The sequence below is a fragment of the Delphinapterus leucas genome, chromosome 3 (genome assembly GCF_059928025.1).
Source record: "Delphinapterus leucas isolate spDelLeu-1000000601 "Yukka" chromosome 3, BTC_Dleu_Yukka2, whole genome shotgun sequence".
NCBI classification, from domain to species: domain Eukaryota; kingdom Metazoa; phylum Chordata; class Mammalia; order Artiodactyla; family Monodontidae; genus Delphinapterus; species Delphinapterus leucas.
Window position 1 is genome coordinate 44,680,583 of NC_143131.1, and position 116,690 is coordinate 44,797,272.

A 116,690-nucleotide genomic window follows, 5' to 3' on the forward strand; every position below is an offset into this window, starting at 1 on the left:
CATCTGACTATTTAATCAACATCTCTGAAATTTAAACATTCAAGGTGTCCACATTTTTTTCTTTAGGATCTTCTCATTAGAAATTGGGGTATTACTTTACATTTGGGGCTGTCTCATCGTTTAGCCAGGAGATAACTCAGAGCCTGGTGCATGGCTTGGATTTATTTGACTTTTCTGATGTGTTCTTTTTTTTTTTTTTTTTTATGGTACGCGGGCCTCTCACTGTTGTGGCCTCTCCCGTTGCGGAGCACAGGCTCCGGACGCGCAGGCTCAGTGGCCATGGCTCACAAGCCTAGCCGCTCTGTGGCATGTGGGATCTTCCCGGACCGGGGCACGAACCCGTGTCCGCTGCATCGGCAGGCAGACTCTCAACCACTGCGCCACCAGGGAAGCCCTGATGTGTTCTTTTTTAAGGATAAGCCTGATCCTAAGCCTGTTTATTTCATCTTTCTTTCCAGACAATGACTTATGAGGGCAGGGCTGTCCTCTTTTTCTATTAGAACCCTCCTGATCGAGTTTTTTCCTCTTGAGGTGTTGGAAAGTTCACTCATTCATCTTCTCATTTTCCTTGTCTGCAGGATGATAAGATTGAATAAGCTAGTTTGTAAGGATCCATACTGGCTTTAATTCTTTTCTTGAAATTAAAAAAAAAATTATTTATTTTTGGCTGCGTTGGGTCTTCGTTGCTGCACACAGGCTTTCTCTAGCTGCTGTGAGCAGGAGGGCTACTCTTCGTTGCGGTGCACGCGCTTCTCACTGCAGTGGCTTCTCTTGTTGTGGAGCACGGGCTCTAGGCATGCGGGATTAAGTAGTTGCATCACACGGGCCCAGTAGTTGTGGCTTGTGGGCTCTAGAGCACAGGCTCAGTAGTTGCGGCACACGGGATTAGTTGCTCTGCGGCATGTGGGATCTTCCCGAACCAGGGCTCAAACCCGTGTCCCCTGCACTGGCAGGAGGATTCTTAACCACTGCGCCACCAGGGAAGTCCTTGAATTTTTGTTTTTTGACTCACCAAGTATATGTGTTGCTTTAAAAAAGCTTTTGCCCTTGCTGGGGGTGGAAGTGTGCTGGGGATGGGAATCAGGAGATGCTTTCATGTTGGAGGTGAAGAGAGGGTGATTCCTAACTTGCCATGGCACTATGCAACTCTGGGTAAAATGAAATCTGAGACACATGCTAAAAATTAAAAAAAGAAAAGTTTCAATAACAAATTAAAAAGTCTGTTCTGTCTCTTCATCCATCCAGCTCTTTCTATAAACAAGATTTATGAAGCACCTGTAAATACCAAACACTGTGCTAGGTGCCAGGGACTCAGAGATGAATAAGACAGGGACCCTGCCTCCAGGGGGTTCAGCTCCTAAGTCAGAGAGAGACAAACACTGGCCATTAGCCTGGTCTCAGGACACAGAAGGCCCTTAACTCTGCAGGGGAGGAAAGAGGAGGAGAATGGAAGGTCTCGCCCAGGAGGATCTGTTTGAGGCTATTACTGGTGAGTAGGTAAGAATTTTCCAGCTGAGCTACAGACTGGGGGCAGGAGAACATTTCAGGAGAGGAAATCATATGCATGGGCTGGGAGGTAGGAAGAAACACAGTATATTCCGGAAACGAGGGAGTGTGTACCTGGAGAGGGGGCTATATGAGACTGGAAAGAGAGGCCCAGCAGGACCAGGAAAGAAGATGGAGCCTGAAAAGCAAATGTTGGCAGTTTGGTCAGAGTAGCAGGACCTCAGCAGGCCCTTCATGCTGCCAATGCTGCCCCCTAGTGGAGCAGCAGGAGATGGGCAGGAGCCGCTGGGAACCATGTTAAAGGGAAGGCCCCAGAGGTGGACAGGCTGGAAGTGGGTCCCTGCGGTCGGCAGCAGACCCGGGAAGTCTGTGGCAGAACCACCTGGGACAGGTGATCTGAGCACTCAGGAAAGATGCCCTGCCCCCAGATCCTTTCATCACCGGCTGCAGTCGCCAGATCCCATCGTTAGAGGTTCCCCCCCATCCCTGCCCCCAAATAATGAGACTGTAGGAGTTGTGTCAACATGCATTCTGCTCAGGAAAGTGTGACATCTTTACCTCTCTTTTAGGTGTTCCTATAAATGCATGTGCTGTGGGGAGGGAAGGCAGGCTTCAGAGCTAACTCAGATGAGGGCATAAGGGGAGAGATCCTGATTAAGGAACTGTACTCTGGGCTCAAGGCCCAGTTAGGATGCTTTGAAGTGGTCCGTCAGGGAGGGGGTGACCGTGAGGTGCTGGGGTAGGGAGGAAAGGACGAGGAGGGGGACAGAAACTCAGAAAGAAGTTAGCAAGGTCTGGGAAACAGAAGTGCATTCCTGTATGAGCTGGCCTTCCAGCATGTCCACCATCCAGGGTTTTGCTAAGAGTGGTTGGGTACAGTTGGTATACATGGCAGAGAATATAGGCTTTGCAGTCAGGCTGGAGTTGGAGCCCCTTCTCCTCTCTGTCAACCATAAGACCCTGAGTGAGTTGTTCAACTTTTCTGAGCCTACGAGTCTAAATGGTTCTGGTATCTACCTCTTAAGAGTTTTTCAAGGGTTTAATGACCCCAAGTGAACATTCCATAGATGGTGTGCATTTGTTAACCTGTATACACCCTGCAGCAGCATGGCCCCCAGTAGGTGATCAGGAATGTCTTGGGCAAGGGCCCCTCGCCGCAGCAACATGAGCAGCCAACAATTTCTAGTCACAGTTCTAAACGTGGAACTTAGATGTTCTCAGAGGTCCTTTCCTGGGCTCTGATGCCTGCTGGTAACTCAGGTGTTTCTAAGTCTAGATTGAACATTGGGCAAAATCCACACTGACTTTGACCTATAGTGAAGAGTGGCTGCCTTTTCATTCCTTTTTTGGGGGGGTTTCTTTCATTTTAATTAATTATTTGGTTGCACCAGGTCTTAGTTGCGGCAAGCGGGCTCCTTAGTTGCAGCACGTGGGCCCCTTTGTTGTGGCAGGCGGGATCCTTAGTTGCGGGTCCCAGGCTCCTTAGTTGCAGCACTTGGGCTCCTTAGTTGTGACACACAAACTCTTAGTTGCGGCATGCATGTGGGATCTGCTTCCCTGACCAGGGAGCGTGGAGTCTTATCCACTGAGCCACCAGAGGAGTCCCTGCCTTTTCATTCTTTAAATGTTCCTGCAGAGTTCCTTCTGTGGTCAGAATCTCAGTGCCTTAGAGTACCTTTTTACTTAAATATTCTCACTCAGGCCATTCATTTAAAACCATGATCCCCTTTCTGGAAGCGTACAGAACCAATTCCAGAGAAGTTGATATTAATTCATTTAAAAGCTATCACTAGTCAACAGGCTTTTTCTGACTTCAGCCAAAACTGTAGGGAAAACAATTTCCTATAAGGACAGGATCCAGGTGTGTACTTATGAGTTTTATCTTTAACCGTTAAGATTCTTCTAGCAGAGAGAGTGGCACCGACATACATACACTACCCAATGTAAAATAGCTAGTGGGAAGCAGCCGCATAGCACAGGGAGATCAGCTCAGTGCTTTGTGACCACCTAGAGGGGTGGGATAGGGAGGGTGGGAGGGAGACGCAAGGGGGAGGGGATATGGGGATATATGTATATGTATAGCTGATTCAGTTTGTTATACAGCAGAAACTAACACAACACTGTAAAGCAATTATACTCCAATAAAGATGCTAAAAAAAAAAAAAAGATTCTTCTAGCAAAGGAAGCCTGGACTGAGTCAAGGGGTGGGATCTCATTCAGTGTTTGAAGCAGTGCTCTGGGGAATAAATCACTTTTGACCGCTTGGTTAATCTGGCCACTCTATCAAAAGGACCATCCACAACCCTAGCTGATGAGGTAGCCAGAGTGAGAAATGCTTGATCTGAGTTGTCTTCTTTTTCCCCTTTTATTTTTGTGTGTGAGGATTCCCACTATGTATCTCACCACATTATCCTGGAAGGATTCTAATTTCAACAAATGCATAAATGTATAAATAAAAACCATTTAATGTTTTTTAAAAAATGTTCAAGAATGAGAAAAGACAATTCTAGTTATACTTTTCTGACATGTAAAATGACAAAACCAGAGTCACAAGGGATAAATGTAAAAGAACTGGGTTTTGAATGTCCAGAGATTTCTAAAACTAAGCTATGCCTTCCCATGTTTGAAACCTTTAGCAATTGGGAAAAAATAACTATAATCTAAAAAATTTTGAACTTTGAATTTAAAGGTAGGTTTTTCTCCCTCAGAGTAGATAGAACTGTTTTAAGCTGTTGAGGAACCAAGTAGCCTTTCGAAGGTCTTTCTAGGTTGGCCAGCAGCCAACCTAAAGGAGCAGCAATGGGGGCATGGGCTGTTGACCTGGGGTCACTCACTACCTGCTTCCCTCTGCTTCTCCACACTTCCTTCTCTTTCCACCTCAGGTCTCTTTTTCTCCTTCTCTTCTGTACTCTATTAAGTAACCAGAGCATGTTTAACTAGACTTAAACATCTATGCAAGAGCACAGTTTGTTGTCCTCTTGTTTATATTTTGAAAGCATGGAAGGAATGTTTTATATTAATTTAAAAAGAAAAAAGTTTAAACCAGAAGTTAAAATTGTTTCTCTGTCTCTGGGCTAGGGAAACTGAATGCCGAGGGAACTCTGTAATCTTTTTGCAGTAGGATGGATTGGATCCATAATATAAATTAGCGTAAGACAAGAGGTACCACAAAGAAGTCAGGCTGAGCCTGTAAGAGCCACAGCCAAAGATTTTAAACAAACACATAGCCCAAAGCCAAGACGCTATTTCTACAAACTTTAGTATATATGTGAAGGGATGAAGTTAACTTGTGTGTTTGTGGATTTTTCATTTACTGCATATTTAAGATAAAATCACAATGTGAAGACACAAATCTAGTAGTTCAGATTTCCTTCCAGGTGGAACTGTTACTTTCCTACACTACCACTCAGCAACCTCAGGGGGCAGCAGTGGGATGCTATGGATCAATCCGCTTCGTGCCTCACTGTGACAAGACTCTAGTAGAGTGTGGGCACAGACAGGCCACAGGATGGCACAGCACCTCTGTACTTGGTTGGTCCCCTGGCAACCCAGTTAAAAAATATCCATTGGGAGGTAAGATGCTGGGATTCCAGAAATCATCTTAGTAAATCCAGAAAAATGGTAAATGAATTTGCCACCTCCAAGTCTGTATTTATTAAGGCCGAGATAGGGTATTGATTTTCTTCTAAACCCTATCCATTATGCTAAATGAGCATTTAAAAAGCCACAGAACCCTCAAAAAGCACCTAGTTTACACAAAGGCCCAACACCAGTAATGATAAATACTGTTACCTTAAACATTATGTTTAATGACATCTGGTAGTGACCACACCCAGAAAAAAACTGAGTTAAGAATTTATTAAATTTACTTAAAGGATGCGAGCTGATATATAAGAGAACATTTAGAGTTATGTCAACATAAAAACAATAGCTGTGGTTACAAGTTGCACATGCAATTCACTGTGCAAAAGTGAAAATACATACAATAGTCTTTCTAGACAAGCCTTCTATATGAAGTTAGATTAGGTCGGGGTAGAAGAGCAAGTGAACTTAAAAGGATTGCACTTACAATTAAATGGGACATAGGGTATAAATAGGAGACATACCTAATGCTACTCACTGTACTGTAGTACTAGCAAATTGCACACTTATTTTTAGAGTATACTATTCAATATATATATATACTAAGACTAAAGAATTTTCAAATATCCACCTTTAAACTATCCCTTTATTTCTGACACATCACATTTTGATATTCATGTAACAGCATCTGAAGCATGTAGTTATCATTCTCAAAGCTTATGTTTAAGGGATAAAAGGTCTGTAACATCTATCACCATTGGCCTTAAATTCATTTTCATCATGATCTATCAACTTTAAAGAACTGTGTAATGAAGTTTAACCCGTTTTAAGGAACTGACTACAAAAAGCCTTATTAAAAAATTTAGAAATAGGTAACAAAAGAGCTCATCCAGAGCTGCCTTTTTATTTTTAATGCAATGTATATTAGAATATCGTGGGGATACACATACAAGTAGTATATACAATGAAAAAAAATAGATTAACCCAAAAGATATTACATTTAGCTTTGGAAAGTTTTGTTTTGACATACATCTAAATTCTGTTTATAAATAGCCTGAAAAGGAACGGCTACCAAGGACCAGTTTATAGAATTAGGCTGTAAGTTTGCTAGTTTAAAATTTCTTAAACCTAAATATCTTGCCATTTTATGGCTTCATATTCTTTTAATTTACAAAAGTGCAAAGAAATTTTTAAAGTAATCTTACCTGGGCAATAGAATCTAACACGACCTCCCTCCAACAGAAAGCTATCCCAATATTTTTAAACAATTGAACTTTAAGTTTTATGTAGCTTATTATTTTGACATTTTACCCATTTCAACAAAAAAACTACTGGAACAGAAATGTATGGTATAGAAATTTGTTCCTAACACCAAAGAGAGGAGGAGGTTGGTGTGGAATATAACGGAATAGACTAGGAAGAGTTCTCCTACTTAATTTATAGTTGGTCAGTACATGCCAGTTAACAGAAATATTTTAGGGAATTCTACTATATAGTTATTCTATTTCTAAATTTATGTCATGATTTTAACTAAACTACGTGAGTAGAAAAAAGACATCTTTTAAATTTGATTTCTATTTATAGTGCTATTTTAGATGTTCCACTTTAAATGTGACTTTTCATAAATATATGTTTTAAAAGTATATTTCAACTTCATTAACCCTAAACTTCACAATAAACTAGGGTCTTGGATGACTTCGTGTGTAAAAAAAAAAATCTCTTATCAAAGAAAAAGGTTGAAATTAAACAAACAACTAGGCACAGAACAGATGTGAACACAAAACATGTGAATGATTCTGCTTTTTCCCTTGCTTCTGCTCACATGTTGGGTATGTTCCCTAGTGCTGAATGATCCATGTTAAAAAAGAATTAAACTTTTAGATTTTAGTGGGTTTGAAGTCTGATAGTTTTCCAACAGTTATTTAGCCTCATGCCTTTATGAAGGATGAGGGTAGGATACAAAGACACCAGTAACAATCAAATTACAATAACAACACATGTAACATATGCTTATTATTTTTTTAATCTTACAAGAGGGCAACTGCATCAAATTTTTGGATACTATATATTTAATGAGTAGTTTATCCACTATCTTAAACATAGTCTAATTTTCACATAAATTAACTGGATTTGTTTCTGGGCCTACCTAAAATATAATTTACATATATCAAGACAGATTATTCTAAGACATGCCTTATGAAAGTAATTTTGTACTTAAGTTTCATGATTGCTTTTCTTTTTTGGGGCAAAGATGTATATTACATTACACAGTAACTATATCCATTTAATATGCCTAAAGTGCTTTTGTGGCTGGGGGGCATTCACTCACTGCACCATGTTCTATACAAGTTTCAACATACAAATTTGCTTATATGATGTCCTTTCTTAAATAACTATTTGTTCTGATTCCCAGAGATCATGAGTTCACATTTTATAACTGCCCACCTCCCATGTACAATCTCCACACTAAAATGTTCTCCACAACACTGCTATTTGTTAGGAGGAAGGTTAGAGCTAAACATGGTTATAACAACATGACTACTTATTTTGAGGAAATGAAAAATGTAATAGATATAAATTTGTTGACATTTAGCAAGATAAATCTTGTCCTGATTTGGACCAGCCTTTGATGACCAACTTAAACGGTGGTAATGCTTATTACCTTGTAGTGTGTAGTGTGTGTGAGTTTGGGGTCTCTCTGTTCCAACTTGACCTGTCTGTGCCTAATTTTCCTCATCTACTACTAATTCTGACATTCTACCAATCTCATGTTGGTTTTGCCTAAAGTAGAACAGGATATATCAGAATAAAGCACCTGCTCTGTCTCGCAAAGACCATATATGAGAAAGAACTCTGAAAAGTATCAGGCAAGAATACAAGGGATAAAGCATAACAGCAAGTCTAATGTGAACAATATTGAGAGAGTAATGAGTCGAATTACATCTCAACTGTAAATGTGTACTAATTTTTCTCAGCCTTTTATTCTTCAATAACCTCTACAAACTATTTTAAGTTGGCTTGGTTTCTGTAAATTAAGTATGACAGAAAAACAACACAAACTTACTTGACAGCAGTAGTCAACCACATGACAATTTCTTCTTACTTACTCAGCTCCTAGTTTTTAGCCCCTGCCTCCTTGTCAAACGTGGTGGGTAGGGAATAACATAAATGAGAAAGTGAGTTTAGTGCTAAACTCTGGAAGCCCAACTCACTTTTCCCCTGAAGAACAGAACATGTGGGAAGAGGTTTAAAATATTCCTAAATCATCATGTAGAACTAAGTTCCACCTACCTCAGAACTGGCAGACATTAAAATACTATCTCTTCATTAAGTGCCTCTACAATAAGGATATTTGCTAACTGTGGTATTTCCTAAGATCAATATGTACATTTTTGGGGTGGTGCTTTGTTTGTTTTGGTGAGTATTGCCCAAGCCTTCTAACTTATTAGTCTGCTTCAAACACCTACTAGAAAGAAAGAAAAAACTCAGTCTTGGCCTACTTAAAAAACAAAGCATATTAAATCAAAACACATTTTAAGGTGAAGACATACTGTATAAAGTGCTTCATCAACCAAATTCTCTGACGTCTTAACAAGAAGGGTCAATAATGTTTATATACATGTATAGAAAAGTGTTAACAATTTAAGCCTTTATAAATGACAAAGGATTTTTTAAATGTTTAAGATAGTTCGTCACATTCATTCCTAGCTCTTATCTGGACCCTCTGCTGAGTTTGTGAAATGGATCTTCGGAGGTTGTCAATAGTGATAGAAAGCAAATGTTTGAAAATTTACTTAACTGTCTAATATTAAAAAATTAATATTTTTAGTTTGCCAAGTTAAAACTCCAGAATTCCTTTTCTCCAGTAACTGGCAGCATCATTACCAATGGATGAGAACTAATATTTTACATGTTGGTATGATTATAAATGAGCCCAATTTTTTTCTTTTTTTTTTGTCAGACAACAAAAGCTGGGCTCATATTAGTTGTACCATCTGGACTCTTTTTAAATTATGTTGTCACTTGAAGTAGAGGGTCTAGATCTTGCTCTCCTAATTTTTATGCTAATTCTCCCCAAGATTTGATATTTGATGACTATTCTCGTTAAAATCAGTATAGCTGTGCTAAGTTTACCACTGCTTTTAATTTAAATACCCTCTGTTTTCTAGATAGCAAAACAAAAAGTTTCACTTTATAAATTTCAGACAAGCTTTGTTTTTCTTCAGTGCAAACATCCTGAAACAGCACAAAGTCATTCAGCTATTTGGAGGATGAAGTCAGTTTATGTAGTGCTTTAAGTCAAATCCCAGATATTCTGGAATGGAAACAGCCCACATGGGAGGACAGTACCTTCTTGTCCTTAAGGGCAAATGAGCATCTTCAGTGAGTGAAGAGCTGAAATCACAGATAAAATACTTTTAGCTTTACTTTACAGGTACTTCCAAAGTTGTAACAGGAGTTAGTCCGTCACTGAGGCATGTAGCCACCTCGTCTTACAGTCTGTGGTAAGTAACTTTTAGGCACTCCTTCATCAATTGTAGCCTCCATCCCAACTGTTTCAAATCTCTCTACTTGTCCCTCGGTGCCTGGACCAAAAGCATCTGCTGCAGGAACTTCCTGAAACATTTTCATCTGCCCAGATCCATAGGGCTGTGAAATATGATCTGAAATCTGTTGCTGTTTAAGTCTAACAAAAGCTCCTTCATTGACTGATGAAACTTGCTTTGACCTTTCAAAATGCGAAATATCTGGACTGGTTTCATGTTGACTGCAGTTCTGTTTGAAATACTGTTGCCTGGGCAAAATGCTGTCACTGCCATCTACATTATCTACCAGCTGTAGATCTTCTGGCCGTTCTTCAGAATCTAACAAGGGCTGGGTGGACTCGGATCTTGAGAACACTTGGACCGATGGCACCTGGTGTCTGTAGCCACTATGTACCACAGTGGAATACTGGACAGTACTCGACGTGTTCTGTGCAGATTCATTTTCATCACTGCTAGAAATGCTTGGCCTAGAAGATGACATGCATGAAGACCCTCCAATACCACTGCTGTGTCCTTCAGTATTAATTTTTTCCTTCTTGAATAGGTCCAATGATTTTAGATCTTCTGGGAAAGGCTTTTTGTCATTTGCTTCTATTTCCACAACACTTACATCAGTGAAATTGCCATCTGGATACATTTGATCTTTTGAATTAAAATGCTAAGAAAGAGAGAAAATGAATTATTACCTATGGTGCATGTTCATTTAGAAACTCTGAAATAATTACATATGACATATTAGTTAAAGCCACAGAGTAATGAATCTCTGAAACTTCTCAGTAACTTTTAATGGTGCAGAGATAATCTATATCACTAATTAAATCACGTGAATCACGGATATTGTGAAATGATTCTAAAAAGTATGAATTAGACTGTATTTCCTCAGAATTCTAAGTCAATATTGTTGGTGTTACATTTTGATAAACTTAAAGGTCTAGAAATAAAATTTCATATTTCATGCCTAGTCGTCTGGGCAGCCTAGGATTAACTGGATAGAAAAATGAGGAAAACATTAAATCAAACTCAAATGACTGAAGTTTCATAGGATATACATTTCAATCTGCTAATCTAAAATTAAAGGACTGTCAGAAGATAATAAGTACAAATCATTCCCCCTTTAGGGAAGTTCAAGGAATTTACTGTAGGTTTCCAGAAGCCATTTAATCATGTTAAAATGATAGATTTAAATTTTTATTTTAATATATAATCTAAAATGCTTGCCTTACAACAGAATTATCACACAGCAGCATTAAAACATAGGTTTTCAACTTACAAGTTCAATCAAATATTTTTAATGTATACTAAATAGAATTGGGAATATAAGAACAAATATGCTATGGTGATAATAAACTCCTAGAATACATAAGTATTATTTTAAATTTTGACTAAAATTCTCATTTATGTACTATTTTCATCTACTTTTCGATTCAGTCTGATTATCTTTTGCTTGAACTCTACAATATCCTAATATGCTTGTGTATTACAAGTAAGTCAGAAATATTTTCTCTTACCCTTGGAGGTGTGTGAGGTGACCACTGGGCAATATGACTCTTTGAAGGATCTGGAACATTAGGCCAGATGTGTTTTTTAATTCTGGAAAGAAAAGAAATATCGCATATGTAGAACCACATGTTAATAAACAATGAATAGTCCCTATTTCTAAACATTATCATCCAAGAATCTTAAGAATCAAACCAATTAAATAAACAAAAAATACCTACTGCATCCCAAAGCTAACAAAAACGTTATTTTTCTTGTAACCAATAGAAAAAGAAATACTGTTGAAAATGCATGAGGATCTTTATCCTTAAAGAAAAAGTGTTTGTTTATAAGACTAAAGCTGATAATCAGTGTTCAATTTTTAAAAATCTCTGAAATTAAATTCTGCAATAAAAACCACTTAAAGGGCTTCCCTGGTGGTGCAGCGGTTATGAATCTGCCTGCCACTGCAGGGGACACGGGTTCGAGCCCTGGTCTGAGAAGATCCCACATGCTGTGGAGCAACTAAATCGGTGTGCCACAACTACAGAGCCTGTGCTCTAGAGCCCACGAGCCACAACTACTGAGCCCGCGTGCCACAACGACTGAAGTCTGTGCGCCTAGAGCCCATGCTCCACAACAAGAGAAGCCACCACAATGAGAAGTCCATGCATTGCAACGAAGAGTAGCCCCTGCTCGCAACTAGAGAAAGCCTGTGCGCAGCAACAAAGACCCAATGCAGCCAAAAATAAATAAAATAAATAAATTAAAACAAACAACAACACTTAAAAACTTTAGCCAGGGTCACAAAAAATTGTGGTATACCTTCTCTCCCCAAAACAAAACCCCAAAAATGTTCAATTTTCACATTGGTACAAGATAAAATAAATTTGATTTTTCACAAGGAAGAAACAATGAATTCAGGATATCCCCCATCATAAAAAATCTATTTAAATATGTTTACCTTAATACAGTCCCTAGCCCAACATTAGAGGTCCATAGTGTACATAGGTACACAGGAAATGAGTCATCTTGAGAGTAAGTTCAAATAAAGATGAGTAATAAGATCCTAACAGACTGTCCTGCAGGAACAACTATGAAATCTGGACATAATATAAAAAGCAATAACATTAACAACCTAAATGAACTGACCAACCAAAAAAAAAAATGGATGAATCCCTTGTAAGAGACCAATTACCAAAACAGATTGAAAAAGAAAACTTCAATAGCCCCTATACTTGTAAGAAATTCAATTTTTAATTAAAAACCTCCCCACAAAGAAAACAGCAGGCCCAGATGGCTTCATTTGTGAATTCTATCAAACATTTAAAGAGGAAATAATACCAACCCTACACACTCTCCCAGAAAATAGAGGTAATACCTCCTGAGGCCATTCATTTTATAAGATAATTAGTATTACCCTGAATCCAAAACTACACAATGACACCACAAAAAGGACAAACCAATATCACTCATGAACATAAAAATGCAAAAATTAACACACCAAATCTAGCAAAATCCAAGGAATGCAAGGTATAACACCTGAAAATCAATGAATAAAATTCATATTTATGAAAGGAGAAAAATCATAAGCTCATCTCAACAGATGCAGAAAAAGCATTTGACAAAATTCAATATCCATTCATGACAAAAACTCTTAGCAAAACATAAATATAAGAACTTCCTCAACTTATAGCTAATATAACATGCAAAGGTGTAGACTGAACGTTTTTTCGCCTAAGATTGGGAATAATGGAAAGATGTTGGCTCTTACCACTTCTATTCAACATAGTACTGAAGGTCTTAGCCAGTACAATGATGAAAAGAACTAAAAGTATAAAGACTGGAATCTTTACTTGCAGGCAGCATGACTGTGCATGTTGAAAATCCAAAAAGTGACTAAATAAATTTATGAAGATCTCAGTATACAAGACCACTATATTTACAAGATCAATTGCACTTTTCAATATACTAGCAATGAACAATTAGAAAGTAAAAAATTTGAAATTCTATTTATAATAGCACACAGAAAAAAAACCACTTAGGAAGGAATAAATTTAACACAAGATGTGCAAGGCCTGAACTACAAAACATTGCAAAAGGAACCAAGATAAGTATAGAGATATACCACGTTCACGTACTGAAAGATTTATTTGACTCATGAACATGTGAACTCATGTTCAGATTGCATTTTACCCTAAACTGATGGACAGATTCAATAAAATTCCAATAAAAATTCTAACAGATTTTTAAAGGAAATTTATAAGCTGATATTAAAATTTATATGAAAAGGCAAAGAACCTAGCAGAAATAATTTTGAAAAAAAATATTGGAGGAATTCTACCACCTGGTCTCAAAACTTACTATAGAGCTATAATAAATCAAGACCACGTGTTATCAGGATGAAAAGACATATAGAACAATGAAACAGGATTGAGAGTCCACAAATAGATCCAGACTTATATGGATAATTGATTTTGGCAAAGGTTCAAGATAATTCAATAGGAAAAGATAGCCTTTTCAATAAATGATGCTGGGAATGACTAGATATCTATGGAAAAAAACTTTGACCCTGACTTCACAACATGCACAAAAATTTATTCTAAATAGATCACAGCACAGAGCTAAAATGATTAAACTTCTAGAGGAAAATATAGGAGAAAATATTTGTGACACTGGGTTAGGCAAAGATTTCTTAAACAGGACATAAAAAGCAAAAACCATTAAAAAAAAAAAACCCTGATGAAATGGACTTGATCAAAATTAAACTTTTGCTTTTCTAAAGTCACAGTTAAGAGAATAAAAAGGAAAGCCACAGTTCAGAATTTGCAAAACATATATTTGACAAAAAGTTTGTAACCAGATATATAAAGAACTCTTAAACCTCAATATTAACAAATCACCCAATTTAAAAATGGGCAAAAGATTTCAAAAGACACACCACAAAAGAAGATGTATAGGTAGCACATGAAAAGATCTATTACTAGTTATCATGGAAACAGAAGTTACAACCACAATGAGATAGCACTACAAACCCATGAGAAAGAATAGCTAAAATTAAAAACCTTGTCAGTACCAAGAATTGAGGATGATATGGAACAAATGGAACACTCACATTGCTCTTGGGAATACAAGATGGTACAAACACTTTGGAAAACAGTTTGACAGCTTCTTATAAAGTTAAATATGCACTTACCATATGACCCAGCAATCTCACTACTAAGTATTTACTCAAGATAAGTGATAATATATCGTCACACAAAGATCTGTATGTGAATGTTCGTAACAACACATACATATTTTAGCTATTCATAATAGCCAAAAATCAAAGAAACAACCTAAACTTTCATAATAGGTATACGGGTAAACAAATTTGGTATCTCTATACTACAGAATACTATTCAGCAATAAAAAGAAAAATATTAACATATGCAACATGGATGAATCTCAAAAATATGTCAAGTGAAAGACATCAAACACAAAAAATTACATGTTGTTTGATTCCATATATGTGAAATCCCAGAAAAGGTAAAACTGCAACCAGAGAAAGTAGATCAGTGATTGCTGCGGCCAGGGGCTGAGGGAGAGGACAGAGTACAAAACAGAATGAAGAAACTTTTTAGAGTGATGGAAATGTTCTCTATCTTGAGTGTGGTGGTAGTTATACATCTATATACAGTTACAAAAATTCATTAAACTGTACACTTAAGATGGATGAATTTCATTGCATGTAAATTATAGATCAATAAAGGTGGGGGAAAAGGCAAAAATATGAATATGGGTACTTACAGGTCTCGCTTATTAAAGCAGAATAATACTCCCAAAAGGGTTGTCAATAGGAATGCTAAGCAAACAGGTACAACAATAGCTTCAATTTCTCCTTGAGCTAAAGAAAAAGAAAGGGGAAAGAAAGAAAGTAACTGTTGACACATATGCTAAAGAGAAATAATGCAACTTCCCAACCAGATTACTGTTGAAAAGATGAAATGCCATCCTAATATTTTTTTACAACCTTTTCAAACTTAAAGGTGTTTCTCTCCCCCCTCCCTTCCCCCTTGGTAAATCATATCCTAGCTACTTACACCTTACACAGTAACCTGACCACACAGTATGCATAAAATATATGTTGGCTGGGGGAATAAATTGATTAGTTCAGTTTATTGGATAGATAATCTATCTACCTAGTAAGAGCTTTCAAACCTATTTATTACATTTATGGTCTGCACTCAGCAGAATCTTAGCAAAAGCTCATCTCTGAGTTCTAGAACTAATGGGTAGAATTGGAAAAGCTTTTTCTTTTTAAAAATTAATTAATTTTTGGCTGCGATGGGTCTTTGTTGTTGCGTGCTGGCTTTCTCTAGTTGCTGCAAGCAGGGGCTGCTCTTTGTTGCGGTGCGCAGGCTTCTCATTGTGGTGCCTTCTCCTGTTGCAGAGCACGGGCTCTAGGCATGCGGGCTTCAGTAGTTGTGGTACGTGGGCTCTAGAGCGCAGGCTCAGTAGTTGTGGCACACGGGCTTTGTTGCTCCGCGGCATGTGGGATCTTCCTGGACCAGGGATCGAACCTGTGTCCCCTGCATTGGCAGGTGGATTCTTAACCACTGCACCACCAGGGAAGTCCCTGGAAAAGCTTTAAACAATCTCAATAATTGCACTATAAATGTAATCTTCTATAAGGAATAAAAATGTAAAATTCAGGCAAAATTTTTAATAGTTATTTACTATTTTCAAAAAGATGATAAATCTGACATAGGGCTAAGAATTTTAGGAGAATCTTAACAGGCACAAGGAGTGGCAGAAGTAGGAATAATATCAACTAAAACGCAGCAAGCCTGAGATTCCTAAATACCACATGAATCCCTATCTGCAATGAAAACTACAATGAGGTGTCACCTCACGCCGGTCAGAACGGCCATTATCAAAAATGTAGAAACAGTAAATGCTGAACAGGGTGTGGTGAAAAGGGAACCCTCCTGAACTGTTGGTGGGAATGTAAATTGATACAACAATACGGAAAACAGTATGGGGGTTCCTTAAAAAACTAAAAATATAACTACCATATGACCCAGCAATCCCACTACTGGACATATACCCTGAGAAAACTGTAATTCAAAAAGAGACATGTACCACAATGTTCACTGCAGCACTATTTACAATAGCCAGGACGTGGAAGCAACCTAAATGTCCACTGACAGATGAATGGATAAAGATGTGGCACATATATACAATGGAATATTACTCAGCCATAAAAAGAAATGAAACTGAGTTATTTGTAGTGAGGTGGATGGACCTAGAGTCTGTCATACAGAGTGAAATAAGTGAGAAAGAGAAAAACAAATATGTATGCCAATGCATATATATGGAATCTTAAAAAAAAAAAGGTACTGATAAACCTAGTTGCACGGCAGGAAGAAAGAGGTAGACATAGAAAATGGATTTGAGGACATGGGGTGGGAGGGCGAAGCTGGGGTGAAGTGAGAGTAGCATCGACATATATACACTACTGAACGTAAAACAGTTGGCTGGTGGGAAGCAGCCGCATAGCACAGGGAGATCAGCTCAGTGCTCTGCAATGACCTAGAGGGGTGGCATAGGGAGGAGGGGAGGGAGGCTCAAGAGGGAGGGGATATGGGGACAAGTATATGCATGTGGCTGATTTGTTTTGTTGTGCAACAGAAACTAACACAGTATTGTGAAGCAATTATACTGCAATAAAGATGTATAAAAAAATAAAAGAGGACTTATTAATCAAATGAATCACTAATTGGGACAATTTATATTAGAGATTTTTTAAATGATTTACCTATGGTTGTTTCTGGTTAACTCCTCCAGCCCCCTGTAACTAGTCTTTTACAGGAAAAAGTAGTATGAAAGTAGTACTACAGTAATACAGTATTCACTTAGTCTTATCTTTCCACCACACGTATCCCTTTGTAAGTAACTTTACCTCCTACAAAGCATGATAGGAACCAAGAAATCAGATAAAGTCTCAGGAATAAACTATAGGTTGGAAAATATTAATTCCTGAATGCTAAGGTTCTCATACATATGCCAAATCAAATTCAGGAAGATCCTCTCATTTATTGGTGCTGAACTTCTGCTTACTATGTTTTCATGCCTTGGGCCTTTGCTCATGCTGAACTAAGATGCCTTCTTCTTCCTATCTGTCCACATCTTAACTTCAAGGCTCAAGTATTGTCTTCCCCACAAAATCTTCGAAGGTAAAACTCCCCACTTCAGATATCTTTAAATTCCTGCTCTATTTACTATCTACATGGCTCAAATGTCTCTCTGTTTGTTTTGGTTACTTGTACCGTATTTCTTCAACTAAGCTATATGGTCCTTGGGAGCAAATTCCATGCCATGTGAAGTAGCCATAATGAATCCATACAACAATAGACAGGCCAGAGGAAAAAGCAGATGATGAAGTAATAAGTATGATTTCGTTTTTGGAAAAAAATGTATGCACAGAAAAGACTAGGATATATAAATATGTTGAGATTATTTTGGATGAGGGATCAGGAGTGATTTTTCTTCCTCTTTGTATTTTACTGTATAGTCTAAATTCCTTATAATGAACACTATTTTTATAATCAGGATAATATTTTTAAAGTTTATTATTACTATTTTTTAAAGATCATGACACAAAGTTTTATTTCAAATATTACAGGTACCCCCCCCACTTTTGGAAAGTTCACATTATGCCACTTCACTTTCAGGAAAGACCTACGTTAGTACACTAACAAGCTTTTTTCATAAATTACATTAATGTCTGTTTTTGCTAACAGAAATAAATTTATGAAAAAAGCTTGTTAGTGTACTAACATAGATCTTTCGTGAAAGTGAAGTGGCATAATGTGAACTTTCCAAAAGTGGGGAATACTCTTTGCTCTACACCACTTTGGCTTATGAAAAGTTTCATAGGAATGCTCTACTTTTGGATGGTGGGGGAAACCTGTATTTGTTACATATATATTCTACAAACATGTCACCACAAATCTTATCCCATAGCCTATATTTATTATTGGCCATCACAGCAAAGCTCAGGATCTTTTAATATCCATCTTATGTAGTCACTTATCTACTTATTTGCTCTCTCAGCAATCATTCAACCAATGAGGAATATGGTTGAATGATTTATTTATTTATACGATAAACAGCTTATTATTTATCACTCACTGTCTTGGTGCTTGGGTGTGTGTGTTACAAATACGATTACAATAAAATAAGGTAATTTCTATAATGATTCAAAATGTAGTAGATACAGGAAAGAATGCAGTTTAAGTCTGCTTTAGGGAGGCTACAGGAATAGCCAAAACAAGAAAAGGTATAGGGGCACATACTGGGAAAAGACAAAAGGGTGGGGAAAATGACGAGAAGTTTAGGGTCAAAGAAAGAGATTATGAAAGCACATGCACAAGCAGTAATTAGAAGGCATGATCTACTGGACCTGATACTTGGTTTATGTAAATGAAAAAGATATGAAGAAACTTACTACAATTGCACCTAAATTTCTGGCTTTGGCAAAGAGTTGTGGCATGGAACAAAGAAGGAAAAATGTATTTGAGAAGGGAAGAGAGGATGGCTGAAGTCATAGGCAGGGAATTTGAATAGGCAAATCAGAAAACAGTGCCAAGAACAGAGCTCTGGAGAATATAGAGCATTTAAAAGAGATCAAGAAGAAAATACCAGACAGGGAGGAGACTCAGGAGAGTGCTGTTAGAAAAACAAACGAAGGGAAGAGACAGTTTCAAGGATGAACAGGCCAACAGGGTCAAATGCTGGGAAGCGTAGGAAAAAAAAGATGACTAAAAAGCATGCATTGGATAGGACAAGTAAGGGGTCTTCTGTGAGTGACACTAGAGAGGTTTCAGTGGAGTGGTGGGTTGGAAGCCTGGTTTGAGCAGGTTAAAGACTGAGCTGGAGGTATGGAAATGAGACTGCAAGGGTGGACTAGTCTTTACAGCAACCTGCCCGTAAGAGGAAGAACAAGTGAAGAAAGAGACCACATCCAAGTTTTGCCAGTGAAAAAGTAAACTCATTTAGAAAGATACACAATTCTTTTGGGATTTACAGACTACAAGTGAAATCAGTCAGAGACAATTAAAGAAACAACAAAAAAGTAAGGAAAAAATTTTCTGTAAAGAAATAACCAAAACCAGATAAACAACAATACAAAAATCATAATTTATGAACACTTCATTTATATGAATCCAAAGATGCACTTTAAACAAAATTTTAGCATATAAACTAAGCCCATTTTTAGTCTGATTAAATTTTAAAAAGAAAAAAGGAAAAAGAAGAAAGATCAAACATCATTATTTCTTACCAAACTTTGGTGTAGTAAAAGTGAATTCTGGACCATCCTTTCCACCTTCGTCTGTATATGCTGCCATTCGTACCATATACAAAGTGTCACTAGTCAAAGAGGACAGCGTATATTCTGTGTGGGAAGAATCCACATTCACAGCTGGAAGAAATCAATAAGTGTGCTTTATTCAACTACTCTTGCTTGGTTTGGCCTATATTTGACATTGTGAGTGTCTTAAAACATATTTTACTAGAAAACAATGTTTCTTTAATAGGACCATGAAAGCAACCATAAAGCATATTCTCAGGTATCTCTTTTCTGAGGATAATATGCTATACTAAGATGTACAACACAAGAAGGTGAGACAAATTAGTATTTAAAAGCTTAAGAAAAAACACCTGATTCTTAATAGCTGATATAGTTTTATTACCAGTTTCATTTCCAATGATGGTTCTATAAAATATAGTATAATTTCTGATAAATCCATTCTGAACATCAACAGGAAGTTGGTCCCACTCTAAGACAGCTTCATTTTTCCCCACTTTTTTTGTCCGGACAGTAGGTCCTTTGGAAGGTGCTGAAACAGAATAGGGTATTTACCAACTGAAAATCATAAGAATTTAGTAAATCATTAAGGCTTCGTAAAATTTCATTATCATGAAATTATTTGAACATAATAAGACATATCCTTATTTAAAAGGGATAAAATGTCTTTGTTAGTTAAAAAACAACATTTTTCAAAGAAAATAGGTCTGGACTTACGAGCTTGTTTAAGGTATGCCTTTATAGACTCGGGGAGTCCTGGTCCATCAGCATACACTGGAGTGACTGTTATCAAATAACATTTGCTCTCTGCTAGGTTTCCTAAAGTAAGAATAGTGGATTAAGCATTTTTTTCCCTATAGTGAAAAAAGCCTAATTAATTCCATTACTTACTTTTACATTATAATTTCATGACCACTGAACTTTCTTTTATTTTCATTCATTTTTAAAAATTGAAATATAGTTGATGTACAACATATTTCAGGTATACTAAATAATGATTTGACGTTTGCATACATTATGAAATTATTACCACTGAACTTTCCTTTTTTTAAAACTGCAACTTTTAAAGTAAGCATTGCCTTTTGTTTACTGGATTCAAGCTTAACAGAATAAAACTGAAAATAAAAGGTTACTTTTATTGCCAATACAGTGAATAAAAATATTTATACTGTCAATAAAAGTAATGATTGCATTTATATTCAGGATTTATAAAACACTGATCTCAAATTATCCTGGGTCTTCCTTAGAGTCTGGCAATTTTTGTACATTTTACCTACTTCTCTGAGAACTGCCTAAGTGCAAGATGTCACTATCAGAGCTAGGGAAAGTGCTAATGGCTGTGGTTTGTCACGTGACTGGGAAAAAAAGAATTAGTGTTATTTCTCCCAGAAAGTAACATAATTTTAAAAGAAAAAATTATCTTAAATGTTTCCTTTATTTATAATCTCTCCAGATTAACAAAGCAATCTATCTATCCCTTCAGCACGCAACAGCAAAAAGTTTCTTTTTGTTATACTGAAGTTTATACTTTCAATAAGAATTACATTTCCTTAACTATTATGCATGAAGTGACATACGCTTTTTTGATTTCTTAAAGAGAGTAATTTTCTTGATGATTCAATATTATCAAGAAGACAATATTTTTATATTCTGCTGCAATACAGTGATGTTTTATCAGGCCTACTGAGCTATGTGGGGATACCTGCAAAACCTGAAGGTCTCCAGAGCCTATGCTATGCTATAGTACAAGTTCCTATTGTCCAGTTTTATCAATCTATCTCCTCTCTAGCTCCACCTTGCTTTTATTTGGATAAGGTTGATAAACTAGACAACCAGGATTAGTAAAACTATATATTAAATAATAGGTTAATGAGGGCCAAACAGCCTATGTTATGAATAAAGCTCATTAAGTTTATGGCTATATATAAAGATATAAGGTATATCTTTGTTAACATGTTTTCTCTGATTAATCATATTATTTGAAGCTGTATTCTAATGATTTTCCTTCTTTACACACATACAAACTGAATGCTTTGTTTTCTCTTTAAAGTTGTTGTATCACTTGATAAGTAGTATCTTACAATGAGAGCAACCCATTTTGGAGCTCTATAATACATTACTTTCTGTCCTTCATTAGTACTTGCAGTTTAAAAGACAAGGAAATCTAAGTTCTAGTTCTGCTTCGCTTCTTCAACAGCTATAAGAAGTTAAGCCATCTAGATGCTCAGGGAAAATATTTTCTCATTAAAGGATGAGGGAATTTAATAAGGTACAGAGATACTATTAGCAACAGAGGTTGAATTATCTTGTATTTATCTTACTTTAGTTTTGTGAACATTCCTTTGATGATCAAAACAACAGTGGAATATTACAAGAAGATAGTATTAACCCCACTTAGTCCATAAACAGACGCTGCAGTTTAGAGAGGTTAAGTGTGACTTGCTGAGAGTCACAAATCTAGTACACAAGACGTAACTAGCAACTATGATAAACTGGGTATCTTTTCAATGGACCACAAAGCAGAAAAGAATATGTAAAAGAAAAATCTGTCTGAAGAGCTAGAAAAACGACAGCAACTTAAATGTTTGTAGCCAGGTATACCTCTTAAATAGGTGCGATGTACAGTACCATCTTCTTGTTGCCAGTCTGGGATACAGGGCGATTTATCTGATAACACACACCACTCAAGTATATATCTGTTTACAGATTCATTTGGAGCAGTCCATTCTACCCAAAGCACATTGTCCTTGGGAAATGCTTTAAGATCCGTTATGGGGTGAGTAGCTTTAAAACAAAGTTTGAATACTGATATGATAAATGAACATTTAAAAATTTGATATTCCAATATTTTACATTCTTTTCCATAACCATGTGATCTTGCTATCACGTTTTTGTAGCATATAATATTAACATGTATTTACATGAATAAAAGCACTTTATTATAATTTACATGTAAAGTAAATAGTCGATTTATTTTGGAACTTAAATTCTTCCTTTCCCAAAGTTCTTCAGGTGTTTTGTGTACGTTAGTTGTAATGTTTTTTTTCTTTGAAAGCTACAGATAAAGCTATAGAAAAACAATATATTTAAGTCATATACATATAAAGTTCCTAAAACATTAAAAATATATTTTAAAAAAGATAATCAGAAAATGCTTAAATGAATTAAGTAGCTTACTGCAAAGTTTAAGTGAGCTACAAAATGATCGACCAGGTTTGGCTGCTGACTGACTTCTAAAAATATGATCACTGTTGATACTGAAGAGACAGTCTTAGAATACTTACAATTTTTTACAGGAGCCCTGTCAATACCTAACTACCCTTTCCCATTCATAAGTCAGGCTCTATCTAAGGGACACAAACCTTGAAAACCCCAGGCAGGGATAGTTAAAACAGATGCATCTGATTTGCCAACCAGATTTCTTGCTGTCAGAGTTGCTATGTAGCGATCATTTGTGAGGTTTACTGTCAGTTTTGTGTCGTTAACTGTGTAATTTTGTAAACGTGATTTCCATCTTGTGAGAGTCACTTCATAATCCAAGATTTTTCCATGGGCTTCAAAAGGAGGCAATGTCTGTAATAAAATATTTTAAAAATGTGTTTCATAAATCTTGAATAAAGTTAATCAGTTTTTCTTCATGTTCACAAATTCTGCTATTATGTCAAATCTCTAAATATTTAATTGGAAGGGACTGGCAACCTTACTTTGAACTCACTACTGAAGTAAAACTACTATACACTGAATGAAGACTGACTTCAAAAAGCATGACGGGGGTTCCCTGGTGGTGCAGTGGTTGGGAGTCCGCCTGCCGATGCAGGGGACGCGGGTTCGTGCCCCAGTCCGGGAGGATCCCACGTGCCGCAGAGCAGCTGGGCCCCTGAGCCATGGCTGCGGAGCCTGTGCTCCTCAACGGGAGAGGCCACAACAGTGAGAGGCCCGCATAATGCAAAAAAAAAAAAAAAAAAAAAGCATGACGTCAACTACGACGGAAAGCACCATTCTGTTAGCCTTTTGTTCTCTACACAATTCTGCACTGTGGCTATGTTGGCCTAAATTATTTTATGTCTTGAGTATTTTTCTTTCTACCTTACTTTAGTATGATCCACTCATGAACATTTATGGAGTGCACAACAACTTTATTTCCTATTACCAGCATACACTTTGATTACCCAAAACATTGATTAATTATTTTCTATGAGGCACTGAGAAAAGTTTGGTAAAATCAAGGCCGCTAGGACTTCCCTGGTGGTGCAGTGGTTAAGAATCCGCCTGCCAATGCAGGGGACACGGTTCGAGCCCTTGTCCGGGAAAGATCCCACATGTTGCGGAGCAACTAAGCCCATGCGCTACAACTACTGAGCCCGCGTGCCACAACTACTGAAGCCCGCGCACCTGGAGCCTGTGTCCTGCAACAATAGAAGCCACCGCAATGAAAAGCCCACGCACCACAACAAAGAGTAGCCCCCGCTCACCACAACTAGAGAAAAGCCTGTGCACAGCAACAAAGACCCAACGCAACGAAAAATAAATAAATCAATTTATAAAAAACAACAAGGCCCCTCTTCTCACATAACTTTCACGGAACTACGCTGAAATATATATGAGGTATCACCTGTAGTTTAGGAACCTGACTTTTTGATAGTATATATAAAGCTTTGTGTTTCTATTTATTATAGTTATCAAATAGATATCAAAAATTAAGCTCCACTCATAACACCATATAAAATATATTTATATGAAATAGCAGAATATAAATAGGCAATTTTTTTTTACCTTCCATATGAGTTGTACAGATCTACAGCCATGAGTATGAGATGGCTCTATCTTATACCAGAAGCTTGGTGCCTTGGATGGTCCTAAAGAAATGACATAAACTTTTTATTATAACAGTAAAATAAAATCCTAGAAATTATTCTCTTACTTTGTTCTTAATATTCTTGCCCTCCAATCATATGGTGTCTCTAACTCTTTCTTTATACCAGCCTTTTCCCATCCCAGCATGATATGCCTGGGTCTTCCTTTAGTCAGGGTGATAGCTTGATGATTTTAGAGTACATTGAAACTCTTTTGTAATCTTAAAATTTTAAAGGTACAAATATATCCTAAGCAATAACCAAAGATGTATCACTATTTCTTATTGCTAAAAATCAAACTGAAAAATCATATTTAAATACATGCTTAAAACCCCTAAATGCATACATTTAAGAATAGAAGACAAATTAAAATAAATGGAGTTAAATGTAGTATAAGTTTACTACCTTATGTTGGGATGAGTCAATGTAATGGGATATTATAAAAATGAATTCACAGGATTGTTGTAATAATCACCAACCACGTGAAAAAGCACTTTACAAAACATCAAATGCTGATAATTAGGTTTTAAAAATTCAAAATTTTTATAACTATAATTGCAAAATATGGTATTCAACAGAATAAAAAAGGATCTGAATAAAATCTAAGCCATGATGTGCTGATCATGAAGAGGTAACTACAGGTGACAAAACAGAGAAAAGAGGAAAGGCAGACCAGGAAGGCTGGGGAAAAAGCTGCTGGTACAGGGAGTTCAAATAGATATATACATGAGTACAGTGCAGAGCCCCAAAAGAATAAAGAACATGAAGTTGTAAAGGAAATTTTATGGGCTGGAAATGGTTCCTAACATAAAGAGGACCTAGGAGCTTCTTTCACTAATTTGAAGAAAAGCATAATCCAATGGTTCATAACTTTTTGGACACCAGATATCTCTTTGATTTGACAAGGTTATGTACCATCGCTCCAGAAAATTCACACAAGTACTAACCACAATATTTTGTCAACATTTTGAAGTAGTTCAAGAACTCCCCCAAACTGACCCAAGTACTTTTAAAGGCCCCAAGAATATCAGCTTAAGAATTCCTGACTGCGGCTTCCCTGGTGGTGCAGTGGTTGAGAATCTGCCTGCTAATGCAGGGGACACGGGTTTGAGCCCTGGTCTGGGAAGATCCCACATGCCGCGGAGCAGCTGGGCCCGTGAGCCACAATTACTGAGCCTGCGAGTCCGGAGCCTGTGTTCCGCAACAAAAGAGGCCGCGACACTGAGAGGCCCGCGCACCGCGATGAAGAGTGGCCCCCGCTTGCCACAACTAGAGAAAGCCCTCGCGCAGAAAAGAAGACCCAACACAGCCCAAAATAAATAAATTAATTAATTTTAAAAAAAAAGAAAAGAATTCCTGACCAAGACAAAGGGATCTGATCGAGGATTCCCAAACCAGCAATAGTAGGATTACTTTCTTTCCTGGCATTTATCAAAATGAGAGAAAATTCTTGGTGGAGAAGGGGTACTTTACTTTTCTGCCTTTGACATTCTCAATTCATGTAACTCTCATGAAACCTCTGGAAGAGCTCCATGGAAGTGAAGGGATACAGGTGGTAGGGAAGGTTTTAAAGCCATGGCTGCTGCCACTGACACCTAAAGAGGGTGACCATGATAGGAAAGTGTTCCCAAAAAACAAAACTATGCCATAGGATTATTTCTTGATGGCTACAGAAGAAATTATTAACATTAGCTGCTTTGGGGAAGGAATTTTATTTTACATTGTGTATCTTTTTATGCCTTTTGGATTCTACAGTATACACACTGTATTATCATGAGAAAAAAAGGGAAAATGAAAATAAATCAACCAACCAAAATGCCAGGATGCTTTTCCAGGGGCTTATTAAGTACTGATAAAAAAGAAAAAATGAATAAAAACAATAGTACAAATATCTTTTTGATAGTGAGGGTCTAAAACACATTTTGCTAGATGGTGATTTTAATGATTCAGGATATGATTCTCTAGTTAGAGATATTTCTGGACTACTCTCCTTTAATAAAATGTTCTGGATTTACAAACCGTTAATGGTTTTCTCGTGGTATCTAAGACACTATTCCATAATTTTCTTTAATTAGGTATCAAAAAGATTTGTACTATCAATAATGCATATTAGATTTTATACTTGACATCCTTTAAGAAGTATAAAATATCAGTTTGAATAAAATGATCACAAAATAAGAAGCAATGAGATCTGTATTATTAAAACCAGATATAATTTATAGTCAGAATTCCAATGCTTTTTTCTTCATATACTTATTTACTTACTATCTTCATATGTGATCCCACTCGCTTCTTCACTCCAGTCACTCCAAAATCCTTTACCATCTTCCTTCATACAACGAATCCTAAACACATACTCTGTAAAAGGTTTAAGGTCCTGGACAGTGAATGAAGATCGGGTAGATGCTGTATCTTCAGGAGGAATCTGAAAACAAAGCAAATTGACCAAAAAAAAACCCCAAAGGTATTTATTATAGGTCTTCTAAACTGCCTAAGATTTTAAAAGCTAATTAATGAAATAAGACTAATAACTAATGAAAGAAGACTAATTTGACTCAAGCTCTGGAGAGAAATAAATGCAAGTGAATAAGCAGTCAAAATCAGTAAAGTTAATAGGTTTGGGAAATACAAAAACATCTATTACTAATCCTTTTATCCTTTCTTTTCTTTCTTTCTTTCTTCTATGCTCTTATAACACTCAGGGTCTCAGCAGGAAAAAGATGGAAATTCCAATTAGAATTTAATTCAAGGAGGGTTTACTATAGGAAGTATGGGCAGAGTGTAGGGAAACCTTAGATAGTATAGGCAGTACTCTGGGGCTTCTAGGTGCTACCACCTTTAGACCCAAAGGGATGAGGGGCGGTACCAGAACCTGGAAGAACAGGGTCACAAAGGGTTAACTTGAGAGGAGCAGTGACCTCAGGTTGAGACAGGAAAGCTCCAGGGAGGAAGCAGGGAAAATAAATATGCTGATCTCACTTCTCTCTCTCCTCTCTCTTGCCAGGACCCCTCCTCCCATTAGCTAGGAACTCACTAGGAAACTAGAGAGAACCAACAGATAAAATCCATACAGGTCAGCATCTCAAGACAAAGAGTAGGGTGGCGAAGGGTACAGTGTAGATCTAGATAGGCAAAAGGAAGATATCCAGCCCAATTAAGAAAAACAAAAGCTATCTTTGTAGATAAACTTGGTTTTCAGGAAATAAAGACAGATAAGTAACAGGTTCTTTCTACCACTCTGCTCTGAGATTTCAACACTGAATACCAAATAGATGTCGAGTCTTTTTTGTACCAATGAATTAAGATTCTATGATATTAAAAAATATTTTGAAGAACTTCTGGTATGTATCCTCTCTGTACAATCCTCATGTACAACATGAAACATTAATCCATTTTGGTTTGTTGCTTTTTCTGATTGTATTCTGAGCCCTTTAGATAAGTGGAACGGAGGACAGCAGTAGGAAGGTCATGGGCTCAATTCCCTTCTAAGCTCATTATTGCAACCAGAGAAACAAAGCAAAAGCATTTTGTTAGTGATAAATGGAGTTACAACAAAGAATAGTATGGGGAGCTCAATGCTATGATGATAGCCTTTTGAAAAGTTCCAAGTACTTCTTTTGCTGATAGCATCATCTTTGGGTACACTGTCCTTTTCCTTTTCAGTCTTACAATCCCTTCCTCATGGGCTGGCAAACTTTCTATAAAGGGCTAGATTATAAACATTTTAGGCTGTGGGCCAGATGGTCTCTGTTGCAACTACTCAACTCTTTCTATGTAGCACAAAAACTGTCAGAGACAATATGTAAACAAATGTGTGTGGCTGTGTTCCAAGAAAACTTTATTTACAAAAACAGATGACAGGCTGAAGTTGGCCTGCAGATGTCATTTGCTAACTCCTGCTCTACCTTATCCGCATAATCTCTTCATTTTTACTCCTCTACTTAATCTACTTCCTGTTATTTGTGGTCCTTTCACCTCTTGTCAAAAATGCTATTCCCTATCATCCTGCATCACTTCCATATTTCACTTAAAAGCTACTGTATTGAGCAAAATTGTATTTTCTATCTGGATGTCTTCCTGTTGGTCCTTGCTTGAGATACAGATCTAGAAGAGGTGTCAAGCAAAATACTTCACATAACCAGAAACTTAAGACATTCAGAAAATGATTGGGATTTTTAGGTTAGTGGGTTGCAAGAAAGACTATTTGAATAAACAGTAACTTTCAATTTACCTGGTTCCAAGTTGAGGCATCTCTGGTCCTATATTGAATGTTATATTTCAGTCTTATAAAACTCTTAATACTTGAGTTGATCCATGTCAATTTTAAAATACTAGACAGTTCCTCTGAGTTGCTGACTGATAAATTATGTGGTGGATTGGGCTTCACTGAAGAATTAAAATAGATCCAATAGATTATAACTTCTTATACAAAGTCAAATATACTCTTTAGATTTTATTTCACAGTATTCTTTTATTCTCACCAAATGAAATAATTTCTCTAAAAGCAATGCTATGCCATACTATTATAATGGTAAGGAAAGGCTCCTAAAGAAACTCTAGTTTTTTTCCTTTGTCAGTTTATTACGTGTGTTAATCTTTTCAGGTTCAGGTATTAAAAGACAGTTAAGTATTTATGATATATGAAATTTAAAAAAAGAATAAAAATAGAACATGTATATTATGATTACAATGCTATAAAATGTTTGATATTTGGACAAATACCAGAAGATAACAGTCAAAGTGAAAACAGCTGTGAGTGTGGTTGGATTATGGATATTTTTCTTTTTCCAAATTATTTTTAATGCTGTTGATAAAGTGAATTTGTATAAGTCACTAAGATAATAAAATAAATGCTTGTTTCTACATTAATTAAACTTAAAACTAATTTATAAACCACTGTATATTCTAATAAATTCTCAAATTTAGGTTTATAACTACCTTTATCTACAGGATCAAAATTGATATGATCTGAGGTAACCGTCCCAAGAGCATTCTCTGCTTCTACCCAGACTTCAATGTTGACAAAATACACAGGAGAATAATCAACAGTACATGAGGTGCGGGTGTCACGTTTTGCTTTACAATCATCAAACTTCTCTGTGGCCCTAAATACAAAAATGGTAGAATCAGTCATTAAAAATAGATTTGAAAAAATTAGAGTGAAAAAGGTTACTTGAAAAGAGTTTGATGAGACCCAGATTATTATAGCTTAGAATAAAAAAGTTAATTCCAATAAGTTTAGAATAAACTGTTGAACACTAAAATCAAAATTTGTTAAAAGTTCACCTGTTTTTCTTTAAAACTGAGTTTGATCTATATCTTAAAACACAAAATTATTTTCAAAATTTTACTCCAAGAATATCACATTTAGAACATTATGCTCTATCCCCATTGACCTTGTCTAAAAATTATTCATTTCCTGTGATATTAGTACTGTTTCTTTCCTCTCCTGAAACAAAATCTTTATTGTACCAGCAATGTCTTTCTTTAAGCACAGTATGCTTTTTCAAAGCACAGTATGCTAGGAGGTGATAGGGTAGGGATAAGAATTTCTATCACCCCAGAAAATTCCTTCAATCCCTTTCCAGTCAAACCCTGGCAACCACTTTCTGATTTCTATCACCATAGAAAATTTCAAGTGATGTGACTATATTTATTCACATATGTTTAAATTATGTATCAATTAAGAATATTTATATATATACTTGCTATTTTTTAAAACAGAAGGATAAATCAAAACTAAACCAAAACAGGCAACTTCTAGAGCAGTGGTCCCCAACCTTTTTGGCACCAGGGACCAGTTTCGTGGAAGACAATTTTTCCACAAACCGGGGGTGGTGGGGTGGTGGTTTCAGGATGACTCAAGCACATTACATTTATTGTGCACTTTATTTCTATTATTATTACAATAATATATAATGAAATAATTATACAACTGGAGCCCTGAGCTTGTTTTCACTTGCCACTCACTGATAGGGTTTTGATGTGAGTCTGCAAGCAGTTGATTTATTATGGTCTCTGTGCAAACCTCTCTGCTGATGATAATCTGTGTTTGCAGCCGCTCCCCAGCGCTAGCATCACTGCCTCAGCTCCACCTCAGATCATCAGGCGTTAGATTCTCATAAGGAGCTCGCAGCCTAGATCCCTCACATGTGCAGTTCACAGTAGGATTTGCGCTCCTATGAGAATCTAATTCTGCTGCTCATCTGACAGGAGGCAGAGCTCAGGCGGTAATGCGAGGGGAGGGGAGCAGCTGTAAATACACACGAAGCTTCGCTCGCTTGCCTGCGGCTCACCTCCTGCTGTGCAGCCCGGCTCCTAACAGGCCACAGACCCAGTCCGTGGCCTGGGGGTTGGGGACCCCTGCTCTAGAGGGAGGGAGGAAATAAGGTAAAGGACACAGGGAACAGAGACCTCTGCGAACATATCTTGTCTTAGAAATTTGTGTGGGTTAATTTATTATTTTACACAATGAAGAAAATTCTTAAAAACGGAAAGCAAAATGAAACATATGAATTCTTGTATCGAGTTGGTGGTGTAACACACAGAAAGGAACTATTTCAAGTAACTCTAAAAGAGTAACTTAATTATGTCCTTAGTGAGAGAAAAACAACCTTAAAATTCTTTTTTAGTAATCACATTGTTGGTGCTAATACTGGAATTGTTACTCTGTAGCTGTTTTGTTTACTGTGGAATAAAGCAAATGAATAATTATGTTGGTGTTGCTGGGAATTAAGGTTTTCAGCATAGAAGAAAGGTGAAATAGATGTTAGATAGATGAATTAAGTAAAAACCTATAGTCTGGATTTTAAATTGGAAATACCAGTATGAGTTCATGATGTATTTTATCTTAAAAACATTCTTAGCTCTTTCCACTGAAAAACCCTAAAAACAACCACCCAGTAGCAATGAGATTCCCAACACCCAGACTGTAGTCTCTAAATAGTACTTCACACTAACTGGAACCATGACTACTTAGGAAATGGTTGATATTAAGATGAACCTGGAACATCATGTCACTTCAGAAATCAGGAAGCTATCAAAGACTAATGAACCTGTGTCAAAAGGATGAGCCAATGTGAAAAGTTCCCACTAACCAAAGATGGGGCGATTTAAGTTTAAGAAGAATAATAACTGTAATGGATTAAAACACATCAAATATGTTTAAATATGAATCCATAATGAGGAGAAAAACCCCTTACATCTACCTTTGGAGGATGGTAGGGAACCAACTTATAAAACTGGTTAATAAAGGGAAAATATTAACACCATTTTGCTTCTCTTATATGGACGGTACGTCAGGGTAACCGATAGTTGATGGAGAAAAGCTTTCTTTAAGTATTTTGGATGAAAAAAAAAAAAGAAGAAAAGGATAAAATATCATTATTTTGTACCTCATATATAAATAATGATCACTGATGAATGCTCAAACCTTTAAGTGAAAAACTAATGTGAAACAACATGGTTAAATTCCAAAACCATTCTGCTGAGTCATTAATCCTTTCACAAAAAGAGCACATACTTTATGATTCCATTTATATGACATTCTGGAACAGGCAAAAGTCTATAGGGAAGAAATGAGACAAGTAGTCGCCTTGTGGAATGTGGTGAAATAGGGTGGTGGTTGGGATTGACCGGGAAGGGGCATGAGGGTGTAACAGTACAGTAGTGTTCTATATCTTGACAGGGGTTTAAGTTACACAGATGTATATGCACTAGTCAAAACTCACTGAATAATACACTTAAGATATGTAAGTATATCTTGAGAGAAAAATAAATTTTCTTCTTTTCTTTTTTGGCCACACCATGCAGCCTGCAGGATCTTAGTTCCCCGACCAGGGATCGAACCTGCGCCCCCTGCAGTGGAAGCAGGAGTCTAACCACTGGACTGCCAGCGAAGTCCCAAGAGATACTGATACATAAATTTTACCTAAAAACAAAAGCGTTCCTGTTTTTGTAAACATCTAGTTAATTAATCTAATTAATGGTGTAAATGCTGAAGTGATTAAGGGTGAAGTATATAAACGTCTGTAACTCACTTTGAAATGCATTAAAAAAAGAGATTGGTAGATGGAGACAAAGATGCACAGATAAACAGGTATGTGATAAAGCAAATATAGTAAAATGTTAATTGTAGAATCTAGGTAATGAGTATGTATAAACGTTCACTGTAAAATTCTTTCAACTTTTCTTTATGTTTGAAAAAAAACTAATGGGGAATTTTAAAATACCCGAAACCATTGCTCAAACTTAGCATAAGAAAATCAATCAAACATTATGTGGTTGTTCCTAATGGAAGTACACATACTGCTATGAATTATTTTTGAAAAGAAAAAGAAAATCTGGTTAAGAGTCTAGATCTAATGGCAAGTTTTAGGAAATAAAGGGACAGAGGAATGTATTAAATAATGTGTAACCATTATTTTAATAACTGAATTGCAAAGAGAAAGAAGAGAGAGAGAGGTGGAAACTACGGTTAAGAGAGACAAAACATATGAATTGGCAATATATGGTGATTATTTACATCTTGAACAAATGTAAAAATACATACATATATCTATGAGACAACCGGGAAAATCTGAACACTGATTAAAAATGTGACAATATGAAAGTATTTTCAATTTCATTTAGGTATGTCGTCATGTTTTTTTAAAAAGTGTCCTTATCTTTTAGATAGATGTACTAAAATATTTACGGATATGACAATATGATGTCTAGATTTTCTTTAAAACAATCTGGGGTGGGGTATATATAAAATAAGACTGGTCATGAGCGGATCATTATTGAAGGTGGATGATGAGCACATGAGGATTTCTTACACAATTCTTTCTACTTTCATGTTTCAGATATTCTAAAATAAAAAGTTAAATAAAATGTTTAAAACTTTGCATTTAGTATTACTACTTGACAAAATAAAAATTCTAGCACCAAAGGCTAACTTAATAAATTCAATGCATAACAAATTTAAAATAACTTGCCATTCAGATTTTAAAGTGTAGTTTGTTTCCAGGTGCGTTTCCCTTCCAGGATCCCACTGACACATCATTTTCTTTCCTTCGTTCACAATGCAACTCAAATTTTTAGGTTTTTCTGGAGGCACTAAAAGGGAGAAATTAGAAATTTTCAAAAAGCTTTATATTCACAAATAACATGCAATTTATATACTACTCTAGACATTTAAAACAACCTAAATTAGATAGAATAAAACAAACCCAAGAAAAAAGGACATAATGAAAGACTGGTGACTAAAAAATTAATTTCTTTTCTATTTAAATTCAAATCTTTTAGATAGTAACATACATTTTCTATCATAATTATCATTAATAGGTATGTTTCAAATTAATTTTCTACACAAAATCAACTTTCATTTATAGCTGGACATTATCAACTGACTTCTCCATTAAATGTATTTTAAAATAATATTTGAATGTTAGGAAGAGACAATTAAATAGAAGCAAAAATGATTCATTTATATTTCTCTCCCTATTGCCTTCCCAAACTCTGCTGGAGGAAAAGCAAATGCCAAAATTATAGTTTTAGGTGATCCACAAATTTGGTAATCCATTCTTGGATCATACTAAGTTTACTTATTTGCCTCAACACGGAAGAAGGACTCTCTCCAGTATTTATTCACCTTCTTCAGGTAGTTGCTCTACACTGCATTTTCTCAGCAACTAAGGGAAATTGAAACTTACTATGAATACAGTCACAGATTTCAATTCAACATTTTTTGGGGGTGTCTAATGTCAAAATAATTTTCCAGAAAACTGACAGATACTTGGCTTTCAGGAAAAATATAAAACTTGTGTTACTCTTTAGGTTTTTTGTATATTTGTAATGCAAATGCAGTTCTACTTCTAAGCTCATTAAAAAAAAATGTCCAAAACTCACTGAGCTGACAGTTTCTGCATTTCATAAAGACCAATAGACAACAGACATTAAAGTTGTAATTCAACAGTCATGACAAAGTCTGAAATAAGAAAAAAGTAAAACACTTACGGCCTGAAATTATTCTGATTCCATAAACATTCTGATCAATTTGTCCAAATGTACGAATGTTGCAAGTGAGTTGAATATTTAATAAAGATATATCTGTAAATGTGACACTAGATGCTGTTCTGTTTATGACAGTATATTGTTCAAAAGGAACAATAACATGGTTTGTTTTCCAGAAAATGTAATTAGCATTCACATGAAAATAATCCATACATTTTTCCTTTAGCACACAAACTGCTGTGAAATTAGAACCAAGTTGTACAACTGAAGATTCAGGGTGGATATGACCACATGGATCTAGAAGTTCTCCTGAAAAGGAACAATAACAGAAAATATAAAAATGGACTGAACTTTTCTGGTACAAAATGATATTCTGTATCAATGCAGTTCCTCAATCTTCATTAAAATATCTCTAAAGACACAAAAAAAGAAGAAACACTGTGAAATTTAATATGATCAGAACTTAATGTCTAAATTTGTAAAGAAATATACAAATTATATGGCAGATGGAGCTGGATTTAAAAAAAAAAAACCTATGCAAGCTTTTTATAATATTTTAACTTTGTTTAGGAAACAGTTTGCCTGCAGCATGATTCATATTTGCTCTGCCCCCAATCCTGCTTCTCGATTCAGACCCAGTGTCTAAATTAGACTCTCCAGAAGACAGGCAGTGGTCTCTGCTCTTCGCCAGTCCTGAATTCCTTTGCAGGTGCGAATGGGGGCATGGAAAGATAGTCTACATTGTTCATGTATCAAAATCAGACAAAAAGGAAAGAGCAGGGGAGCAGTAAAAAACAGAAAGACTAGAATAAGATGGCCAAATACATTGGTTTTCACAATAAGTATATGGGATAAAATCTCATATTAAAAAACAAAAAATCAAATTGTATAAAAAAATAAAATACAACCATATGCTTCACCTATCGCCTACTCCATGTTGATGACATCTAAACCCCTGTCTCTGGCTCTAACTTCCTAAGTTTTCAATGGCTTATAAGACATCCACCTGAGATATTCTGTAAGTACTTTAAAATGAAGCTAGTCTAAAGCTATATGCATCATAGTCCCTTCCAAATTTATTCTTTCTTATTCTTATTTCTCTACCTCTGCTAACAACACCACTCCCATCCAGCCATCTAGGCCGGATAACCTTGTAGTCCCCTCTCTCTAATTAGCCTCCTCCCCTGAGTCTTCTGTATTCTTAGTATGTATATCAACCTCTTCTCATCAACCCTATTTTGGCTGCTGGTGCTTAGGCCATCATATTATACCACAGTCTGATCTCCTTCTAGTTTATCTTACATACAGCTGCCAGAGTTACTGTTCAAAAATGAATATGCCATTTCCCTATTTTAAATTATTTAATGGCTATCTAGTACGATCAAAATAAAATTCTCAAATATTTGGCATGATTCTATTCTCTTTCTCTATTCTCACTGTCTAGAAACTTAAGGCAGCTTTCTCTGGTGAATGCCATTTACCAATGGGATTTGAAGTTCTATCTGAGCTTCAATTTCTTCACTTGGAAAATGAAGTTAATAATGGCTATCTTTTTTTTTTAATTTATTTTAATTTATTTATTTTTAACATCTTTATTGGAGTATAATTGCTTTACAATGGTGTGTTAGTTTCTGCTTTATAACAAAGTGAATCAGTTATACATACACATATGTTCTCATATCTCTTCCCTCTTGTGTCTCCCTCCCCCCCACCCTCCCTAATAATGGCTATCTTGAAAAGATTTTTGAGATTAGAAATTAGTTATGTAAAGAACCTACTACAATGCCTGGTATTCAACAGGCCTCCAATAAATGGTAGCCTATCATCATTACTACTACTCTCCAGAGACAAGTAATCTAGTCACATTGATGGGGTCTGGAAGGGTCTCTTAGAGGTGACTGGTTCTAGCAGTTAAGGTAGAAGACATACAGAATCAGAGAATTACGAAACTGAGAAAAACCTTGGAGATCATTTACTTCAACCCTTTATTTTATAAAGATCACTGAGATACTTTTACCGAGTCAACCTCAAGTATTAGGCAGATTCTTTCAATTCCCAACTTGGTTCCAAGTTAGACTGCACAAAGGATAAAACTACTTTAAAAAGCTAAACAATTATCTTCTTATTCCATATCTCTCATAAAACCCATAAGGCCCAGAGTCAGAATGTTTATTTCTTTGTTTCAAAACCTATGATGTGGCCTATTTACATGACCTTGCCATTATTTATACATGTCTATGGCAAGTCCCAGTGCACAAACTACTCTAAATTTCTATCTGTGGCACACTAATAAGTTACCTTGTGATACTGAGCCAGTCCTTAAAACTCCCTTGACCTTACTTTATTCCTTGGTAAAATCATTCCTGTTTTAATTTCTCTATAATATTTAGAGGGAACAGTACCTATGAAATATACTTCAGAGTACTAAAGAACGTTAAGACATAACCAGAGACTAAATAACAATTTTTAATCACACAGAATAAGAGAAATACTAGAAATGGGCAAATGTTCCAGTTTTCAAAGTGAAACACAGGCTCACTAAAACCACCCCATACCAAACTAAACTCATTTTTATAGGACTACTAGGCTACTTGAGATCAAATTTTAAAAAGAGTATTTTAATTTAAATAAAGATATTTAATAAAGTTAGTTGGGATATTCCTGTAGACAAGATGAAGAACTGTGGATTAGAATATACTATAACAGATATTAGGGGCTTTCCTGGTGGCGCAGTAGTTAAGAATCCACCTGCCACTGCAAGGGACACAGGTTCGAGCCCTAGTCCGGGAAGATCCCACATGTCGTGGAGCAACTAAGCCCGTGTGCCACAACTACTGAGCCTGCGCTCTAGAGCCCATGCGCCACAACTACTGAAGCCCGTGCACCTTAGAGCCCGTGCTCCACAACAAGAGAAGCCACTACAATGAGAAGCCCATGCACCGCAATGAAGAGCAGCCCCCACTCACTGCAACTAGAGAAAGCCCGCGCGCAGCAATGAAGACCCAATGAGGTCAAAAATAAAATAAATAAATTTATAAAAAAAACAAAAACAAAACAGATATTAGAATGAACATTATGAAACTGCTAATATTTAGCTATTCTTGATCTACAAAACAGAAATTTCATAGCTTCAAACTAATAGATTTTTAATTGGTTAATTACTCATACATAAAAACATCAGTGACTAAAAATGTCAATGAGAGGGAGACTTAAGTAGTAAGCTGAAGTGCCTGCCCTCAGTCCTTGGGGCAGACTGTATTTTCCAACGAAGGTCATACCTATATATGTATCCCATTGAACATGCTCAGCTTACAAAGTGACTGATACTCCTTCTACAAAGAAATGGGGTCTGTATTCCCCTCCTGTCCTCAGATCTGTAAGGGTGCTTATGCCTGCTCCAGCCAACAGAGTGTGCTAAGTGACTTCCAAGGCTAGATCATCAAAAAAATACAACTTCTGACTAGCTCTCTTTTTCTCTTGGGACATTTGCCCTTGGAACCCAGCCACATGCAAGGAAGCCAAGGGCACGTGGAGACCACGTGTGGTGTTCTGGCCAAGCGCCCCAGCAAAGCCCTCAGTCTACAGCCAGCATCAATATCAGACATATAAGTAAATGAGCCTTCAGATGATTCCAGCCCCCAATCTTTGAATATTTTAGCTGAGGCCCCAGATATCAGAGCAAAGAAGAATCAGTCTGACTGTGCCTGTCTGTATTCCTGACCCACATAAACCATGAGAAATAATAAGTAATGTCATTTTAAGGCATGAAGTTTTAGAGTAATCTGTGTGGCAGTAATAGATAATGTAGTCCTGTTATTTTCAACATTTTTATCAACAACTTGGGGAAAAACAGAGAGAGAGACAGAGAGAGAGACACACACACATATTTATCAAATCAGCAAGGGACAAGACTATAATGGATTGCCAACAATTTGGATGATAACATTAGGATTCAAAATTATGTTGAAAGATTAGACTGATAGGCTAATGGATTTTGCAAGAGAGAAAATTATCTCCTAATTAGGTTGATAAGAAATAAATATATCAGGGAGAAATGGCTTAAAAGGTAAGTCATGTGAAAATGATCTGAGAGGGCTTCCCTGATGGTGCAGTGGTTAAGAATCCACCTGCCAACGCAGGGGACACGGGTTCGAGCCCTGGTCCGGGAAGATCCCACATGCTGTGGAGCAACTAAGCCCGTGCACCACAACTACTGAGCCTGTGCTCTAGAGCCTGCGAGCCACAACTACTGAGCCTGTGTGCCACAGCTACTGAAGCCTGTGTGCCTAGAGCCCGTGCTCCGCAACAAGAGAAGCCACCGCAATGAGAAGCCCACGCACCGCAACGAAGAGTAGCCCCCGCTTGCTGCAACTAGAGAAAGCCCGCGTGCAGCGACAAACACCCAATGCAGCCAAAAATAAATCAAGTTAAAAAAATAAGATGTGAGAATTTTCACTGACTGGTAGGTAGCTTAACATGAAACTATGGTGTATCTTAGTGGGCAAAAAACTATGTTGCTTTAATAAAAATGATGTTCAGGTCAAAGTAAGTAATAAAATCACTATATTCAGACCATGTCTAATTCTGATACATTTATTTTTTTCTTAAGTGCATTTTATTCAATAATAATAATAAAATAATAAATAATGAATATATAAAATAATAATATATTATACTATCCTTTTTATAATTCTTACTGTGGGCCAGGCACTGCTCAAAAGCCTTCTGTGTATTAACTCATTTAATTCTCACAATAACCCTAGGAGTTAGGGACCGTTATTACCCCCATCTTACAGATCAGGAAACTGAGACATAGATTAAGTGAATGGCTAAAGTTTCATAGTTGGTAAGTAGGACAGGTGGGATGGTATTATATTTTAAATGTGATATGGGAAACTAAGAGAAGAGTCAGGAGGGTAATCAGCACATATAGATTGGAAGCCAAGTCCTATAAAAGAATAATTAGGTAAATTTAGTTTGGGGAAGAGAGGGGTTACAGACACAGGAAAGCAGTCCTTCAATACTTGAAGAGTTGAACATGGGAAAGGAAAGTGGGCCTACTATAGAAGGATTTCTAGGATTAATGAGAAAAAGTTACAAGGAAGAAAATTTGGGTTCAAGACTAAGGAAAGACTTAAATAAGGAAAAATTTCAACATAAGGTTTGTATCATTTCAACTGTTTAAAAAGAGGCTGCATTCTTGAACTTGAAGAGGGTTTGACTTAGAGCAGTGCTTCTCAAACTATCTGTGGTGAAGGATCAGTTTAGGTTTTCTTCTCCCAATCTTTCACAAACTTATACTTTTGTTTTATATTAATGTTCAATGGGACAAGTCCACTGATCACATGCTTGGATGTCATGGCTATGTCAAATAGTTAAAAGAGTTTCTAAACATTTATTCTTAATTTCTGTACTCATCTCATTGTGGACCAAAAACAACCAGTTCTCAGACAGGCTGTGGTCTAGTATGAGCAGTATTGCTCTAGGTGACCTCTTTTTTCTGTTATCACAATCACACTGCTGCTCAGTGACACCTTTGGAGTGAAGGTTAAGGAGTGACGTGCTAAAAGTTAACAAATTTCCTACTTCTTTATTTATAAAAACAAACAAAATAAACCCTTTTTTCCTTCTCTACGTTAAAGTGACTGTTAGTATAGCTAAACAGGATTTAAGATTACTGAGTAATTGAGTGTTTCAACTCAAATTATAATTTATCAAGAGTATTTTTTACTTCTTAAATTCATTTTTAAGACATCATCATTCTCTCAGTAAAGATCCTAGAAAGAATAAATATATAAGCATAATTAATTATTCAACATGAGCTTAGTTATGTAATTATACAAAAATACACAAACCTAATTTGTGGGGTTGGGAGGTAGGATATTTCATGAACCTTACCTACAGATTCAGTGGTGAGGAAAATAAACAAGGCTTGCACTATCCAAGTTTGCAATGTCAACATCTTGCATAGATATTTCTGTAAAAGACACATGTAATATTATTTTAAATATTTTTACTCTTACTACACATAATAAATTCAGACACAATTTCTAAAGCTCTTTTGTTTCCACTGTATAGCTGTTTTCTAAAAGGTGGTAAAATTCTTATGAGAACGCAGAAAACAAGTTGAAGTCTTCAGAATATTTTTCTTTATTCCCACTAAAGTTATGGCTACATAAAATATTACTGGGAAACAATTTATACTTTAAGGTTAATTAAAAGAGCAATTCTGTTTCCGTATTATGAAGTCTTGCACTATTAGTAAATACTCTGTGAGACTGAGAGCTTCAGAGAGACAAAATTCTACATGGCAAAACCCAGCATTAGCAACTTCAAAAGATAATCGACAAAATGGGGGAAAGAGTTTTTTGTAATTCATAGCCTGACCAAAAATATCTCCTGACATATGAAGAATGCCTACAAATCACTAAAAAAATTCCAACACCTCATCTTGCCTTTTTAGAAGAAAACAGGCAAGATGAGCTGAACAGGCAGTTTATAGAGAAGGAAATACAAGTAACTCAAATATATGAAATGATACTTTCAACCTCACTCATAGTGAGATACAAATTAAAACAACCCAGATAGGAATGCAAGATGATACACTTTGGAAAACAATGTGGCAGTTCTTTACCAAGTTAAAAGTACATGATAAGCCTCAGCATTGACACTGACAATTATACGAAGTTCAAAAACAGGCTAACTTAATCTATGGGGATAGGTCAGAACAGTGGTTCTCTTTTGGAGGGAAGGTGGTGGGAGGACAGAAGGGAGCATTCTGGGATACTGAACATGAGCCGTACACTTATGATTTGTGAACTTTATTGTATATAAGTCATAGTTAGTAAAAATAATAAAACAAACAAAACTACTGCAATATCATTCTCACCTTGAATACTGGCAAAAATATAAAAACTAAAAAGTTACCAACAGTGTTATGAGAATATGACATAAAGGCATTCTCATACACTGCCAGTTATAAACTGCCATAACCTTCCCATCAAATTGTACACCTAAAACTATGAATTTTATTGTTTGTAAATGAGACCTCAATTAAAAACAAAAACCCTACCCAGACAAGGTGTATGGCCAATTTTGCACTATCAGTCAAAATTAAAGTACATGTACGTTTGAATCTAATGATTCTACTTCTAGTATGTTATCCTATGAATATGAGCAAAACAACACATGTACAAGGTTATTCACTACATCATTTTTTTTTTTTTTTTCTTTTGCGGTATGTGGGCCACTGTTGTGGCCTCTCCCGTTGCGGACCACAGGCTCCGGACGCGCAGGCTCAGCGGCCATGGCTCACGGGCCCAGCCGCTCCGTGGCATGTGGGATCTTCCCGGACCGGGGCACGAACCCGTGTCCCCTGCATCGGCAGGCGGACTCTCAACCACTGCGCCACCAGGGAAGCCCTACAGCATTCTTTTTAACAGTAAAAGGCTGAAGCAACCTAAATGTTCATGAATAAGGGACTAGGTAAATTATGGCATATCCAAACACAGTATACATGTAGTCATTAAAAAATGTACAGATATAGAATCATATCTAAAATACATTGCTACGGTACACAACAGTGTATTTGTTATTTATGGGCAAAAACACAACAAAAAAGGCAAAACATATACTCATTTCCTTATATGTGCATAAAACATCTCTAGAAGGATAAAAATTCAAATACTGGCTGCCACTGGCTGTTTCAGACACTAGAGTGGGAGGGAGATTCTACAGTGTGCTCTTTATACCTTTTCCAATGTTGTACCCTGTGGCTTCAGTACTTAGAAAATAGAAAATAAATATAATTTAAATAAAAACTACTTAATGCGCATCTCTCCAAGATAAAACTACTAACTTCTTGATGAGGGCTTCATAGTACTACACTTGAAACATAGTATTATTTTACAAAATATAAATACTTTTATACTCCCTAACCAGGTAACAGTCACTCTATAACAAAATAATTTGATAATGAATTGCTTAGACTGTCTCAGGTAAAGCTATAAAAGAACTAAGTTGCAGGCTGCATTTTCCTCCACCTACTTTATTCCTTACTTCCCAACTTTAAATAGTCCCAGAGTCGAAAAATCTACCACATCATTCAACTGTTCATCAAAACAACAGAACAGAGAAATATCTGAGCATGTTGGTAGAGTGGTATGTGGTCATGTCATCCTGACCACCTACCTTACCAAGTACCTTGTTCACACTGTAGAGAGGTTTCTTTATAGTTCTGAAAACTGGCAATCTTTCTATTTATGTACTATAGTCTTATAACAAAACTCTGAAACAAGAAGTCCCATGAAAGTATTTATGATTACTTCAAAGCAATTAGATTTAGGTGAGCAGTGCCACGAAACACAAGTAAAAGGAAAACAGGCAAAGGTAGGTTTCGCATTTTAACAGTTAGAAAGTAATGTTTCCTAATTTTTAAAGGATTGTCATTGAAATGTGATAAAGCAACATCTATTAAGGAACTTGATATCATAGTCCAAACCTAAGAGATGGAGACACAATAGTACTGATACTATCTAAAATATTATATGCAATATAGTCCACTTCATTTGGGGGCTTATCTTGTTTTAAAATTGATTGAATTGATAGTACTCTGCTTATTTTTCCCCTTTCATTCTGTTGACAGCAGATAATCAATTTAAAATTCTATTATTAGTACTATCCTTTCTCCTCATCTCTTGCAGAATATTCTATGCATATATTATAAGCACATATTGTATATATTGATTTTCCTTGAAATTTGCATGTTATTTTGGAAGGTTCTATGAAGCCAAAACATGACCACTAACCAGATACAGGAAAGGATTTTTTCAAGAACTGAGCAGTTGTTCTACAGCAGCAATTCCTCAACTATGGTGGTTTCAATATGGTAATGTGTTGAAAGGAGGCATAAGATGCATCATAAATAATTCACTACTATTAATGTTAAAGTAACAAAGTTTATGGATGATTTAGCTAAAAAATTAGAACAAATCCAAAGCTATCTTTTATACAGCTGTTCATTCTTACTTTAATTTCCATGGATGTTTTAAGTGGGAGAAAACGTAGTGGAGTTTAATTGATAAATATTTAATAGTTTAACCCTTTATAAATTATTTTTATTCCTATGGATTGTGATTTTTGAGATTTTTTCCCTTTTAATTTGATAAAAAATTAGGATAGAATGAAAAAGAATAATAAATTTAGATTTACATTGCATGTGAGGAAGACTGTCAGTATAAACTTTATTACTATAGAAACAGTACTACTATAACTATAGAATAGTAGATGAATTACGACTGCCAAATAGAAGGCAAAGTAATATTTGTTGAATAAATAAGCTGAGCAGGGATCAGGATGGGGAAATTTCAATATGGTACCTTTTACATCATGTCATACACAGTAGTGTTATTATGGATAAATTCACAAAAAGTCAGTCATGCCTACATTAACTGATTATCAAATTGATTATTTAAAAAGTTATCCAACTCTGTTCTATTCCATTAGTACTAATCATGAATTCATAATAACTAATACTTGTATACTATTTCACATTACACAAACTGCTTTCATGTAAATTATTTCACTTGATTCTCCTAATATCCTAGAGAAGCAGGTGGATAGGGTAGGGATCATTATTTTATTATTTTTTTAAAGGTTTTTTTTTTTTTTTTTTTACAGTAGTTTTAAGTTTACAACAAAATTGAAAGGAAGGTAAGGAGATTTCCCACAGACCCTCTGTCCCCACACACGTATAGCCTCTTGCATTATTAACATCACTTCTCACCAGAATGGTACATTTCACCAAGGATGAACCTACATTGACACACTATAGTCACCTAGAATCTCTAGCTTACTTTAGGGTTCATTCTTGGAATTGTACATTCTTGGGTTTGGAAAGGCAGGGATTAATTACTGGAACTTTACAAAAGAAAAAACAAAAATTCAGACAGGGTAAGGTACTCACCCAAATCACAAAATTAGTAAGTGAAAGAGCAGGGATTTGAAACTAGAGCAGGGATTTGAAACTAAGTCTTCTGCTTCTAAATATCATACTCTTACTCTTTTCATTGGGTCTCACTGTAGAGAGGAGAGTCTTGTTTAGAAAGATGGTTTTGACAATATTTTTTATATGTGTACTTAAATTCCTGCCACCTACTGGTCTTCCAGGTTTTGAGAAAGCATCTCATTTTAGATATCTTCTGAGTTTCAATATAAAGCACTCCCATAAACACTTGTATAAGAGTATTCAAGTATCCTAGTGTAGTTTTGCTATGTGCTTGGAAACATTATTGGCTCCCCCATGCTTAATCCAAACCTCCTTGATATCCATGTATGTCACAGACATGTGAAAGGAACATTTTGTTGAATCTGACAAAAGCAGTTAAAGCAAATCTTACACAAAATCATACCTTTTGTCTTCCACTAGCAGTTAAGGCTACTGACTCCTCAACTGCCAAATTATTATATGCACACAGACATAAAAATTCACTTTAAAATCTGCTCAGTATTAGGTTAAATTCTAGCATAAGGAGAGGTCGTTCCTCTTTGAAATGTAACAAGATAACTTCAAACTCAGATAAGGAATTGAATCCCCCACTATTGTTTCACACACGTTAAACCTTTGATATAATTTAATAACATATAAGAAATTTAATCTATAACAAGGATATTTTTAAATGCAAAGAAAATACATAATTATTTTAAAACTTTCAAATGAACAGGAATTGACAATATGTCACATGAAAATCCCCTATAATCCCATCAAGATAACTGTGAACAATTTGGTGTATAATCTTACAAAAGTTTCTATGTGTATAACTTTATATTGTATAAATATATACTTTATCAGTCTACAAAAATGGGATCACAAAAATGTTCTGTAACTTTTTTTCCCTTAACACTACATATTGGACATCTTTCTAAGTCAGTACATAAAGATTAATTCCTTGTAGTCTTTGCTCAAATTCACCTTCTCATACAAGTCTTTTCTGACTAGCCTATATTGCATATCTTCCCTTTCCTGTTTTTTCTCACTAGCACTTAACCTTCTAAAATAGGCTGGCAAACATTTCTTGTAAAGGGCCAGATAATAAATATTTTAGGCTTTGTGGGCCTTCAGGTCTCTGTGGCAACTAACTAGTAAACTCTGTTTTTGGAGTGCAAAAGCAGTCAGTGACAGTATGTAAACAAACTGGCATGGCTGAGTTCCAATAAAACTCTATTTATAAAAAGGGAATGCATGCTGGATTTAGTCTGCAGACCATTGTTTGCCAATCCCTGTTCTAAAATACTATTTAATTAACTTATTTTGCTTATAGTCTGTTATGGGTTGAGTTGTGTCCCCGCAAAAGATATGTTGAAGTCCTAACCCCCAGTACCTCAAAATGTGACCCTGTTTGGAAATAAAGCTGTTACAGATGTAATTAGATGTTAAGATGTCATACTGGGGGGCTTCCCTGGTGGCACAGTGGTTAAGAATCCGCCTATCAATGCAGGGGACACGGGTTTCAGCCCTGGTCTGGGAAGATCCCACATGCCGTGGAGCAACTAAGGCTGTGTGCCACAACTGCTGAGCCTGCGCTCCACAACTACTGAGCCCACGAGCCACAACTACTGAAGCCCGCGTGTAGAGCCCGTGCTCCACAACAAGAGAAGCCACCCCAATGAGAAGCCCGTGCACCGCAACGAAGAGTATCCCTGCTCACAACAACTAGAGAAAGCCCGCGCACAGCAACAAAGACCCAATGCAGCCAAAAATAAATAAATAAATAAATTTATTTTAAAAAAAAAAGAAAAAGATGTCATACTGGAGTAGGGTGGGGCCCTACTACTATATGACTGGTGTCTGCTATGAGACAGAAATACACAGGAAGAATGCCATGTGACAACAGAGGCAGAGATTAGAATGATGCAGCTGTAAGCCAAGGTATGTCAAGGACTATCAGCTACTACCAGAAGTTATGAAGAGGCAAAGGATTCTATCCAGAGTCTCAGAAGGACTTTTGGTCTCCAGAACCTTAAAAGAATAAATTTGTTTTAAGTTTGTGGTACTCTGTTATAGTAGCCCTAGGAAACTAATACACTGTTGGTGTCCCCAAAATAGAATGTGAGCAGATGAAGTAGGAAATTTTGTATGTTTTGCTCCTTGCTATATTTCTAGTATCTAAAATCATACCTAGCACAGTTTAATTTGGGTCTTTTTCATATCTACCATAACTCTACTTTTTGAACATATAGAACACAGTTATGGCAACTGCTTTAGTGTCTTTGATAATTATAATATGTGTCAGCTTTTGGTTAGTTTTGATTAACTGAATTTTCTCTAATACATATATTTTCATGCTTCTTTGCATACCTGGTAATTTTTGATTAAATGTCAGACACTGTGAATTTTACCTTGTTGCGTGTTGGATACTTCTGTATTCCTATTAAAGATTCTTGAACACAGAATCCCGTCCTGTTCCAGGACAAAGTTAACTTACTTGAAAACAATCTGATCCTCTCAGGTCTTGCTTTTAAAGATAAGTTGGGTGGGATTGGAGCAGTGCTTATTCTGGGACTAATTATTCCCTACTACTGACACAAGACCCTTCTGTGTACTCTATCCAATGTCTCATGAATCAAGATGGTTTCCAATCTGGCTGGTGAGGACAGGCACAATTCCTAACTAACCCTGTGGAATCATTAAGCACTGTTACCTCTAATCCTTTCATGAGCTTCTTTCTCAGCAGTTTCTTTTTTGTTGTTGTTTTTTTGTTTGCTTTGTTTTGGCTGCGCCTCATGGCATGTGGGATCTTAGTTCCCTGAACAGGGATCGAACCCACACCTGATGCAATGGAATTGTGGAGTCTCAATCACTAGACTGCCAGGGAAGTCCCGGTAGTTTCTTTATATGCATGCACTCAGCTAAATAACTGAAGGGGACTCTGAAGCTTTCAAGAATTCTCTTGTTTCAAGAGTTTCAAGATTCTCCAGTATTCTCTCCAGTATTCTCCAGTACTCTTCAAAGAGTATCCACTGAGCTTAGCCTAGATTTCCCCAGCCTCTGACATGGTTTGGAAACTCTCTCAAGGTAGTACGCTAGTTCAATCATAGGATCTACCTCATTTGTTTCCCATCTCACAAGATCATTGCCTTTCATCATCCAGTGTCCAGTGTCTTGATTATTACTGTTCTATGTATTTTTTCTGTTTTATGGTTGTTTCAGACATGAGGGTAAACCTTATCCTTGTTTCCCCGTTTCGGCCAGAAGTTGCAGAGTTATTTGGATACCAAATCAAACAAGGATTACACAAGAAAACTATTGTCAAACTATTATGAATTGGTGTGAAAAAACCTAAATAAAGCATTTGCAAATTTGTTCTAGCAATGTATTTAAAAGAAAAAAAAAAGCCATAAATACTAACAAGTATTTTGCCTAAAAATACAAGTATGGTTCAACATGAGAAAAGATACCAATATTATCCACTATATTTTCTAATAGATTAAAGACAAAAATAACACAATCATTCCACTAGATGCTTGAAAAGCATCTGATAATATTCAACAACTGTTCAGCTACAATTTTTACATAACAACAAAGTATTAGAAAACTAGACTGAAAGAGACCATCTTTATACTCATGAAGTAGATAAGAGGATGGACTCTGTAATCAGACTGCCTGTATTCAATCCTAGCTCCTCTATTTTTTGTAAAACATCTTAGGCAAGTTATTTAATATCCCTAATTTTCATTTTCCTTATCTGTAAGATAAGGATAACCCCACGACCTACTTTCGTAGGACTTCTGTCAAGATTAAATAAGTCAGAGGGGGGCTTCCCTGGCGGCGCAGTGGTTGAGAGTCCGCCTGCCGATGCAGGGGACAGGGGTTCGAGCCCCGGTCAGGGAAGATCCCACATGCCGCGGAGTGGCTGGGCCCGTGAGCCATGGCCACTGAGCCTGCACATCTGGAGCCTGTGCTCTGCAACGGGAGAGGCCACAACAGTGAGAAGCCTGCGCACCGCAAAAAAAAAAAAAAAAAAAAAAAAAAACGTCAGGGGAGGGGAGAGGGTAAGCTGGGACGAAGCGAGAGAGTGGCATGGACATATATACACTACCAAATGTAAAACAGATAGCTAGTGGGAAGCAGCCACATAGCATAGGGAGATCAGCTCGGTGCTTTGTGACCACCTAGAGGGGTGGGATAGGGAGGGTGGGAGGGAGACACAAGAGGGAGGAGATATGGGGATATATGTATATGTATAGCTGATTCACTTTGTTATAAAGCAGAAACTAACACACCATTGTAAAGCAATTATACTCCAACAAAGATGTTAAAAAAAAAAAAAGATTAAATAAGTCAGTATACACCTAGTGCAGTGTAGTATACATCTGCTGCATACTACATACTCAGTAAATGCTAACAGCTGTTATCAGTGCAGCTCTTGGTGTTGCTGCCACAGTACTTTATCAGAAACCTATAGTAAACATCATATTTAAAGATAAAAATTAGAGGCATTCCTATTAAGGTCAGGATTCAAACAAGATGCTTGATGTCATCACTTATTCAACATTGTTCTAGAAGGCTTAAACAAAAATATAATAAACAAAAAACAAGATACAAAAATGGAAAAAGAAAAACTTGTAGATGATATGAAAACAAAAAGAATCAAATAACAAACTATTAGAACAACTGAGAGTTTAACATAACAGCTGAACAAAAGATCACCAAAAAACCCCTCTCTCAGCAATAACCAGTTAGAAAATGTAATAGAAAAAAATCCTATTGACAACAGCATCAAAAACTAAACTATATCTAGGAAAAACAATTAAATCAGAACAATGCAAATAGTTTATGGAGAAAACTATAAAACTTTACTAAAAAGTTCATTAGTAAGACTTAAATATCATGGAACAAATATATGTATATATAGAGAGAGAGAGAGAGGGAGAGAGAGGGAGAGATATCAGTTCTTCACAAATTTATATATCAATGCAATACAATTTTAATCTAAATTGCAAAGTGGTTTACTTTACAAACCAATTTAAAATTTCACATAAAATATTAGAAAATGGCCAAAAGCCAATTTTCAAAAAGAAAAAACAGAATACTTGATGTACCATCTATTAAGATATACTATCAAGTTATAGTAATTAAAACATGGCATTGGCATAGGAATAGGAAATTAAATCAAGTACAAAACAAAAAGTACAGAAACAGACCCAAGTATATATAAGAATTTAATATCTTATGGAAAAAAAACCTACTGGTATCACTGGGGAAATAAAGGACTATTTAATAAATAGTATTGCGACAACTGTCTCCACAAGCAAAAAAATAAAGAGCCCTACTTCATCACAGATACATACACTCCAGACTGATTAAGGACATAAATGTAAAAGTAAAATTGTAGGACTACTAGAAGAAAATACAGAGTATGCTTATGACCTTATAGTTAGAGCAGGTCTTTTACAAATTATCTTTGACTGTTTGAGATTTATGAAAAGGTTTAAAGAGTACTTGGATGACCATCCATGTTCTCACCATAGCTTAAGAAATAAAACATTACAAATAAAGTTTCAGCCAAATAAACAGTTCTTGCCCTTAAGAAGTTCAGTTTAGAGAGATGGAATATGTACAGGGTGCTACAGGAGTAAAAAGAATACCCAATTCAGACAGGGTCCAGGAGAGCCCATCATGAAATAAGAGTAAAGGTTTTCTGGACAGAGAGAGTAGCATACACGTGAACTATACACCATCTTTGGCTCTATAACTGTAGATTACCAATGGCAAAATCTCAGAGCATGCCAGTCTACAAACCAGAGCTGTGCTGTCTGAAACACTCTGTGTTAGGGGGAGTGCGTAGGGGAACACATACAACAGAACATCCAAACAAAAACAGATTGTGCAGAAGACCAGTATGAAATGCATTATTCAGAAGTAATGATAAAACTAATCTACCTTAGAGCAAAGGGTGAAACTGATTAATTTGGATCAAGGGCAAATGAAAATTTGGAGGCTGAATATTCAAATTTTAACAGGGCAACAGATTTATTGTGCTGAAAGGAATGAAGCTCTTGCTATGGATATGTATACATTCAGCTTTAAAACAATAATCTATACTATAGCCACGTTTCAAGAGATGTAGCTTTCTTACTCATGTCAATTGGCTAACACTTCTCATTAAATCTCACTAAGATATACTAGATAGAATAAAAAAGAGATTGTAGCCATTGTGACAATATCACAAGCATTTCTGAAGCATTTCACATTGTTGACCACCTCTGCTTTCTGAATTTCTCATATCTCTTGGTTTCTATGTAACCATATCATGTGGTTATATTCTTTCCTTTATTTACTTTACTGTCTCCTTCACTGAATTCTCTGCTAGGTTTTATCTTCTGGCTATGAATGTACCCAAAAGTATTTGGCGTCTACTCTTCTTTTAAAATACCAACTTCTTCAAAAATGTATGACTTCAACTACTACCTTCACACAAAATAATTTCAAATATTCTGACTGAGATCCTTCTTCTAATTTCAGTTATGTATCATCTTGGATATTCTGCCTCTGACTCAAATAAGTTTAACAGGTCTAAAAACAACGTACACATATACATACACATACTCATGCCCACATAAATACATAAATGCATGCACTTAAAAAAAAAATCAGAGTGCTTTTTTTCCCCCCATCTAAAAACACTCACCCTTCTTGAATTTCCTCCACGATGGGGTCCATCATTGTCTCTTGCCTATCCATTACATTCTAGCTTTTCTCAGTTACAAATCTTATTCAGTCTTCCTTCATGATCCTTCCCACTTGTTTTTTCTTTTCTACCCTCCACCATGACCAACCTAATTTAGGCACTGCTCACCTCAATACTTATAACTGCTTCTAGTCTCTTTTTTCCCTCCAAATCATTCTGAACATTATTATTGATGGACGAAATCTCTCTAAGCATACTTTAAACTTGTCACTCTTTTCCTCAAAAGCTTTTTAAAAAGGGTGAATAATAATGCCAAATATTTCAGCTATTTAAGAACCTAAAAATTTGGTTTCAGTGTGCCTGCCCAATCTATCTTCTTCAATATTTAAGTCTATTCTAAAAAAAACCAAAACTCTCTACTCAGATTTTGCCCTCAAGCTCTAGAGAAAACAGTGAGCAATCTGGTTTCTACTCAGATCATGCTGAAATTATTTTTGTAGTTTCCCAAATGCAAAGCAAATATTTAAGCTCTTCATTTTACCTGACTTCACCATGCCATACACAATTTGGTCTTACCTTTTATCATGCCCTACCAGCTACCCCTACAGACTTTAAGCTCAAGTCACAGCAAACTACTAGACTTTCTCTAACACACTTTACTATTTCAGAGTTTGGGCTTCTACAAATGCTATTCCTTGGCTCTAGAATGTCTTTCTCCAAACTGTTCTGCACTGTTTATATCTCAGATGAAACATCATCTCTTCTGTGGAATTCCCCCCAACTCCCACAAACATCTTTGCTCCCAATGCACTTGTATACAGTTCCCTAACAGGATTCATAACACTGTATTGTAATTTTTGTTTATATGTCTTGATATCCTGAGAATCTAACATACTCTGAAGCACATAGTGGACAATTAAGAGAGGGTTTTAAAAGACCTTCTGGAATGGCCATATTATTCTAGTTAACTGTCACTCAAGTATACTGTATGAAGAGATAGTATATCTACCATCCTTAGGAGCTCAGATTCTGAAGCCAGGCTGTCTAGGTATAAATTCTGGATCTACCACTTAATAGCCGTGTGGCACTGGGAGAGTTAATTAAGCTCTCTATGCCTGGGTTTCCTTCTTTATAAAAGGAGAATAGTAAGATCTACTTCATAAGGTTATGAAGATTAAATGAATTAATATAAGCAGAGTGTTCAAAACAGTGACTGACAGAAAATAAGCATTATACATATATTGACTATTATAATTACTATACCTTGATTATTTCTGACCCTTTCCACATATGCCTCTATTGAAATGGGCTCCTTTCATTTTTCCCTTTATCCAAATCTTACCCAGGTTTCAAGGCTGACCTCTGTTAAATCCTTTCATCCTTTCAACTCTTAAATGGTTACTCCCTAATTTAAATACCTATAGCATCTTCTGTATCACTCTGCATATAATGAAAACTGCCTTGCATCCTTGTCATTTTTCACAAAATGTCTACCCAATTTCTGTAAACTCTTTGAAGGTCATAAGGACGACTCATGCATCTTTGTCCGTTCCTACAGCAAGTACTAAGTGCTTAGTGTTTGTTATGTAAAATAATAAAGCTCAGTAGAAACTTCAACTCTGATCAAAATGTCTCTGCAATCAAAGAAATGGAGAAGACTGTGAGAACATTCCATGCTTCTCTAAGAGCCAAGCTGCAAATGTATTAGCGCCAGGGAATTCTGACTCCCATTAAAATAAGCTGTTCTGAAATAGCTTCTGGGAGAAAAAAACCCTCCCTACAGAAGAGTTTTGGGGAGTTCTTAAGTTCCCAAACCAAATTGTAGCAGTGGATCCTCTATGAGAAATGTGTTAACATGACACAGTGACTGATTGAGAGCACAGGATTTGCAATTACGTAGATCTAGGTTTCACAGGGACCCTGAGCTTCAGTTTCCTTCTCTATAAAGTGGGTGTTGTAACACCTACTTCACAGGTATATGATAATCGACATCCACCCTAACGTTTAACTGAAATGCAAATTCCCTTGAAAAAATTTTAAATAAACTGAAAACACGGCAATTCATAAATAACTGAACACATTTTTCATTACCTAAGAAAATGTATTAAATTAGCTGTGTATTTATAATATTCTAAATTACCTATGAGAAAATTAAACAAGTGTTGTCAATAATATGGAATTGGGATGAAAGAAAAGTTGTACTACAAAATTTATCCTCCCTTTCTGACACTTTCTCCATCCTGTAAATTTTTTCTTCCACTTGTGATTAAAAACAAGTGTTCAAAATTGTCCCCAAAGAGAAATATTTGGAAAGCACTATTTAACTTAATAGCAAGTTGGTTCTAACATTGTAGTATTCCAGCTTACAGTTAAAAAATACTTCCAAATAGGAATTAACATGAATTTAAGAAATTATGATAATGGCGAATAGCTCATACGATGATCTGAGTAATTTCAAATTAAGAGTTGTTCCAACTTGAAGCTGGCAGTCACACAGTCTAAAGGGTTTGTTTACAGCACTGACTAAACCAAACACTCCAATCTTTTAGAATATTCATCCTGGCATTCTAACAAATAATTATTTTAAAGCAGTATAATCGCTGAAATGCCCAATACTACACAAATTACACCGAAATGGGTTTCCTTCTGAAGAAAAAAAGAAAAGAACAAAAGTGGCAGGTCTTATTTTTAAGCTGTGATATTTTTTTCAGTTTGAAAAAATACTGAAAAACAGAACCTTGCTACTTGGAATCATCTTTAAACTTGGGGGAGCGGGTGAGAGAATTTAAAAAGACAGAATTCGGCGCCTTTACGATACAGTGGTATGCGGGGTTCATTAGGGCCAGGCCATGTAAGCGATCAAAAGAAGAAAAGAGACATTAGCTTGGAAATTATATAAGTATGGTGTAACTTTCAGCAACGTTGAAACGTTACCATTTAAGTATGAAAAGATGGCTTTGGGGAAAGAAAATTCACCTCCGAGTTGAAAATGAAGGGTCAAGTGCGGGGCTAGTGGAATTTAAGGGGAGATGGAAAGAGAACTGGGGAAAAAGTGGGGATGTGATAACCAAAAAGGGGTATGGTTCAGAAGGGCGTGTGTGTGTGTGTGTGTGTGGTGTTGGAAGTGAGGCTTGTACTTAAATCTACGCGATAAAGTTGTGGAGATCAAATGCGGAGGTGTGGGAACAGGGAGAGGAAGAAATGTGGGGATTTCCAGGCTGGGATAACAAGAAGTTTGGGGCGCGCGCTGTCGGGGCGCCCCTCTCCCGGAGAAGGGTGGCCCCCTCGAGTGCCAGGTCCCCTGGCCGCCCCGACGCAGCCCTCCCCCTCCCGTACACAGCCCTTCAACTCGACCACGGCCCCTCCTCACCTAAAGGCCGCGGTGACTCGCTTCTCCGCGTGTCCGCAGTGCACGTCCCCCTCGGCGCCAGGCTGGGCCGGGCCCTTCGGCCGGCAGCCGCGGGCCCGAGCTCAGCTGCGTCCGTGCGTTCCCAACGGGGCTCCGCGGGCCTGTAGGCTCCTCGCCCTGGCCTCGGGTCACTCCCGGCTCCTTCCCGCAGACGCGGCACGCGGCCCTCCTCCCGCGGCGGGGCGACGCGCCCCCTGACCCCGCCCGCGGCGCTCCGTAACGCCCCGCCCCCGGACTTGGGATCTGTAAGCTGATTGGCGCCTGCGAGACCCGACGCGCGCCGGCATTGGCTCAGCGGCTGCCCGAAGGCGACGGGGAGGCCCTCCGAGCGGCTGCGATTCCCGTAACGCGGTTGCCGGCGTCCCGGATTCGGGTCGCTGCGTCCGCGTCGTCTCTCCCAGATGAGATCGAAGGATTCTCCCCGCCTCCCCTCTGCTGGCGGAAGGAGCAGAATGTTCCATTTTTCCGTGGAAAAACGGGGTCGTGAACTGAAGTCCGGGTGCTGCCCGCGTCTGCCGTCCTCCCTTCTTGCCGTGGCCTCTTCGGCCTCCCTTCGAGGCCTTCCCCAGGGTACTCAGAGCCGCGAGGGACAGCCGGGAGTCCTTGGGGACCGGTGAGGCGTGGGAGCTCCTGCGGGAAAGTGAAGGGCTCGGTGGCCATGACTCCACACGAGATTACCGCAGATTGTGGCGGCTTCGGTCCAAGTTTTATGTAAACGAACCTTGCCACGATATATATTTTTAAGTTAGTAAATGAGTTTGGGTGTGATTGATCAATGAACCCCAGAGTTGGTGACATGCCAAGAAACCAGTTTTTCTTGCGGTTTGTACCTCCCAATCTGTGACAAAAATACGGAGTAAAAAGCAATTTCGTTAAAACCCCTTCTTCCCCGCTCGTGGTCCGGAAAATGAACCTTCAGGCTCACTTTGATTCAGTTTTTTTCCGAAGCAAGATGAGAAGCTTAGAAGATAAGCGTGTGTGTGTGTGTGTGTGTGTGTGTGTAGAAACACGCCCAAGGCCAGAACCTTTTGTGGAAGAATGGCAGACTATATAGAAGGGCAATAATGGTTTAATGGACCTGAACAAATTATACCCCTAAGTTAACAATTATAAGGTTCTTCATTATATTGGGGACAGATAGAGTAAAGCACAGACCAAATTATCATCTCTTAGTTGATCAGATAATTTTTAAAAGGCACAGAAAAGTGGGCCTGCTGCGTGCCTAGTGCTAAGGGAGTCCCAGGCAAGCTTGGGTTTGGCGCTGCAGGAGAGACAAAGCTCCACTGTGTTCCACTCTTGCTGCTCCCTGTCATCCTGTTATCTAACCTGTAGAGAGTGACTGGATTGTATTGTAGCTCTGCCATTTATGGAGGTGTTTAAAACAAACTTATAAAATGTTAAATTGGGGCTTCCCTTGTGGCGCAGTGGTTGAGAGTCCGCCTGCCGATGCAGGGGACACGGGTTCGTGCCCCGGTCCGGGAAGATCCCACATGCCGCGGAGCGGCTGGGCCCGTGAGCCATGGCCGCTGAGCCTGCGCGTCCGGAGCCTGTGCGCCACAACGGGAGAGGCCGCAACAGTGAGAGGCCCGCGTACCGCAAAAAAAAAAAAAAGTTAAATTGGGGAGGAGATAAATTAGGAGTTTGGGATTAACATATACACACTACTACCTGTATATACAATAGATAACCAACAAAGACCTACTGTATAGCACAGGGAACTATACTCAGTATTTTGTAATAACCTATAAATGAAAATATCTGAAATACATATATAGCTGAATCACTTTGCTGTACACCTGAAACACAACATTGTAAATCAACTATACTTTGAAAAATAAAAATAAAAAAAGTTATTAAATTAAAAGTTTATTTAGATCTATTGGACATTTATTTAGGGCCAACGTGTAGAGGTTAAATGTACCTTCTGTTTCCAAATTGCCTGGGTTTGAATCCTGGTACTGCTACTTTCCATGTCTATGATCTTGGGCAGGTCTTCTCAGATTTTTCATCAACCAAATGAGAATAATGGTACCAACCTAAAAGGATTGCTTTGAGGGTTAAATGAATTAAAATACATGAAGTGTTTGGCACTTCATAGTAGGTGCTCCATAAATGTCAGCTGTTACCATTATTGAATGTGCTTTCTTGACCTTTTCGTATTGCAGTGTATATTGAAAATGATGATTCTTCTCTGGCATAGGGAGAAGATAGAGGGGAACAATATCTCACAGCACACTAGCCTGCCTTGTGCACTGGTCAGGAAAGCAAAGGACTGAGTTAGTTCTTTCGTGGATATCTTTGCATTGGCTAACACTAATCCATAAGAAACTCACATTTTGTGGAGAATGGTTAAAGTCCTAGGTTAAAACTAAGAAACAAGGGCTTCGCTGGTGGTGCAGTGGTTAAGAATCTGCCTGCCAGTGCAGGGGACATGAGTTCAAGCCCTGGTCCGGGAAGATCCCACATGCCGTGGAACAACAAAGTCCGTGCGCCACAACTACTGAGCCTGTGCTCTAGAGCCTACAAGCCACAACTACTGAGCATACCTGCCACAACTACTGAAGCCTGCGCACCTAGAGCCTGTGCTCTGCAACAAGAGAAGCCACCCAGTGAGAAGTCCGCGCACCACAATGAAGAGTAGCCCCTGCTCGCTGCAACTAGAGAAAGGCTGCGCGCAGCAACGAAGACCCAACGCAGCCAAAAATAAATAAATAAATTTATAAAAAAACCAATGAATCAATATTGGAGAAAGATTTTTCAGGACAGCAAGAGCCCATCTCTCCTTGGCTGGAATTAGATGACTCTCCAGATACCTCTGTAGGGTACTGGTCCTGAAACAACCACTTTCAGGATAAGGATTTGTCATTAGCATGCCCTATCAAAATGCAAAGATAAGTGGGGAAAAGTGACATATCAATTGAGAACTTTCCATTTGTGCTTTGGGACTTATTTGGGATTTTAGATGTGTCAGCAGCAGAGGGGGAACCTGTACAGTGAGAGGGCAAAAAGAGGACACTGAGGTTACTCAAGTGTAAATGAACAAAGCTAGGGGAAAATGCTATAGAACAAAGGTGATAAATGTCGAAGACAAACTCTGCCTGCCTTGCTATTTGCATAAATCTGACCCTGACCAGGATGGCCATTGACTTCCTTGCCTGTGCCCAGTTGTGTTTCTGAAACTCTTTGTCAGCCTTGAATTATCCTCCTGTCCTGCATTAACCTAATGATTTCAGCATCCATGATAACAACTCAGCACGCTGACCTCACAATTTCTCATCCTTCTCTTTTTCAGTCATCTTCAACTTCACTCATATCAGGAACCCACAGATGTAGCCACACCTTGAAGCCAGTCATCAGATGAAATTACTCCATCTGCAAAATTTTCGCTTGTGAGTTTCCCTCTCTACCCACAGCCACCTACCCTCTACCTCTCTTACTTACTCCCACTGAGTCTGTAGTTTGTCCTCAGTGTGACCTCCAATCTTTGTTCTCCTAGTTTATCAGTTTTTTCCCACCTTCTTTTATCTTCCTGAACTCTGAGAACCCTTTTATCAACCATTTTAGCTGCACTCTCACTAGTGTCTTTAATTCCCTTGACCTTCAGCCCTGTTTACCTTCTCAATGTTATTTCCTAACTATTTCCCTTTTTCTTGAACTAGCAACTCTGTCCCAACATCTATTCTTAGTGCAGAACCTTGTTTCATTATTCCCTGGAAAAACCAAGACAATCATTTGTGAATATCTTCTTTTCCTCTAAGAGGAAGAACAATCTTATTCTTTTAAAAGATTTCCTCCTAAGTTCTTGGTCCTGCCTTTACCAGGTTCAGTCCCCTAGTTTTATATTTTTCATTATTAGCATAAAATACCTTAGAAAATTTAAAGAATTAAATATTAACTCAAAGAGTTGGGGACAGCTTTTCTGTATGTGTTAAAATCTTTGTAACCTAATAACATCTAATTCACTGAACAGAATTAAAAGTAATTAATTCAATATATGTTTCAAAAAAATGAAGCAGCTTAAGGCACATCATAAACCACTTAATAAGTTTGGGGGCTTCCCTGGTGGCGCAGTGGTTGGGAGTCCGCCTGCCGATGCAGGGGACACGGGTTCGTGCCCCGGTCCGGGAAGATCCCACATGCCGCGGAGCGGCTGGGCCCGTGAGCTGTGGCCACTGAGCCTGCGCGTCCGGAGCCTGTGGTCCGCAACGGGAGAGGCCACAACAGTGAGAGGCCCGTGTACCGCAAAAAAAAAAAAGTTTGGAATGAAATATGAACTTAAATCAAGTTGTAACCAAATTTCCAAGCTAGAAAACAGGAAAAATTCATTTCATAGCAACAAAACTTAGCAACATTATGACTCCGTTTCGAAAATACTACTGAATACAAAACTACAGTAATCAAAAACATTGTGGTATTGGCACAAAAACAGACATGGATAACTGGAACAGAATAGCCCAGAAATAAATCCACACACCTATGGTCAATTAATCTTCCACAAAGGAAGCAAAAATATACAATGGAGTAAAGTTTCTGCTAACTTCTCAATTTTAAAATGATAGTCATAAAACTATGATATTATAAGTCTGAATAATGGTCACCAATAACTATAAGTGGCCTTCCAATAACTAGAAGGGAGGAGGAGGGGCTTTTTGAGATTCTGGTCATGTTCTGGTTCTTGATCTAGATGCAAGTTATGTGGCTGTGTTCAGCTTGTGAAAAATTTTCAAGTTGTACTCTTTTAGTATACTCATTTTTCTGAATATATATTATTCTTCAGTAATATTTTTATTTAAGTCTTTAAGCCATTTTGAGTTTATTTTTGTGTATGGTGTGAGGCTGTGTTCTGACTTCATTGCTTTACATGCGGCTGTCCAACTTTCCCAACACCACTTGTGGAAAAGACTGTCTTTACTCCAAAGCAGGGAATCCAGTCAAGCTGTACTTAGAATCCTGACCCACAGAAACTGAGATAAATGTGTGTTGTTTTAAGATGCTAAGTTATGCAGCACAGAAGACTAATACAGCAGGCAAAAGTTCAAAGCTATCCATGTAAATGTTCATAATGAATGTTATTTTTACATATTCAAATCAAGCAGTTCTTAAGTCAATAAGAAGATCTGTATCTGGTGAAGGAAATTATATCAAACAGGAGGCTGCTGTGGTGTCCTGAAGACCCAGGAATTAAGGGGATCTCAACCATTCCAATTTATTCAGTTTATTTTTTTTCCATAAACATTTATTGAGTATCAGCTATGTGCCAGACACTGAGATTTGGATCTAAACAAGACTCATGTGTTGTTCTTCCCTCAAAGTCTAATGAGAGAAAGAGAGAGAGAAATAAACCAGCAATTATAGTAAAGTCATAGAGCATTCTATGTAAGAGCATTCTGGGAGTGCTCCTGCATGAATACTTCAGAAACTGGGGATTGTAAGAACTCTGTGCTTATCTCTACCTCCAATCTTACATCCTCGGACCTTGTGGTGGATTAAAGATGGCCACAGGGCTTCCCTGGTGGCGCAGTGGTTGAGAGTCCGCCTGCCGATGCAGGGGACACGGGTTCGTGCCCCGGTCTGGGAAGATCCCACATGCCGTGGAGTGGCTGGGCCTGTGAGCCATGGCCGCTGAGCCTGCGCATCCGGAGCCTGTGGTCCGCAACGGGAGAGGCCACAACAGTGAGAGGCCCGCGTACCGAAAAAATAAATAAATAAATAAATAAAGATGGCCACAAATTCTTTAATACTCCTCTGTGGAAGATGAGGTCTATTTCCCCTACTCTTTAACTTGGGTAGGCTTGAGTGCTGCACTGATTATTAAATAGAGTACAGAAAAAGTGACACTATGCCAGTTGAGGGGGCTAGCCCTTAAGAGGAGCTTTTGCCTTGGTCTCTAGAAGTCCTGAGCTATCGTGTAAGAAGTCCTACTACCTTGATAGACCATGTGAGAGGGCTGAGGTGACATGGAGAGGGACAGTGGCCCAGCTGTCCCGGCACCAGGCGTGTAAATAAAGCCATCTTAAAACTTCCAGACTGTATCAGCTGCCAGGTGAATACTACTGTGATGCCAATCAGGGCTACAGAGAGCAGAAGAATTTCCTTGCTGAGCCCTGCTCAAATTCCTGACCCATGAAATTGTGAGATACAGTAAAATGTTTGTTGTTTTAAGTCACTGAGTTTTGTTAAGGAGCAATAAATAACCAGAATGAAACCCTCAAATCTGTCATGCACAATGCTGAAAATCTGACTATCTTATTCTTTGAAGGTCTGTCAATGCCTTCCTATCACCTTAGCCCATTTTGTATGTCATAAAAATCCTCCTTCACCTGACCTCTACTCACTTCTCCAGCCTTATCTCTAATATAGCCTCTAACTCCTGGCTGTCACATTACCGATTTGCTAATGGTTCCTGGGCCAGCCTCCAGTATACTGTTTCCTGCTTCCATGCCAAAGAAAGAGCTTATGCTGTTTCCTTGGCCTATCATCGCCTTCTTCATTTTCTTCATTTAACTTGATCACCTTTCCTCAGTGTCTTAGGGGTTATGTCCTCCTTCCAGAAGTCTTTTCTGACTTCTCGCTGCTCTAGGCCCTGAGAAACTCACAGCAAAAGAATGCAAAAGAGGGACTTTCCTGGCGGTGCAGTGGTTAAGAATCCACCTGCCAATGCACGGGACACGAGTTCGAGCCCTGGCCTGGGAAGATCCCACATGCCACGGAGCAACTAAGCCCGTGCACCACAACTACTGAGCCTGCACTCTAGAGCCCATGAGCCACAGCTACTGAGCCTGCGTGCTGCAACTACTGAAGCCCACGTGCCTAGAGCCCATGCTCCGCAACAGGAGAAGCCACCGCAATGAAAAGCCCGCGAACCTCAACGCAGAGTAGCCCCCTCTCGCTGCAAGTAGAGAAAGCCCATATGCAGCAACGAAGACCCAATGCAGCCAAAAATTAATAAATTAATTAATTTAAAAAAATGAATGCAAATGATTCCAGGTGATCTCCTCTACTTCCTTTTTTCCAGAGTGAGCTAACTTCTGGGTCATTAGGAGAGGGCTTCTGTCCTCTGTCTTGACATGCCCTGTCTGTTGAGATGAACAATAGCCTTATGTGGCTCTTAGGTGTCATCACTGCCACATTAGGCACCTATGGAGATGTCTTTGGCCCACCTGGACTTGATATACATTCCATTCTACTTCCCACTTTCACGACTCATTGTCTTGACTATGTAGCCTCTTGCTCTTCTCTTTGCCTATGCCTCTCTGGGGCTGCTAGAGATTCAGAGGAGCTGCCTCAGGCTTTCCTTACCTATGGCACTCTATGTGGCCATCTTTAACTTACTACTGTCACGATATTGTGGGCTAAGAAACATCTGCTAGGCTGCTGCCTCCCAGGATTTCACATGGTAACAGATCCCCAACATCATCATGAGCCTTCATCATCTTTCCCCACCTTAGATCTAACCTCAAGGTAAGGGGCATGGTGGAGGACCTTTTCTTACAGCTTCAGTACCTCAAGTTCTCTTGCTTACCCTCATTTGTCCCCTTTTGTGCTCCTCAACTTGGAAAGTCTCTATCTAGTCTGCAGGTGGGGGTGGGTGGGAGGTTGATGTTAGCAGAAGGGACAATTAAAACTGGTCAGCAAACACTCTTCCCAAATCTCTGTCGTATACCTGGACCAAGGCTTCTGAACTTGGAAGAGTTTGACACCTTTATTCTCTGCTAATGATGTGCTAATTTTTCTAAAGCAATAGGGGAAAGTTAGTAAATAGGGGAATGCAGAGAGAAAAAGCATAATTTGGAGTGAATACTAAAATATCTTGATATACCATAATAAAGTTTTTGCGCTTCCAAATCTATGCTCCCTCTTCTCAGATTGGCCAAGACAGTCATAGGTAAGAAACCCCAAATTGGAATGAAGAGTGTCTACTTCTTTAGTCGGATTTCTGCCATGTGGGTAGTGAGAAGGGAGAGATCAACTAGATGAAAACTTGCTTTCAAGTACCTGGGGCCAGAGCTTAGAACTGGATATTTTCCCAGGGGTTGATTGACTTGGGGGCTGAGCCTCATAGGTCATGTAGAAAATTTCCCAGTGACATTCAAGGTAGCCCACACTCTCTATTGTGGTAAATAAAGGGAAAAACTAAAAAAGCTACCTGGCACTGAACTTCTTTTGGTGGCTAGCTCAGTTCTGCGTTGTGTAGCTGTGGGAGGGAAGGTCACCGCTACATGTCTCTCCCGCTTTGGCTATTTCTTCATGCCTTCCTTTCTCCTACACCCTCTTACCTCTTAACATCATTATCGTGGATGTTTTTCCATATACAGCCTTTTTCTGCATGCATGAACACAGAACAAGAAATGAAGCAATGAGCAATAGCTCCCGTGTGTTTACCTGTAATGGTAGGAGGTGGGAAGGAAGCTGAGTATGTCTTTAAACCTCTCTAGCGTCTAGCTGCAGATGGGCTAAAGAACCCAACCTCAAATGCAGAAAACTATTCAAAACCATTTAGTCTGTGATTTTGATTAAAAAAAAAAAAGATAAAATGTTTTTTCTAGGTAGGAATACATTGTGCTGCTTTCTCTAACTGCTCAGAGACAAATTTTTGATGCCTGAATAACAAGGGTAGTCATAACAGCAACCATTTTCTTGAGTGTAGCTTTGTGACAGGAACTCACTGTATTAGGTATTTTATATCCCAATTAATCCTTGCAATGTGGAAAGTGTTGTCATTCCCATTTTATATATGGGGAAGCAAAAGCTCTGAGGGTTTAAACAACTGGCTGAGGTCACACAGCTAGAAATCTGTTCATGGGGACTGAAACCTAAGTCTTTATTGCTGAAAGTGATATTCTTTAATGATGCTACATTGTCACCTCACCACATGTCTCACAAATGCCTCTAATGATTTTCATTATTTTGTGCTTATCAAAATGTAATGAAAGAGGCTTTGGAGAAAATTCTTTACTACCCACAAAGCTTTGTCATGTTGTTCCCTCTAAATCAGGGCTGTCATGGTGGTAATTTCTATGAGTAAGGATTACTATGTGTGAAAAATCTGGGACTTGAATCCTGAGACTATGCTCTTAAACACTCTGAAAACAGCTATTTATAAATTATAGTGTATAAGGTTATTTTTATAATTTAAAATATGTACAGTCAGTCTCAATTTCTGTATCAGCTAGGGCTCCTTATGCTAAGTGACAGAATAACCCAATACTACTTCTGAGAAGTCCAGAGGCTCCAGGAAAACTTTGATCCAATAACTCAAATGATGCCACTAAGGATGTGTCTTCTCTCTGTCTCTCTACTGTGTTTCCACAGTATGGCTGGAGCCTTGGGCTCTACTCAGTGGTCACCTGGGTCATTACCATGTTTCCATTCCGTGGTGACAAAATACCTGCAGAAGTTTGAAACTTAACATTACCACACCATTTTAATAGGGGAAAAGTGGAAGCTTGCCTTTCCCCAAAGCTCTAGCAAACATTTCTTCATGTCTCATTGGCTCTAATTAGGTTACATGTCCACACACAAACCATGGCAAAGGGAATGAGCTAAGCTGATTAGCTTCAGTCCATTGGGTCCCACCTCTGTGGTTCACACCAGACACATGTCTGAGAATGAGAGGGTGGTTCCCTAAAGCAAATACAGGGAATTATTTCATGGAGGGAGAATGCTGGGCAGGAAATGGCAGGTGTCCATGGCACCCACGCTCCTACGGTCTAGAAGTATTCATATTTTCTAAGAATATTTTTTACTTGCATATACTTTTTGTTTTGTTTCTTCATCTACCATTATGGCGTAAGCAATTTCCCATGTTGTTAAAAGCTCATTTTACTAACTACACTCATCATGCTTTTATTAGCCCAGTGAAATCTTCAAATAGAGTCCATCGATATAGATACTGACAGTAGACGTAGCTGGAGGGTATGGTAACTTCAAATTAGCCAGGGTATTGTCTCAGAAGGAGGCAGCTGCCTGACTGCTCCCAACTACTCTTGCTTCTTTTACAGCTAAGCCTCAAGCCCCTCTCTGCATGGCTTTTGGGGTTTGGTTTGTGAGGGGAGAGGGTGAGAAGAGTGCAGGCTCAACCAGTATTTGGCCTACTTTACCCTATCACCACCATCCCCCAACAGAAAAACTGTAGACACCAACACATACTCCTTCATGACCTGAGAAACTTTATAGCTTGGGTAAAAAGACCAAACAGTGGGAAGAAATTAGTTAGAATTATGGCACATTATGGGTGGAAGGAGCTGCCATTGTATGACTTTGAAAACCTTCATCGTGGTCCTGGCATCAATCTCTGAAGATATACAATATCGCCTCTGTGTGAGGTGTTTTTCATTTTTGGTTGGAATTTTCACTTGTAAGAGGGCCAATTTCGCTAGGATTTGGCCAGAATATTTTAGATCTTGAGTTTGTGGGTCCAAACTCATTTGTGCTTTTTCTAAATAGAATAGTTAGGTTGAATCTGTGGATTAACAGTCAACATTGTGCCAAGCAAAATATTTTCTTCTTTGAGGCAAGTAATGAGTTCCAATATTCTTCCTGAGCCTTTCACACATAAGGAAACAGGTCACATCATTAAAACTGCCTGGGGGGAAATTATATGATAGCATTTATAAAGCTAACATTCTAGGAGAGGGAACCATACAAATACAGAAAATTATTAATTGCTATTTTGTGCCCTTAGATGACTTGACGTTTTGTGTGTTAGTCTCTAAGTGAAGTTCACAGTGATCACATTATGTGTGAGGGTGCAAGGCACTGGCCAAGGGGTAGGTAGCTGTTGGCTCTGATTTCTGTTCTGCTGGGCCTTGATGGAAGCAACCAGTTAGGTGAATAGAGGCAGGCACACCTTTTACATGATGTGAAATTGGTAATGATTTGGTGTTTATGATTATGGGTCTGAGAAGAGTCACTGGAGAGGAGACAGAAGACCAGATAACTCTACCACTTCTCAGCTCTAGTAACTTTAGGCGGGTTACTTGTCTCACCTGAACCTCCATTTCCTCATCTGTAAAATGGAAATATAATCTATTTCAACAAGTTATTAGGGGAACTTCCCTGGTGGTCCAGTGGCTAAGAATCCATGCTCCCAATGCAGGGGGCCCGGGTCAGGGAACTAGATCCCACATGCCGCAACTAAGAGTTTGCATGCTGCAACTAAAAGATCCCGCACACGGCAACGAAGACACTGCGTGCCGCAACTAAGACCCGGCGCAGCCAAATAAATAAATAAATATTAAAAATGAAAACAAAAACAAGTTATTATGACCATTATGAAGAACAGTATAGAGGTTCCTTAAAAAACAAAAAATAGAACTACCATATGATCCAGCAATCCCACTCCTGGGCATATATCCTGAGAAAACCATAGTTCAAAAAGATACAGGCACCCCAGTGTTCACTACAGCACTATTTACAATAGCCAAGACATGGAAGCAACCTAAGTGTCCATCGACAGATGAATGGATAAAGAAGATGTGGTACATATATACAATGGAATTTTACTCAGCCATAAAAAAAATGAAATAATGCCATTTCCAGCAACATGGATGGATCTAGAGATTATCATACTAAGTGAAGTAAGTCAGATGAGAAAGACAAATATCATATATCACTTATATGTGGAATCTAATAAAAAAATGATACAAATGGACTTATTTACAAAACAGAAACCGACTCACAGATCTCGAAATCAAACTTTTGGTTACCAAAGGGGAAACGTGGGGGAAGTGATAAATTAGGAGATTGGGATTAACATATACACACTACTGTATGTAAAATACATAACTAATAAGGACCCACTGTATAGCACAGGGCACTCAATATTCTGTAATAACCTATATGGGAAAAGAATCTGAAAGAGAATGGAGGTATATATATATATATCTCTGATTCATTTTGTTGTACACCTGAAACTAGCACAACATTGTAAGTCAACTATACTCCAATAAAAATTATTTAAAGAAACCCAAGTTGGGGCTTCCCTGGTGGTGCAGTGGTTGAGAGTCCGCCTGCAGATGCAGGGGACATGGGTTTGTGCCCCGGTCCGGGAAGATCCCACATGCCGCGGAGCGGCTGGGCCCGTGAGCCATGGCCACTGAGCCTGCGCGTCCGGAGCCTGTGCTCTGCAACGGGAGAGGCCACAACAGCGAGAGGCCCGCATACCGAAAAAACAAACAAACAAACAAACAAAACCCCCAAGTTATTATGAAATCTAAATAAGGTAGTATATGTAAAGTTGATTTATGTGGAAAAATACTTTATAAATGTTAAGGTATGTTATTATTGTCATTATGATTATTATTACTATTAAGTTTTATCATGCAAAGACTTACAGATTGACGAGTAAACTGTCATAGCTTAGTAGAGATCTGTGGCTTGGGGTCTCAAAATAACAACAAAAACATAAATGTTGGTACTAGTCTCCATTTTACAAAAACAAACATAAATATCTACCCCTATTTTACACACAGACAGACAGACACACATACAGCAGTTTGTTTAATTGGTGCCCTTGGTAATGATGGGGTAGATTTTTTTGACCTTTTTAGTTCTTGCTCCCCACTTGTCAAGTAGTCAAGGCAGGATTCCTTCCAGATTCCAGAATCATAACTTCTGAGAATTGGTAGATACACCAGAAATTTGACTGTACATCCAACCTTCATATTTTACAGATGAGAAAATTGGGACCTGCTCTGCCTCTAATTGTCCCTGTTTCAAATAAATAATTAATGGCAGAATTGGGATGACAAAGCATAGTCCCAGGCTCTTACCACTGTCACAAGTAAGTGTGACATAGGACCAAACGACGTGGAGCAGCCTGGGTCTGACATTAAATCCTCAAGTGATCCCATTACATCGAGATACAGTCTTTTGTCTGTAAATAACTGAGGTTTTTGAGTAACTGACTGAGCCTGATGGAGGTCAGAGAGAGATTGTTCTGATATCATAAATTGTATTATCTGTAAGGATATTGTTTAGAAAACATTACCATGGTATAATTCTTGTTAATTGCTTAGGATGAGAAATTATACCCACCATTTTATTAATCATGCATTATGTGCCAGGTATTCACCTTAAGATAACTTAATCTTTCTACCAGTCTGGAGAGTTGGTATTAGTCTCCCATTTTACAGATGAAATCAAAGCTCAGAGAGGCTAGGGAACTTACTCAAGGGCACAGAGCTGGTAAATGTCAGAGCTAGAATTGTAAGCCAGGTCTGTAAGGCACTGAAGCCCAGACTCTTTCCACCACTTAGTGTGTATGGATAACTCAGAGACAAAGACTGATTGTCTCATTGATGGCCACATCTTTAGTTGCTAGCCAATTTGAAAACAAAACTTCTGCACAAGGATTAGTTGTCCTAACCCAGAGTTGCTAGCTTAACACAATTCACACTGTTAAGATTCTCTACTTCAAACAAGTGCTCGGAATCTTCCTTGTTACAGTGAATTCACAGTGTTGTGACCCCAGCTCTCCAAATCTTTCCAAACACGTCAGGTTCCTTCCTTGAATGTGAAGGGAAGGAAAAGAATCACTGTACATAGTCAAATATGGAAACTTTGGTTTGAATCAATGTAAGAGGTAGAGATTTGGGCAAACACTCAAGTTAAATAGGATTTGGTTACTGCTCAGGGTTAAGGCATAACAATAAATACTTTTCGGATAACTAACTGAAAGACAGATGTGTCCCCTCTTTTTCTTGGGAACCGTACGCATACTTGAACATCCAGCAAAGGATCCTGGAGAGGAAGGTGAGAAGATTTTTACTATTCTACAATTGGGCTAAAATAATCTTACATGTAGAAATACACATGCTTTCCTTTGGAAAACCTCATTCTACGCACAGGGCATATGGACTGTGAAGAGGGTGGGCAGATGACTAAGTTGGGGTCAGAACATCTCTGAGTCCTGGCTCTGTAACTTCCTGACTATGCAGCCTTTGGCAAGGCACATAATCACTCCAAATTTCACTTTCCTAATGGGCAACGTGGGACTAACAAAGGCTGCCCCTGGGTACTGCACAGGGATGGTACGAGAACCAAATGACAGAAAGACCATAAAGCACTAGGGAGTTGTAGGGAGTTACTATTAGCTGCAGAACTTCCTTGCTTTGTGTGTGACTTGCTGTGATAGGCTGGTGGGTGGGGAGATGGTGGTGGGAAGTGTGGTGCTGAGGAGGATACTGGTAGTGTTTGCATTTAAACCACAGCTGCCGGCAGAAAGCCAGGGCCAAGCCTGATAGCCTAGCTGCACTTGAGACTTGTTTTCTCTCTTCACGCTCATTCACTGCCTTGCCCGTGAACAGGGAAATATTAGGCCCTTCACCTCCTACAGCCAGAGGGAGGAGGGAAGCCAGCACTGAGCAACAGAGAGGTTGGGCTCCTAACAGTAACTGCTACCTACTGAGTGCTTACTGTGTGTCAGGCATGATGCCAAGTATTTGACCTATATGATCTTATTTATTTCTCATGTCAGAAAATGAGATAGGTATGATTATTATCCCCATTTTACAAATGAGGAAACTGAGAGTCAGAGAAGATAAATAACTTGCCCAAGATTATAAGTAGACAGCGGTCTTCACCAAGAGTCAAACCCAGGTAGTCTGATTCTAAAACCCACATCCTCAAACACTAAGCTATACTGTCTCAGAAGCCCGAGTGGTCTCTGTCTCATGTGCCTCACACCCTTAGCTCCCTGCCGTCAAACACAGCACCACTGGTGGGATCCTGTTTCTGAAGAAAGCAAATGCAGAGAAGGGGGTTGGGTGCTAATGATGATCTAGAAACTCCATTTCCTACTCACCACATAGACCTGCCTCAGTGCGGTAATGGCCTGTCCTGTGAGGGTGACCAAGCATTTATCTGGTAACCTGTGTCTTTTTGCTCTTGGAGATTCCAGCTAATAAATGTCATAAAGTTGTCTAACTCTAGTTTTAGGCCACAGCAGGATTAGAGTTGTAATTAAGGCAGGGTTTGGTGTGGTGGTCATAGCCAAGGAACATCTGTGAGCTGGGGATGGGGAACAGTGGCAGCAACTGGTAGCACACCAACTCCCATCTCCATGGACCAAGGGAATCACCATCTATAGGAAATATTTCCTGAGCATTGCTGGGATGCCACCCACTAAGCCAGGTGCCGGGTATCTACACACAATAAGGTACTTAGACATAAGAGAAAGCAGTAGAAGGTAGTATACGGTGAAAACAGATCAGTAGCTCAGAAGGTAAGTGACTTCGAAAGAGGAGCAGACAATTTGGAGTAGAGCAGTCAGGATGACCTTTATGAAGGAGGGAGTGAATTGGACTTTGAAGGAGGGATGGAATTTGACTATGTGAAAAGGAGTGGGGATTGAAGGGAGAAATGTGAGAAAGGAGAGCATTGTAGGAGAAGGTATAGTGCCAAGGTAGGTTCAAGAAAAGTGGGAATGAGCGCTAGTGTGTAAGGATGCTTTCAGCTGGTTGAAACAGAAATGGCTTCCACACACATAGTCCAGAGGTTGGATGAGCTTCTGGATGGCTTGATCCAGCAGCTAAACAGTGCCAGGTTTGCATGTCTCTGCTTTACAGTTCCTAGAGTCACCTCCAACAGTCAGGCAATATATTCCCTGCTCACATCCAACAAGAGAGATTGATTTATCTTTTCCAGAAATCTCCAACTAACCTCTCTTTGTATTTCATTGGCTCAAACTGGCTCTAGGCCTGTCTGTTTGCAAACCCGTCATTGAAGGAAATGGAATATTATGATTGGCTTACACCAGTGGATCTCAGACTTTAGTCTGCATTGGAATCACCTGGAGGGCTCGTACAAACACATATTGCCACCTTGTTCTACCTAAGAGTTTCTGATTCAGTAGGTCTCGGGTTGGAATTTACATTTCTAACAAGTTACCATGTGATGCTAGTACTGCTGGTCTGGGACCTCACTTCGAGGACCACTATCTTAGAATAATCATTTGGGGGTGGAATGGAGGTTGGGGCCTCAATCACAATGTCTCCTATGGATAAGGCCACCAAATGTCCTGGTTTGCCTGGCACAGCTCCTCTTTATGCCTGTTAAGCCAGTGTAATTATGTCCCCTTTACTCTCAAAAGTGCCCTGGTCACTTTCACATATAAATTACATGATTACCTGACTATCAGGTGCTTTAGTTGAAGACAGAGATCCTTCTCTACAAGTGAGCACGGGCTAGGATTCATCAATAAAATACGTCTTCCAGTTGGGAGATCCCTTCTTTGTCCTGTGTCCAAGGATCTAAAAGAGAGAAGAAATGGCCATCAGTATCAACCATATTTTACACTGTTGGATCCTGACTGATGTGTGTTAGGAGCATTGCTCTCAATTTATATGGAAAGTGTTCTCTACTCATTGTAAATACAGTTTTTGATATCCTTTTTGCTTAACATTCTTAACAGTATAATTCATTTTACTGAACAGTAAGGCATCAATTGCAAATAACTCATTTTATGTCTTACGGTCATCGACTTACAATTTTTATGAAACATATTTTATATCAAGCTAAAATATCATATTTTAAAAACTTTGACCATAATGCAGCTCACAGTAAAAGAGAATTCAGAATTAATAAACAGTGTTGGTTGCCAAGTATTTCTGCTTCATCCAGAACTAAACGTTTTTGTTGAAAATTTACTACATCTGGCATAGTAGGAGGCCATGTAATTTCTGGAAGAAAAGCAGTGAAAGAATATTCCTGTTTCTCTTTCTTAACCTAGTAGCTTTTTCTTAGCTTTTCCTACCTAAGGGTTGCCAAAGGCTAGATTTGAAATGATCTTGCATATTAGATACCTCCAACCTTATTCATATAATCTGGTTTAACCTCTTGAGTTTCTTAAGAAACTGATAACAAGCAGTGTTGGGGATGCAGATTAAGTGTTTACTTCAACCACTTCCAACCCCACACAAAATCACAGACTCAAGCAAAATCCAGATGATAGTCACAGACATCTCATTGCTCTTGGCAAAACCAAGAATTGTGAAATTTTACTTAATCCAAAATTGTTTGAATTTTGTTGTTCTAAGCCTTTTGCTAGTTTCTTCTTATGCCAAAATAGCCACATATGGTTTCAGTCCTTTGAGAGAAGGACAATTTGGGCTGAACCTAGTAGAATAGCAACGTTTTAAAAGTTTAAATATGGTAGAATTTTTGAGTTGGAGAGAGCCTAGTAGTCTTCTGCTCTAAACTGCCGTTCATTGTAGTAATCTCCCCTCCAACACCAGTGAGAAAAGGTTCTTTAAACTGAGTTACTGCTGCCAGTGATAGGAAGGCCACAGCCTCAAAGGGTGAGCAATTGGTTTCACTGTTGAACAGTTTTCACCAGAAACATTTCTTACAGTGAGTTACGACGTGTCTCCCAAAATGTTTACTTTAGAGGACTATAGACTATGCTATGGACTAAATTGTATCTTTCCCAAGTTTGCATGTTCAACCCCTAACCCCCAATGTGACTGTACTTGGAGATAGAGATTTTAGGAAGTAATTAAGATTAAATGAGATGATAAGGGTAGCATCCTAATCTGATAGGATTGGTGGTATCATCAGAAGAGAAGGAGAAAAAGATCTTTCTCTCTCTCCATTGCATGCACCAAGGAAAGGCCATGTGGGGACTCAGTGAGAAGACAGCCATCTGCAAGCCAGGAAGAGAGCTCTCACCTGAAGCTGAATAGACCGGCACCTTGATCTTGAACTTCTAGCCTCCACAACTGTGAGAAATAAATTTCTGCATTTAAGCCACTCAGTCTACAGTATTTTGTTATAGCAATCTGAGCTGACGAAGACAGACTGTATGGACTGCCTTTTCAATACCAGAGGTCTCAGCTATCATGCCCATCCTCACACAGTCTTTAAAATGAAAATTCACAGTGACTTCCATTTTCTTTATCTGATTGCAGTCCAGACTGCCCCTTTTGAGATCACTCCAGCTTGGATCTGTCTCATCAAAATAATGTTGTCTAGAACTGAAAATATAATATTCTAAATTCATTCTGACCAATGCAGAATACATTAAAACATTATTTTCTATAAGTTAGATTCCATGTCTTCTTGTGGGCCATACAATATAACATTGGTTTGGGGTTTTCAGGAACACATTATATACAGGTTAAATTTGTGGTCACCTAAAATCTGCATATTTTAAATAATGAGCTTCTTTCTGGGCCCTGTAATCCAGTAGCCTCTTGGATTACCAAGTATTAGACCATATGAAAAAAAAGGTAGAAGTTTAAAGAAAACTGATACAGTTGACCCTTGAACGACATAGGATTAAACACATACACTTTTTCCCCCCAATAAATAGCACTACATGATCTGCAGTTGATTGAATCTGCAGATGTGGAACCTTGGATGTGGAAGGCTAACTGTAAAGTTAAACTCAGACATACAAGTGCATGGTGGGTCGGCATTCCTAACCCCCTCATTTTTCAAGGGTCAAATGTATTTCACCATATAGCTGTGAACTCCAAGAGCCAGGTGGTTTACATAATATATATCAGTTATATACTATGTTGGAAGAGGTTAAATGCTATGGAAAACAAGAAAAAGTACAGCAGAGTAGGAGGTTTGGGGATTACATTCCTCTGGTCAGAGCACAGCAAGAAGCACTAGATCTCATTAACATGATGGTCACTTTTTCTGTTTCTGTTGCCTCAAACTCAGCTGTGAGTAAATTGATTAATTTGGAAATTTATTACGTATTTCACATATTTAATATCTCTAATGCAGGGTTGTTGTAGACTATGCTAATTAATTCAGCTTAGGAAATAGTCACTGAGTTATTCATTTAGAATAACACATTATGATTTTATTTATTAGTGGTATATCTGATTTTGAAAGTGCCTTCATTTAATCAATTGATTCATCACCCACCATTCAGTCAACAAATATTTGTGGACTGCTTGTTAGGCAGAAGGTTGAATTATAGGTACATGTATTAAAGTTATAGTTACAGAATTACAAACTCTAGAATTCCTGGGTGTTTGTAATGGTGGATAGGTGCCTAGAAATATGAAGTTAAAAATGGCAGTATATATATACATATATATATTTGGCTACATTGGGTCTTCGTTGCTCTGCACAGGCTTTCTCTAGTTGCGACGAGCAGGAGCTACTCTTTGTTGCGGTGCACGGGCTTCTCGTTGTGGTGGCTTCTCTTGTTGTGGAGCATGGGTTCTAGGCGCACAGGCTTCAGTAGTTGCAGCACATGGGCTCTGTAGGTGCAGCACATGGGCCCTAGAGTGCACGGTCTTCAGTAGTTGCGGTGTGCAGGCTCTAGAGCACAGGCTCAGTAGTTGTGGCACATGGGCATAGTTGCTCCACGGCATGTGGGATCTTCCCAGACCAGGCATCGAATCTCCCCTGCAGGCAGATTCTTAACCACTGAGAAAATGGCAGTATATTCTAATCCGAAGAATATAGCTGAGGTATAAGCATTTTTCTGTTTTTGCTTTTACCAATAGGTAAGAACATGTCAGTTGGTCTCACAATACCTCCCTGGTAGATAGATTAGCATGTTTTCCTCATTGTATGTGTGGGAAAACTTGAAACTACAGGAAGATACGTGTCTTACCCTTAGTCACTCAGGGAGTATTAATATTGCAGTGGAAACCATAGATTTCAGGGTCATCGTCTAGCAACATCTGATCTTCAGCCGATTAGTATAAGAGTTCATGCAGCTTTGGCTCCAAGTCTCTGGGAGCCAGGGAGCCTTCACTGTAACATCACCCAGATCTCCCCTGTTTCTGGAGTTCACATCTTTGGTGTCAAAAGGCCTCAGGTATCAGAAGTTCTCAGGGTGCTCCAGGCTGTCTGTCATTGCCAATGGGGTTCAGCCCTCCCTCTGGTCCAGGTATCAGTAGGTGAAAGTGGGGGCAGGAGAAAAGGCCAAAGAAGGAACCAATCATATTTATTCCAGCTCCTTTATCTTACTGCTGCTCCCAGCTTGTTACTTATCCTTCTCCTAATCAATTACAGAAAAAAAAGGAAAATGATAATCACAAAAGAATCTAGATAAGTGACCCTGACCACTTAGCTTCTGGGAATGTCATGTTGTTGGGCTACACACGCAGACCTGCAAGCCTTGTAGTTGCTCAGCCCTGAGACAGAAGAAAGAGGCCGGAGACAGCGACAGAGACAGCAGTGATTTATTGAGCAGATCTTACATGTCCGCAGCAAAAGGTCCTGCTGTCTGCTGTCCACTGTGTACGACAGACAGCAGCAGGACATGGCAACAACCTTCACTACTCGAGGAGAAGGAGGCTACCATTTATAGGGGAAATTGACCTCAGGTTGACTCATCAGTTACCAGGGAAACAAGCAGTTGGGCCACATCCTTCCCAGCCCCTCAGGTTAATGATCATCATGATGGCAGATGTTTCCCTTTAATAAACTAACAGGTAGAGCCATTCTGGCCTAAGGATTAGAACAGTCACTAGCTAAGGCAGGGGGCAAGCACGTTCACGTGAGGAGGGTGTAGGTGAAGCAGGGACTGGTTGAGCAGGGGATGTACAAACAGCAAGAGAACTTCTTGAGTGGCCTGACCATACACACGTTCACCCCTTACCTTTTGCACATTGTTATCTGGTGATTTTCAACCTGGATACAAAATGGGCAGAAGGCATATTACCCTATTGAGATGTATTAAAAATACCTAGGGGAAGGGTGTTAAAGTGTGCATCTCTGATCTCATACTAGCAAAGGTTCTCAACCCTGGCTGCACATTAAAATTACCTGGGGAATTAAAAACAAAATTCCCAGGCCTGGGACCCACCTCCAGGTGTTCTGAGTTCCTTGGTCTGAGGTACAATCCTAACCAATATTTTTTGAAAGCTCCAATGGGCTTTTTATGTGCAGCCAGAATCACTGCTCTGGTAATCCCCTGTGGCTGACAGGAGAGTGTCCTATCCTCAGTGTCCTACTTCCAGGTGGGTGAGTGTTGATGACAAAAGCTTGAGAACCATCAGTCCAGTGATTCTTTTTTTAATAAATTTATTTATTTTACTTATTTATTTTTGGCTGTGTTGGGTCTTTGTTGCTGCACGCAGGTTTTCTCTAGTTGGGGAGAGTGGGGCTACTCTTCGTTGTGGTGAGCGGGCTTCTCATTGCTGTGGCTTCTCTCATTGTGGAGCACGGGCTCTAGGTGTGCGGGCTTCAATAGTTGCGGCACGTGGGCTCAGTAGTTGTGGCGCATGGGCTTAGCTGCTCCGTGGCACGTGGGATCTTCCCAGACCAGGGATCGAACCCGTGTCCCCTGCATTGGCAGGCGGATTCTCAATGACTGCGCCACCAGGGAAGCCCCAGTCCAGTGATTCTTAGACTATGGTTCACACACCAGCAGCACTGGGATCACCTGGGAACTTATTGGAAATGCGCATTTTTGGGCCTAACTCCAAACCTACTAAATTGGAAACCCTCTGGGTGAGGTCCAGAAATCTATGTTTTAAAAAACACTCCAGGTGATTCTGTTGCATAGTAAAATTTGAGATCCACTGTCCTAACCTAATCTATGGTATTCTGAATTTGTAATTTGAATATTATTGAGTTAGGTACCTGTCCTTTCTGATAGAGAGAAGATTCTAGTTATAAATGTGAATATAGATAAGGCTTTGTTTGGATAAAGAGCTTAAAGTGTGGCTATAGAAATCTTAGACACTAACTCTGAAGGACTCTGGGGTAAGGACAGAGGAGGTACATGTTTTTTATTTTGAGATATTGGCTCTTTCCCAAGAAATTACACTGCGTAGGCAGACATCTCCTCCCCTTGAGCTAAATCTCTTTTTGTATTGACTATGAGTTTATATTTTAACCTACACAAGGTAGGCCCTTTCCTGTAATCAAACAATATTTTCAAAGACAATGAAGATCAGCAAACAAAGCCCTGCACTAGACAAAAGGACTGAAAATACTCAAAGCTACCCTCAGCCAAAACGTGTCCCTGGGAATCCACTGGGTCCTTGACTACAACAATAATATTGATTTGGTAATGCTAGAGAGCTGTGGTCATCACAGTTGGGGCTGAAGAGTGATATTTTCTGATCCCTTTTGTCCCTCAGTGATCCCATTAGCTCTGAGAGAACCTTTAGATATGAATCTTTGGAGGTGAGAAGATGTGTGTTTTCATGCATGCTTCATATTATCATGTTTCCAGCTTTCGATCATATCAGTGAGGACTTGAGCAATGCCCTAAAGCAGGAAAACTGTGCTGTCATTAGAAAAGCCTTCCAGCTGACAAACTTTCATGCAGGGTCAGACTTCTTTCTCATGGAGGAATTTATTATATTTTCAAAGGCCTCAGATCATGCTGGATTAGACTGAAACAGGTCTAAGGGTTAGGCTGCTTTAGAGCTCACCTGCTTCAAATAGCTCTTAAATTCCTGAAGAATAGATCACGCTTACTGGGACTGAAGACACATTTAAAGTCAGAATGTAATGATTCACTCTGAGATTTCATATCAAGCCACAGGAACTAAAAATGCAAGTATATTTCCCAATGGGGAACATGGCCTGTAATCTTAATCCATTTAACTTCCTCAAATTACTGTATTACTCAAAACAGCCTATTTCTTCATTAAGCATAGATGAATTTCCTCTGTGGTAACTGTCACAATCTGACCCAATGGTATAGCCAGGCTCCCCCGGCCACCTGTGTGTTCTCCTTCAAGGAAGGACATTGAGCAAGCAGAATTGGTCTAGCTAAGACCATGTGCCTGGAATCAGATTACCCAAATTCAAATCTACCAACGTGGCTTGTTAGGGGTGGAAAGTGTACTTTCTACAGTACAGTTTCCCCACCTGTAAAATGGGGAAATAACAGTACCAACCTGCTAGTATTAGCAATAGCACAGTGTCTGGTACACAGGGAGTGCTCAGTAAATATTACCTCTTATTTGAGTGGTTTACAGCATAATGGTTAAGAGCAGGATTTGAAGGCCAAACTGTTTGGTTCAAATCCTAGATCTGCCCCTTACTAGCTGGATGACCTTGGATATGCTTCTATTTCCTTATTTATAAAATAGGAATAGAAGTAATGTTATTTCACAGGTTGCTGGAAGGATCAAATGAATTAATAAATGTAAAAGGTTTACAACAGTAATTGGCATATAGCAAACCTGGATTCAGTATTAGTCCTGTGATACAGGAATCATGACATAGAATTCTTTTCAGGATACAGTAGGGATGGGTCAAGATCAGGTAGAATCAGACTAATATTTCTCTCAACTTCCTTACCTAAGACTGGCTTATTTATCAGAGATAGAGGTGAAAGGGAGCCCAGAGGAAACTGGGACAACCTGCCAACACATTTGCTCCTCACATTTGTGGGGCATCAGACAGAGTGTTAATGAGGCCCGCCTACCATATTTTAAATGCTTAAAAGTTATAGATCAAGTCAATTATACCTCAGTAATAAATAAATGAGTTCTGGGGATGTAGTGTACAGCATGGTGACTATAGTTAACAATACTGTATTATATTTTTGGAAGTTGTTAAGAGAGTCGATAGTAAAGTTCTTATCACAAGAAAAAAATTGTAAGTATATGAGGTGATGGATATTAACTAAACTTATTGCGTTAATCATTTCACAATATATACATATATCAAATCATTAGGTTGTACACCTTAAACTTATACGATGTTATGTGTCAATTATATCACAATAAAAATGGAAAGAAGTTATAGATCAAGCTAAAAAGCTGTTAAATAAAACATTTTAAAAATCCTCCTATCTTGACAAATATTTCTTCATAACCACCTGGAAGTTCAGGTTGGAATGTAGACTTCTCAGAGTTCCATGCCAGAAGTCGGATGTCAAGATCAAGCCAGGGTCCAGCCCCTGGCCCTGAGCTTCTTCCTGAAGCCAGTCTCAATGTTCAAGGTGTACCCCCACCCCCCTGGCCTCCACTCCATACACAACTCAGTGGTAGAAGTGTGGTACCTGGCACTCTCTAGAGAAGTCCCAGGTGGATATTCTCTAAAGAGCCTGGGCTCTTTGGGCAGAAAATTCCAGAGGCTTGGGTACTAGGAACTCATTCTAGAGGGGGATGTTGTACACTAAATGTTTGTGTCCCCCCAGAATTTATATACTGAAGTCCTGACTCCCGGTATGGCTGTATTTGGAGATAAGGCCTCTGAGGAAGTAATCAAGGTTAAATGTGGTCATAAGGGTGGGGCCCTGATCCAATAGGATTAGTGTTCTTATGAGAAGGTACACCAGTGAGCTTGCTTTCTCCCCCTCTCTCTTTGTGTGCACAAACTGAGGAAATGCCACGTGGAGAAGGTGGCCATACAAGCCAGAAAGAGTCCTCACCAGAAATCATCCTTGCTGGCTGACTGATCTCAGACTTCTAGCCCCTATAATGTGAGAAAATAAATTTCTATTATTTAAGCCCCCAGTCTGTGGTATTTTGTTATGACAGTTGGAGCTGACTAATACAGGGAGTGTGAGGCAGGCTCCTGTTGGCACACCCCTTGGCCCTGAAGAGTCCTTGATCTGTGTGGAAGAAAGGCAAACCAGAGAAGAGCCCTCTAAAGAGTCTCCCTAAAGAGCAGGCCTCAGGGCAGGAACCTCTTTGAGCCCTAAGCATGGTCCTCCCCAAAGGTACTCAGGGAGAAGTGGAGAAACTATGACTTTCATTTGTACTTGGTCTAGGGAGAGAGACTCAGCATGGGAATTTAGGCCAAGAACTAAATGGACCTTGACAATTATGGTCATGGACTCTTCAGCTAGAAATTACCTTAGGAGTCATTTGGTCTTAGTTTTACAGTTGGAGAAATTGAAATCTACAGACTTTCCACAGTTTGCATAGAACCTTGCAGACACTTTGACTCTAAAATCTTAGGCATATATTCTTTTAATTATTAGCTTAAGTTTCCCAATTTTTGGATTAACTTTCAGAGGCCCACTGAATTTGCTAGGAGAAGAACTTTGGAGAATGCTTTAAGAATTCTTGCTTCGTTGTGGACCAGAGCTGCTCATGTCTGCTTGACCCAGAGTTAATGAGACGAAAGCATTTGGTTAAAAAAACATACATAGCCTCCATGTAATTATTTGCATTTTTCTCTATACTAATTACCTTCAGGAAAAGTGCTTAATAATGTTTTTAGGGCAAGACTTTGGATATTTACAGACTGTTATTCACCCCATTAAGACAAACATATGACTAACAGCAAATATGGTCCTATGAGGTTCAAAGGAAATGTCTGTTTACATTAAAAGTCTATTGAGGTCACATGAAGGAAGCACTTTTGAAACTGGGCAGAGGTGGCCAAGCTGTAGCTTAGTAATGGAGCTCATATTCTCTCACATTCCTGAGGGCCTGGGGAGGTTGAGAGGGGGCCAGTTGGGACTTCAGAAGATTGAGGTCTAAAGAAATAGGGTCAGCATCCAGCACCCGTGGAGTTCAATGCAGCTGCTGTCCTTTCTTTGACGATAGGTAACCTGTTCCACCAATGACAATGAGAGCCTTTCCAGGCAGGGAGAAAAGTCTAATTATAATAATAATCTTCATTTATCTAGGGTATTTTCATTTCCAAATGACTCCTACACATTTGAAGGCATTTGAGCTGACTGGTCCTATACTTTTATTATTCCTTTTTGGGAAATGACAATATGAAGATTCAGAGAGACTAATAAAATGATTGGCCCATAGTCATGCAGCTGAGAAATTTAGAGCTGAGTTCATGTCTTCTGGCATCAACCTTGGTAGGGTGCTGTAAAAATAAAACAGCCAGAGAGTATGGACATTTCTTATCCAGACCTTGGCTGTGCTTATCAAAGGAAATTGTTTTAAGAAGGTAAGCTGATGTATTTTGTTTCCTCCTACTAATGCTATAAATTTGTGAGCATGCTTTGCTCACAGCTTGGGCAGTCCAGGTGGTTCCCAGGCCTCTCTCTTCTGTCTCCAGGAGGACAGAGTTGTGGCCCTTTTCTCTCTGAAGCTCTGCTTTTGACAAAAACGATCAATGGCTTCTGCTACTGCTCTTAGGTTTGAGTGGATAAGATTGGGGGATATCTCAGGATATGCAGTTTATCTCCTGAAAGGAGTAAAAGTCATTCACAATGTTCCAAATAATTCTGTTAAAACATAATCTAATGTTCACTGGCTTTTCCCTGATTACAAGAGAAAAAAAAAATCTTACAGATTTCTTTGTAGAAAATTTAGAAGGCACAGAAGAGTATTAAGAGGAAATCAAGTTCACCTGTAATTCTACCTCTGAGATAGCCACTGTGAACACCTTGATGTGTTTGCTCAAGTCTTTCTGTTCTGTATTAAAATACTTAGATCACTCTATATACATATTATGTTATATCTTGCTTTTTTTCATATGGTAGTATATATTATTGTATTTCCTCATGTCATTAAATATATTTTAAAATGTGTGTTTATTTTAGTAAATGCTTTCCTGTTGTTGAACACTTAGGTTTGTATCTATATTTTTCAGTTTTATAAATAATTCTATAATAAATATTCTTCATGTGATTCTCTATTTTTATCTCTAACATTCTCAGAATTGAATCTTGGACATTACATTATTGGATCAAAGGCTACAAATCCTTTTAAGATCCTTGATACTTAGATCAAATTGTTTTTCAAAGAGGCATTTCCAATTTATTCCAACACCAGCAGCACAGAAGAATGTTTGTTTCACCACTTCCTCTCAACACTAACTCTTGCCTCATAGCTTAGCACTGGGATCAGGCTCCTGAATCAAACTGTCTAAAATTGAATCTCGACTCGACCACATCCTAGCTCCGTGGACTGGGAAGAGTTGCTTAGCTGCTCTGTGTCTTGGTTTCTCTTTATTAAGTGGGCATAGCAATACTGCCTACTTTGTAGATTAATTATGAAGTTTAAATGATGTATTACAAGTAAATACTCAGAAGAGTGCCTAACACACAGTAAATACTCAATAAATGCTTGTCTATTATCATTAATAAAATTCTCTTCCAATTTGATATGTGAAAAACTATCTTGTTGCATTAAATTTCATTCTTTGATTACTAGTGATGATAAACTTGTTTTATGCTTATTGGTCAATGTGTGTGTTTGTGAGTTACTATTCATGTCCATTGACTACTCTCAATTGGGGTTGAAGTTTTCTTGTTATAGATTTGTTGGAGACTTTTCCATAGTAAGGAGATTTACCTCGTGCATGTCACTTATACAGCAAATATTTTTCACAGTTTGTGATTGGCTTTTAATCTTTGTTTATGATTTTTTTTTTGTTATATAAATGCTTAAATTTCTATGTGGTCAAATTTGATGTTGTCTTTGACATCTTTTTCTATTGCTTTTATACTTAGAAATCCAACCCTTTGCCTATATTAGTTTGTAATGCATAATTTATCATTTATAAATTGAATTTTTTATATTCTAAGGTCTGTTTTGAGTTTCACTAAAAGGTTCCATTTTTGCATCAATAAAACAGTGTTTTAATTATTCTAGCTTCATAATATGTTTTAATACCTGATAGCTTTCGTCTTTCAAAAATTTCTTAGAAATTCTTATTCTTTCAGTTTATGATTATTTTAATATCATGTTGTAAAGTTCCCATGCATGAAAAATCTTTTAAATTACACCCAGATTTAACTTATAAATTAAACCTGTTTTAGGAACATGGATTATTTCTTCATTTATAACAATTTTATTTTTAAAGTTTCACAGGTCTACAGTTTTTGTGGTTGTTTTCATGTAGGCCTATACATTTCTTGCTAGGATTATTTCTACAGTTTTAAACATATTTTTGTATTATACGTGGGCGGGTTTTTCCCACTATACTACCTAACTTATTGCTGGTATGGGACATTTACAGATTTCTGGGTGTTTTGTATTTGACCACTCTGAGGAACTTTCTTAGGAATTCCAAAGACTTACGGTTGAGTCAGTTGGATTTTCTTAGTACATAATCAGACCATCTGGAAATAACATTAATCTTTTTGAAATCATTGTATCTTTTTCTGTTTCATGGATATTGTCAATTGCTGAAAATGTGTCAAAAATGCCATGTCTAAAGCAAACTTTTCTTCCCTGTTCTCTCCACGCCTATGGCAAATTTGCTGAGAATGAGTTGGGGGTGGGGGAGAGGAGCAGGGATGGTGCTTGTCTGCTAATCTGAGAATAGGCAGAGAATACCTTGGGGCTCCAGGTAGCACAATTTCCGTAGCCTGAGGGCTGGCTCCTGATCTACTGTTGTCAGCGATCTGCCACCTTCCTTGTTTCCTTTCCTTCTGCCTGAAGGTGAGGTGAGGATATGGCAGTAGCTGCACCCTCTGCACCCAGGAGAGAAGTTGCTGACATGCTTCTTACTCTACTAGGAGCCTGTTCGTCTTTGGCCAGAGATCGGACCTTGGATCAGCTGTAAGAGCCCTTAGTGCACCTGCCCTGATGCAATTCCTCCCTTCTCTCCATCTTCCCTGCTCCCACCTTCCTCTGAGCCACCAACTCTCAAACTGACTCCTGAAATAACTTTCTAAATGGTTCCCCTCCAATCCATTCTCCTCTCAGGGTCATATTTTTAAAACTCAAAATCAGAATGCACTCCCTTGTTAAAAACCTTTCAGTCCCCATAGGACTTAGAATGAAATACAAACTCCTTAACATGGTCCCGTGTGATTAATCCCTTTCCATCTCCAATAGCATCTAGTACCACCTCTATTTTCCTTGTTCTCTGGGTTCCTAGCAGTCTGCCTTCTTTCTAACTCTAGAACACACCAAAGGCATTTTCACCTCAGGTCCTTTGGACTTGCTACACCTTCCCCCTGGAACATTATTTTTCTCCAGCCCTTGGCATATGTTCACCTTCTTATGATTCAGGCCTCATATCCAATACCCAGGTCCCCACACTTCCTGCTCTCAGAGCAACTTGTTTGTGTTCTTCAAGGCACTTATCACAATCTGTAATGATCTTGTTTATTTGTTCACTAACTTATCATGTGTTTGCCACCTGGACTGTAAACTTTATGGTGGCAGGAAATTTCGTTCTGATTACGTCTGAATCCCTGGAATTCAGAACCATGGCGTAGAAGGCACTTGAAAAACACTGCTTTAGCTTGAGTTATTCCTAGAAAATGGTGTCTGCTACCAGGGCTTGTGTGCATTTGGGGAAGTAATCTCATGTAAGGTTGGGGGTTGGGGGACTTCCCTGATGGGGCAGTGGTTAAGAATCTGCCTGCCAATGCAGGGGACATGGGTTCGAGCCCTGGTCCAGGAAGATCTCACATGCCGCGGAGCAACTAAGCCCCTGTGCCACAACTACTGAAGCCCACGTGCTTATAGCCTGTGTTCTGCAACAAGAGAAGCCACCGCAATGAGAAGCCCACGCACCACAACAAAGAGTAGCCCCCACTCACCGCAACTAGAGAAAGCCCGCGCATAGCAACGAAGACCCCACGCAGCCAAAAATAAATAAATAAATAAAATATTAAATTACTTAAAAAAAAACTTATAAAAGAAAAAAGATTGGGGGCTGGGGAAGTGGTCACTCAAAGATGGGGGATCGTGGTGACACGCACCTTCTGTGCGGCCTTCTAGAATGTGTCTCAGAACTGTCCATTCAAGGGACAGAGGAAGGGGGTATCTACCTACCAGATTCTGTTGCATCTCTGGTCAAGGGCTCTCATTTCCATGGGTGCATGCAGGACCAGCTATAAAATTCATGAGGCCCAGTACAAAATGAATTTATAGATCCTTGTTCAAAAAGTAGTAAAAAATTCAAGACAATGATAGCAGAGCCTTAAACCAAGCCTGGGGCCCTTCTGAGCACAGAGCCTGTGACACTGTACAAGTCTCATGGCCAAGCCCTCAGGTCCTAGGTGTACACCTGGGCGCTAAGCAGGTTCTGGGAAGGCATCCTCCTGGATGTCAGAGTATCAGAGAAGCCCCAGGGCAGAAGAGCTAGAGGGATGAGGGGCAGCTGAAGGAATGTGTTGGCAGGTTACACCTGCAAGAAGCAGGTTTCCCAGAAGTGGCTGGAGGAAAGGGTGGGCTGAGAGGATGTCAGGCCGGGCCACTAGAGGTATCAGATACCCAAAAGAATAAATGAGTTTTGTGTTACTATTGCTCATTGAAATATACCTAAAATTCCAGAAAACCTAAATGATAAATTTGAGAGTAATCATTCTTGTATTTTTGATGTTACTGAATACATCACTTTTGCTTCACCATTAAGTATGATCTTGGTATTGGTTTAAGTGAGATTATATTTATTATGTGAGAAAACACCCTATTCCTGGTATTCTGTACAATTAATTATTAAAGTATTAAATAATAAAATAGTTTTGTTTTCTTCTGTTCTGGTTATCTACTGCTATGTCACAAAGGACCCCAAACTTTAGTGGCTGAAAACAACCACCTTTTTTATAGTTTATGACTGAGTGGGTCAGAAATTTGGGCAGGGCTAGGTGTTTCTTCTCCTCCACATAGTGTCAACTTAGTCACTGAACATTCAGCTGTGGGGTAGGTTGGTCTGGAGGGCTCAGGATGGCTTTGCTTACATGTCTGCTATCTCAGCAGGGTTGGCTAGAAGGCTGAGCTCAGGGACGGTCAACCAGGGCTCCTACATGTGTCCTCTCCAGCATGGTGGTCTTAGGGTAGTCAGATTTCTTACTACCCTTCTCAGGGCTTCTAGAGGGTCCAAAGGGACCTGGGTGGCAGCCGCAAGGCTTCTTGTGTCTTAGCCTCAGAAACCACAGAATGTCACTTTTGCTACATTCTACTTGTCAAGAACGTCCCTAAGGCCAGCCAGGATTCAAAAGAAGGGGAATAAACTGATCTTCTCAGTTGGAGGAGTGGTAAAGAATTCGTGGCCATCTTTAATTTACCACACTCCTGTTAAAGTTTCTTGTAAATCACATGGTAGGACAACTGATCCCTTTGGTATGGAACCAGTGGTATCTTCAATTAGGGTTGCCATATAAAACACAAATATCAAATGAGACATATTTATCCTAAAATCTATTTGTTGTTTATCTAGGCATCTTTTTCTTTCCCTCCTAAATCTGGCCACTCTATCTTCATTACTCTGAAGTATGCTGCATATGTACTAAAGTATACGGTAGATATGCCAGCGTGCCCTCAGCCAAGGGAGATGAGCTGAAGATCAAAGTGAGAGTGGACTTGTAACATAAAGCAAAGCCAAGGAGCAAACTTCATGGGAGAAAGGGCTGGTTTACTTTTCTGATCAACTGAGAATTAGCTAGAAGCCTTTTTGTTCTTAGACCTAGTTTCTGCAAATTATCTAAAGTGTAGGAAAGACAATATGCAACAGTAGTAAAAGGTCTAGGCTCTGGAGTTAAACATATCTGGACTCAAATGCCAGCTCTCCCCTGAGTAGCAGTGATCTTGGGAAGAAAGTTGACTCTCCTGAATGTCATTGCCTTATTTATAAAAGAAGGGTAATAGTACCTTACAGGGCTGTTGTCAGGGTTAAGTGAGTGCCTGTAAAGTCCCTAGCACGAAATGAGTGCTCACCAAAATTACTTGTTACTATCATTATTTTAAATCTTAATAAGTAGAATAGGCTGAACATAATTGTTTTTTAATTATTGAAATTTGGATGAAAGCCTACTCTTGCAAGACATATAGTTACAGTTTTTAAAAAAAATTCCTGGTATTTTCATGTAGCTGGGCACATAGAAAGAGCTCAGCAAATATTTGCTTATCAGCCTCATTCATTTGTACACACATTATAAAAGAAAGAGAGGTTAAATGGTTCCAGCTAGTTCACTTTGAGGTAAAGGAGAGACTGCCCACTCTTTAGAAAACTCCCTCTAAAGTATGATTATCTGATTGTGAGACATTTGGGGTGATTTGCTTGAAGTGATGTCATTCCTCAATAGTCATGTTGCTTATGTGCTAGTGACTAGCCTGCAAACCCCAACACCTACTCAGCCTCAAAAACCCTATCTAAGGGCTTCCCTGGTGGCGCAGTGGTTGAGAGTCCACCTGCCGATGCAGGGGACACGGGTTCGTGCCCCTGTCCGGGAAGATCCCACATACTGTGGAGCGGCTGGGCCCGTAAGCCATGGCCACTAAGCTTGCGCATCCGGAGCCTGTGCTCCGCAACGGGAGAGGCCACAACAGTGAGAGGCCCGCATACCGCAAAAAAAAAAAAAAAAAAAACCCTAACTAAAATGACTACTTTTTATCACTTGCAAAAAGATAAAAGATTTAATCTTTTGATTTTACCCTTCTGTGCTCTATTCACCCACAAAATGAAACCAGCTATAGTATTATCAACCATTGAGCCCACTTTGAATATCAACTGGCCAGTGGGGACAGCTCAGCCCATTATTCCTCAAGGACTAAAAAAGTGTGCACACTCGGGAATTCCCCGGCAGTCCAGTGGTTAGGACTTGGCTCTTTCACTGGGGGGGCCCCGGTTGGATCCCTGGTAGGGGAACTAAGATCCCATAAGCCGTCCGGCATGGCCAAAAAAAAAAAGTGTGCACACTAACCAAGCAAATGTGTTATAAAATATTGGTAATGTGGGTTACATCTAAGTTTATTTACTTTAAGCATTGACACAATTTCCTAAGGCATCCTAGAGAGCAGCTCTGTCCAATAGAGCTTTCTGAGATGATGAGAATGTTCTAGGTCTGCTGTCAGGTATGGTAGCCAGTAGGCACATGTGGCTATTGAGTACTTGAAATGTGAGGAACTGTATTTTAAATTTCATTTAATTTTAATTAATTTACATTTACATTTAAATCGCCACATGTGGCTGGTGGCTCCTGTATTGCACAATGCAGCTATCGACAATGACATTTGGTCATTCTACCAATTTTTTTAAATTGTATTTTTAAAAATATATTTATTTATTTATTTAATAATAATAAATAATAACCGTGCCGGGTCTTAGTTGTGGCATGCAGGCTCTTAGCTGCGGCATGCATGCGGATCTAGTTCCTTGGCCAGGGACTGAACCCGGGCCCCCTGCATAGGGAGCGCCGAGTCTTACCCACTGGACCACCAGGGAAGTCCCTCTACCAATGTTAATAAAATTCACCAAAAGTTCATTTCTGTTCAGTCTGTGAGCCTCATGAATTCAGAAAGTTAGTCCAAGCTTGCTTAAGTCTAAGGCAATATATTCTAGATCCAGGACAAGAAGTTCCATTTCCCTATCTCGTACCCAAGGTGAAACAGCTAATTGATCGTGGCATTTTTTTCCCTTCTGAGCATAGAAGCTTTATAATCTTTCCCACAGCTAGGCTCTATAAAGCCACTACTCATTGAGAGGAGTTAATAAGCGGATACTTACTGAGGGCTAACGGTGTGTTGAGCATTTTATAAAGCCTCACGTCATAATTAAGTCCTAGTCATTCCAGCCACACAGATCTGCATCTTCTTTGTATTGGAAACCGACAAGATATTCTTCCAAATGTGATTGGATATCAACCTGCTCTGAGACAGCCCAGTCATTCAAAGGACAAAGGAGCTCATTTCCCTCCTCACCATATTTGACAAAACTTTAAATATTGATCTTCCAATTTTCATTCCACTACATTAATTGCATGTATATAATGGAGGCTGGACATGGGGGAAGAAAAGCAAAAGAACATTTACTAAGTGTCTGTGTCAGCACTGTGGAGGATGCTACAGATATTTGATGTCATTTAGCAGCTAGAAGAACCACACTGACAGAATATAAAAAGCATCTTTAATTTTCCTTCTCTGCTGTACCTCCCAAGAAGTGAATAATTTTTGGCAGAGGATATTTAATTCAGTTTGCTTATTAATTCATTCACTTACTCCTTCAGTGATATTAATTATCTATTAAGCATAAAAGCCAGTGCTGGGTGCTGGGAGAGGCATATAGACAAGGTCCTGGTTTCAAGGTGTTCAGCTTCTTGGAGGATAAACTTAGAATAAAGAGCCAGGGCAATACAGAGAAGAGAGTGTTTGAAGAGACAAGAAAGGCTACAAAGAGAGGTGACCTTTGAACTGGGTGTTGATGGATGAAAAGGGTTCATCAGGCAGGAAAGGAGAATCCAGACTGCAGTAAAATCGTTTATAGTAGCATGGAGGCTTAACAAAATCATGTGACGTATTTGAGAAATTGCAAGAGGTTTACTATTACTAAAAGTTCTGCTCTGGGACTGATGTGTTGCCATTTACTATGGTATGTTGTAAATTACTTTGCAATTTCACGATGAACTCAAAGTAATCATTTGGTATGTAAGTGAGGTTGTGCTTGTGAAGATGTTGTCATGTGAAATATCAACATGTTACAATATTGAAGTCAAGTCAGAGGGAAAGTGATCTGCTGCTAACTAGCTATCTGATGTCAGGCAAGTAAACTTGGTTACTTTAGGTTTTAGTTGCTTCATCTATAAAATTGAGAAGTTGATGTAGAATTTAGTCTTCATTTTTTTCTACTATTCCAAGAAACAATAATTATCCTAAGGAATCATTCTCAGAATAAAGGAAAAAAGATCGATAGGTATTTATTGAATCTGCCTCCATAAGCTTGTAAGCAAACAAAGGAAAAGAGGTAAGTATATCTCCAGTATAAATTTGTACAAAATGATTAAAACCTGCTAAGATGGTATTAAGATGGAAGTTTAAGCATAATTATGAGTCTAAGCTGTACTGTTTGAGGAAGAATTGCCAGACTTGCACAAAGCAATCAGAAAAAAAAAGGTACTGCTCTATCAATATCGTGTTCTTAAAAAACAGAAGTTATTATTCCTGAAACTCTGATAAGAAAGGTTCCAGTAGGCAGGTCAGCTGAGTTTCGGCCAGGAAGGCTATTTACTTAATATTGTTGCTGCCTGGATTGAAGGGAAAGAGACACTCTTAGTTTCAAACTCAGCCTAGGCTATAACACATGGAAAAAGGATTTGTGTGTTTTCTAGCAAGAAGCAGATGTTATCAGTAATAATAATAATAACTCTACATAGCTGCTGCTATTGTAAAATTCATGTATGAGAACTGATGTCACATTCATGTGTGATAAATGCCATTTGTTCTTTACATAAAGAAAGATAGTAATGTATTTTCAAATGATCAGATAGTTTAAAAACTATTTGATTTGTTAAAACTAAATTAGGAGGTGAATTCTCTAAGACCAACTGGTGGCGGATCTGAGGCTCCCACACTTACAGATTTCATTTCATTCCAACAAATATTCATGAAGTATGTACCAGGCACTGTGCTAGGGGTAGGTATACATTGAGGGATGAAACAGACACAGACTTGGTCCTCATAGAGCTTAGAGTCTAATGGAGGAAACACATGTACAAATAAATACAATAATAAATATCTCACTAAAGCCTTAAAGGAAAACAGCAGCATGCTATGAGAGAGAAAAATGAGGAGAATGTAATTTAGGTTGAGGACCAGGGAAGTAGATCCTGGCTGCTCTTTTCATTGCTTGTTAAACAGACCCCATTCAGCTGTCTATTAGGGATTTCTCAGAGTAAAATAATTCTGTAAGCATCCAAGTGATTTAAGTATTAATTCAGGATTTTGTGGCCATAAGAGTTTTAAAATCTCCGTCCTTGACACACTAGTCAAAAACTATTTTCACTCATAGCATCTTGACCCATATTAAAAATAGCAACATAATCCATGTCATCCCCTTCAGATCTAGATAAAATTTCATAAAACCTCCCTCATTCCATGCTCTGTAGAAGTCAAAGTCCATTCCAATACTTCTATAAATTCCTTAAGATTTTATGATCTCACGGTCGTGGCTGGCCCTGAACCCCTGCTTTTGTAGATGGGTTTAGATTATGGAACATATTACTTTCCTGTAAATGCGGTTTCTGTTCCATGCCATGTTAACCCAGATGTGAAACTCAGCCTCCTTTATGAGCACCACAGAGCCCTCACTCTCATAGGCCATTCATATGTATAGTAGACTTTTTTTTAAAGATTTGAAAGGGGATGAGATGAAGAACCTTGTGTTAGTCAGGACAAGTCCGCTTAACCACTATAACAAACCAGTCCCAACTGCAATAAGTTAACAAGAGCAAAAGAGGAAAAGGATGATTCCTTACTCATGTCACAGTCCAAAGGAGATTGGAAGGGGTCTGATCCATCCAGTCCTTCACAGGCTGAGGTTCTACTCATCTAGTGGCTCCAGCATCTTCTGGGGTCCTTGGGGTTCTCCACCTGATCCTCTGTAGCCAGCCTGCAGGAGAGGGCAGGGTGTGGAGGATAAGGTGGGAGTTATATTTGCCAGGCCTGGAGGAGGCCCACATCCCTTCCGCCCACATTCCTTGACTAGAACTAGTGCTATAGCTACACCTAACTGCTAGGGGGCTGGGAAACGTAGTCTAGTTTTGAACCAAGGAAAAAAAGAAAATGTGTTTGTAGAACACTGAATGTGTCTTGGTCAGAGGATTTACACCACAGCAACACAAACAACTTCAAATTTAATGTTACATCTCCTAACTTTTAGATTCCTTGCCTTCTCACTACTAGGGATTTTTAATGCAATGCTCAGGCTCATGCCAACTCGTTCTTCTCTCTCACTTTATTCCTTCTATCCTTTTCTTTCTTTCAATAACCCAACATTCCTGTTAATTTTTTTCTGAAAAGGATTTTTAACTCCCTCATCGTCGTCTCGCACAAGTTCCTGAGGCTCTCAGCGTCCATCTAAATGTCTTATCAGAGAACAGACCGTTCTTCAGTAGACAATTCTTCACAGGACTTGAATTTGAGGCCCTCTAAAATACTGTATGACATGTGTCTGTGCTTCTCAAAATGGCATAAATGTATTCTTGGGAATATGAGGCTTTATGCGTGGAAATACATAAAGCCTCAAGATAAAAATAATCTGTTCCTGGCTCAGAACAATTCCCCCAGGGGCCATGTCTGTGCTCTCCCTTTCCTTTTGAAGAATTGTTCCCTTGCACCCCACTGCTCTAACATGTAGTCTGAATCTTCTGGACGTGACTGATGTGTGTGTTTGTGTGTGTACACCCACGCAGGTTGCATTCTTTCTTCCCTCTTTTATGGTAAAACTGAAATACGTGTCCCCCAAATCCTGCCATATCCTCAACTTGCAGAGAAAAGCAGAAGCAAGAGGCACAGGGGAAAACTGTATTGGTGGTGTCAAGCCTTTGAATTATTCTTTCCCTTATCTTTTCTGGTTATATGAGCCAATAGATGCCCTTCCCTCTCTAAGCTGGTTCAAATATGGTCTGTCGCTTACAACGAAAAGAATTCCGATTTATATAATGAACATGGCAATTTTCCCAAAAAGTCATCTTTTACTATCAAATTCGTGCAACTCCCCAACATTATTTTTATTTTAAACTACTACTTGGAGGAAGACTCACTATTCACAGTTTGGGGAAAGATCAAATTACCTCCTCCACAGAGAAGGAACTTTTGCCTGGGGACCTGTGAAATAATGAGCTTTTTATGCACTTTATTTTTGGATGTAATTTGGGGTGTGGGGTAATAGCAGCAGAGATGTGCAATAGAGTAGCAACACCAGAAAAGTCTGCCGAGCCATCTGGCATCAGGAGAATTTGCCCAGCTTGCTTCCTGGAGGGTGTGATAAAATTGGTAAATAATTTATAACACAAGGACTTCTAGAGAGGCTTATAGGAAAACTCAGTGCTGTCTCAAACTACTAGAGTAAGCTGTAAGTCCTCAGCTTCCTCCCCCACTACAAAAAAGTGCTAGTTTTGAATGGAAAGGAAACACTTGTAGCTCCATTTCCTCTCAGGCACAAGCAGCTCTAAAAAAAGAAGCAACATGAACAGAATGCATCATTTGCAAAGTGATGAGGAAGCAAAGCAACAGTGGTAACAGAAATAGTTTGAGGCTAGGGCAAGCAAAAAGAATTGTAAATTAGAAAATGGGATGGAAGCATCAGTGGGATGCTAGTGGGATGGAAGCATCAGATACCTCACCGCACTACCTCACTACCTCACTACCTACCTCACTACCTCACTACCTCACTACCTCACTACTTCACTACCTCACTGCCTCACTGCCTCACTGCCTCACTGCCTCACTGCCTCACTACCTACCTCACTACCTCACTACCTCACTACCTACCTCACTACCTCACTACCTCACTACCTCACTACCTACCTCACTACCTCACTGCCTCACTGCCTCACTGCCTCACTGCCTCACTACCTCACTGCCTCACTGCACAGGGAGATGTTTTGTTTTGGTTCTTTTCCTTTGTCCCGCAATTGAAATGAGCATTATCTTCCAATCTGAACATTGCCTACTGCTTTCTTTTCTTATACTTGGAAGCTTCTATTTGATTTTTTTTTTTTTTTTTTTTTTTGCGGTATGCGGGCCTCTCACTGTTGTGGCCTCTCCCGTTGCGGAGCACAGGCTCCAGATGCGCAGGCTCAGCGGCCATGGCTCACGGGCCCAGCCGCTCTGCGGCACGTGGGATCTTCCCGGACGGGGCACGAACCCGTGTACCCTCCATCGGCAGGTGGACTCTCAACCACTGCGCCACCAGGGAAGCCCTTCTATTTGAATTTTATTCACCTTGTTTAAGGATGGTTAATGTTTAAGGATGGTTTATCCACCTTGTTTAAGGAAGTTGATCAGGATCATTGGATTTATCACATGAAAATTTCTGGGCTTTGGTTTTGATTTGGGGTGGATCTTAAAAATAAATTGTTAAACATGATGTTAAATATATGTTCTGATAAGTTCATAGGTTGCCTTCTGATCTCCATCAGTGGAAATGATTTCTCTATGAATCTGATGAAGATTAATCTGATTAAGAGATAAAGCATAATTCACATTTAAAAAAAAACGTTCTAAAGTCACTGCATTTGTTGTAGTGATTTCAGTTTGACAAACACTGGAACAAAACCACTGCATAGGGCTTCCGTGGTGGCGCAGTGGTTGGGAGTCCACCTGCTGATGCAGGGGACACGGGTTCGTGCCCCAGTCCGGGAAGATCCCACATGCCGCGGAGCGGCTGGGCCCGTAAGCCATGGCTGCTGGGCCTGCGCGTCCGGAGCCTGTGCTCTGCAGCGGGAGAGGCCACAGCAGTGAGAGGCCCGTGTGCTGCAAAGAAAAAAAAAAAACAAAAAACCACTGCATAGCCCATGTCTGTGATCTGCCACACCTGACAGCTTACCGTCATGTCATGCTTCTTATCTGTGGAAATGTCCAAATGCCATGATGATAAAGAGAGATAGTAACTGTAACTTGGCAGGCCCCAGGTGTCCAAAGTGTAACTTGACTGGGTTATAGAATAACCAAGTTGTCCAGCATTATCTATGCACTTGTTCCCCAAACAGGATGCACATCATAAACATCCAGAGAACTTTAAAATGTTTTCCAATTCATTTTAAAATTTAAACATAGTAAAATTCACCTTTTGGTGTTAAGTTCTATGAGCTTTGACAAATGCTTGTTACCACCACCATGATCAAGAAGCAGAACCATTTTACCGCCCCTCCAAAAATTCCCTTGTGTTGTTTCTGTACTCAAGACCCACCCCCACCCTTAAACTCTGGAACACACTAATCTCTTCTGGGTCACTACAGTTTCACATTTTACAGAAGGTCATATCAACGGAATACAGTATGGAAAGGGGATTCCTTCACTTTGTATGATGTACTGGAGATTCCTCCTTGTTGCTTGTATCAAAAGTTTGTTCCTCTTAATTGCTAAGCACTATTCTATAATATGGATGTATCACGGTTTGTTTATATATCCCCAACTGAGAGACTTTTAGGTGATTCCCAAATTTGGATGATTATGAATAAAGCTGCTATAACCATTCATATATAGCTCTTTGTGTGGACATACATTTTCATTTCTCTTCGGTAAATACGTAGGAGTGAGATACCTAGAAAGTTTTGAAAAATAATCCCATGTCCACTGAATTTCAATCTCTTGGGTATGGGGCCTTGGAATATATACTTTTAAAGTGCTCCTCAGGTGTCACTTCTTAATGGGTATGGAGTGTCCTTTTGGGGGGATGAAATGTCTTACAAAGAAATATGTGTGATTATTGCACAACATTGTGAATGTACTAAACGTCATTGAATTGTACACTTAAAAACGGCTAATGGTTGGGACTTCCCTGGGGGCACAGGGGTTAAGAATCCGCCTGCCAATGCTGAGGACACGGGTTCGAGCCCTGGTCCGGGAAGATCCCACATGCCACGGAGCAACTAAGCCCGGGCACCACAACTATTGAGCCTGCGCTCTAGAGCCCGCAAGCCACAACTACTGAGCCAGAATGCCACAGCTACTGAAGCCCACATGCCTAGAGCCTGTGCTCCACAACAAGAGAAGCCACCGCAATGAGAAGCCCGTGCACCTCAACAAAGAGTAGCCCCCACTCACCACAACTAGAGAAAGCCCGCATGCAGCAACGAAGACCCAATGCAGCCCAAAATGAATAAATAAATAAATAATTTTAAAAAATGGTTGATGGTTAATTTTATGTTATATGAATTTTGCTTCAATTAAAAAGAAACTAAAAAAAAGTGCTCTCCAGGTGATTCTGATTTTTGGAAGCTCCAAACTTAGGAAGCTGTGTGTGGATAGGTTTCATGTTTAAGATGTCTGTACTTGTTAGAGGCAGATCTCAGGAGAATGAACTGGATCTTGGGTCCAACCTTCAACTTGTAAATCTGTAACAAACTGAATTTTCTTCAGAAAGCTCAGGGAGTCTTAACAACTTTTGGTGGTTAGAAGGTAGGCCTGTAGGTTATGTGCCCTCTTGGAGGTTGCTCCTGGTTTGGATGGATCCAGAATTCTGAGGTCATCAGAATTCTGTTCTGGTCAAACCAGAGCTCCAAGGAATTAGCATGGAGCCTGGGTCCAGCCTGTCCTGGAGTGGAGCAGTGTAGCTGAGATCCTTCTCACCAGAGGATTATCAAGGGGTGGGATCACAGGGATGTTACAGTTTAGACCTGAACTGGTGAAGAAGATTCAAGGATTGAACTTCCCTTCATGCACGTAGGTTGCATCTGACCATGAACATAAAGAGGAAATTACTGCCCCACCATGTACATGTTGCCTTTCCCACCTTCCCCTGCTTCCTCAGGCTGACTCAGGGCTAGGAGCATTTACTACATATTTGGTCATGGGGATGAGGGACAACCAGGCAAACTTGTAGTGAAGATAATTTGTTCGGACTGGCTGCTTCTTCATCTCCCTTTCTGGACTGCTTCCCCCAGACTTGATGCATTTCTAGACAGACTCTGTGTGGCCTTCCACTCCAGTAGGACTTTAGGTACTAGACCATTTCTGACCACTTCCCTTTCCTCAACCTTACTATTCCTGTATCCTATCCTCCCTTTAGGGCTAGTGTGAAATTGGACTTAAGGTGTGGTGAATGGCAGGGTCTTAACATATATGCCCTCTCTCTGCTTCTAGGTGATGTTTTATTCCCTCCTCATTATCACCTGAAGAAATGAGCAGGGCAGGAGTGTGAGGACACATGGTAGGGCTGTTGGTGAAGATATTTTTTTGGTCAGGGGAACATTTAGATGCATATTACATAGGAAATTGACTGGAATGTATTCAGCTGTTTATATAAAAGCTCAAAATTCCAGAGTATTCTATGGAACCATAGAGTTAACATGCTTATCCACCCATCCATTCATCTGTCCATCCATCTACCCAATAAACCATTATGGACCCCTCCTATGTACATGCTACTGTGCTATATAATATACTGTAATATATGTTGGGAAGGAGAGGGGAAGAGACAAAGATAAGATAAACAACTGCTTAAGGCAGTTATTGTCAGGGGTTCATCACCTGAGAGAGAATTTGAAAATCTTGGCTGGTACACACAATGAGGATCCCTAAGGAAAGCAATACGACTGCTTCACAGACTGTAAGGGAGACCAAAAAAGCACATAACGCCATCTTAGCAAATCGTACCCAAAGGCGCATTTCCCACAGGGCTGTGGTTCCCCAGGTCTGCACCCCTCCTTGGTTATACTAGTGGCTAGCAGGCCATGTTCTGTCATTAGTAACAGCTCTCTTTGTGGGAATAGTGGTGTAATTGTGGACAGAGGTTCATGCTGAGTTCTATTTATAGCCTCTGATTACTCATTAATATGTTACCTTAGCAAAGGCTAGCTCCAGAGCTAGCCTTCTATTACCTTTAGTCACAAACATTCTCACTGGAGTATTCTGATGAAATAAAAAGCAAATTGTCTGTAAAACACTCCCAGCAATTTGCACATCAGCCTTTTAATTGGTGTAATATTAGCCACACTTACATTTAGTATTGTAAACTACAATTTTCAAAAGTACCAGCATCTCCTGGTGCTTACCAACATGTAGATTTTGTGTTAAGGAAAAAAGAAAAAGAATTCACTGGTAGTTTTCTAAAGAGTTTAACCAGCAGTCGATCTGGAAATATGTTAACCAACCTTCAAAAGTATTTTCATTCCCGGAAGTCTTTGTGCCCTCTGTGACTAGGCCTTTGGTGACATTTCCACACACGTGACTTCACACTCATCACTTTGATTCCAACAGCGAAGTCGTGGTCAGGGATAACTCTGAGTTTTGTAGAGATGTTAAAGACTTTGAATATACAGTGCTTTTATCAATTCAGTCTGAAAAACAATCTCTGTGGTTAAGCACATTAGATCCTCCTGTGCTTTCATAGCAGCTTGGCTAAAGGGTATTACTGTGAACACTGGAGGGTGAGTGGGAGATAACTGAGACCAGATTGCTGTCACTAAGATGAGTTCAAACGAGTTACTCATCTTCTGTGCATTTTGGCAAAATCTCATAATCAGATATTATTCTATGCTTTGTTAAAAAGACAGCATACAACAAAGACTACCAAAGCCAAGTGCTAGCAAAGATTAAAGCAACTGGAGCTTTCATACATTGCTGATGGTAATGCAAATGGTACAGCCACCTTGGAAAACAATGTGGCAGTTTCTTATAAAGTGAAACATATGCTTAGCCCTTATAACAGTCTCAAACGCCTAGGTATTTACTCAAGAGAAATGAAAACATATATCCCTGGCAGGGAGTGGTGCGTGTGGTAGAAACAGAGCATTCAGGCAGAGGAAACAGCATTTCCAAGAGCGTGACAAGGTGGAGGCACTAAGAATGTGGAGGATGGAGGGTAGGGGGAGGCAATAGGATGAGGCTGGAGATGGCCAGTGTTGGGCTTGGTGGGCCATGGCAGACTTTGGTCTTTATCCTGAGGTTGATGAGAGACTATTAAAATGTGTAAAGCGGGCTTCCCTGGTGGTGCAGTGGTTGAGAATGTGCCTGCTAATGCAGGGGACATGGGTTCGAGCCCTGGTCTGGGAAGATCCCACATGCCGCGGAGCAACTAGGCCCGTGAGCCACAACTACTGAGCCTGCGCGTCTGGAGCCTGTGCTCCACAACAAGAGAGGCCGCGATAGTGAGAGGCCCGCGCACCGCGATGAAGAGTGGCCCCCGCTTGACACAACTAGAGAAAGCCCTCGCACAGAAACGAAGACGCAACACAGCAAAAATAAATTAATTAATTAATAAACTCCTACCCCCAACATCTCCTTAAAAAAAAAAATGTGTAAAGCCAGAGGAATGGTATAATCAGATATGCCTTTATAAAAGATCAGTCTGGCTGCAGTGTGGAAAACAGACTGGAGGGAGGCACAGATGCCTGTGGGGAGGCTGTTGAATCATCTGGGATAATTCACAGTGGCCTTGGGGATGTTCTCTTTAACCTCCCAAACCCCTGAGATGGCTTGTACTGATGCCTTTCATATAACAATATTTCTAGTAGAAACAAGAATGATGAATTGCTTATTATAAAATTTGTTTATTATAAAATACTCAATATATAAAAAATAACATGTAACATTAAGGTAAATTAAAGAACATAAGGAAAACTATGCAAAGACATCTCCATGTTTCAGAACTAGAACATTATTGTGAAAACCTTCTTTAACCCAGACTCTGTGCTTAATTTTAAAAAGGGATTGAAAACTCTCCTTGGAATGCGGTGATATCAGGACAGTCTAATAATTAGAGCTTTTAGGCAATTAGAAGAAGCTGTCTCAGGAGGCCTTGGGAGGCCAAGCTGCAGTCTATGTAAGAATGCAGAGGAAGGGTACCCAGCAGGGGAAGAAGGTTGGGTGGATGAGTGCAAAGGTGCCTGTCCTAAAATCCTCTGCCACAAATGCAACAAAGGGAATAAATATATGGTAAGAGCAAAGCTTTCAAGAGGCATTTAAAATCCTGGAATGTTGGTTTCTTAAAGTTAAATGTAGAATTGTAGCTATTTTGTGGAGAAGTCCTTTGATTTTTAGAATACATAAGATAGAATCCAGGACTTCTCTGTTGGCGCAGTGGTTAAGAATCCACCTGCCAATGCAGGGGACACGGGTTTGAGCCCTGGTCCGGGAAGATCCCACATGCCACGGAGCAACTAAGCCCATGCATCACAACTGCTGAGCCTGCGCTCTAGAGCCCGCGAGCCACAACTACTGAGCCCGTGAGCCACAACTACTGAAGCCCGCGAGCCTAGAGCCCGTACTCCGCGACAAGAGAAGCCACTGTGATGAGAAGCCCGCGCACCACACAAAGAGTAGCCCCTGCTTGCTGCAACTACAGAAAGCCCATGTGCAGCAACGAAGACCCAACATAGCCAAAAATAATAATAAATAAATAAATTTATTTTAAAAAAGCACCATGTTTATACCCATATCCAGAAATATACAGAAATATATGTGGCTGCAGTATTTTAAGTTCTTAAGCCCCAGAAGCAGTGGGTTAGGAGCAGGATGAGGGACTGGATAGAGTTTTGAGTACAAGGAAAGAGTTGCAACTCCGTTTTCTATCTGTAGCAGAGGGTGGCAGACTATGGATTTGGGGCCAAATACTGCTTGTTTTTGTATGACCCACAACCTAAGAATGGTTTTTACATTTCAAATTTGAGATTATTGTAGATTCATATGCAATTATAATATGTGCACGTATTACTATACAGAAAAAAATTAGATATACTGGATTCATCAAAATTAAAACTTCTGTGCATCAGTGCAAAGGCAACCCACAGAACTGGTGAAAATACTTGCAAATCATATATCTGATAAGTGATTAATATCCAGAAAATATAAAGAATTCTTACAACTTAAAAACAAAAAACCAAACAACCTATCAAAAAATGGGCAAAAGACTTAAATAGACCTTTCTCCAGAGAAGACAAAAAAATGGCCAATAAGCACTTGAAAAGATGCTCAATATCAATAATCAATAGAGAAATGCAAATCAAAACCACAATGAGATACCACTTCACACCCATTAGGATGGCTATTAAAAACTAGGAAAATCTATAGGGAATTCCCTGGCAGTCCAGTGGTTAGGACTCAGAGCTTTCATTGCTGTGGCTCCGAGTTCAGTCCCTATTCAGGGAACTAAGATCCTGCAAGCCGCACAGCGCGGCCAAAAAAAAAAAAAAAAAAAATTAGGAAAATCAAAATAACAAGTGTTGTCAAGGATGTGGAGAAATTGGAACCCTTGTTGCACTACTGGTGGGAATGTAGAATAGTGTAGCTGCTATGGAAAACATTATGGTGGCTCTTCAAAAAGTTAAGAATACAGTTAAAAATTACCAACCATTAAAAATTACTAGCCAAAAATGAGCCAGCCATTCTACTTCTAGGTCTACATCCAAAAGAATTGAAAGCAGGGACCTTTGTACAAACAAATATATGTTTGTACACTCATATTCATAGCAGCATTATTCATAGTATCCAAAAGGTGGAAACAACTCAAATGTCCATCAATGTGTGATAAGATAAACAAAATGTGGTATACACATACAATGAAATATTATTCAGCCTTAGAAAGAAATGGAATTCTGACGCAAGCTACAGTATGGATGAACCTTGAAAACATTATGCTAAGTGAAATTAACCAGACACAAACAAATACTATATGATTCCACTTATGATGTACCTAGAGTAGTCAAATTCATAGAGACTGAAAAGGGACAGCAGGAAGAGAGGAATGGGGAGATATTTTTTAACAGCTACAGAGTTTCATTTTGGAACAATGTAGAAGTTCTGGAGGTAGATAGTGGTGATGGTTGCACAACATTGTAATGTACTTAATACCACTAAATTGTAAACTTAAAAATGATTAAAATAATACATTTTATGTTATGTATATTTTACCATGATAAAAAAAATCAGAGAGATCCTGTATACTCTCTAGTTTCCCTCAGTGGTAACATCTCACAAAACTATACAGTACAATATACAATCAGGACACTGACATTGATATAATCCATTGATCTTGTCTAGAGTTTCCCAGTTTTACATGTACTCGTTTGTGTGATTTTAAAATTCTTAAATGATTGAAAACAATCAAAAAGTAAAATTGTGTGACACATGAAAATTATATGAAATTCAAATTTCAGCACTCATAAATAAAGTTTGGAATACAGCCATGCTCATTCATTTATATAATATCTAGGTCTACTTTTTTTTTAATAAATTTATTTATTTTTGGCTATGTTGGGTCTTTGTTGCTGTGTGCAGGCTTTCTCTGGTTGCGGCGAGGGGGGCTACTCTTCACTGCAGTGTGTGGGCTTCTCATTGTGGTGGCTTCTCTTGTTGAGGAGCATGGGCTCTAGGCGCCTGGGCATCAGTAGTTGTGGCTTGCGGGCTCAGTAGTTGTGGCTCACGGGCTCTAGAGCACAGGTTCAGTAGTTGTGGCACACGGACTTAGCTACTCCGTGGCATGTGGGATCTTCCCGGACCAGGGCTTGAACACACGTCTCCTGCATTGGCAGGCGGATTCTTAACCACTGCGCCACCAGGGAAGTCCCTCTATGTCTACTTTTGTGTTATAGTGGTAGAGTTAAGAAGTTGTGACAGAGACATATGGCCTACAAAACATAAAATATTTTCCTATCTGGCCTTTATCTGGTCAAGTTTACTGAACCCTGTTCTAGAGTACAACCAGCTGCTTCCTCAAACCCTCCCTGTCCTCTCCAAAAAAGGTAGTGAGTGTAAAATAACTTAGGGGAAACTACTGGATATATGCATAAGTTTAGGCAAAAGAATCATAATGAAAATGGTAAATTGACAAAAGTGGTATTTACATAACTTAAGTTGGTGCTACTTGGTCTTGCTGGGAATCTTAATTGTCCCCAGTGGGCATACTCACTTCTGGAGAGTGTTGAATATTATTTTTTTGGTTCTTATACTTTTGGTCATTATATCAGTGGATATGTTTCTGATGCTATTAACAGAAAACAAAATTGAATTGAATTTAAATAGTAATTTTTTTTTTTTACCTCTCATTAAAATTCTAGAAGCAAGGGGATTCCAGAGGTGATTAATTCAATGGCTCAAAGATGTAACCAAGGACCCAGGTTCTGTCCACTTTTCTGCTCTGCCATCTTCAGCTTGTTCTCAGGCTCATCCCGTCATGTCCTCAATGTGGCTGCTGTAGTTCATCATGTCCTGAGATTGGAAGAGGGGAAAAGCCATGACCCTTCGTCATGTTCCAATGTAAGGATGATGAAAACTCTTCCAGAAGTCCCCTAGCAGCCCTGCTTCCTGCATTGCTTTATAAACCTAAATATTGATAGAATACCATGATCAGCGTAGACTAATCAGGATTCATCCCTGGAAGGGGGAAGAGCCCAGTGTTTCTGAGACACATGGTCATCTAATACTTGAATACAACTGGGATTTTGTTAGCAAAGGAAAATGTGGGGGAATGAACACTGGGAAACAACAAATAGTGTCTGCCATAGTCACAGTTTAGATTGTCTGCAACCTCAGTTGTGGAGTCTGTGAACCAGGATGTGGCTTTTACCAGACACCAACTCTGCTGGCACCTTGATCTTGGACTTCCCAGCCTCTAGAACTGTGAGAAACAAATTTATATTGTTTATAGGCCACCCAGTTTATGGTACTTTGTTATAGCAGCCCAAACTGACTAAGACACCATTCAATATCTCCTTCCATCTGGTCTTAAAGTATTTTTGAAAGTTGACTTTCCTTTCTTAGGTGACATAACTCAGTAGTAGTCATCTCAGTCTGTGGGTAGAAATAAAATACTTAGATTAGTCTAGTTCATGCAGAATCTCAAATTTACCCACAGCTAACCCCACCCCCTCTTTTTAGGAATAAGGAGAAACAAGTCTGAGAAATGTACCTCTGACTGAAATAGAGAAAAGAGATCAATGGTTTCAATGAGAGGGCTTCTAGGAGACTGAAGTTAGACAGGTGGGAGATGCTATGGAGGGACAGCCTGGGGACTGAATACTTACATAAGAGAGGCATTTGAGGCAAAAGGACATTAGAACTAAATTTTGGGGGTAATGGCAAGTGCCTTCTTTAGATTCTGTTCTCGCACTGATCTGAATCTGAAATTTTGAGTGATTAGAAGTTTGGATGGGGGCTATTAAATTCAGACTAGTCCAGAGGAAGACTGTCCTGACAAGACTTAAACCCCTGTCCCCGCCAATCAGCAGCTTTCCGCACCTTCAGGCCTCTCCGTACATCAGTCCTTGCTTGCTTCTTCCAGCAGGTCTAGTGTCTCTACAAAGATAGCTCAAGTCTTTTGGAGGGTCCAGGGAGGTTGGGCCTCCCCCTCCCATGATCAGATCTCTTTCCTGTCTGAATTATTTGTAATGCCATTCCTAGGCCAGAGTGCCTTCACACTCTCTTTAAGAATCTTCTCAAACTTCATTTGTATCCATCTGCCCTGAGTACATTTTACTGATATGCTGAGTACAATTTGAATCTTGGTAAGCATTCTCAGAGCATTCCTTATAATGAATGGGGGTGGGGAGAGATAGATGGTGGGATAAATTCTGATGGGATAGAAACAAGTTCCACCATTAGTGTTCCCTGAGATTAAGTGACAGAATGCTGGGATGATGTAAGAGGCACACTTGACACCCTTGGTGAGCAAGCAGAAGTATGAGTGTGGAGAGGGTAAGTGGGAAGCATCAAGAGGATGCTTCACAGCTAAATATTCCACCTTCAAAATCTTTTTAGTTTTTGGTGTGATAAGTAGAGAATTTTTGCTACAAATCCTTGTGGCTATGATACAACTATAAGCAGAATGTTTTAGAAATAATGTTTTATTAATTCATATCCCTACTCTCTTGAGACAGGAGGCATAAAATGAACAGTACAGCATGAAAAATAATTAGAAACAAAAGAAGAAAGACAACATAAAACAGAGCCAGGAATGTGCCTACAAAAGCACACCATAATTATTAGTCATGACCCGAGTGCAAATTTAACTTCAGGCTTACCAGCAACCAACTCAAAGTGGGAAGTATGACTGGTTATACAGTTCACATAATTGATAAGATAAAAAAAAAAAGGCCAGTGTCTTTGAATAAGTAAATCACGCTTGGTACTAGGACCAGACAAATTCTTTGGAGAGTCTCCTGGAGTAGGATAGTGTGAAACGCTGAACAACGTGCTCAACCATATTCTTATAGGAGATCCAATGATAAGCTCTTTCGGTCCAGCAAATTGTACTGAGGGGAAGGGTGCGTGGTGGTGATGGTGGGTTCTTTGATATATCAGTATGTGTTCATAACTGTGAAAAGCCACAAACATATTGCCAGTTTAGAACATTTCAATGTCTCAGTGAGGAAAAATCCTTAGTAGTCCATTTTCTAGCAGAAGGAGAAAGTCCCTCCTTCAGAGCCCTAATATCACTGTTCTCTCTTCAACCTATGGCATGCAGCATACACACGCACACGCACACGCACACACACCTCTAAATTCTCATTCCATGCCTTGGCTGAATGAGGGAAACATTATACTATAATTGTTTTTATTTATTTTTTAATTTAGTTATTTATTTTTGGCTGCGTTGGGTCTTCATTGCTGTGTGTGGGCTTTCTCTAGTTGTGGCGAGCAGGGGCTACTCTTCTTTGAGGTGTGAGGGTTTCTTATTGTGGTGGCTTCTCTTGCTGCAGAGCACAGGCACTAGGTGCGCAGGCTTCAGTGGTTGCAGCATGTGGGCTCAGTAGTTGTGGCTCGTGGGCTTCAGCAGTTGTGGCTCATGGGCTCTAGAGCACAGGCTCAGTAGTTGTGGTGCACAGGCTTAGTTGCTCTGCGGGATGTGGGATCTTCCAAGACCAGGGCTCGAACCCGTGTTCCCCTGCATTGGCAGGTGGATTCTTAACCACTGCACCACCAGGGAAGGCCCTATAATTGTTTGTAAAATTAAAAAGGAGCCACTAATTAAGATTACTAGGAACTGACACTAGGCAATAAATTATAATTAAATATTATCTATTCTGTTACAATCGTAGAGCCAGATTTTGTAGGTCCTGAAGCTTATACAACTTTGGGCACTCTCTTTAAGGAAAATAAGATAAAATTATGAAAAAATGGGTATGAAAATAAACATACAGAAAGAGGAAAATAAATCACAACAAATTACTAGAGCTGTGGAGATTTGAGTTCTTTCCTTCTGAGATTAGGCAATTTACCAGAAATGCTTACATGGAAATGCTTCTTCCCTTTCCCACCAGCAGCTAACCCCCAGCACTCACAGGGGCCTCTGCAAGTAAGGGGCCCTGCAGCTTAACCTTCATTAATTCATGGCTTTATAGAAAATCTTGTCCTCGGTTCCCATCACTAAGTCCATCATCTTTTCCTGGAAGATTCAGCTTCTCCCTTCCTCTGATAATGCAAACTTTGAACTGTCACTGACAAGACCCCAAAGAAATCAATGCCTTTATTTGAAAATGACTTCATATCCGTCTGGAAAAAATGATAGCTCCCAGACTTGTTCTTTTAAAAGTGATCCTTTGCCCTCACTTACAGGTCATGCTCTAAATATGGGTATCTTTGGCTGTCACGCAAGAGAATTTCCAGAGAAGTGTTTTGGGGCCAAAGAGAAGGAATGTGAGATCTGCTCTGCTCTGCAGCAAACAGCAGGAAAGTCAGATATCTCTGAACGTATTTTCTGTACATCTTGTCCTCTCTTCAAATCAATTTTACTTTCATTTCTTGGAGAGCTAAGATCAAGTTGCCACTGACTAGCTGTGAGAATTCTGACTTCAGTTTTGTAACAAATGAATTTGAAAGTAGAAAAGCCAGATGGAAAAACAGTCTCCAATCTGAAAAGTAAAAAGTAAAATTTACTTGTAGAAAAATACTGCCTATGACTTGGAGAAAAATTAGAATTATTTATAAAATGACGTTGGTTTTGCTGAGAGTGTTTCCTCTCACTTCTTGTAATTTTACTCTGGGATTTAAGCAGTGTTAGCATATTTGCTACACAATAGATTTCCTGTAGTAAGAGGAAAGAGTCATAGGCTGAGTCTATCTGAAGGAAGGCAAGGCTCTCCGATGATTAATACAAAATGTAAAGTGGTCAGATTTTTTTAGACGTCAGCAATCAGTTTAACACAGGAAGATTCCCCCTACATGGCCATGGCTCCTTGCCATAACTGAGCTCCTGGCGGCTGCTGCATGGCAGTGATACCCTCCAGGTCCCTGGAAGGTTGTGTGTGATGGGAAACTAGGTGAGTCTGAGTACACAGGGGAGGCAGGGCTCCGAGCCAAGGCTGGAAAGCAAAGCCTGGGATTCTCAGGGCTGATATTTAACCTTCTGGCCCATGGGTCTCTGCAGAAATTGGGGAACGCTTTTAGAGAACTGACATCTTTGCTTAGAAGGCCACAGGGCTGCCAATGAGAACATACCAAGCTGATCCATCAATGTGTTTTATAGGAGAATCTGAGAGGAACAGAATGGGAAACAATGCACAAGAAGGCAAAAAAAAAGAAGAGAAAGCAGAGATAAGTTCAAGCTCAAAGTATGGAGAAGAAACACAGACAGACTGTTATGAAGCATAAAACTACAATGAGCTCTCAGTAACTCAGAATAGTGTCGAAGAGTTCTGATTTGGATAAAAACAAAAATAATACATTCATTTTTAAAGTAAACATAAATTTATTATTTTCAGGCCTATTCCTTAACAGTTAAATAGCTGAGAAAACAAGTAGAAATCCTGCTGGGATTGCTTAAATGCCTAAACGAAAAAAAATTATGATGAGATTAATTAATTGTTCTGATCCCAAAATACTTTAAGTACTTGAAAACTTCAGAAGGCTAAACATGATTGACATTTGTTCTGCAAATCTTATTTTTCAAAATATTGAGAATTTGACTGTGTCTTGAAATTCTTCTGTACTCTTTCTTTTTAGCAGGATGAGAAAGAATGTCGTCTTATTCCATGTGGAATACATGTAGCAATAATAACAATTATTGTAGCAATAATAATAATGGTTCCCATTTTTTGTTTGTATTTACTATGTACCGGGCTCTGTACTGATCTCTTCTTTTTTAAAAAAAATTTATTTACTTTTTTATTTTTGGCTGTGTTGGGTCTTCGTTGCTGCGCGTGGGCTTTCTTTAGTTGTGGTGAGTGGGGGCTACTCTTCGTTGTGGTGTGCAGGCTTCTCATTGTCGTGGCTTCTCTTGTTGCAGAGTACAGGCTCTAGGCGTACAGGCTTCAGTAGTTGTGGCACGTGGGCTCAGCAGTTGTGGCTTGCAGGCTCTAGAGCTCAGGCTCAGTAGTTGTGGCGCACGGGCTTAGTTGCTCCGCGGCACGTGGGATCTTCCCGGGCCAGGGCTCGAACCCGTGTCCCTTGCATTGACAGGCAGATTCTTAACCACTGTGCCACCATGGAAGCCCCGTACTGATCTCTTTTTGCATATGTTTTTGAGATTACATTTTTTAAAAATTGGTAATCTCCACCCACTAAAAAATTTAAAAGAAATTGAAGAGCATAGACTAAGTAAGTCTGAGGTAAGTCTTCCTTCCATTCTTCTTCCCTAATCTTTCCCCCAGAGTCCACCGGCCTCACCAGTCTCTTTTGTTTGCCTTCCAAGTTATTGTGCTGAGCATTTAAAATATATTATTTTGTTTAATCCTCACTACGACTCTATGTGGTAACTACGATTATTATGGTAACTACGATTATCATCATTATTAACAGATGAGGAAACTGAAGCACAGAGTGTAACGTTATCTTCACTCCAGATGGCCTCAAAGCCTGGACTCTACTCTCTCTTTCCTTCACCTGCCTGTCTAAATCCTACCCATCCTTCAGGGCCCCGCTCAGAATAATAATTATAATAGCAGAATTTATTGAATGCTTTCCGTATGCCAGGCGCTTCCACACACGATCTTATTTAATCCTCATAGAGCCCTACGAGGCATGTGCTATTATTATCCTCGTTTAACAGAAGTGAAACTGACACTTAGAAAGTCACACAGCTAATAAGTGGCAGAGGTCAGATTCAGTCACGAGGGTCTGATTGAGGCCCTTGCCTCCCAGCTCAGGAAACCTCTCAACACTTCTCATCACAAAGCAAGATGAGAGCAGCTAGCAAATCGTCCTGTATTATTCTCTGGCAATTCAGCCTTCTATTGATTCTTCTCTTTCAACTTTGCTGTCCACTCCTGGAGAGCAAAGACTCTATTTTTAATGCTTGGTCATAATGCTTAGCAAGTGCCTGATGAATGGTAATTTTTTTTATTATAAAGAAAAATGTTAGCTCCATGTGAGCAGTTGTAGAAATCCTAATGAGATCTTAAAAAATATAACAAGAAGATGGACTAATGAAAATTGAACTCTTTAAACTTCCGTCTGGAATTATGTCATCAGCATATTTAACTTCTGAAAAATCATATCACTGCGCACTGGAAAAACTGAGAGGAAAAAAGTCAACTTAGAGAGGGCAGTGATTTAGAGAGGCCATATGCACCAGGAGGCTGCGGCCTGCCTTCCCTGGATGGGTCTCCATTCCAAGGGCTTCTCAGAGTGTGATGTACCTTCTTTCTGAATGTGGTTCTATTGCTTCTACCGTGTCTTGCTGGGTTTTGTTGTTTATTTTTTGTTTTTAAATACAACACAGCCTCTGCAAGTTGACTGTTTTATCTGGTGTTCAACAGAGGACACTGAACTGGGTTCAAATGTTAGAAGATAATCCAACAATATATCCTACGTTTAGGGAAATTAAAGAGTTTTAATCTGAGCTTATACATTTTCTACTTTTGGAATCTAACTGCAGTTTCAGATGCTACAACACTGTACCTTGTATCTAAGGACAAAGTTGGTCCCTAGCCAGGAAAACTTCAGATCCCATTAGTTCACTTGCTAGTACTGGGCAAATAAATTTAAAAACTACTTTCCACAGTGAAAAAAGATCTGTGTGTGAAATGAGGTTTGTTGGTTTTTGTTTTCGCGGTACGCGGGCCTCTCACTGCTGTGGCCTCTCCCGTTGCGGAGCGCAGGCTCCGGACACGCAGGCTCAGCAGCCATGGCTCACGGGCCTAGTCGCTCCGCAGCATGGGGGATCATCCTAGACTGGGGCACGAACCCACGTTCCCTGCATCGGCAGGCGGACTCTCAACCATTACACCACCAGGGAAGCCCTGTTCTTGTTTTTTATTGGTTTGCCTTTTCTCTTTCCAGTGACATGACCTCAACTTGCAAATTAACCCTAATAACAGGTGAGGCCTTTGCTTAAGAAACTGACAGCAACACACTCTGGTAGGTCAACTTAGCATAAACTTCAGAGTAAAAGGGATCCCTGCTGGGTGGAACATCAGGTTAGACATTCCCCAAGTTTCCTCCCAAACCTCTCACTCTGTAATAATACTCCAACAGCCTTAGGTCTATTAGAAAAAAGGTCTTCTGAATAATTTACGGCCTCTTTCCTTTACCAGGCACAGTAGCTGCTCTCCAGACCCTTCTATTCCTTTGGAAGCAATTGGATGCTGGATCATCAGCCACTTTGGGCCACTTTGCTGGGCTGTGGGGACCACTGCTCAGGCCTGCAGGGACATATATAACCTGCTGATTTGGGGGTGCCCCAGTTACTGCTCTTGTCTGCCTCCTGTTAGGTCAGGGTACCACAATGAGTGGATTAGTTAAATTTAAGGAGGATTAAGTGTTATTTGAGAATATTTGTCCCCTGGAAGCCAAGGCAGGGGTAGAAGTCTACTTTGGAGCACTCTGAAAGCAGAACAGACTTCTGGAGCTTGAGCACAGGGCCTCTAGGGCAGAAAAGCAGAACACCAGGATGGGTGATGAAAATTTGCTAGGGAAGGCTACCAGCACTTGCCTCAACCTCTGGGGCTGCCTGATAGTTTCTATGTCTCCTTAAAGCTGTCTTGCCTTGTTGTGACCCATTCTCGCTTTTCTAATAAATGGCTTTCTCGACACCCTACCCCTGAGACCCTCAGTTAAACTTTCTTTCCCCTTCTCAGGGGCATATCGCCAGAATGGGCTTAAAAGGCCATGTCCTCTGACAATTCCCTTCCCCATACCCCCCTTTCCACCCAGTCTCACAACCCCTGCCCCCCCAAATCTGAGAGTGCTTTCTTGCTAGAGCAGGAAGGCCAGTCCTGTAACTTCTCTGCCCTGTAAGCCTTCCCATTTATCAAGCCTCAGCCCAAGTGTCATTCCCTTTAGGAGGCTCCCGACCCCTCAAATACGAATTCCCAGTTCCCACCCCACCTGAGACCACACTCCTCCCTCGCTGCCACGGCACCTGACACATTGATCTGTCTGGTCTGTCTACTTGTCTGCCTTTCACCCTGAGCCGTTACTGTGACAACTGGGTTTCATTCATCCTTACCCACAGTCCCTGCAAACAGTGTTTTGGGGAATAACTGACCTGCATGGGGAGCTTTTCCTCTTCTTATCTTCCTAAGCTCTTTCATTTTTACACTTTCATACATCTTCATATGAACAGAAAAATGGTACGGTACATAGTGAATACTCATTTAGCCAGATTTACCTAGTTTTACTAATTGCTTACACCTTGCCATATTTACTTCACCTGCTCTTTTTTGCTCAACTATTTCAAAGTAAATTTCAGATTTAATAACATTTTACCCCTAAATACTCATGTACACACTTCTAAAAATAAACTTTTTTTTTTTGGCTGTGCTGCATGGCTTGTGGGATCTTAGTTCCCCAACCAGGGACTGAACCCAAGCCCTCGGCAGTGAAAGTGCAAAGTCCTAACCACTGGACCGCCAGGGAATTCCCAGGACCTTTTCGGACGAACTATGATACCATTATCACACATATTCATATTATCACACCTAATAAAATAAACAAGAGTTGCCAAATATCACCACTGTCCCCAGAATTATTTTTACAACTGGTTTATTCAAACTAGAATCCACTCAGGGACTATACGTTGTTAGGTCCCTAACCAACCAATTGGAGACAGTCAATTGTTATGTCCCTAAATTTCTTTAAACTTTCAACAGTCCCTTCCCCTCTTTCCCATGTTTATTGACTTGTTGAAGAAATCCAGCCAATTCAGCTGGAAGTCCCACTTTCATGGTGCTGTTTAACTTTACCAGACTTCCTAGGTGAGCTGACCTAAGGAAGAATCACAGCCACTGCTGCAGGAGTCTTCTCCAGGTCAGGGACCTTCCAGTCCCATTGTCTCCTTTGTTCTCATCACCTAAGCACAAATCCTTAGAGCAGTAAGACTCAAGACTTACCCTGTGCTCTCGCATCTTCTGCTTGGATGTCCCTTTCCTGTCCTTGCTGTCAGCTGGTGTGAGCCTTCCAATAAAGCAGGGACCTGCACAGGTTTCCCTTCAGCTGCCAGCAACCACTTGAAAGCCTGGCTCCCATAAAACATGCTGGGGAGAAAGCCTTTGATCTTGGGACTCTGAGTCTTCATTATTAGTAGCAGCAACCAGCAGCCACCATTTCTGAGTGAAGTTAAACTCTATCCTCCAACTTCCGCGAAGTCAATAAACCACTTAAATTCATCCCAGAAAAAGAACCTGTTTTCTAAGTGATGTAAGGTCCAGCAGTGCCACCCCTACTCTCTTGCCCCAGATAGATGGTCTGCCTCCAGGCAGGAAATCTTTCACACTGGCTGCTCCCGCTGGCAACAGGTGTTTCCACTGATTTGAAGGAGAAGTGTGAGGGATTTAGTCTCTGCCATAAAACCATTAGAGAGTTCTCTTGGCTGAGACGCTCCAGCAAATCACCCAGGAAGAGCAGGATCTATTTTCCATTTCAGAGGGCGGGGTAGAGGTGGGACGTGGTGGGCAAGCTTGGGCGGGGAGAGAATGGAGTCGGTGGGAGGCTGGGAACAGCTGTGTGTTTAAATTGGAGGCCCTAGGCCACGGGCACTCAGAGAACATGAAAATTCAGGCACACAGAGGATTCCTGAAAGTGTTGATCCCTCTTTAGGTGAAGAGAGAAATGGAGGAGGAGAGTCATGGCAGCACGGGGTGTGGGCTGGAAACCCCACAGGGACAATTCCTGCCAGCCTGATATGAATATCTAGCTGTTTACTTTGGCTCATGGGATTTCTATAGTTGTGTTTGTTTTTTTTAATGAGGAAAAAACTCTCCAACAACTACATTTCTAGTGGTGGAGTAGGTCCCGTTTTATTCTTCCTGAACGTGGTAAAATCCTTGATAGGTAACAAAGGGGAGCAAAGAGAGAACTTTATAATTTTACACAAAATTCTCAATTTGGAGGTCAGTTAAACCTTTTCGTTTTCTGGCTCTTCCTCTTCATAATTCTGTTTCCTGGCTTCCCTTTCTGCTGTGATGCTCCCTTCCCTGTCCCACGCCCCCCAACACACACACACTCTCCACTCTCTAGCAAAATCAGAACATTAAGTTTTGAAATAGTCGTTGCAGAAGTTTATGAAATCTTTTTCTCTAGTGGTTTTACTAAAGCAGGTCTGAGCCTCTCTTTTTTGCAACAGCTTAGGGAGAGAGTGGGTTCGGGGGGAGGGTGTTGGTGAGAGATCAGGTCACCTCTCAAGGACTCCCCTCTTTGTGGTGCACAGAAACCGGATCCCCCGGAGTAGGCACAGAGAGCAGGGGTGGGAGAAACTTGTGTGTTCCCTCCTCAAGATCCAGTGGGAGGCCTGGCTTTTTTGGCAAATAACTTGCCCTCCACTTGGTTATGTGGTTGATTTGGAAAGCAGATTCCGAAGAAAAGCAAGGAAAGCTGGAACCTTGAAAATTGCTTTCATGTGAGGGCCCTCGTAATGCACAATCGGGGATGGATCTGGATCACCTGTGTGTGCAGAGGGCCCTACAGCCTTCTGGTGTCAGCTGTGTGGGGTGGAAATTCCCCTTCCCGCGTGAAGCCGCAGTGGGAAGTGATGTCTGGGAGTCTGAAAGAGCTTCAGCTTTCTGGGGGTATATTATGAAGCCAACTAAGTAACAGGAAGTCATCACTTGGGCTTTACAGCAGATTAATGCTTTATATGAAGCCAATGAATACAGAAAATGGTCTAAAGATTTGTTAAACAAACAGGGGGCTGGGGGGAGAGGGAGAGAGATAGGAGTTAGCATCTTCAAGTTCCCGATAACCTGCTGTGTGAGTGTCAGGAAGTTGATCTGGTTGTCTAAGTGAAATGCACTGGCCCTTTCCGGACCTCTATCTTTAGGGTTTGTTTTCCTTCTCTTTAGCCTTTGCTTCTCTGAGGTCAGCCCCCACTTCTTCAGTAATCATTTCCTGGGGCACCAGTTCTTCTTGGGCTTCAGAAAACCCTCCCTTCTCTGTCCTTCCCCAATGGTCCAGTGATTGAAGGCTCACCGGGCACACAGCAATCATACCTATTGAAGGAGGCGGTGCCCAGGAGTTGTCAATAGCTGGGCTGGTCCCCACTCTGTTCACTGGAGCTTGGCTAAGGCATCTCCTGGGCCTACAGTTGGAGGCTGGGAGTTAAGACCCAACTGTTAAAGGAAGAAAAGAGAACCATTTAATGAAAAGTTTTGTTTTGTGTTCATTTTTACTTACAGGTGAAACCACTGTCAGAGAAAATTTTTGACTGTAAGGTTGGCATCTCTCTCTCTCTCCACGTATATATATTTTAAATCAGTCTTCTGTTGGAGAATCTTTCTTCTACTTTATGAGAGAAAATAAAAGCCACCAGGGAGAAACTCCATCAAATTCTTGCCACACACCTACCTGCAGGGATGCCTATCTTTTCCTCCTTTCCTTCCATCATAGTTGAAGTGATTGCTCATTGCCAAGGTCAGTTGTAAGGCTCTGTATTCCTCTTACAGTCTGATAGACTCTGCTCCATGGCACGTCCCTTCTCTCTCCTGCTGCCTCACTTGCTACCAATTCATTTCATCAGCATTTAAACAAGTCCAAATATCTCCTATCCTAAAAATAATATTCTCCCCAGCTTCTACATTCCTTTCCAGTGTATTAACAATATTTCCATACTTCTGTATTCTTGACGCTCTGGCACTTGAAGCCTTGCTGGCCAGGGAAGGTCTTCCCTGTCCCCCCTGCACTCCCACAGGGTTAGCTAATTCCCAGAGATATAACACAACTCACCGGAGAGTGTATTTTTCCTATGCAAACTAACCAATTCGGGAGCCCACACCCCAACTACCTCCTTTATGGGTTCTCACAGGGTTCTTACACTTGGCCCACTATCCTCCTGCCCCAATCACCCCAGGGCCGGATACCAGAGGACTAGAAGTAGCTCCTATGCTGCAGAGTCTGCTAAAATTATTCCAACTATAGCCAATCCTAAGCCTACTTACCCTGCCTTGCTTTCCTGTGAAAACCATAATCAAATCTCCTGCCCGTGTTTCCCCCTCTCTTTCTTCCTCCTGGTGCTTCCCTGTGGGACCCTGCGTGGCCTGGCCCCCCTCCTCTTGAAGACAGTGAGTAACAAACTGTCCTTTCAATGGCAGTCATCCTCTGATCTGTTGGTCTCATATTACTGGAATAATAATGAAATCTACATTGTAAAACATCTACCTACTTCCTTATCGGTTCCTTTTGTCTTCAGTCAAGTGTATTGAAACAGGTGCCTATACTCACCATCACCACTTCCTCACCCTCCACTCTGAAGTTCTCCTTGAAATCTGGCCTCTGTCCCGACAGACATTCCTCTGCTACTGTTCCTGCCAAGATCACTAATAAACCTGTTGCTAAATTTTAAGACAGCTTTCCCAGCATTATCTGATTTGAGTTTTAGGCAGCATCTGATCCTAGTGACCACTATCTCCTTGAAACTGTCTTCCCTTGGTTTTAGTGATATTCATCTTTTCCACCCGTTTCTTAGAATCCTTTGTGCGTTCCATTTCTGTTTATCTGTTCATTGTAGAATCCATAGAAAATTCAATGTTGTACTTGTCATCTCCACGTGGATATCCTACCAGCATTTTAAACTGGGAACTTCCTAAACTGAACTCATCATCTCCATCCCTTAGCCTGTTCCCCCTCTGTGCTCCCTTTCTCAGTGAACAGCAACGTCATCCTGGAGTTGGCCCGGTCAGAATCCTGACGTCCGTCACCCTTGGCTCCTTCGGCCACATTCCCCACATCCATCAATCACCAAGGCCCATCAATTTTACATCTTGAATATTTAAAATCCATTTACTTCTTTCTATTCCCAATGTCTCTATGTTAATTTGAGTTATTGTATCTCTCACCTGGTTAATGCAGCAGCCTCCTAACTAGTCTCCCTGACTCCATTTTTGCCCTCTTTCTTCCATTCTTTATATTGCAGCCAGAGCTCTTTCTACACATTCATATCAGGGCGCATGCAACCTCCTTTCCTTACTTTACACCACTTTGATGGTGCCTCATTTTCCTTAGGACAGAGTCTAGATTTCTCCACATGACCTTCAAGGACCTTCATCTTGTGTTCTTTGTAATCCTCTCCGATCTCTTGCCTCTTTAATCCCTAATTAAAGCCTTTTCTGATTCTCAGGTGCTCCCAGAGCCAATAGAATACCTCCACCAAAAATCTTACCACACTCTATTGTCAGTGCCTGTCTCCTTGCTTGTTTCGCTAATTGTTATAAGCACCTTGAGGGCAGCACCGTGTCTGGTTAACTGTACCATGTCCGACACCTTGCACAATGCTGGCACAAATAGCTGCTGAATAAATGACTGTGATTCCAGCCAATGCTTGTGGGCAAGAGTGTTTCAATGACATGGTCTGTCCTGAGAACACTAAGATGATTGTCCTCACGCTTCTTTCGTCAACAAGAATAACATTCGTTGAGCATTTACCGTGTGTCATGCAATTTTTCAGGGTTAGGGAAAGAAGCCAAACCACCTCCTTATTCTTCCACTGAAATGACATTTAAATAAGCTCACTTTCTTTTTTTCTTTTCTTTTATTCCATTGGTGATTAAAACTGAGATCATTCTTATAGGGACTAGCGTATAAAACCCCCAAGGACTAATCGCTGACTTTAAGCAACAATGACCTCAGGGTGATAGATTATCCATGATATATTTTGACCATATGCATATAGCCATTCATTAGATGCCTGGAAATATTAATGCCAAACCATCACCACTTAAAAATGTGCTTGTTTAGAGATTGTTTTTAAGCTTGTTGAGCTGGACCACACGTTTCCCATCTCCAATAATTAAATGAATAGTGAACTAATGAGCTATCTTTTGGTCTGCTTGTAGGAATGCAATTGTTAATATGTACTGGGAAAACGGAGGTTATTGTGGGGCACAATGAAGTCATTATTGATGAGTCAGTGGAATTTTTGTTGGTTTCCTGGAGCAAACAGATATTTACATGTCTGAGCTTTTGAGCATATCTGGCAGGGGCTGAAAAATATAATGTATCTTACATATCAACTTGCAGTTGCCATCCCAGGAGTCTTTACCCACATTGGTTATAGAACAGTTTGCAAAGACCTAATGGGAGTAGCCAGGCATTCCTGGATTAAGTTATTCCATTTCATCTTCATGGAGAAGAACGTGCATTATTTAATGCTCCCTCAAGCCACCATTCACACTGGGGAGGAAAAGTGTTGTCTTAGTCAACTTGAGCTGCTATAAAAAGTACCATAGACTGGGTGGCTGGCTTATAACAGTAGAAATTTATTTCTCACGGGTATGAGGCTGGGAAGTTCAAGATCAAGGTGCCAACAGTTTTGGCAAGGGCCAGCTTCCTGGATCATAGACAGCTGTCTTCTCCCTGTGTCCTCACATGGTGGATGGGGCAAGGGAGCTCTCTGGAGTCGCTTTTATAAGGGCACTGATCCCATTCATGAGGGCTCCACTCCCATGACCTAGTCAAGGGTGAAGGTATTAGTAAGTGGGGCCTTTGGGAGGTGATTAGTAATTAGGTCAGGAGAGTGAAGCCTCATGCATGGGATTTGAGCTCTTGTAAAAGAAATCCCACAGAGCTCCCTGCCTCCTTCCATCATGTGAGGACACAGTCAGAGGTCAGTAGGCTGCAATCCAGAAGAGGGCCCTCACCCAACCATGCTGGCACCTTGATCTCAGATTTCCAGCCTCCAAAACTGTGAGAAATAAATTTTTGTGTCTTCTAAGCCACC

The 116,690-nt window shown here is 39.4% G+C and overlaps 1 protein-coding gene and 1 long non-coding RNA gene across 7 annotated transcripts; one reads left to right on the forward strand and one right to left on the reverse strand.

The window, feature by feature from the left end:
- Positions 1–5,347: 5,347 nt before the first annotated feature.
- Positions 5,348–54,560, reverse strand: IL6ST (interleukin 6 cytokine family signal transducer). 5 transcript variants are annotated; one of them, XM_022597313.2, is made up of 16 exons: positions 54,372–54,560; positions 40,212–40,290; positions 34,317–34,622; positions 33,296–33,416; positions 29,256–29,422; positions 28,549–28,703; positions 26,583–26,742; positions 24,238–24,320; positions 22,827–23,037; positions 22,066–22,248; positions 20,182–20,283; positions 19,850–19,996; positions 19,438–19,578; positions 14,901–14,997; positions 11,144–11,225; positions 5,348–10,293 (listed from the first exon to the last, which is right to left on the reverse strand). In XM_022597313.2, the coding sequence occupies exons 2-16, from the start codon at positions 40,273–40,275 to the stop codon at positions 9,556–9,558; spliced, it is 2,757 nt and encodes a 918-aa protein (XP_022453021.2). In that variant the 5' UTR covers positions 40,276–40,290; positions 54,372–54,560; the 3' UTR covers positions 5,348–9,555. The 5 variants fall into 5 exon arrangements, with proteins under 5 accessions (XP_022453021.2, XP_089764993.1, XP_089764992.1 ...); XM_089908867.1 differs by having other exon boundaries at positions 40,169–40,290; XM_089908866.1 differs by lacking the exon at positions 54,372–54,560 and adding an exon at positions 51,002–54,318.
- A 70-nt stretch (positions 54,561–54,630) lies between these two features.
- LOC111186574 (uncharacterized) lies at positions 54,631–80,922 on the forward strand. Of its 2 annotated transcripts, none has more exons than XR_002647886.2 (3): positions 54,631–55,023; positions 57,703–57,799; positions 60,991–72,008. It is a non-coding gene; the product is annotated as an uncharacterized LOC111186574 (long non-coding RNA). The 2 variants fall into 2 exon arrangements; XR_002647888.3 differs by lacking the exon at positions 60,991–72,008 and adding an exon at positions 72,018–80,922 and having other exon boundaries at positions 54,637–55,023.
- Positions 80,923–116,690: the final 35,768 nt, after the last annotated feature.

Coding starts and splice junctions, on each gene's coding strand:
- IL6ST (XM_022597313.2), bottom strand. CDS start 40,275: ATGTTGACATTGCAAACTTGGATAGTGCAAGCCTTGTTTATTTTCCTC. Junction 20,284..22,065: donor ACATCGCACCTATTTAAGAG/GTATACCTGGCT, acceptor TTCTTACTTTAG/GAAACCTAGCAGAGAGCAAA. Junction 19,997..20,181: donor GGCATACCTTAAACAAGCTC/GTAAGTCCAGAC, acceptor ATTCTGTTTCAG/CACCTTCCAAAGGACCTACT.